This window comes from Cibotium barometz, chromosome 3, assembly GCF_041138505.1.
Source record: "Cibotium barometz isolate CiBa-2024 chromosome 3, ASM4113850v1, whole genome shotgun sequence".
Lineage (NCBI taxonomy): Eukaryota > Viridiplantae > Streptophyta > Polypodiopsida > Cyatheales > Cibotiaceae > Cibotium > Cibotium barometz.
In genome coordinates, this window is record NC_141048.1 from 68,090,139 (window position 1) to 68,197,029 (window position 106,891).

At 43.9% G+C, this 106,891-nt stretch overlaps 1 protein-coding gene across 6 annotated transcripts; it reads right to left on the minus strand.

The window, feature by feature from the left end:
- Positions 1-11,326: 11,326 nt before the first annotated feature.
- Positions 11,327-70,448, minus strand: LOC147640452 (NADH dehydrogenase [ubiquinone] 1 beta subcomplex subunit 9-like). Of its 6 annotated transcripts, none has more exons than XM_086780757.1 (6): positions 70,318-70,448; positions 70,055-70,210; positions 67,832-67,873; positions 67,630-67,674; positions 12,151-12,206; positions 11,327-11,591 (listed from the first exon to the last, which is right to left on the minus strand). In XM_086780757.1, the coding sequence occupies exons 2-6, from the start codon at positions 70,181-70,183 to the stop codon at positions 11,498-11,500; spliced, it is 366 nt and encodes a 121-aa protein (XP_086636883.1). In that variant the 5' UTR covers positions 70,184-70,210; positions 70,318-70,448; the 3' UTR covers positions 11,327-11,497. The 6 variants fall into 6 exon arrangements, with proteins under 6 accessions (XP_086636883.1, XP_086636900.1, XP_086636874.1 ...); XM_086780774.1 differs by having other exon boundaries at positions 67,630-67,711; XM_086780748.1 differs by having other exon boundaries at positions 70,055-70,213; positions 70,316-70,326.
- Between the last annotated feature and the right edge of the window lie 36,443 nt (positions 70,449-106,891).

Below are 106,891 nucleotides of genomic sequence, written 5' to 3' on the forward strand. Positions count from 1 at the left end.
GGCCACACACTATATAGCCTGGGGGATGAGGGGCAATCCTCATTCTTCCTCTATGGCTGGGTGGTGAGCCAGAGGCCGTCCCCTCTCGTGGTAACGCCCGTAGTGGCGTTACGGATATCTAACAATTGTCCTAAGAAATATGTTGTGTACTTGAGAGAGAGAGAGAGAGAGAGAGAGAGAGAGAGTTATGTGGTAGTGTGAGGGCAGAGCGTGAGTGTGAGAAGTTCCAAGTAGTGTGGTGTTATGTGTGTTCCCATTACCACACTAGAGTTGGTCTTCGAATCTCTTATCTTGCTATTCCGTTGATGAGGGTGAAAGCAGCGAGAAACAGACTAGCTGGATAATCACCAATACTCCACTAACTTCTTTCCATTTTACTAACTCCCCCACCTCCTCTCATTTTCGGAGAGATATGAGAACCAACCAAGTGCGACACTTTGCAGCGTGCCTTGACAACCTCTTACTGATAACGAGTACACGATCGAGTTTCGGAAGGGGAGTATGTTAACCACATATTAGTTAACACATTCCTACGACAACTATGTCTGCACACTTATGTAATGGGCACTCACACTATATTGTAAATCCCATCATTTGATAAGGAAAATGCCCTAAGGATGCTCCCAAGTATTGAGCGTTGAAGGACAGACAAGAGGATCTTGGTCAGTTCGCCAAATCATAGAGAAAAACCTTGTAACTATGTTCTGGGTGCCTCGGGTCATGTACTCTCGGGCAAAAGCCTAGATGGACACTTGTCCAAAAACCGTAGAAACCCAGTTTTGTGCCAAAAATGGACATGACATCATTCTTATCAGAACTCTATCTTCCATAGTCTCAGAACCTAAAGGGGTCACATTACCTAAAAACCGTAGAGTGATGATAGATACAAAGGGAGAAGAAATGTCTTCCAAGGTGGACATAGTCATCCCACTCTCAGAGGCTGTAGTGCAATCTTCAAGCCCAGATATACTTTGAGACTAGTAGAAAGTGATGAGAAGGGCTCCATGAAAGTGATGAGAAGGGCTCCATGAAAGAAGAGAATTTCTTCTAAAAAAGCTTAAAAAAACCAATCCAAATTAGAACAAGGGACCCACCTAGCCTCGATTACAAAGAGCACTATTTACAATACATTGATGCCTTTAAAGCCAATCAAGAGTTTTGTTCTAGTTGGAAGGATCTTATGAAGAAGACAAGCTTTGATACCTTGAAAATAGATTAAAACATTACTAAAACCCTAGCATACATTAGTCCTAGGGATTCTGCCTCAATCAACTCCAAAACGACATCTAAGTTTGGATAGAGAAGATGAAACAAAGCTATACGAGACACTGATGAATCAAAGAAGAATCCCAAAAGGTTAGTTCCAAGGATAGTGACCAAGAAGAGGACTTGAGGCAAGTCCCCTAGAAATTAAGGAACTACAAGATCGAAAATAAAAAGATGTGTACACCGAGACCAAAAAGAGAGAGAGATACCAAAGAAACATGGTGTGTGTTATGATGCACCTAAGGAGGATGCTAAACAAATTTACCTAGCATAACCTAGGGAAGTACCTAAAAAGGTTTGGATCTCTATAGACTTAACCCTTGGAGAAAACCAAATTAACAGAGTTACTTAAAGAATAAAGAGATGTGTACACTTAGGGAGCTATTGAGATCTAAAGGGAGTCCCTCCATAAGTATACCAACATACAATTCCACTTGTGGAAAGTGTAAGACCTATTAAACACATGCCCCTTATAATGAAACCTATTCCATAATCATCATTAAGGAATTAGTCGACAGACTTGTCTTTACAAGTTTCATATATGAGATGGATCACAAAGATTGGGTGTCACCGGTTATAGTACCAAATAAGAATGGCAAGATCCACATATGTGTGAATTTGAAGAAGATAAATGTTGCCACACTGAGAAACCATTGTCCATTGCTATATACACTAAACATGTGCTTAAAAGTGTAGCAAGAGAAGAAGCTTATAACTCAGACATGTTTTCTAAATACAAACAAGCATCCATAGATCCAAAGGACAAACATAAGACCACATTCGCGACGATAGAGTGGGGAACTTTCACATACAGAGTAATGTCGTTTGGACTCACAAACATTCTTGCTTTGTTCCAATGGCTTCTTTACAAGGATTTCCTACATAAATGCTTAGGTCTTCATCATGGACCATCTTTGCATGAGCTTAAAGTTAAGAAGAGAGTGGCAAGATGTCGAAACTATAGGCTATTCGTGAACCCAGACAAGTGTAAATTTATGGTTAGGCAAGGGAGAATATTAGGACATGTGGTGTCAAAAATGGGATACAGTAGATAAAGGGAAACTCTAATTTATTTTAGAACTCAAAAGACCAAAAAGCTAGAAGGTTGTCCAAAGATTTAAGGGACACACAGTAGGGTATTATAGAAGATTCATCTTTTTGTATATGCAAAGATCACAAGACCTCTATATGCCCTATTGGTATGTTTTTTATGGATTGAAGAATGCAAGGAAGCATTCCACAAGCTAAAATAAGCTTCTTTGATTTTGAGAGCACCAAGTTGGGATGCCATCTTCCATGTGTATATCAGTTCATCAGCTTATGCCATAGGATACATATTAGCTCAATCGTGAGAAAAGAACATGGATTTTCTAGTTTGCTATGCTAGTAGGATAGTTGAACGAGCTTGAGAAGAACTATGCGACCATGAAGAGAGAAGGATCATCAATGGTATATACTACAGAAAAGTATTGCCATTATCTATTGGCAAACAAGTTTATATTTTATATTGACCATTAAGCCTTACCTATCTCATGAACAACACCACAAGGTGGATCATAGGGTGGCTATTGCTTTTTGTTGAGTTCGATTTCATTGTCTCAGTGTGAGAACAGGGTTAATGCACGTAAGAGATAACCATCTGTCAAGAATCTTGGGTGGAGAACCACCCATGGGAGTTGAGGATGATCTTTGTAAAATCAGTTTAATGCCAAGAGGGAGCTATGAAATTGTTCAATTCTTGAGCCATGGATTCCCAATGGAAGAATCGATGTCCCTAAAAAGAAAAAGACACCTTGTGAAGGCAACAGCCCCTTACACTCTTATTTTGGGGAAGCTCTATAAAAAAAAGGGCAACAATTCTTAAACAATCTCATGCAAGAATTGATGGGGGAGGAGATTTTGGGGACAAAATCAGCGCTCAAAAAGTCCTCTATGTCGGGTTATGGTGGCTGACGCTCTTTAGAGATGCCATTGAATACGTCAAAAAATACAACAAGTTCCATAGCGCTTCACAATACCACAACAAAAAGATAGAATGCCTTTAGAACCAAACCATTTTCTAAATGTGGAATGGATTTTGTTGGACCCATCAACCTTATAGCTAAAAGTATGCAAGCGTGATAAATTATTGTGGCTACAATTATGTGACCAAATGGGCTTAAGGGCAAGGCCATAATCAAGGTTGATGTTAGAAAGACTCTCAAGTTCCTCTATGAGTCATCACAAGGTTTGGATGACCCCTTGAACTCATCAGTGACCGAGAGGCTCATTTCTTAAATGAAGTGGTGGAGTTTCTCTTAAGAGAATTTATGGTTGTCCTTTGTAAGTCTTCCCCATACTATCCACAAACAAATGGAAAAGCAAAGAACATGAACAAAGTCTTACGCACGATGCTCTAAAAATAATAGATGCATCCAAGACTAACTAGAAACTTAAGCTTCTTGCATCAACATTGTGAGCATACCAAACTACCTAAATAAAACTTCAACAAGGATGACACTTTACAACTTGGTCTTCAACAGACTAGATGCAATTCTCCCTATTAAATTCATGATCTCAACCTTGAGAGTAGCCAAGAAAATAGAAGACAAGCCATGAGTTGGCCGAACGACTCATTGAGTTTGAGAAACTAGAAGAGGCTAGGTTGCACTCTACGGCAGGTATGTATGCCGAAAAGAGGAGGAGGAAATGATGGTTTGACTTGAACATAAAAACCAAGATGTTTAAGGAAGGAGACATGGTCCTGCTCTATAACCTTAAAAAAAACAAAAAAGAACTCAAACTAAGGGGATGGGTCCTTTCAAGATCTATAAAATGAACATAGGGCGAGCAGTCCAAATAGAAGGATTCTGCCTAGGAACATAGGGTGGAGTTCAAATGGAAGGATTCCTCAATAGGAGCATTCTTCCTAGAAACATTGGATGGAGTCCAAATGGAAGGGACCCTCTACTTCCTCAATGGGAGCAATCTTCCTACAAACATTGGATGGCATTAATGACCCCAAAAATTGTACCCTCTACTTCTCCAAAAATTAAGGTCAACATGCCAAAGTAGGGATGGATCCCAAAAGCCAATATTCCAAGCCTGCAAAAATGGACAAGTTGATATGGATCCCAAAGAAAGAGACAAGCCTACAAAAATGGACAAGTTAATATGGATCCCGAAGAAAGGGAAAAGTTGCTAAAAGCCCAAGGATACTACCAAAAGGACATTGACGAGTTCAATGAAGCCAATCAAGGGTGCGACCAGCAGAGGATGAGAATAAAAGGATATCAAAAATCATCTCATCGTGCTCAAAGAAGATGCACCAGCACCAAAGCAGATATGGAAAAAAATCATCTCTCTAGTGGAGTGGATTGCCAAGTTTACCAAATGCCTTGAAATTCACGCCATGGCTTGCATGATTGTTAAAGTTATTTTATAGGCCTCTTTGTGAATTGCATGAGCATGGCTTGAGCTTTGAGAAGAGAATTACAAACAAAAGTCTAATGAGAAGACAGTATTGTGCATTCGTTTATTTGATTATTTAATAAGTTTTGAGGACCCAAGGATGATATTATAAGGGTCACCATTAACATTTTGTGTGATTTAAAAGGTGTTGAGTATTATCAACAAGTTTCAAACTTTTATCAACATCCAAGTGGTCTTTATAAATGAGAGGTGAACATTAATGGGATTCAACAAACTGATATCATCACCAACACCCAAGTGGTGTTTATATATGAGTGGTTACAACCACGCGGTCACCAACAACTACAAAATCTACAAAAGGAGCCTTCTTGAGACTCTTGAATTCTACTCATCATCAGGTAGCAAGTTACAAGTTGGAGGGTGGTTCACCTTAATTTCCTTGTTCCTAACCAATAAAATTGGTCATGATTATGCTTGCAAGACTAGTATTGGAAGGTAGGCTTTGTACTAGTATGTCTTCTATGGTGAAAGTAGGTTATTTACCTTCTTGTCATACTAATATTGGAAGGTCACCTTTGTACTAGTATATCTTCTATGGAGAAATTAGGCTATTTACCTTGTCTTCACATACCTTCCAATGAATAAAATACTTGCTCATGGAGTCATATCTCTAACTTAGAAGTAATTTATGGCTCACTTGAGTTAATGATGCATACTTCATTTTTTTGTTAGTATGCTAATGAGAATGTTGTTAAATTTTTTTTACCCTTTTGAAGGTGTCGTTTTCAAACTATTTGGTCATTAATATGAGCTATTAAACAAATTAGGATTGAGGTCTTTTGCCTTTGCAAATTATGTCTTGCCTTCATCAAAAAAGTTACTTCTTCTTTTTTTGCACTATGTGTAATATTAAAGTAAACAATATAAACTCAACTAAATTATTGAATCACCACCGTAATATAAATTCATTTTATAGTAAACCAGATCTACTGCAGTCAATCATTAAGGTTCAAAGGTTAATAAATTACCTCCCTCCCAATGTTAATAAATTACCTCCCTCCCAAGGTTGAAAGGTTAATAAATTACCTCCCTCTCATTAGCACTGTGATTTACATGAGAGCAATTATTCTTTAACACTAACATATTTCATAGAAGGCATAATATGTGATTAGAATGCCTATTGTTCCTATGATTAGAAGCCAAGATTGCATATACCTTTCTTTAGAAGAGCTCTAATTGCATTGATTAGCAAGCCTATTTACCTAAGACTAGAGGCACTAAACAAATATTGATTAGAAGGCATAAGCAAGTGCTGATTGGAAGCCATAAGCACCTTAATTAGAAGCGCTAATTGGCCTGCTAGTGCCCACAATTAGAAGCATGAAGTGCCTGTGCTTAGTAGCCTTAATTGCCCCTGTTCGAAAACGCTAAGATTCTTTGGTTGAAAGCCATATTTGCCCACGATTAGCAATGTTGAGGACATGTGCTTTTAGCAGCTTTAAATGACTTTGCTTAGAAACGTTAAGTAGCCTTTGCTAGAAGAAACCTTAAGATGCTTATTGATTAGCAGCGCTAATTGCTTATCCTTAGTAGCACTAAATGTTTTAATTGGAAGCGCTAAATGTTTTAATAAGCCTACGTTTAAAAGCCTAATTTGCAACCATTGAATAGAAGGCTTAACGAGAGAGAAGCCACATTAAGCCCTGATTTGAAGCCTTAGTTGCCATTAAAAAGCCTTGATTAAAAGGCTTAAGTGTGCATGATTAGAAGCACTAATTCACTTGATTAACAAGCATAATCAGCAGAACTAATTTGCCCACAATTAGGAGCACTAAGTATAAAGCATTAATTAGCATGGGTTTTTTGTGCTATTTTCATGGGTAAACAAGCACTATTTTCATGGATTTTTTAGCGTTTTTTGAAGTACTACTAATAGGGCCAATTAAGCGGTGATTTGAGGGATGAATGAAAGGCAATTGCTTGCACTTGAAGGTGATTAGGCTGCCATTAAAAGGGACTTATTTAGTGCTGTTTGGAAGATTTATACTAGCTTGATAAGAGGCAAGTAGATTAGGGAGGGCTTAGTGGACTGCCTCAGATATATCTACTGTAGACATGGCTAGAAATGCCAATTATGAGGCTTGATTAGAAGACTTACTGTCATGCCTAGTTCTTGGGTCTTCCGGGGTCATGCCTTAAGGAAGTAGCGAAACCATCTATACGATAGAGATGACGAAACTAATGACAAAAGCGTTTCTCTGTTTGAGTCTTAGAACGAGCTTGCTCGCTTCTGACCCCGGCTCGAAAAACAAAAAATAGAACACTTAATTAGGTCATTAAAAGCCTAGATTGGAGGAGCTAATTAGGTATGATTAGAAGGTTTAATAAAAATCCTAATCAAAGCACTACTAGAATAGCTAATCCATCCCCCATGTGCTTACAGGGCCACCATAACTTTACCCTGATCCCTTTGGAGAGTTACCATAACTCCCAGAATGTACATACATTGTTATTTGTGGTATAGCTCTGTAACAATCTTCTCTGCTTTGAAAGTACTATAGGTTCTCATCTAAATAGGGGGAACAGCACGTTCCCTATGATTAAAATTTTAAGGGATACTTGTGCCACCTCTCCATCATACCTTGTGTACGGTTTTTGTTTTTTAACTCATACATATATATGCAACGAAAAACTATTCCTAGAGTCAAAATAATTAACTTAATCAAGGACTACTGTTAGTTCACATATTGTGCAAGAATTATGTAAGAGGTCTTCTTCTAGATTCAAGGATTTGAGGGCCCTTTGCTCACATGCTTTTGGTGTCATCATTGTTGTTTGATATTCACCAGAAAACTTAAAAGTTGCTCTCACGTATTGTGAGAATCGCCAATGGGAACGCTCGAGAACGATTTTGAAGCAAGTGCTATATAGCTCGATAACACTTCACTAGTCTCCAACATTGAAAGTGCTCATGATCCACTATCGACACTGAAAGTGCTCATCAAAATGGGGTAATGGCACGTTCCTCTATAATTATAATTTTGAAGAGAGACTTGTGCCATCTCCCCGCCATACCTTGTGTAAGGTCTTTTTTTCCACTCAGACAGATATACACAAAAGAAGCATTTTTTAATCATAGACAAAACTATTAACTTCATCAACGATTGAAGTTATTTAATATGCTGATGTTGTTTAATAGGCTGATGTGCATGGATTCTTTGAGCGATGTCTTCTATATTCAATAATCGAGACAAAAAATCCGAAGGATCATCACATAAAGGCTAAAGGCCTTCTTCTCGGGCAGCTATGTGGTAGACTCTACCCAATCTCTTTACTTTTTTACTAGATTGAGTGTCATTGCCATATATATTACCATATCCACATGTATAATGTCATATATATGTATATTGTGTATGCACACTATGTCTATTTACTTGCATTGTTTTATTGTTGTATATTGATCTCTCTATATGTATCATGTATGTACCTTACTTGGTTTGATCTCTCTATATGTATCATGTATGTATTTTACTTGATTTCTCCACCTAATCTATGTTCCAAACTCTTTAGTTTCTTGCTACTATGCATACACATGTATAGTATGTATGTAAACCATGTATCGTTTATACTTGGTATGATCTCTATATGTGCCATGTATGTAACTTAATTGGTTGCCCCTTCTAATTGCACTGGCACAATATCTTGTCATGTAATAATAGCACAACAGAAACACCTAGCCTTGTGGAAACCTTTCATAGAAATTGTTAGAAAACCATTATATTTGTAGTGGTTCAATGATACTAACTCTCAAAGTTGAAAACCCTAAGGAAAAATTGAGAGAGACACTGAGACGAGGAGAGAGAGAGAGAGAGAGCTTCAATACATCTTAGTAAAGCATCCCTTCTGCAAGAGAAAATGTTTTTTGTATTACATAGCTAGATCCATCACCCATATGCGAAGGATCAATTTGATATCACCACAAAAGAAACCTATTAGAACAATCCAAAGCCTAACTTTAATGATCGACTCTCAAACATGCCTAAAACGCAATGTTTGTTCTCTTTCAGCTTCTTTACTCTTGTAGGATCATTGTCCTCTTGGCTCATTAAAAACCATGTATAACTTTAATTGATAGTGTACATATTCACACTCCTTGCATCACAAAAACCTAACCAATGTAAGTCTTCAAACAATATAAAATAAGATCAACATACAAACTCTTGATATTGTATACATAAAGACCAAACCAAGCAAGATATACACAATAGTATGCATACATAGTAGTGTAGGAAGATGTATCAAATTGGACAAGAATCACACATGATTACAAATTGAGATTAGGAGCAATCAAGTACATAGTACATATATAAATCATACCAAGTATAGACAATGCAAGTAAACATACTTGGTTTACATACTTACTATACATGTGGGCGCATAGTAGCAAAAAAGATTGTATGATACATACATGGTACATATGGAGAGATCAAACCAAGTATACATATATTAAATAATGCAAGAGAATGTACATGATTTACACACATAATATACATATAGATGAACTCTTGACATAGTATGCATGTAAAGACCAAACCAAGTAAGATATACGCAATAGTATGCATACATAGTAGCATAGGAAGATGTATAAACTCAACAAGATTCATGTATGATTACAAATTGAGATTAGTTATTTTGCATTGTTTAAATGCAACACTTCTATTTTGGTTAACTCACCTTCAATTTATCTTACAAAAAACCGTTACCCAAGCACTAGTTTAAGAATTTTAATATTTTGAAACTTTTGTATAGCTATGCATTTAAAAAACAAGTATAGCTATACATTTAAAATCAACTCAAGTTGGAGGGCCTACAATAGATCAAGAAAGATTTGAAGGCTTTCAACATTACCCATGAAGATGCTTCATGAATTGACCAATGAGTCAAAGAGGAGCCTTGAGATAAGACACGCTAGACATGTGCTTGCAGATGCCCACACTATTACTCTAAGCATGCTCAACAGAAGGTAAAAGAGATTTCGTGCTAAGGTGCCTTCATAACCTCTATGGCCTCAACCTTGCTGCAATACCTCTAGAACTTGTGTGAAAGACCAGAACATAAAGGTTTCCCATGGTTGATAAATGAGTTGCTACATGCAATTGGAGTATCGATCCTTTACCATAAAGCTTCCCCTTTTTAAAAGCATCATGCAATGTAAACAGTACTTCATAAAGAGAGTGAGGATCATAGCAACAACCTACTTGACCTGAATTGTGCAATAATACCTAACATACAAAGCCTTCCTCTTTGAATGATTCGGATATGCGAAATAATATGGCTCTGTATGACCTTCCCTCTTTAACTTTCCAAGTGCAGGAAAAGCCTCAAACAATGGGACCACTTGAAAAACTAAGAGAGTAATTGCTCCTTCATTTGAATTCAGCCTCCTCAATAAGCGGCGGGAGTATGAAGGGGGCCTACATATAGTTATGCCTAAAACTTCATGAAACCATGGCTTGACCTTTACGACCCAATGATTGAGATTTGTACTTAGATGTATGTGGGTGTGGGTGCGCACTAGTGTGCAACATCATATGGAATACAAATATACATACATGCACGCGCATGCCCCCCACGTGCATACGTACATGTGACTAACGTGACTGGCAAAAATATCTCACAAGTTTTGTGGGGATTGTAATATCCACCCACAGCGTACACCACCGTGTCATAGGAAGGTGTACGGTTAAAGAAAACGTTACAACAATGAAGCATAAGCATAGCCAAAATTCTTTAGATAGCACCTTTACAAGACAATTAATTCTTGCAATTAAAGTTTCCATTCACATAGAAGTGGACATCCATATTGAATCCCGGGTGATGATGGGAGACCTCTTGATGAGATGGGTGATGATGGGAGACCTCTTGATGAGATGGGTGATGATGCCAGACCTCTTGAATCATTGAACAACTTTGAAATATGAAATGAAGAAGCTTTTATTTGCCAGAAAAGCACTTTAAAGCACTACAAAATTAAGCCTGGAGGGTCCAATGCTAAGGCTACAGGCTGCAAATATACTCCTAAGGTTACAGATCATATTGATGCAGCAACAAACTTCCAAGAATTTCACTTCTTGAAGGTCTAGCTGGCAAACTTCTACGTGAACTTAGAACAGGTTTTGTCATCCCTGTATGCCTGCTTGAGGCCTCTCTCAAAGTTCTGCTTTTAGTACTTAACATGGCTCTGTGATAAAGCCTTCAGGTTATCAAGTACGTGGCTTACAGCATGGAGTTACTTCCCAACACAAGAAACTCATAGGATTTACATAATATAAATCTCTGTTCAGTGGAATAAGCATTCATTTTTGGATCCAATCTGTCACACCTCGTAAATGACCACGATAAACTGAACTACACATATCCACCACACATGATGGATTGAATCATGCAGATAAGTGCAAGTAGTCCTATCCATTACATGCCATAAAAACAGTAGACACCTAGGAGCAAGAAGGTATAAGAAAGGATGTGCACCGAGAGCTTGTGCATGCATGTATACGTGGGAGCAAGCAAGAACATCAAAAACATCAAATCTCGTTACTGGACAAGTGAATAAAAAAGTCATCCTAAGAACGAAAAAGACCCTGTGAAAGTGTACATAGACTAAGCATTATTGCCAAGAGCACTCTTTTGCATTGATGCAGATTGAAATGGTAAGTGCCTGTTATCCATTCTCAATCTTATTTAACATAGAAACCAGGGTCTCATGTGATAAACCTGTAGCACTTCCTTGAACATGCAAGCTTTCACTCAGCTACATCAATCAAGACATACAAGCTCTAATAGAAAAGGGAAATAATTCCCAAGGTTTTGAACTAGTCATAGGTTTCACGGCCGAAGTCGAAAACAATTTCAACCTGCACCCTCTCCCACCATGCCAACGGAGAAAAATGAGAAAGACCACATTTAAATTGCCTAGTGAAGTAATGATCACATAACAAGAGCCCAGTCCAAATCAAGTCAAAAAATCTGTTCATCCATATCAAAAAGCTTGCATTGAGCTTACCAACAAACCACTCCATCTAAGAAGTAAAACTCTTTGAAAACTTACACACCGACAATGGACAAAACATGGAAGTCACGGACCATGAAAGAAGCCTATAACCGGGAGGACTAAAACTAAACCAATGAGGGATGTGAATTTTTCCTAGCACATACCAAAGGATCCTCATCATCTGCTGATCCAAAAAGCATGAAGAACATGCCCCCCAGGAAGTTCATTAGATCTTTCTAGTCTCTTTGTGCAGGAAGCATGGTAAATGCACAAAACGGGAACAAATGAACAATTCAAACATTGGGTTGGCTAATTTTGGAAAATGTTTTCCTAAAATTGCACGACCCCCACATGGTAATGCTTAGTTGAAAACCATAAACTAGAATTGACCAAAGTTTCATAGTTAACAAGACATTACATACCTCTGGAGGAACAGGTGCATTTCTTGCCCATTTGGAGCCCCCCGGAGCCCAAGGAACTGTCAACAAGAAGCTTCTCTCTCTCTCTCTCTCTCTCTCTCTCTCTCTCTCTCTCTACCTCTCTCTCTCTAACAGTTTTCACAAAAAACAAGCCGCATCATTTTAAATCTTTAAAAACGTCCGCTCACATGGACAGATGGGAAAAATGTCTTTCACCGCTGCTCTTTCATCCCCAAGGCAACTGCCCACTACCAGGTAGAGTAAATGGGTGTCATAACTCCAAGAAGACATAAGCGAGAAAATCAAGAGCTCATGGAACTGCCTAAACACAACGGATGCATGCAAGAAAAACAAGGTGGGCATGGATGCAGCTCAGGCTCAGGCTCAGGCTCAGGCTCAGGCTCATGCACACGCAACCTTATGTAAGGCAAAGGAGGTAGAAGATAATATTCAGGAGACTGTTGAGACCTTCACGAGTCAAGTGAGGCAAGAATAGAAAGAGAGAAACTTTAGCAGTAAATGTCACGCCGAGGGGACTACCCAGTGGATGGTTCAAGCCAGGTTTGGCACACAGAACTCAAGAGGCATCAATAGAAGCCATACAGGCCATCAGCTGGGATGAGGATGGCAACAGATTTATTGGAGTCCGCAAGAAACATACCTTTGACACAAGAGACCAATACTCTGCAATCCTCAAACAACCTAAGAATCTAAAGGGTATCACCCTCTGGTTTTCCGAGGAGCTCACATCAGCACAACTAAAGCAGAATGGAGCAGAACTTGAGAAGGTCAAAACAGCACCGAAGGCAGGGAAATGGGAAGCCAGGAAAACCCTTGATGGGAAATTTAAGATTCTGAAACAGCTAGTGGAGCTTCAACCTCAATTCGATGCTTATGTATTAGATTCCACCAAGCCTCTAGACTTTTATTCCTCTGTTAGTTTCAATCTGTCGATGCACAGACTGAAACCTTTCATGGTCTATGCTTTGTAGTCAGTCCCAAGGCCATGATTAGCTTCCACAGATCTTAATCATAGTCTTCAGCATGGTCACAATCCCAACTTTATCAAACAAGAGCTCAACCACATTATTCAGATGGACATCCTCCAGCTACATATCTTCCGGACATGGATTGAGCTGCCAAATCCCCTTACAAAGATGGGAGAAAAAATTCTACAGACTGATTCTTTGAGAAGCGAGGGTGCCTACAGAAACATCATATTCCTTGAGAATTGTCACTGATCAGGACGTTGGTCCCTCAACTCTGGCTTACTCACCTGCAGACCCTCTTTGAATGGGCCAAGTCTTCCAATCCCCTTAATAACTCTCACCTGTATTGGCTGATCAAAACTGTGGAACATACAACCCACATGACAAATGCTAGGCCTCAAAGCACCTGGCGGACATCAATTGGGCCAGAATAATGCTCGGTGTCATTAATGTACGATTAGATAACCCTGAGTAGGTCTAGCAACCACACATACTAATAAGTGGCTCTCTCCCTGTCATTGGCTCTCTTCTTGTTAACCTGCTCTTTTGCAAGAGTGAGGGTGGGGTCTACATATACACACTTACAAAGTTTAGTCATCATGGGAGAACATTTAGCTACAATGTGCATGGCATTTTCCCAGTTTTCAACATGTTGTGGCCTTATAGAGCCCTCTCAAAATTGAGCCTTTAGCCTGCACATTACATTCAAGAAGAGTACTCTAATGGTGGTGACCAAAGTTTGCAAAAGTGAGGCTTGGGTACACAATTACACACTTACAAAGTTTAGTCCATCATCAAAGCACATTTGATCATAATATGCATTCCATTTGCCCGGTTCTCAATGTGTCATGACCTTAGAGAGTCTCCTCAAAATTGGGACTTTGGCTCATGTTCAATAAACTAATGTGCTCTGATGGTCACCAGACTTTGCAAGAGTGAGGGTGGCATCCACGAATACACAATTTCAAAGTTTGGTCACCATCAAAGCATATTTAGCTACAACGTCCATGCCATTTTCTCTGAGGATCACAACGAACACTCTGATTCATAGTACATGTCCGAAGACACCCACGAAAGAGAGATACTGTGAGCTGAAGACACCTAAGTGGACGTCAACACAGAGGAACTGAATCTGACAACAGTGGAGATGAGTCCAGCTCCGGGAGTGACCCTCACATAGAGGATGAAGTGGACAACACAAACATGGAATCTCAGACTGATGAGGACATGCAACCATCCTTGCATAATGAAGGGTGCATGGGATGTACTTGCTTCTTTGTATCAGGTTCGTAATGATCCTCGTGTTGCCTATCTTCGCAAGAAGATTGAGTCTGAGCATATGGATGAGGGTGATTCAATGGACAAGTTCCTTACCCGCATCAAGGATTTGCGAGAGCAACTTATTAACATTGATGAGATCATTCCAAATAGTTCACTTGTGTCTACAATGCTTCAGGGTTTGCCAGAATCCTATCAGGATTTTACTACTACTCTTTGTCTAGTCATGAAGGGTAATCCAAACTTGTATACCTTTGATGAGTTGGTGGCTCTCTTATAACAGGAAAAGCAGTCCTGTTCTAACAGGACCACTATGCTTTCTGTTGATCAAGCATTTGGTGCCTTGATCGAAACAAGGGTAAATCTGGGGCTTCAAATAGTGGCAAGCCTAAGGACAAACCACCTGCCCATTCAGATTCTACCTTATCTAAAGAGGGTGACACCAAGAAGAAGAACAGATGCAACTATTGTAGGAAACATGGCCATCTCATTAAAGAATGCAGGAAGTGCATTGAGAGTGAAAATTAAAAAAAGCAGCAAGGTTTAGCTGCTACAGTGGACACTAAAGAAGAGGCTAACTTTGCTCGTGTAACACGCGGAAGCTCTGGGAGTCTTCTTTCAGCCCTAAACACTCCTGAAGAACATCTGATGCTAAATGCAGATATGTAGAGAGAGTAGAGAGAGAGAGAGAGATGTGCTGGAAAATTCAGTATATTACTATAGTACAAAAAGGTACTTGTCTACAGCCCTAGGCTGCCTTGAAGAAAAGGTAATAACACAGAGAGAGATGTGCTGGAAATTTAGTATATTTCATATGGTACAAAAAGGGTACTTTGCTACAGCCCTAGGCTGCCTTCATAAAAAGGTGTAAACACCCAAAAATCTGGTCCTACTGTAGGACTCCTACTGACCCAATCCCTAGGGGATTGAATGACTACAACAATGAGCTCATGTGCCTTTTATAGGCCTCTTGGACCAAAGGAGATCTGGCCGACCAGACAAAAAATATCATATCCCTGTTGCGCCTGCAGCCGCCTCATGTGGTTCAGCCAACAGCACACTCCTTGCAGCCGACAGCATCCTCTTAATGTCCTCCATGCCTTGCTCCAAGTCCACACTAGCCTCTTCTGCACTTTGTGCTCCAAAATCCTAGTTCTAGTTATCTTTTACTGGTTGCCTCTTCTGGACTAGCATCTGGATATGTCCATGGGCAAACATGCACATGACATCTGATGAGGGCTATGTATGCATTAGTAGTTACATGCAGTTTGCCTGCTTCTTGTATGTTTATATCAGCTGGAGATTGGTACTTTGATAGTGGTGCTTCTAAGCACATCACTTCTTGTAGGGATCTATTTGCCACTTTGTAGGATTCACCTCTAGGTGGCATAGTTATGTGTGCCAATGATGCCTCCTACTCCATTAACGGCATTGGCAATGTGGAGCTAACAGCATGTAATGGAGGCAGTTTTACTCTTAGTAACACTTTATATGTACCAGGCATTAAGAAGAATCTCATTTCTATTTCAGCCCTTGCATTATCTGGGTTTAAGGTTCAATTTTCTCACCATTGTTGCTCAGTGTATGACAAAAGGGATTTAGCTTCTCTTATGCTGTCTGGGACATTATGCAATAGCTTGTATAAGCTTGATATGTATGATAGGAGTACTCATTCTCATGATGCTATGGTTGCATCCACCTCCCGTGTGTTGAGTGACACTGTGTTATGGCATGCTCGGTTTGGTCACTTGAATTTCCCATCTCTTGTACGCTTGCAAAAGCAAGGTATGGTGCATGAGCTTCCTCCTATGCAAGTTCCATTCAAGCATGTATGTGAGGGATGCATTCTTAGAAAGATGCACAATAATTCCTTTCCTAAAGATGGTACTATGAGGGTTGTCCATTCATTACAACTCATTCATAGTGATCTTTGTGGTCCTATGAGGGCTCCATCTTTTGGAGGACACTTGTACTTCATCACGTTCATTGATGACTACACTCGGTTTTGTTGGGTGTATGGTTTGAAAGTGAAGTCAGGTGCTTTTGCAGCTTTCAAAGACTTCGGTCCCATGGCTAAAAATGCTTGTGGACACAAGCTTGTCACATTGCATACAGATCGGGGGGGGGGGGGGGGGGGGGGGGGGGGGGATATTTGTCAAATGAGTTCACATCTTACATGTAGTTGGTATTTCCCATCAGTGTACTACTCCCTATACTCCTCAGCAGAATGGAGTTGCAGAGAGACGTAATCGTACACTTATGGAGATGACACCTTGCATGCTCAAGAGCAAGGATCTGCCCATTAAGTTTTGGCTTGAGGCGGTTATGTGTGCCAATAATGTGCTTAACCGTTGCCCCATTAAAGCCTTGAAATCTATGACTGCCTATGCGGCATGGAATGGCAGGATTCCAGTGGTGACTCATATGAGAGTCTTTGGGTGTTTGGCATATGTGCATGTGCCCACACAACAAAGACATAAGCTTGATGCAAAGGCAATCAAATGCATTTTCATTGGTTATAGTACTGAGAGTAAGGGATACATAGTCTTTGTGCCTAATACAGGTAAGATCATTGTGTCAAGAGATGTTATCTTTGATGAATATGCATCTCAACCACTCCTCTCATGTACAAGACAGCCGTCTATTGGGCCGGAAGATGTGTTTGATACTTTGTTGCCTTTATTCAATTCAAATGTGGATAATGTAGAGCCAGTTTCGGCTCATTTACAGCCACCTATGCCTGCTGAAAATCAGTAAAATCAGCAGGTGAACTTTTTTTTTCCCCCGGGAAAAGATCCTTCAATTAGTTAAAGAGAAAACAACCACAAAGGGCTAAGTACAACCACGAAGGGCTAAATACAAACTCGCCTCAAATAAGGGCGGGAAACAAGTGATCATAAGGGGGAGAGATGCTTCTCCTCTGGCTGGCCGCTCTATGAGGAGAAGGCTATCTCATACAGAGGGAGGGGGGGGGGGGAAACAACCACACAGGTGGTCTGTAATGCCAAATGGGGTCACCGCCTCTATTGGTGACGAAAGGGGCAGGCCTCCAAAGTGTCAAGAAGGCTTCCCGCCGCTTCCGCATGTGGTCAGGACCTCCCTACAGCTTCCCCCATTGATCGCGGAGGGTGTGAATGATGTCGAGCCATATGCTCTTGATAGTCTCAACCAACGGAGTGTGGGTACCCTCGATGGCCTCGCTACATCTAGCACGCCAAATGTGCCAGGCTGCTATGCTACTGCAAATCTCCTAGCGCTGGCATGAGCCTGGACGCCAAACACCTGCAGGTGGGACTGCGACTGGTACTACTGCAATACGATGGTGGGAGACGTAAGGGCATGGCCTCCCCCATTCTCCTCGTAGGTCTTGACCACTCTAGCCTCGGTGGCCCAAGCGACAGTACCCCAAGTGATAATCCGGGTCGATGCCCTATCCATAGCAAAGATGCAAAGAATCCGTTGCCAAATCTGTTGAGCCTTCGGGCAATCCCAAAGGCAATGTTGCCGAGAATCCTGGGATGGCCGCACCTCAGGCAAGCTGCTGACCGCCCTCCGACTGCCAGCCAAGTACCCACTGCCAGACTCCTATGTGCCGTCAACCAGAGGAAGAGAGTGATCTTGCTCAGCCGAAAGCTGTCCCAAAGCCTCTTCAAGAAATCTGAAAGGAAGCTGTCATGTGCACAGTGTGTATCTACCATGTGCTACACGCACGCAAGACTAGTTTCGAGGCTTGGGGAAGCTTGGAACTAGGCAGGCTGATTGACGAGCTGAGTTAGGGAAATACTAACGGGCGGGCACCCAAGTATCGACGAGCGGGCGCCCAAGTGTGGACGCCCGATGACCGGCCAAGAGCCTATAAAAGGGTGGCCAAGGTTAGTTATTGAAATATAGAATCTCGCGAGTTTGTGAGAGCTCTATGGTCTTGGAGCCTGGATCTACCTGCTTTATGCCGGCAACAGTCTCGAGGCCCGCGAGGGCAACTTCGTGGCGGTATGGGACGTGGCGAGGAGGAGATTGGTCGGTACGTCAACCTAGTTAGCTTAGCTTGTGGCTCGGTGGGGACAGCCAAGACTGTGGGCTTGCCCACGGCTGTCATGGTTGGGAGGTGAGTCAGGCTTGCACCCCCTTGTTGTTTGTTTGTTCGTTTGTTTGCAGGTTTCGAGTTTCAAACCAAGATCGATCACGAGGGGATCCGTGGGGATTTGACAGTGGTATCAGAGCATACCTCGTGAACGAGCAAGTCGGTAGGTAGAGAGGAAGAGGTCGAAGAAAGGTATGTGTTAAAAAACTTGCTGTTTTTTCTATGCATACTGCAGTTTTCAAAATAGTATGTGTTTTTCTTCATCAAAGAAACCCATGTTGATGGGAGATGGTAGTTAGGAAGGGTTGATTGCTTTGCATGAAGAAGAGGACTGAATCGTTTGTGCAGTCGCATGTACTGTAGAGAGAGAAAAAAGAAAAAAAGCACATTGCTTTTCGTTGAATGTTTGAGAGAGAGATCAGTTGTGAGAAGAGGCCCTGAAGGCCTGGCGTGTTTGTGAGCTGACGGGTGTTGCTGGCGTTGGGCTACAGTCGGCCGAAGGCACCTTAAGCCTGCCAAGCCATGTAGGCACCCAGGCTAGGCAAGGCGGGCTGGTGCCCAGGCCAAACCGGCGCCCAGGCCAGGCAAAGCGGGCTGATGCCCAGGCCATGCACAGCAGGCCGGCGCCCAGACCACGCGCAACAGGCTGGCGCCCAAGCCACGTTTACACAGGCTGGCGCTGGCAGATCCGACGGTTCAGGTGACCATGGTGACGTTGTCAGGCGTTTTTCTGTAAAGATGTTTTAAGTCCGTGTACATATGGGATGCATGGTGTGCAATAAAACTTTGCCCTGAATGCCCTGGCAAGTGTACAGACGGAATGGCTTTGGAGTGATTTAGTGCATGCATTTTTCTTTGGAGCAGCTGCTGGAGACTTGAAGTTTTTATTGTATGAGCTGCTGGAGACTTGAAGTTTTTATTGTATGAGCTTTTTGTTGGTCAAGAAGGTGTCTTCGATGTGTGTAAATAAGAGGTGGAAGACCATGAGGATGTCAATGATGGGGTTTTGATGAACCTCTGGTGGAAATGGATGTAGATAAGCTGATTATGTGGAAAGAGCCCAATTTAGACTGTAAATATTGAAATCTACAAGCAGCGCCAGCAAAATATGGATTGTTCTAGATGCTTGAGTTTGGAGAGTCTTTCAGGTTTGGAATGGTCGTGTTTGGCAGTCATGATGCTGATGAGAGTGGCCGTGGGCAGCTCTTGTACTGGACATATGGGCGCCGCACGTGAAATTGAGGAAAGCAAGGTGATGTAGAGGGCATTGGTGGCCATCATTTAAGCTTTAAAAAAATGAAAAAAAAATACCAACCAACGTGGCCAGCAATGAAGTGGCCACGTGGAGTTTTATTACGCCGCCAACACGACTTCTCGAAGGTTGGTGAGCTAGCTGGAGGCGCAAGTGGATGATGCGCAGAGGAGACGGGGGGTGATTCGGGGATTCTGAAGTAAGAGAAGTGTGGTTTTCTTTTGAGTCGGGGTGTTCTGCAGGCGCGCAGAGAAGGTCGAGGAGTGGCTTTGTACAAAAACGACGCTTGGCCGGGGACACTGCAGGCGCCAGAAAGAGGCTGGCAAGAGAGAGGCAGAGCCGGCGGTGGCTGGGGGCAGACAGCAGGTCAAGGATAGAAGCTGGTAAGCGTGGGACAGTCGCGTGGAAAGGAGACCGGGTCCAGAGGAAGTCGCACTCGAGTGGCTCTACTGACGAGGCGCTGCAGCTGCTGCAGACATAAAGAAGAGACACAGCCGACTTGTGTGTGTGAAGCGCCGGTCGTCAGCTACAGTGGAAGTGGAGAACGAGGACGTGGAGCGCAGCCATTGGGGGTCAACAGAGAAAAGAAGGCAGCCGCCGTGTCTACAGGTAAGTGACGCCTGGTGGAGTTGCTGTAGAGGCGAGACAAGGTGAAGAGCCGCCTTGTGAGAGGCCTGTAGCGAAGGCAGCGCAAGGTAGTGGGCGCTGGCTGGGAAAGCTGAAGGCTGCTGAAGTCAAGAGCCTTGGCACTGGTGGTCAGCGAGGACAGTGGAATCGCCTTCTGGGGTGTTGTTACTGCAGAGAGAGGGTCGCCTTAACTTGGGTTTGTTGTGAGGCTGGCAGAGGATCAGCACAGAGTGACAGAGAGAGAGTGAAGAGAGGTGTTTGGGTAGCTGCTGCTGACGACACATGCAGAAGTGATGGGCTGGAGAGAGTTGAAGGTTAGCTGGTGGGGCGCCTTCTGAAATGAGAGTGGCCGGGTTCATTCTGGTGTGATTGGCACAGCAGGCAGGCGAGAGGTTCGTGGTGATTGGGGATGTGGTGTATCCTCGGCAGTAAATCCAGGCCTGAGTAAGTGTTTGTAATGGTTGTGTGAGTAAGGCTTCTGTGTCGGGAGAAGCTTGTATGAAGTGTTGTAACTGGGAATATAAGTGCTGGGTGTTTATCTTTGTCTATGGTGCCCCTGTTTGGTGCTGTCTGTCTGGCGTGGGTTGGGTGGAGAAGTATGAGAAATGTTCCAGCCGGTGGCTGGTGGTGCCCCCGTTCGTGTTGTTGTTTCCAAGTTTGGGAGGTGGAAGAGCTATAGAGGCAGGTTCTTTCTTCTTTTTTTCACCTCACATCCTTCTGGTGCCCCCACTGAGGAGTTGCTCTGGCATTGTTTGACTGAGGATTGCTCTGCTATTTCCTTCAGTTTACCAGGGTGTAGGCCCTAGGAGTTGAGAGTTTTAGGGAAGGTGCTTTCTTGGGATTTGAGGTGAAGTTTGGGGGTTAAAATGATGTCTTACCCAGAGTTTTATGGTAGCCCTAATGAGGATGTGGCAGATTTCTTGGAAAGGATGGACGTTGCATGCATAAGCAACCATATCAATGAGTCGGTACAGGTGTTGCGGCTACTGAGCATCTGTTTGAAAGGGGATGCAAGGACCTGCTACAGAGCTTATGAGGAGTCATTGAGGGTTGCTGTTCCACATCTTGATATGACTGAGAATGGATTAAAGACAGCACTAAGCAACAGGTTCAAGAAGGTAGAAGACCCCGACAAGGTTTGGCATGAGGTGCAAGCTCTGACACAAGGTGAGTTGGAATCTATTGATGATTATGTCAAGAAATTTTCTTTGCTATGGGAGACTCTATGCAAGGCTTTAGGGGAAGACCAGGTACCTCCTGATACGATGAAGAAAAACAAGTTTGTAGCCGGGCTTAAGAGGAGTATTCGCTGGAAAGTGGAATTGAAGAAGCCCAGGTCTTTTGAGGATGCGGTGGAAATTGCTAAATCAAAAGATTGGAAGCTGCAATGGATGAATCAGATGGGGATGATTCCAGTTGTAGCACAGCCGGAGATTCGTAGAGTGGAAGCTACACCCATGAATGCAGTGATTGAGAGGATGAAGCCCACTGAAGCCCAAGCTATGCAGATGGTGCCACAAGCTAGTCAAGGAGTACCTATGGTTCTTGCAGGTTCTGATGAGGGATTGCGACAGGATATGAAACAGATGGTTGATCTTATGAAGAATTTTTTTTTTATTTATTTTTTGGTTAAACGATCCTTCTATTAGTTAATGAGAAAACGCCATAAGGCTACAAAGCTCACCTCACAAGGAGGGATAAAAAACACACAGTGAACACCTGAGCTCCACCCCCGTGGCTGGCCGCTCTCTGGGGGGGGCTACCTAGTAGTACATGTGGGAGGTGAGAAAAGCCAAACTGGAGGCCTATAGTGCCAAGTGACATCCTCGCCCCTCGCGATGAGGAAAGGGCCAGGCTGCCAAATGCGGAGGAAAGCCTTGCGGCGACCTCTCATGCGATCCGAGTCGCCCTGAAGCTTCCCCCAGTGTCCTCTCAAGGTGTGAATGAGAGGGCCTGTATGACCTCCGCCGGTGGAGTCGCCTGGCGGTCAATGGCCTCCCTGCATCGGGCTCTCCATATGTGCCAAGCCGTCATGCTGCTGATCATCTCCCATCTGTGCCCGTCCCCCTCCCGAGGGACTGCCGAAGAGAAGTCTGGTGTCGGAAACACCGCCATCGCCCTGTCAGAGACCTGGATGGTCGCACTGCCAGGGACGTCCTCATATCCAAGGGCCGGGCCGCGGTCCGTGGCCCAAGCCACCGCACCCCACGTCACCAGCATCTCACCTGGCGAGCCTGCAAAAACCAACCTGAGAGCGCGCTGCCAGACCTGCTGTGCCTGGGGGCAATCCCATAAGCAGTGCCGCTGCGACTCCTGTGCATGGCCGCACCGAGGGCAAGACGCTGGGTGTCTGCCAAAAGCTAGTCAAGCCCCCACAGCCAGTCCTCTATGCGATGTGAGCCAGAGAAAAAGCGTCACCTTTCGGGGCCGGAAGCTGGCCCAAAGGCGCTGCCAGAAGTCCCTAAGAAAGGCAGGGGAGAGCCCCTGTCGCCGCCAATGCTCGGCCACCGCCGGGGTGCTCGCTATCCTGTGCCTCTGAATCCGCCGCCCCAGCCTCGCTGTGTACTGAAAAAAGGGGATGCCTGGGCTGGTAGGAGCCGAGTAGGGATCTCGCCAAAACCACTCACCTGGATCCCACTGAAGGCGAATAAGAGGCCTGCTGTCCCAAGCCCATAATCTCCAAGAACAGTCCTCCCCTATCGAGGCCGGTGAGGGGTCTACATGCCACTGTCTCTGATGAAAGCCGACCACCCGCACCCTCTGAAAAATACAACCCTGGAGCTCATCCAAATCTAGTCGTGTCCTCTGAAGCTGGCCACCCTCTCCCACCTCGAAAGTGAGTGGGGCGGCTCTCTCCGCTGTGCCGCAGACCGCTAGAAGGATCTCATGCCGAGTGAAGACGCCCATCCACTGTGGAGGTGGAGGGTCCTGTACTGGGATCCGCCACTCCCAGGGGATGGCCGCCTCAATGTCCTGTCTCATCAACTCTCTGCCCCTCATCCCACTGAGTCTCCTCTCCTGAGCCTCTAGAGGCAGCTGCTGAAAACAAATCCAGTCGTCTAAGGACTGGGCTGGGCCGGAGCTCAACGGGCCCCACGACACGTGAGACCGCGATCCAACCATATGGCCACCGGGAAGTCGGATCAAGGGGTTCCAGATCAATGGCTGCCTCAGGCGCTCCTCATCGGTGCCCGGGGGAGTCTGGAAGAGTGACGGCCTCAGATGCGCCCAGGCCCTCAGAAGGCTAGCTGCAAAACGCTCCTCGAAGCCAAGGCCCACTCCTCCGGATCGCTGCTCTGTAAAGATCCACCTGATGCTGGGGGTCCAGGGGCCGCTAAGAGGAGGAGTGCGGCTGAGCATCCTGGAAACAAGAAACTCCTTCCACGGCTCAGCGCCTGGTAGGAGGCCACAAACCACCAACTTGCCAAGCAAAGCTTGGCTTTGGCAAATAGGATCAACAATGCCCAGGCCGCCTCTCTCCCTCGGCTGAGTGATCACAGCCCATGCCACCTTGGCCCTGGCGGGCCGCCCGTCGCCACCGGACCAAAGAAAGTTCCTGATGAGCCTCTGCACCTGGCCAATGCACGCCCGAGAGAAGGCCCAGCAAGAAGTGATGTACCACATGGTAGCAAGCAGAACCTGGTTGGCCACAACTACTCGGCCAGCCACAAATAAACGAACGGTACTCCAATACAGAAGCTTCTTCCGAATGCTCAGAAGAAGGGGGGCTATCTGCTGCTCCGGAGATATGTCAATGCCCACATAGCATCCCAAATAGCGCACTGTAGTGCCGGCGGGCAGCCACTGAAAACCATCAACTGGCCTCCAGGTCGGGGGGGGGGGGGGGGGGGGGGGGGGGGGGGGGGGGGGCATAGAACTGACCCACAACCCACATGACTTGTGCCAGTTGATCAAAGAACCCGAAGCTCTGCAAAACCTGTCCATGGCTGAGGCGAAGCGGCGGAGGTTCTCCTCTCCTCCCTGAAGATAGACAGCAGTGTCATCCGCAAACTCCGAGTCTAGGAGCTCCTCCGAGGTGCGGATGGGGAGCTGGAGGCCCCGCAAACCTGTATCCTGTGCCGTCAAAAAAGTGCTCATGGCCTCCGCCACAAAAAGAAAAAGAAAGGGCGCCAAGGGGCACCCCTGCCGCACCGAGCACGAGAGCTGGAACCTCTCTCCGCGCACGCCCTGTATCAGCATCTGGCTATGAGCCGATGTGTAGAGTGCAGAGACCCCACGGATCCACTGAGGGGGGAAGCCCATCCTCTCCATAGTGCCTTCCAAGAAGGCCCAGTCCACCGGATCATATGCCTTCTCGAAGTTGAGAAGGAGCACTGCCAGATCCTCCTGCCGAAATCTAGCCAAAGCCGTAGCCTCCCAGAAAGAGAAGATGTTATCCAGGATGCTCCTATCCTGGATGAAGCCTGTCTGCGTGGAGTGGATGATGTCCGGAAGGTGAGGCTAAAGCCGCCTGCTTAGCTAGGACCTTGTAGGCCGTGCCTAGCAAGGTGATCGGTCTCCACTGTCTAATCTCCAGTCTGTCTCCTCCCTCTTTGGGGATTAAGTGAATCAACCCCTCTGCCATGCTGTCTGGCATGACTCCCGACTCCATAATCTCCTGGAATGCCAATCTGAAACCCCTATGTAAGAGACCCCAGTACCTCTGGAAGAAAGCCACTAAGAGACCGTCCTCTCCTGGGCATTTGCCCCAAGAAAGTGCCTGAAGAGCCTCCTCCAGTTCCGTATCCAAGAAGGGGGAGAGAAGGGAGTGCTGCAAATGGGCCAGCACAACCGGTCTCGTGAAGCTCCAGACTGCCTCCCGAGCCTCTCTCACCCTGTCATTTGCTGGCTCAGCAGAGAGCAGATCCCTGTAAAAATCTGTGGCTATCGTCCGAACCCTGGGGGGATCCACCACAACCTGGCCATCAGCCTGCCGAAGACGCCTGAGACCCTCTCGTCTGAAGCGAGGCCCTGTCGCCTCAAAGAAATCTCGAGTCACTCTGTCTCCAGCCTGTGTCCAAAAAGAAGCCCGAGCATGGAATCGGAACTCCACCCTCCTCTCCTCGATGGATCTGATCTCTGTGCGAGCTGACTCCATCTGCTTTGAGATCCAAGGGCTCGTAGGATCCCTCTCCTGGAGTCTCTAAAGGGACGCTAGACTCCTCCGTAGGCTCCTCTCCTGCTCTCTGAAGGCCTCCAGACGGTCCAGGGCAGCCTGTCTGAGCATCCAACTGATCTCCTGCAAGCCCCTGGCAAGATCGCTGGCTGCCGATCCTCTCCTGAACTGCAGCTCCTGCCAGACCTGCTCAACTCTGGTCGCAATCTCGGGCTCCTCTATGAGACAATCTGGGATCCGGACGCTCTGGCCTCGCTCTCCTCTCGTAGGGTCCTCGATCTAGAGAAGCACTGGAAAGTGGTCTGAAAACGAGGAGCCTGCAAGTATGCCCACAGTGCCACCTCTATCACAAGCCCACTCATCAATGTAAAACCTGTCGATGCGGGAAAGGTTAACTCCTGTGGCCCGTCTATCCGAGCGCGAGAAAGATAAACTCCCCTGCAACCTGCCAAACTCCGGGAGAGTCCACGGATCCTGGCCTCTCACCTGCAGCACTAGTTCCTCCCAGGCAGCGAGCTCCGGCCCATGAATGGTCTCCTGGCTGCCCCCCATCCTGTCCTCTGCATCCTCCAGCATGTTGCAATCCCCCCCTAGGCACCAGTGGTCTGCCAAGGGGAGGGACTGCCTAATGGTGCTCCAGAACTCGGCTCTCCTGGTCGCCCCATTAGGGGCGTAGAAGTTGAGGAAGCCAATGCGGTCTTCCCCAACCCGAAGGATGATCCACCGCGCTCGACCCTGGACCAGAGTGCCAGAATCCACAACCTCGGATAGAAGTTGCTCGCTGACTGAGATGCATACTCCACCCTGGTTCCCCTGGGAGCCATATGCCGGTGACCAAAAAGTGTGACTCCTGCCTGGCAAGATCTTCCCGCAGGTGCGGGTACGCCCGGCAGAAAGGTGGTGCTCCTGGATGAAAAGGATATCTATGGGTCCTCCAACGAGAGCCCTCTGGATCTCCAGGCGAAGTCTGCCCCGACCAATGTAGCAGCGATGTCCACCGAGACCCTGGATGTTCCATGAGAGGATCCTCATGGATGAGCTATGGCAAGTGAAGCAGCCGCCACTGGCTCACCCCTCTCAGCCGGCCCGGATGATCTGCCCTCCACTTTGTGAGTCTTGGGCGCCGGCTTGGAGGGAGAATAGTCACTGTCTGTCCAGGTGCGGAGTCTCTCCAAAAAGAGGGTGACCTGTCTCTGTGTCCAGCCCCACTCCGCCTTCGCCCTGTCCAGGGCATAGGCGTGAGACCAATCCTCTACATATATGTATCTAAAGGTAGGCTGCACCCTCGGGGCGGCATGGAGAAGAATCAGTAGCACCGCCTCAACTGAGGTGTGGACCGGATCCGCCCGCCAATCTCCTATACCAAACAAGCTCAAGCGGGCTAAGTGTAATCGGGTCTGCAATAGGTCCGTGAGCCCCAAGTCACTGAAGTGGTGAGAAAACTCCAGTATCTGATCACGCAAAACTTCCTCTACAGAGTTGCAATCCCATGCTGTGTCTGGGGCAACACTGAGAGGAAAGGAGAAGGCCACCATGCTGCTCACCACTGAAGGAGAACGAGAGGGATGGCACACCACGCAAACTCGCAAGGGCGCGACCAGTGTCTCGAATGGGCCAGCATCCAGCTGGAGACACCTGAAAAAACCGTAATCCACTGGGAGCCCCATCACTCGCGGGGGCCCCCCAGGGGAGGCTGGAGAGAACTCTGTGGCGGGCGAAGCTAGGATCGCCATCTCCACCGGCCCAGAGTGGCGGTGGAACAACCGCTGGACTGAACTCTGGCCTACCCAGCTGCGCTGCCCCGGGGCAGTGGGTGGTCTGGCGAAGTATCCTGGAGAGGCCGAGGGAGGGATGGGGGCTCGCGGAGAGGAGGGGGGAGAGCGAGGAGAGGATGTAGAGGCATCTGCCAGAGGATAGGTGTCAGGGGGGGCCGCCGGGGGAGGCGGGAGGGGGGGGTGGAAGGAGTGCTCTCCGGGTGAGGGGAAGAGGAGCCGGGGGTCGCAGAATGCGGCCCAGGATCCTCAGAAATCTGCTCCATGGAGGGGGCGGGGCCCCCCGCGGGGGAAGGCGGGAGCGGGGTCTCCACGTGGGAGGCTCCACCGGCGGCCTCAACGGCCACTGAGTCTGAATCCTCGTCCATCGGGGTGGGACCTGCTGGCCGCCTATCCCTGACTGGAGCATAAGTGCGGGTAGGTGCCTGGACGCCAGCCGGAGTCGCCTGTCCGCCAGCCTGTGCTGCCTGATGGCGTCTGCGACGGTCCCTGCGGGCTGGGCGTTTCTGCCGGCGAACCTCCTGCCATCCGCCAGCTTCCTGGGTCTGCGCGGCATCCTCCGCCGAGGCCTGCTCGTCAGATGATGGCGCCTGCTGAGACGAGCCAAGGATGTCCGGTCTCTGAGGTGGATGGCCACCCCTCGGGTCTCCTGCAGGGGCTCCAGAGGCGGCATAGCATGAAGGATGAACCCCCTTGCGGGGACAGGCGCGTGCGAGATGGCCCATCTCCCGACAGGTGTAGCACTGCTGGGGAGGCCCGAATACTCCATGCGCTGTATCAGATGTCCTCCAGAAAGACAAGGGAGGAGGATCGTCTTCGGGAGGGACTCCGGTGACGGAACCACAACACGAATGGCCGGGAGTCCTGCTGCCCGAGCTATCACTGAAGCCGCTGTCTGAGGCGTCTCCACCACCTGCCTGAACGCCTTGCCAATGGATGACAAGAGGGGCAAGTACTCCCTACGGAGTCCAGGAAAGTAGATAGTGACGGGAAAACCTGTCGCGCCTGCTAGCGGGTCAGAAGCGGGGTCGAAACCGTGAGTCCATCGCGCCAGGAACGCCCGGGAAGAGCGGAGGGCAATGGGGCTCCGAGCCAGCACCATCTGAGCTGCCTGGGGGGACTCGAAATCCACCTGGTAGTAGCCACGTCCCAAAAAATCTACGCTGACGATCTTGGCAGGCACGCCAACAAGGCTGCCTTGCAGAAGGTCGCGAAGCTCTCTCCGCATCGAACGGCTACCCACTATCTTGCAGACCAAGGAGGAGGCCTCAAGAGCGGATACTGTGGAAACAAACAACTGATGATCTTCAGCTGTGAACTCCAGACGGAGATCGGAATCGGCAGGGGTAGTCGGAGCGGCTTCCATGGAGTCCTCCAGAGGGAAAAGGCCAGAAACCGGGGTCACCAACGGGAGGGACACAGCCCTGCGAGGAAAAGGAGAGGCGGAAGGTTACAGGATAGCGGGGGCGGGGCGGGGGGTGGGGGGGGGGGGGGGCTGAGGCGGGGGAGCTAGCGGTGGGGGGAGGGGTGAGACGGAAGGGGAGGAGAGGGAGAAGGCGGGGGGGAAGAGCCGCGCAGCGGAGGAGAAGGCGGAGGGGGCGGAGATGGCGGGGGGAGAGAAGCAAGGCGGAGGAGAAGGAGGTGGGGGGGGTAGAGAGGCGGGGGAAGGAAGCGAGGAAGAAGGCAGGGGGGGGGGGTGGCGGGGGAGGAAACGTGGAAGGAGGCGGAGGAGGAGAAGGCGGGGGGGAAAGAAGGCGGGGGAGGATGCAAGGAAGGAGGCGGGGGAGGATGCGAGGAGGAAGGCGGGGGAGCGATGCGAGGCAGAAGGCGGGGGAGAGATGGCGAGGAAGGGTGCGAGGAAGGAGGCGGGGGAGAGGACGGAGGAGAAGGCGGGGGACAGGCGGGGGGGAGAGGGGGGCGCGACGGCGAGAAGTAGCGGGAGGGGGGGAGGCGGAGCTCGCAGGCGCAGATCTCAGTCGTGCTCTGATCTTATGAAGAATTTAAGCTTAAATTTAATGGGACGTACAGGTGGTGGACGTGGTAGAGGCAGAGGCAATAATCATGAAGGGGGAGATGGACAAGCAAGGTATGGACGTGGTCGCGGTAGGGGCCATCGTTTCATCCCTACATGCTAGAACTGTGGTGAGCTTGGTCATCTGAGCACAGATTGTGATAAGCCTCAGAGAATGGGTGGTGATATGTACCCACTACCTTCACAGTTACCTGACAGGTCAAATGATTATGGTGTTGATATCAGGGATCAAGCAGGCCCCAGTGGAATCACAGCTGAGGAGAAGGGGAAGGCAAAGGTCATAAATGTTGTTACTTTGGAGAATGTTCAGGTGAGAGAAGAAGGGGATGTGATGCCCGTTGGCAAGCGCACAACAGATGAAAGAGAAGGAAAGGGAGTAGCTGGACCCAGCCGTAAGAAGGGGAAGCAGCAGGAAGGAGAAGATGTGAAAGCCAAAAGGAAACGGAAGCCTCGTAGAAGGTTCCAGGTGTCAGACTTCCCACTGGGGGATGGGCAAACCAGCTATGACTTGAAATCTGATTTGGTGAACAGGAAGGCCAACATCACCTTTGGGCAGTTGGTGGAGATGGTGCCAAAATTGAGAAGGCAATGGAAGGGACTTGTGAATCCAATGGAAAAGGAGTCAGAGAAGAGGTCAGTCAAAGTACTATCTTTAGAAGAGCTTCCAGATATTTGCCCTATTGTGGAGGTGTGGAGTAAAGGTAGGAACCTTGGTCAGGCCTATATAGATGGAGGAGCTCAAATTTGTGTGATTACCCAATCATGTGTGGAGCAGTCAGGCTTGAGGGTGTCTGGGGTTTCTGGTTTTCGAATCAGGATGGCTAATCATCAAAAGGTAAAATGTCTTGGTATGATAAAGGAATTGGAAATTGAAGCTTTTAATGTCAAAGCTACTGTAGATTTTCATGTGATGCCTGCGGGTCTTGGTGCTTTTCCAATTATTCTTGGACGACCCTGGTTGCGAGTGGTGGGTGCAGTACAGGACTGGAGGTATGGGACCATTTCTTTGCACAATAAGTGGGGTAATAAAAAATCTTTTGAGATGCATAGTAGGAGATCTTTGAATGATGTGTGGGAGAGGCAACAAGATTCGAGTGAAGAGGAAACTACCACCACTGCTTCTGAATCAGAGATGGATTCATCGACTACTGCTTCTAGTGGAGAGGAGGCAGATGTGGCTTTCCTGATATCAGAGCAAGAAGGTAATGAAGATAAAGAAGTGCATGAAGTGGGTACTGAGGGAGAAGATACCTCGGCGTCGTATGGAGTGATCGAGGAATTATTGCAGCCAAAGATAGAAGTAAAGAAGAAGTAGGAGCTGATTGAAGGAATGCTGAGTCCGGATCTCTCGAGTGGAGAAAAGGTTAGATATGTCAATATGCTGTCTCATTTTCCAGAATTGTTCATCACCTCTTATAGGGAGATTCGAGGATTTAAAGGGCCAGATTTGAGGATTGAATTGAAAGAAGGGGTAAAAACAGTTAGGCAGAAGCTTCGCAGGATGGGACGAGAACAAATGCAGGCCCTGAGAGAGGAAGTTGATAAGCTGTTGAGTGCAGGTTTCATTACACCAGTGGATACAGCTGAGTAGGTAAGTCCTACGGTGGTGAGTCCAAAGAAGGATGGCAGGTGGCGTATATGTGTGGATTTCAAGCCTTTGAATGCTGCTACAAAGAAGGATTCTTACCCCCTACCTTTTTTGGATGAGATCTTAGATACTGTAGCTAGATATGAAAGGTATAGTGTTTGTGATGGATATTCAGGTTATTTCCAGTTAAAGATTGCAGAAGAAGATCAGCGCAAGACGACTTTCATTACACCATGGGGGTGTTTCTGCTACAAAGTTCTTCCTTTTGGATTGATGAATGGACCAGCCTACTATCAGAAAAGGGCAAATTGGGTATTATCTCCTTTTTTGAACAAATTTGTGAAGGATTTTATTGATGATTTTTGTATATACAGCTCCAGGCAAGAGCATTGTGATAAGCTGGCTACAGTTTTTCAACGTTATGATGAGTGTGGTGGTCAATTAAATCCAAAAAAGTGTTTTTTGGCTCAACCGAGGGTGAAGCTCTTGGGCCATGTTGTTTCAGAGAATGGTATTGATCCAAATCCTGATAAAGTCAAGTCTCTTCTTCTTCTTCCTACACCAAAGAATACAAGGCAACTGGCTACTTTTGTGCAAAAGGTGAAGTATATGGCTCGATTCATCTCTCTATCTTCACAGTTGTTATATCCTTTGCAGCAGGCAGCAAAGCATGATCCTTTGCATTGAACGGAGGAGTGTGAGGTAGTTTTCCAAAAAGTGAAAGAGGTGTTGGGAGCTATTCCTACAATGCAGGCGCCTAACAGGGAACAGGTATTTTATGTCAACCCTTCAGTAGGTGAAGATGCTATTGGAGCTATGTTGTTACAGAAGGGGAAAGAATCACATTATATGCAACCAGTCTACTGTGCTAGCAGGGTAAAACTTGTCAGAGAAAGGTTATTATCAGAGGTGGAACTTGTTATGGTTAGTGTGATGTATGCATGGAGGCGGTTCCGCCGTTACTTGTTGCCTCGCCCCTTCGTGTTTTTGCCAAGCTACACTTTTTTGCCTCAGTTGGTAAATGGCACAAATTTATCTAAGGCCATGATGAAGTGGGTGATTGAGTTGCAGGAATTTACTTTCTCATTCTTGGTGGAGGAGAGTACCAGGGCTACCTTAGCTGATCTACTGACATATAAGGAGAGTCCTCTTCTTATAAAGGAGGAGACCATCAAGAAGCCAGTTGAGGATGTGGCTGAATTGGTGAATGCACACTTATTATATTTTGATGGTTCTTACAGGAAAAGCCATGATGCAGCCTCAGGAGGTTTGGTGCTTTATGATCCACAGGGTTGCCTTGTTTTTAAGAAGGGTGTTAAGGTGGATGCACATAGCAACAATGAAGCGGAGTATCTGACTTTGGAAGTTGGATTGCAAATATGTTTGAAGCATGGTGTACACAGGATTCGCATTCGAGGAGATGCATTGCTTGTGGTAAAACAGGTATTGGGAGTTTGGAAGTCAAAGAATATGTTACTCAAAGAAATGTGTTTTAAGATTAAAGGTCTGTTGAAGGAATTTGAAGCTTGGAGTCTTAAGCATGTGGATCGAGGCCATAATGAGGGGGAATGATTGGTGAAGTTTTTGTTCTTAAAGCTCATGCATCATTTTATTGTGGCAGGGAGAATTTACAGGATGTCGAGGAGTTTTTGTTAACAGGGATGATTCCAAATGGTATTGAAAAATCAAAAAAATATGGTTTCATCAGGAAAGCTGCAAGGTATGTGATGGTTGGTGATGCTTTGTATTTGAAGGGAACTGACTTGATAATGCGACAGGTACCTTGGAAGGAAGAAATCTACAAAATTCTTAAGGAAAACCATGAAGGAGCATGTGGTGGACATTTTGCCTCAAAGATTACCTTGCATAAGGTATTGCAGGAAGGTTATGTATGGCCAAGTGTACATAAGGATGTTAATCATTGGTGCAGGTCATGTAAACAATGCCAAGCTCATAGTAGACGGATATTAAGGCCTGAAATGAGGAAGACAATTCTTGCTTATGATGTTTTTGAAAAATGAGGAATTGATGCTGTGGGACCATTGCCTATTACTAGCCGAGGGAAGTGCTACATCTTGACTGCAGTTGATTACCTTTCTAGATGGGCGGAAGCAAAGGCAGTGAAACAAATTACTGCTAAGGAAGTGACAAAGTTTGTATATCAGGATATCTGTTGTAAATTTGGTGTGCCATTGGAATTGCTTTCTGATCAGGGTCCAGGTTTTAGAGCAGAGCTTATGGACTATTTGTGTACAAAGATGAAGATCAGTCACAGTTTTACCACACCTTACTATCCACAGTGTAATGGCCTGAATGAGCGTTTCAATGGTGAATTGATCAAGATTTTATCTAAGGTGACAGAGCAACAAGGCAAGAATTGGGATCTGGAATTGCCTGCTGCCTTGTGGGCATACAGGACAGCAATTAAGACTGGTACGGGTTTCACTCCATTTCATCTTGTTTATGGGAAGGAAGCCTTATTGCCTATTGAGGTGGAGATACCAGCTGTGAAAATGTTGGAAAAGCTTTTGGAAGAGCCTAAAGATGCCCTTAAAGAGCGGCTGTTATATTTACAAGAAGCACAGCTAAACAGGGATAATGCTTTGAAGCATTATGAAGATATGCAGGCAAGGACGCTGGAGAAGTTCAACAAGAAGATTAAAAGCAAAGGAATTATGAAGGATGATTTGGTATTACGTTATAATAGCAGGCTGGATAATTCCTTTCATAAGAAGTTCCAAATTAAATGGGAAGGACATTTCTTGGTGATGCAAGGATTTGCAAATGGTACCTATCAATTGGCACATTTAGATGGGACTTTACATGCTTCCAGGGTAAATGGATACAGGCTGAAGAAGTAGTATGCACGTTTGATGGTGATTGTACAGGATGCAGTGTTTGAAGATGTGATTTCAGATGCAGGGCAGTTTTTGGATATGGATTTAGGTCTTGAAATGCTTTTTACTGCTGATCATGAATGATTCAGCAGGCTGGGGGTTGGGCAAAGTATGTCAGGCGTTTTTCTGTAAAGATGTTTTGAGTCCGTGTACATATGGGATGCATGGTGTGCAATAAACTTTGCCCTGAATGCCCTGGCAAGTGTACAGACGGAATGGCTTTGGAGTGATTTAGTGCATGCATTTTTCTTTGGAGCAGCTACTAGAGACTTGAAGTTTTTATTGTATGAGCTTTTTGTTGGTCAAGAAGGTGTCTTGGATGTGAGTAAATAAGAGGTGGAAGACCATGAGGATGTCAATGATGGGGTTTTGATGAACCTCTGGTGGAAATGGATGTAGATAAGCTGATTATGTGGAAAGAGCCCAATTTAGACTGTAAATATTGAAATCTACAAGCGACGCCAGCAAAATATGGATTGTTCTAGATGCTTGAGTTTGGAGAGTCTTTCAAGTTTGGAATGGTCGTGTTTGGCAGTCATGATGCTGATGAGAGTGGCCGTGGGCAGCTCTTGTACTGGACGTATGGGCGCCGCACGTGAAATTGAGGAAAGCAAGGTGATGTAGAGGGCATTGGCGGCCATCATTTAAGCTTTAAAAAAATGAATAAAAAATACCAACCAACGTGGCCAGCAATGAAGTGGCCACGTGGAGTTTTATTACGCCGCCAATACGACTTCTTGAAGGTTGGTGAGCTAGCTGGAGACGCAAGTGGATGATGCGCAGAGGAGACGGGGGGTGATTCGGGGATTCTGACGTAAGAGAAGTGTGGTTTTCTTTTGAGTCGGGGTGTTCTGCAGGCGCAGAGAAGGTCGAGGAGTGGCTTTGTACGAAAAGGACGCTTGGCCGGGGACACTGCAGGCGCCAGAAAGAGGCTGGCAAGAGAGAGGCAGAGCCGGCGGTGGCTGGGGACAGACAGCAGGTCAAGGATAGAAGCTGGTAAGCATGGGACAGTCGCGTGGAAAGGAGACCGGGTCCACAGGAAGTCGCGCTCGAGTGGCTCTACTGACGAGGCGCAGCAGCTGCTGCAGACATAAAGAAGAGACACAGCCGACTTGTGTGTGTGAAGCGCCGGTCGTCAGCTACGGTGGAAGTGGAGAACGAGGACGTGGAGCGCAGCCATAGGGGGTCATCAGAGAAAAGAAGGCAGCTGCCGTATCTACAAGTAAGTGACGCCTGGTGGAGTTGCTGTAGAGGCGAGACAAGGTGAAGAGCCGCCTTGTGAGAGGCCTGTAGCGAAGGCAGCGTAAGGTAGTGGGCGCCGGCTGGGAAAGCTGAAGGCTGCTGAAGTCAAGAGCCTTGGCACTGGTGGTCAGCGAGGACAGTGGAATCGCCTTCTGGGGTGTTGTTACTGCAGAGAGAGGGTCGCCTTAACTTGGGTTTGTTGTGAGGCTGGCAGAGGATCAGCATAGAGTGACAGAGAGAGAGTGAGAGAGCTGTTTGGGTAGCTGCTGCTGACGACACATGCAGAAGTGATGGGCTGGAGAGAGTTGAAGGTTAGCTGGTGGGGCGCCTTCTGAAATGAGAGTGGCCGGGTTCATTCTGGTGTGATTGGCACAGCAGGCAGGCGAGAGGTTCGTGGTGATTGGGGATGTGGTGTATCCTCGGCAATAAACCCAAGCCTGAGTAAGTGTTTGTAATAGTTGTGTGAGTAAGGCTTCTGTGTCGGGAGAAGCTTGTATGAAGTGTTGTAACTGGGAATATAAGTGTTGGGTGTTTATCTTTGTCTATGGTGCCCCTGTTTGGTGCTGTCTGTCTGGCGTGGGTTGGGTGGAGAAGTGTGAGAAATGTTCCAGCCGGTGGGCTGGTGGTGCCCCCGTTCGTGTTGTTGTTTCCAAGTTTGGGAGGTGGAAGAGCTATCTTCTTTTTTTCACCTCACAACGTCCGCAGACAGCCAACCGGCGGAGGCCAATCCAGGAGAGAGGCGGGAAAAAAAAAAACAAGGAAAGCACTCGTTTATTTTTGGACTTTCGTTTTTTTTAAGTTTAAATTTTTTTTATAAAAATTTAAAAGTCATCTCTTCTCCAAGGTTTAAAAGTGTTTTTTTTAAGAACTTAGAATATATATATATCCATATATATATATTTATTTATTTATTTATTTATTTATTCGAGAAAAAAAACACACAAAAGCAAAGAAAAAGCCAAGCATAGCTTTTGGGGGCTTTTAGTTTTTTTTGGGAAACCTTTATAAACCCCCTCAAGTGGGCTTCTTGCCACACATCTCTCAAGTTTTCAAGCTCTCAAGCTCTCAAGTTCACTCGCACTTTTATTGTGCAAAGATCGAATTTTCTCTCCACTTGCCCTCTTCACGATGTCGACCCAAGAATCAGAGTTGGAGCCCCTTGTGGAACGCGAAGGCTTGCCGGCTACGAAAGGTACCGATGCCGATCATTTTGACGATTTTGTGTCAAAATCAGATTTCCAAGAGTTCAAAGTAGCTCTCGAAGCTTCTTCGACGGAATGTCAGGCACAAATCGCAGCCCAGATGCAAGCTTTGCAGAACTCCATTGCTCTATTAACCACTACCCTCTCTACTTTCTCGGGTATGGATACCTTGGCTTCAACTTTAGGCCCCAACATTACTCCGAAACCGTTCAGGGGCGAGCAAAAGCAACGCACCAAGGAGATCGTGGACACATGGCTACACAAGTGGCAAGTTCACTTTCAGTTTCATCCATATGATGACGGAAAGAAGATACAGTTAGCAACAGGTTTCCTGTCCGGCAAAGCTTTGCTTTGGTGGAAGGAACTCAACCCTAAGCCAACGACTTGGGCACAATTCGAAGACATCTTCAAGAAAGAATTCCTCAAGAAAGAGGATGATTATGATGTTGTTGCCCGGTTTTCAGCTTTGACCATGACCTCACAGCACCTCACTTATGAGGTCTACCTCCAAAAGTTTCGTGACTTGCATATGAAAGCTACAAAGATGGATCCCACTACTCTTTTGGGGTTTTTCGTAGCTGGTTTACCAGACTCGTACCGATTACAGGTTAAAAATAACAAATGTAAAACTTTGGACGAGGCCATTCATTCAGCTCGTATCTATGATGATACGATGGTCTCTTCCAAGTCGAAACCCGTTACCGAGCAGGGGAACAAGCATAAAAGAAAGTTCTCCACACCTATGGCTAACACGACTGAAGGCAAGTCTTCGGACCAACCTTCCAAGAATTCAAGTTCAACACCAGCGAAGAAGAAACGACTCCTTAGGGCTTTAAAGCTCAAGAAGAAAGGACGTTGTTTTATCTGCGAAGAAAAAGGACACATGCGTAACGAGTGCCCAAAGCAAAAGGGTACCAAGTCAAATGCCAGACCCAAGCCAAAGGCAGCTAACCAGTTGTCTTTGACAGGTACGTCAATTACTGTACTTTCTCGCCCTAGTACTTATTCTGATTGTCTGTTCAATTCTAAAGTACTTGGCTTGCATGATCTTATGGAGAAGTGAGTGGCCATAAAATTCACATTCTTTTAGACCCTGGGAGTTCGCATAACTTTGTTAACTACAAACTTGACCAGAAATTGAGTCTTGATACGACACTCAGCGACCATACCTATGAGGTACGCCTACCTGCGAGAAGGCAAGTTTGGGATCGCAAGGTGGAGATGCTTCCAATCCAAATTCAGGACTACAAAGATACTCTGGAATGCTATGTAATGCATCTGGAAAATGTAGACTTGTTATTAGGGATTGAGTGGTTTAAGACTCTTGAAGTCCAGATAGATTGGTCTAGTCATATTTTTTCTTTTCAGCATAGGGACACCAAGTATAGTATATTAGGTGATTGTACCATGGGTGTTCTTCATGGTTGCTTGTCTTTGATCCTCGTCCTTAAGGATCTGCTCCATTTTGTCTAATGAGGGTTTTGCCCTCATAATGATGAGGCCTTGGCTTGCCTTCAGTCCATGGATGATGATTGTAGCAAGCTTGTTGTCGGACATCTTGTCTCCCACATCTATCAGCTTGCTGTATGCAGATCTTTCACCCGCTTAATGAAGTCTGTAGCATTCTCATTGGGCTTCCTTGTCTCATTTGTGAGTTCAACTCTCAAGGCAATTTGCCTTAAAGTGCTTTTGGATTCATACACCTTCTTTAGGTTGTCCCAAGCTTCTTTGGGAGTCTCCTCCTCCCTCAAATGGCTGAGAATGTCATCCTTCACACTCAACTTTATCATGTGGAAAACAAACATGGCCTTCTTGTCCCATTTTGCTAGGGCTTCAACAGTTCGATCAAATGGTCTCTCCATAGAAACCATCTCCCAACAATCTTGGAAGAATTATAGTGACTCCATCTTCAACTTCCATGTAGCATAGCTTGTACTATTAAGTTTTTCAGCTCCCTCCAAGTGTAGGCTAATCAAGGTGGGTACCATTGAGCCAGCAAAACAGGCAGTTGATTTTAAATTTGGATTATGATAGGGCTGGAGATAACTCTGACAGGTTGACTTCGAAAGGTGATTCTGACTATAGAGAACCTGGCTAAGAAAGTAAACCCGACCAAGCAAGTAAACTCGACCAAGCAAATAAACCCGACCAAACATTGATTGCCAACTCTCTCTCAGGACCTCTTGTAAATACAATTGATTTTGGAAATATAATGGATTCTTCTTTATATACCGCTTTCCATTGTGTATTGATTCCACTTTCTTCTCTTCCATGGATGTAAATGAATTAAGTGTGTTTGAAAGCAAAGAATTACAGAAGATACTTGATTTGTTTCAAGATGAATTTCCTCCTAAGGAACTGCCATCGGGTTTACCACCTGAACGCCATCGGGTTTACCACCTGAACGGGCAGTAGATCATCGTATCAACTTGATCCCTGGTGCTCATCCTGTCAGTATTCCACCTTACAGGATGAGCCAAGCCGAGGAAGATGAGTTGGCTAAACAACTCGAAGATTATTTGAGGATGGGTCAGATCCGTCCAAGTAAATCACCTTGGGGTGCACCTGTGTTGCTTAGGAGAAAGAAGGACAATACTTGGAGAATGTGTATAGATTACAAGAGATTGAACAAGCTGACCATTAAGAACCGTTATCCTCTCCCTAGATCAGATGACCTGATTGACCGGTTAGCAGGAGCGAAATATTTCACGAAGATAGATTTACGTACTGGCTATCACCAGATACGTATTCATGAAAGGCATGTCGAAAGAACCGCCTTTCGGACTAGGTATGGCCATTACGAGTTTCTCGTATTACCTTTTGGGTTAACCAATTCTCCAGCCACTTTCCACAGCAAATGATGAACGATCTTTTTCGTGAACATTTGGGGAAATTTGTGGTGGTGTTCCTGGATGATATTTTGATATATAGTCGTACTCTTGAGGATCATGTCAGACACCTCACGATTGTCTTATCTATTTTAAGACAGAATCGACTATATGCTAAGTTGAGTAAATGTGAGTTCTTTATGACCGACATCATTTACTTGGGACACAAGATCACTAGAGATGGATTGAGCATTGACTATGACCGAGTTCAGAAGGTTCTGGACTGGCCTATACCACGAACAGTGAAACAACTTCGTTCTTTTCTCGGTTTTGTTGTTTTTCTTCGGAAATCTGTACGGGAGTACTCTCAGCTCACACTACCGATGACCGACTTATTGAAAGGTCGTGGACGTAAGTCAAATCAGCCTATCACTTGGAATAACGATTTGGATATAGCCTTCAGACTTTTGAAAGATAAAGTCAAGGAAGCACCTATCTTAGCATTACCCGATCCTAGTCGGCCTTATGTTCTTGAAACTGATGCCAGTGACTATGCTATCGGGGGCTGCTTTATTTCAAAATGGTAGACCGGTTGCTTTTGAAAGTAAAAAGCTAGACGATGCTCAATCTCGTTGGCCAACCCTTGAGAAGGAGCTTTATGCTGTGATTCCTGCTCTCAAGGTTTGGAGACATTATTTATATGGTTCCAAGTTTGTGGTATTGACTGATCATCAGTCAATCAAGTATGTGTGTGATGCGGATGATTTGCGAGGCAAGAAAGCTCGTTGGGCAGAGTTAATGCAAGATTTTGATTTTGAGATCCGTTATCGAAAAGGGTCCATGAATAGTATTGCAGATGCGCTTAGTCGGATTAGAGAGGTGAATACTTTGTCGTTCACCGAGATTTCTACTGACTTATTTCAATCATTGAGAGGGCTTTGCAGGACTGATAGTTATTTTGGTCCATTTTGGCAGAAGATCCAGGACGGGAGCTCATTGATTGACCAAGACTTGATGACTGAGCAGTCTACCATTCAGGCTGCAGGAGGCCAGTGGATGATTCGGAATGGTTTATTGTTCCGTAATGACAAAATTTGTGTACCATAGATCCCGGACATTAGGCATTTGTTCCGCAGCACGAACCTGAAAAGATTCTTGGATTTCGTGAACGAAGATTGCGTAATACACTTATCACGGAATACAAGATCAAGTGGAAGGATCGTGTTGAGGAGGACGCTAGATGGGAGACATTGACTACTCTTCAGAGAGATTACCCTGGCTTTTTAGTGAGCTCAGGAGTGAGCTCTTAGAGGAAGGGGAGTATGTCATGTGCACAGTGTGTATCTACCGTGTGCTACACGCACACAAGACTAGTTTCAAGGCTTGGGGACGCTTGAAAATAGGCAGGCTGATTGACGAGCTGAGTTAGGGAAATACTAATGGGCGGTTACCAATATGGACGGGCGGGTGCCCAAGTGTGGACGCCCGATGACCGGCCAAGAGCCTATAAAAGGGTGGCCAAGGTTAGTTATTGGAATATAGAGAGTCTCGCGAGTTTGTGAGAGCTCTATGGTCTTGGAGCCTCGATCTAGTGCAGATGTGCACCTGCTTTATGCAGCCGAGGCCGGTAGCAGTCTCGAGGCCTGCGAGAGCAGCTTCGTGGCGGTATGGGACGTCGCGAGGAGGAGATTGGTCGGTACGTCAACCTAGTTAGCTCAGCTCGTGTGGCTGGGTGGGGACAGCCAAGACTGTGGACTTGCCCACGGCTGTCATGGTTGGGAGGTGAGTCAGGCCTGCACCCCCTTGTTGTTTGTTTGTTTATTTGTTTGCAGGTTTCAAGTTTTGAACCAAGATCGATCACGAGGGGATCCGTGGGGATTTGACAGAAGCCCTGTGATAGGGCCTGAGACTACCAGTGTGCTGCTGTTGCCGGGGTGCCATCTATCTCCGACATCTGGATCCTACGGCCGAGCCTTGTTGTATATGCAAAGAAAGGGGCATCCAGAGTCTCCACCCAATCTGTGGGATCATGCCATGTCCACTCTCCAGGGTTCCACTGCAACCGCGTGAGAGGTCGGCACTCCCAAATCCATAACCGCCAAAATCTCTCCCTGGCCACCTTGGCCGGTTCTGGATCTATATGCCATGCACGTGCCCAAAAACCAATTACCCTCACCCTCTGCAAGGTGCAGCCTCTGAAATCCTCCAAGGGGTGCTCTGATCTCTCTAATCTGCCATGTAATCACTCTGCGGCCACGGGCCTCCAAGGCTCAGAGTGCGGGCTGAAATCCGGGCCAAGAGGAAATCCTTTCAAGGCTCACCACCGGGTTGGAGTCCTCTGACAATCAACTTGCCCAACAGGGCACGGCTCTATATAGCCAGATCAATGAGACCTAGCCTCCCTCTGCTACGTGGCTGAATGATCACTATCCATGCCACCTTGGCCCTGGCTGGCCTCCCATCACTTCCGGCCCACAAGAAGTTTCGGATCAAACGCTATACCTGGCTAAAACAAGCCCGAGAAAAGACCCAGCACGAGGTGATGTACCACATGGTAGCAAGCAGTACTTGGTTCGTCACCACCACTCTGCTTGCTAGGTATAGCCTCGCCGAGCTCCAATATAGAAGCTTCTTCCGAATACTCAGAAGAAGCGGAGCGAGCTGTTGCTGCTCGAGATAGATATCAATGCCAACCTGGCAGCCAAGGTATCAAACTGGAGTGTCCCTGGAGATCCACTGGAAAGCCTCAACTGGTCGCCAAGTCGGGGTGGGTGCTGAACCTACCCAAAAACCACACGAGTTGTGCCAGTTGATCTGTGCACCTGATGCCCGAAACTCAAGCATACCAGGGTCAAGCTCGCACACAGAAAGGACTGATGCCTGGGAGTGTGGGCTAGATCTCCCGAGTAGACAGTTACAATCGATAAGATGGCATGACCAATTAAAGTCTATGTTAGAGTGATTGCTTGATTTTCATTTTACATAAGTTAGATGCATCAGATTGAAAAACCATTACTGTTTTGTGAATATGGACGGAAAGAGCTTTCATTTGACTCCCATATTAGAGGGTCCCTAAAATCTAGGACTCGACCCTAAAAAATAGGGATCTCGGTTTGCCCTAAGAAGACTAACCCTAAAAAATAGAGATTTCCTAAAATTTAGGAATCACTTACTATATTTAGTAATTTTTGCATCCTAACTATGCTTACTAAATTTGGAGATTTCTATTTTTTGGGCAGTTAACACCTCACCACGAAAAGTTCCAGAAGATTAATATTCTCGTTTATTTTCGATGGTTATTCCACACTTATAATAGATGCATAACAAAACTAACTCCAAATAACTCAATGCTGAAATTAATTACAACACATGTGCATAAGATAGCAATACATATTGGAAGTAAAGTTGAGAGACATGATGGAGCCAGATTGAGGATTGAAGATGGGCAACCCCCCCCAAGATGGGAATTTATTTCTACTCAATCCAAGTACTTTAGGATTGAGTTCAGTTACAATCAACCTGAGAGTGAAGAAGAAGTAATCTTCACTCTCACAGACCATGCAAAACTCAAGTGACAAGTGTTGGGACACTTGTCCATTCTTCTAGTGGACAAGTGTTCCAACACTTGTCACTTGAGCTCCAAGTGTTCTAGAAGAATGGACAAGTGTCCCAACACTTGTGCCAACACTAAAATGTGGCTCGACACTTGTCTTTTTCAGCCTTACTTCCCATCTTAAGCCTTGAAGCTCTCTTTTCCTATAAATACAACCCTTTTCCTCTCATTCTACACACAACTCCCTTGCTGTAAATCAGTCTCTACTCACCCTAAAGTAGCCCACACCACTTGGGTACAACCCCTACCTCTCCATCAACACTTCCACATGATGTATGCAGCCATTGTCCAGCTCTACATCAACAAGACGGCTGATTACTCTCTCTCCCATTCGGGCTTCTCACTATCTATGTATTGTAAGAAAATGCATCTGTATACTTGCTTGTTTTTGTATGTTCATTAGCAGACTTTTGCATGGTCTGCGAGAGTGAAGATTACTTCTTCTTCACTCTCAGGTTGATTGTAACTGAACTCAATTCTAAAGTACTTGGATTGAGTAGAAATAAATTCCCATCTTGGGGGAGGGGGGGGTTTGCCCATCTTCAACCCTCAATCTGGCTCCATCATCATGTCTCTCAACTTTACTCCCAATATGTATTACTATCTTATGCACATGTGTTGTAATTAATTTCAGCATCCTGAAGACGCTATAAAGAGGCTAAGCCCCTCCTCAGACTCCTCTCCTGCTCCCAAAATCACTCCAATCTCCTCTGGGCTGACCTCCCCAAGGCCCTCATCCAAAGTGCACGCTGTTGATCCTGAGGAAAAGTCCAGATCCGCCCATATCTGCTCAATCCGGCTATAAATCTCGGGGTCCTGAATGAGGCTGTCTGGAATCCTGGAGCTCGCATGTCTATCATGCCTCCATGGGTCCTCTAGGGAAAGAATTGTTAGAATTGTGCATCTCAATGTTCTGGGGCTTTACCATTTATTTGGCATTTTATTGTATTTCTCCTATTTATTTGTCTTGTGAGCAATCGGCCAGCCCTATAGACATGATTTTGCAAATATCAATTAACACACATTTGCAGGTACAAAAACTTGGGGGTTTGGCAAAATTGCTCTTGCATGGAAAATTGAAGGCTATGTCAGAAACCCCCATTCGGGGATTTCTCAATTTGATGCAAAATTGGCAAAATTGAACATGTTGATTTGCTTGGACTTTGGGGGTTTTCCAAATTGAGATCAAAATCAGTAAATTGAGCCTCTTCCAGTTGCAAAAATTTGGGGTTTTTGTGAAAATTGGGCAATTAACTGCACATTGAAGCAATTGTTGTGCGTAAAAATTGGGGCTTTTCAGTTTGGAGCATGTAACAGGGCGTTACAACAGTGATTTCACATATGTATACACATTGAGTGTGCTTGGACAATTTGGTGCAGGTTCACATGACATTTGGTTGCCTGGCAGTGCACATTAGTGCTTGGTTTGCTTGTAGGTGTATTTTGTCTACATGGCTCAAAATGCTATAGATGTATTTGGTGGACAAGTTCGATGGATCAAACTACTCCTGTGGAGTTTCATGATCCGTAACTTGTTGGTAGCCAAAGAGCTTTGGCCCTTGGGACACCGTGTGTGGTGACGACACACGCCCACTTACCTCAACAACCATCAACGCCTCAAAGGAGAGGTGCTCAAAGAGCTCCTAAAGTAGACCCTGCTCCCACACAAGAGCAGAAGAGATGGGACTCCAGGGATGCACAGGCCATGTCCTTGATAGCCCTTTCAATAAAAAGGTCTATTAAAGACATCGAAGCTTGCATGGGACACTTTGGAAGCAATGTATCAAGTACTCAAAGAGGTAAGAGTTGCCTGCTTGAAGAGGCAATTGGATATTCTTTCTATGGATGAGGGTAACTCCATGTCAGATCACCTCACCAAAGTGAAGGTTTTGCACGAACAATTGCTCAACATTGATGATGTTATCCAAGACAGACAGCTGATCACCAACACTATGAATTCTTTACCACCCTCCGATTTGGGCTTTCATACCTCTCTCAACCTCTCTATGAGAGGAGGTGCTAATCCCATCACTTTTGAAGAGCTGGTGGGTTTACTCTTGCAAGAAGAGCAAACAAGAGCGAACCTATCTAGCAATCGTGGTGGAGACAAGGCATTCACAGACAAGGATAAGGGTAAAGCAAAGAGCTTTAAGCACGGGGGACACAAGTCTAGTACGGCTGGTCATGGACAGCCCTCTTCCGGCGGTGAAAAGAAAGGGGATGCAAACAAGCCTAATAAGAAGGGCAAATGTCACTACTGCCATAAGGTTGGCCACTACATCAATGAATGTAGAAAGCGGATTGCAAAAGAGAAGAAGAAAGATACTGGCAATGCACTAGCAGACTGTTCTGGTGACAAAGCAGTGCGATTGGCTAATGTGATTCAAGAAGAGTATACTTTTTTGGTCACAAGCACTAGTGACACACCAAGTGCTTCACGGAATGATATGTCTTGCATTGCATCCGACATACAGGATGTATTATGGTATTTTGACTGTGGTGCTTCGAGCCATATCACTTCATGCGAAGATGTATTTTAGCACTTAGTTTATACCCCTAATGGCCGCACTGTATCATGTGCAGATCATACCACTTATCCAGTAAAGGGAATTGGCAATGTCATACTTGTTGCAGCCCCAATGGTGCAAATATATGCATGACAAAAGTCTTGCATGTTCCAAGGATAAAGAAAAATCTGCTCTCCGTCTCAGCCATAAACGACCAAGGTTTAAAGGTTGAATTTGAAGATGGGAAGTGTTTGGTGAAAGACCCATCAAAGGGTTATGCAATAGTCACTTCCGGAACACGATACAAAGGCTTGTATAAGCTGGATAGCTATGACAAGCGTACTTATGATGCACATACAATGGCTGCCCACACTCCTGCTATGCATGATGCAGAGCTTTGGCATGCTCGTTTTTATATAAAGCTTTGGCATGCTCGTTTTCGGAGTTTGATGCTTTTGCAAAAGCATCATATGGTTGATAATATGCCACATCTTGAGTCTCCAACAAGACATGTATGTGAGGGGTGTATTTTGGAAAAGATGCATCGTAAACCATTCCCTACGGATGGAGCTGTTAGAGCTGAAAATAAATTACAGCTCATACACAGTGATGTATGTGGTCCAATACAGATACCGTCCATAGGGGGGCATCTTTATTTTGTACCATTCATTGATGACTACTCAAGTTTTGCTTGGCTTTACCCCTTGAAAGCAAAAGTAGAAGTGTTTACATGTTTTCGACTCTTTGTAGCAATGGCTGAAAATATGTGTGGATGTAAAGTCTAAACTGAAACTCGCAGCGGATGCCCGGGGGACTAAGGCCTTTGACACACTTGTTGATACCATCAATGCATGTTAAAACACTTAAACATGGCCACAACCTTAACACATATCCATCATCACTTTGCATAAAACATAAAGCTGGACAAAACATCCACAAATGCTAAAAATGGAGCTTGCACGTGTGACACCGCATAGAGGCCGGAATGGGCCGACCCCCCCCCCCCCCCTTGGAGTATTTTATTACCCAAGGAGAATAATATCATGTACAAGCTTTGAGGGCCTTACTCTCCCCACGGGAGATGCCGGATTATCCCTATACAAATGCCATAACACAGCCCAACACAAGGCTACCAAGCCGGAACATAGGCTGTAGAAATGCCGAGCCAACAATATAATCCGTATACCTCCGTGTGGGTACTGATTCTTCCCCAAAAACCACGGGTCTTCATGCAATACAGCTGGTACAGCAAGTAAAACTCTCCATTCAGCCGGTACAGCAGGTACAATGGTTGGTACAGCAAGTACGGTGGCTGGTACAGCCGGTACGGTGGCTGGTACAGCAAGTACAAATGCTGGTACAGCACGTACAATGACTAGTATAGCAGGTACAATGGATGGTATAGCCGGTACGGTGGCTGGTACAACAGGTACGGTGGCTGGTACAACCGGTACAGCAAGTACAAATGCTGGTGCAACAAGTACAATGGCTAGAAATCATAATAAATGATTAAATACCCTTGCCTTCAGTATTTCTTCGCGATGGAAACCTCCAAAACAGTCCCCAACAGCCGGTATTCTTCATGGGCAGCCTTCAAGAGAGAGAGAAAGAGAGTAGCCATCATTAGGGCAGCCTTCAACGGTGGTAGAGGCTAGTGTGCGGCAAGAAAGCCTCCCTTAATGAAGAGAGAGGGCTCCAATTTATAGATTTGGGCCTCCCATGAGCTAAAATGGCAAGAGAAGGTTACGATGACAAGTGGAGAGCCACACAATAGCTGAAGTGACAAGTGTGAGGCCACTTGTCTCACTTTGATCCTTTTTCTAACAAGTGTCAGGCCACTTGTCTCACTTTGGTCCACTTTCTTGCCACATGTCCCAATCTAAGAGATAGGTCCTTCCATAATCTTTACCTCTAAAAATATCCCAACTAGTAGACATTCTGTCATAGGCACTTTGCCAACTCTTGGTATCTGCTCAATTCTAGATGTAATGACGCGAACAGAATTTCCATCGGAGTCAGGCCAAAAATAGCAACTCTCCTAAATTTTAGGAGTGTGGTCCTTTGTATTCTAGGATAATCTCCCATTCCCAAAGCTTGTACTTTCCAAATATTTAAACATCCTGGAGTCCACCAAACCCCTTTCAGACTGGGAAATGTCCAGGCTGGTGACATCCTCCCCAGCTTCTTAAAAGTTGTCCGCAACTTTAAGCTTCAAGCCATATATTCAAGATATAATCATGTCCCATCGATTGGGCGAGACCAGACAGTCTCAAAAATCCAATATAACTGAAGAATCCATGTCCCAAAGAAATGGACGAGACTAAATAAGTCTCCATAATACCAATATCAAAATCATGTCCCAAAATAAATGGGCGAGACAAAAACAGTCCCATAAGTCTAGATATCATAATCATGTCCCAAGTAAATGGGCGAGACAAATCAGTCCCATAAGTCCAGATATCATAATCCATGTCCCAAGTAAATGGGCGAGACAAAACAGTCCCATAAGTCCAGATATCATAATCCATGTCCCAAGTAAATGGGCGAGACAAAATAAGTCTCCTGCCAACAAGACATCGGTCCACATGACCCTTGGCATAGACATAAGTCCCGTCATGTCCACTTTACTACTTGCACTCCGTGTTGGTACTCTGACCACACACCTTGGATGAGAGGTGGGCTCAAGTAATAAGATAAAACAATCACTCGCAGGCATAGATAACTTGGTGTTCCATAAGCATTTCTGCTACACATAGTTTATAGGCATTTCGGCCACCAACTCACACTACCCTCTCAAGTGCCCATGTTCCCTTCCATCTGCTCTCTATTGTTCCACCCACACATGGTAGAAACAATCTTCAAGAGAGCACGTAGGACAAGAGAACACTACACAGGGTATGTTGTGCTTGTCACTACCCTTTGAAGTGCCCATGTTCCCTTCCATCTGCTCTCTATTGTTCCACCCACACATGGTAGAAACAATCTTCAAGAGAGCACGTAGGACAAGAGAACACTACACAGGGTATGTGAACCATGAGTTTCATAAGTCCAATGCATCCCAAATAAAGGAAGCCAAAAAGAATAATCCATCCCAGTAAAAGGGAGTCATAAACATAATCCATAAACCTGAGGATGGATCCAAATCCCTAGAAAAGAAGTCCAGGAATCTATAGACATGTATACCATAATTCCTTACCACATACTCCGTGCTAACCACACACCTTGGAGTAGAGGTGGACTTTATCCATAAAAGCATCATATCCATGAGATATCCAAAGATTTCTTCTCTATAAACTCGGACAAATTCGTCCATAGAAATTGCTTGTGAAGCCCAATATCTATATAAATCTCGTCCAAGAAAGAAATCTCCATAGATTTATTCCATCCCAATAAAGGGAGCCATGAAAAGAATTCATCCCATTAAAGGGAGCTATAAACAATGTTTCCCTGAAACCATCTCAAGGCAAACAACAACACCTTTCTCCTTGCATAGCTATACAAGGGTTAGTGAACATCAAAAACACTTCATAGCAAAAGCACTAACTTTGCAAACTCAAAGTATACTTAGCTTTTCTTTGCCAGGTTGGTCATGAAGCCAGAAGAAATATCTCGTCACCATATCCTTAAGATATCCTAAGATATATCTCCATATAGCTTGCCTGTAAGCTTGATAATATAATCCACAATATCCATATGGAAAGAGTGCTAAACGTGTGCACATAAAGCCGACTCCATACTTCCAAGATAAATTTTGTGAATTCATAAATCCTTAGACCAAGCTGTCTATTGCTCATGCTCTTGCTTCATAGGCTCTAAGGTGGCTAGCCATGCTTAATAGCAATGATGGTAAGTGTGGTCCCCACTCGAGATCTTTTCTCTTCCTTATTGATAGAAGGAAGCCTCCGCTTCCAAGAAAGCCTATGCTCTGATACCAATGAAACTCGCAGCGGGTGCCCGGGGGACTAAGGCCTTTGACACACTTGTTGATACCATCAATGCATGTTAAAACACTTAAACATGGCCACAACCTTAACACATATCCATCATCACTTTGCATAAAACATAAAGCTGGACAAAACATCCACAAATGCTGAAAATGGAGCTTGCACGTGTGACACCGCATAGAGGCCGGAATGGGCCGACCCCCCCCCCCCTGGAGTATTTTATTACCCAAGGAGAATAATATCATGTACAAGCTTTGAGGGCCTTACTCTCCCCACGGGAGATGCCGGATTATCCCTATACAAATGCCATAACACAGCCCAACACAAGGCTACCAAGCCGGAACATAGGCTGTAGAAATGCCGAGCCAACAATATAATCCATATACCTCCGTGTGGGTACTGATTCTTCCCCAAAAACCACGGGTCTTCATGCAATAGAGCTGGTACAGTAAGTACAACTCTCCATTCAGCCGGTACAGCAGGTACAATGGCTGGTACAGCAAGTACAGTGGCTGGTATAGCAAGTACAATAGGTACAAATGTTGGTACAGCACGTACAATGACTAGTATAGCAGGTACAATGGATGGTATAGCCAGGTACGGTGGCTGGTACAACAGGTACGATGGCTGGTACAGCCGGTACAACAAGTACAAATGCTGGTGCAACAAGTACAATGGCTAGAAATCATAATAAATGATTAAATACCCTTGCCTTCAGTATTTCTTCGCGATGGAAGCCTCCAAAACAGTCCCCAACAGCCGGTATTCTTCATGGGCAGCCTTCAAGAGAGAGAGAAAGAGAGTAGCCATCATTAGGGCAGCCTTCAACGGTGGTAGAGGCTAGTGTGCGGCAAGAAAGCCTCCCTTAATGAAGAGAGAGGGCTCCAATTTATAGATTTGGACCTCCCATGAGCTAAAATGGCAAGAGAAGGTTACGATGACAAGTGGAGAGCCACACAATAGCTGAAGTGACAAGTGTGAGGCCACTTGTCTCACTTTGATCCTTTTTCTAACAAGTGTCAAGCCACTTGGTCCACTTTCTTGCCACATGTCCCAATCTAAGAGATGGGTCCTTCCATAATCTTTACCTCTAAAAATATCCCAACTGGTAGACATTCTGTCATAGGCACTTTGCCAACTCTTGGTATCTGCTCAATTCCAGATGTAATGACGCGAACAGAATTTCCATCGGAGTCGGGCCAGAAATAGCAACTCTCCTAAATTTTAGGAGTGTGGTCCTTTGTATTCTAGGATAATCCCCCATTCCCAAAGCTTGTACTTTCCAAATATTTAAACATCCTGGAGTCCACCAGACCCCTTTCAAACTGGGAAATGTCCAGGCTGGTGACATAAACACTCCGCTCAAATAGAGGTGGAGAATACATGTCAAATGCATTCAAAGATTATATGCTTCAAAAGGGCATCAAGCACCAATGTATTATGCCTTATCCACCACAACAGAATGGTGTAGGTGAGAGGAAAAACAGATCTCTCATGGAGATGGCAAGATGCATGGTGAAAGCACAGAAGTTGCCTCACAATTTTTGGATGGAAGCTATAATGTGTGCAACTCATGTGTTGAACAGGTGTCCAACGAAAGCTTTGAAGACCATAACACCATTTGAGGCTTGGTATAGCCGAAAGCCAAAAGTGGATTATGTGTGTACATTTGGGTGTTTGGCATATTCACATGTGGCAGAACAACTCAGAACAAAGCTAGATGATAAAGAAATAAAATGCATTTTTGTATAACTAGCTTGTATAAAAGTCACAATACAAGCATATAGGACTGTTTGATGGGCTATTACCCATTGCAATTAGGGGGGATTCAGATCAGCTAGCCCATACACAAGAAAATCCCCATGTAGAACACGTGGAACAACCAGCAATTCAGCCTCCTTCTATGGCAGAAGTTGAAGATCTTGTTAGGGAAGAGAAAATAGCCATAGACAGTGCCAAGTCGGTGCCAAGATGGTTGCTGAAAACTTTGCAAGATAGCAAACTTATAGCTCCACTGATGACAGGTAGAACAAGGGCTAGTTCCAACAAAGTGCGTGTACAAAGTCAAAAGGAAGTCTGATGGTATCGTTGACTTATGGCTAAAGGCTATTCTCAGAAAAAGGGAACAGATTATGAGGAGACTTTTGCTCCTACTTCGAGGATGATACAATCCGATGAGTGATTGCATTGGCTGCACATAAAGGATGGAAAGTGCTTTAGTTGGACATTAAAAGTGCATCCTTAAATGGGGATTTACAGGAGGAAGTATATGTAAATCAGCCCATTGGTTTTGTAGTTCATGGCGAGGAACATAAAGTATGCAGGTTACAAAAAGCATTGTATGGATTAAAGCAAGCTCCAAGAGCTTGGTATATGCTCATCTAACCAACCAAGGTTATGTGAATAGTCCAGCTGAAAGCACATTGTAAGTGAAGAAAATTGGTGTCGATATTCTCATTGGCATCTTGTATGTAGATGACATGCTCATAACAAGGACTAGCAAAGAACAAATTTCAGATTTCAAGGCTGGTTTGAAAGCTGAATTTGATATGTCAAATTTGGGGCCTTTACACTACTAGCCGGGCATACAGTTTATGCATAGAGATGATGGCATTGTCACTAAGTTCATAAAAAGTTTGCTAAAAAGGTTTCACATGGAAGAATGTAAGCCAATTTCTACTCCAGACTCCAGTAGAACCAGGTGTACGGCTTACTATGCATGATATTGGTGAGCCTTTTGAGGCCGGCATTTACAGCCGGGGGATGCCTCATTTATGTGTGTAACACGAGGCCTAACATATCTTTTGGGGTGTCTCTGTTGAGCAAATTCATGCACAGCTCATGCACAAAGCATTGTCAAGCAGTCAAACGCATTTTCCATTATCTTCAGGGTACCCTAGATCTTGGTTTACTCTATCCCGAGGGGGCAGCTTGCAACTTTATGCATACAGTGATTCAGATTGGGTTGGTGATTATGATTCTAGGCAATCCACCAGTGGAAATTGTTTTTTCCTTCGCAATCCATGCATATCTTCGTTGTGCAAAAAGCAACCAGGGCAATCTTCACAGCTACTGTTACGACCTTGTGTATTTGTACAGCGTATCCGAACATTGGGCATGGTGGTCAGCGTGCAGGACATTGGTTAAATGTTAACTTGGGGTCAAAGGTGACCCTAGGAATTAATAAGGTCCCTTTTCATAACCCATGGGGACAAAGGTTTAAAAACCTAATCACCTTTTTTTTGGAAATCGTGGGCCTTGGAGGGGTTACACTATTATTGGCGGGGACTCTCTTTTTGGGAGAGTCGGCTGCAACTGCACGCGTGTGTGTTTTTTTTGTCTTTAGAAGGCTAGCGGCTAGCCTGTAGGAAAACGGAGGGTAGAGCAGGGAGCGCAAGGTCCAGCTGTATAGCAGGTTCATCCACAGGCTTCTCTCTCTCTCTCTCTCTCTCTCTCTCTCTCTCTCTCTCTCTCTCTCGTGGAAGGTAGTGGACAGCAGGAGAACGAGGTGGAAGGCGGCAAACTGCTGCTGAGCAGGGACAGCCAGCTACTACTTTCTCTCTCCCCCTCCCTTTGCAAGCTTGTGGAGGATAGCGATGAAAGTTATGGAGGCTCCCCTTCGCGGGCAAGCAATCTGAAGAGCTCATAGCTTCTCTTTCTTCCGGCTCATGGGCTGTTCGGGAGTGTTTCTCTTGGTCTCTTGTGAGAGGTGGAATTTGCAGCCCAAGAGGGCAGGAACAGAAGCAATTCTGGCATGTTTTGGGACAAGTTCGTGGGCTGAGGTATGGCTATGTTTTTGGCTGCGAGTAAGGGCAACTTGGCCACATTGTTCTGGATCTCTTGAATGCATTTTCTTGGCATAAAGGGATACAAGTTTGTGTATTAGAATTAGCACAAGACTGTGCGGGACTTCTATGTTCAGAGGATCAGAGGTATGAACATACCGGGCATGCTATTACTTTCAGCCATGTTTGGCCATGTTGTACTCAGTTGAACTCTTCGTGGAATGCGAATAAAGAAATACCGAAAAGGGCGCCAAGCTTTGGGACAATAGGTATCGTTGTTTTCTCGTAGGAGCACTCTAGCTCCCTTTTGACTGTTTTCTTTGCCGATTTGCAGCCGTATTATTGCGCTAGTTGCCCCATCTACTCTCTCTCCATCTACTCGGAGCTGATGTTGCTCCCATGTTTTAGTATTCCACGACGAGTTTCCATGGACAGTTTTGTATCACCCCAGTGAGATAGCTCTTTTTGGGAGGAGTCGGCTGCAGCTGCACACATGCGTGTTTTTTTTCTCTTTAGAAGGTTGGCGGCTGGGTTGCAGGAAAATGGAGGGTAGAGCAAGGAGCGCAGGGTCCAGCTGGATAGCACGTTCTCTCTCTCTCTCAGGCAGCAGCACACGCGCAGGCGCACTCCCTCTGTGCAACAGGCCGGTAGCCAGGACTACAGGCGGCTGCAGGACAGGAGGCGTAGGATTGATTCTCTCTCTCTCTCTCTCTCTCTCTCTCTCTCTCTCTCTCTCTCTCTCTCTCTCCATCTACTCGGAGCTGATGTTGCTCCCATGTTTTTATGTTCTTAGTATTCCATGACGAGTTTCCATGGACAGTTCTGTATCACCCCAGTGAGATAGCTATATTTATGTTTTCTTTCTGTTTTATTTTCCATTCCATGATGTGATATGCCATGGACATCATTGTATCACTTTGGTCTCATAGGCCCATTGGGTCTTTAGTAGACACTTAATCTCTCTCTCTCTCTCTCTCGTGGAAGGCAGTGGACAGTAGGAGAAGGAGGTGAAAGGCGGCAAACTACTGCTGAGCAGGGACAGCCGACTACTGCTTTCTCTCTCTCCCTTCCTTTGCAAGCTTGTGGAGGATAGCGATGAAAGTTATGGAGGCTCCCCTTCGCGGGCAAGCAATGTCATGACCCTGTGAAAATGGAACAGCACAAGTGTGGGCATGGTGGTTGCTGAGCAAAAAAATTAAATGATTCACATTTGGGGTGCCCGGACAGAGATAATGATGTGTGGACATCTCCAGGTGTGAAGGGGGGAACAAGAACATTAATGTTTTAATGTTTTATTAATGGGTTGCCCCTAGGCCTTAGTGGCCCCTAGGGAACTTTAATGTTTATTAAAGTTGGGGCCCTAGGACAATTTTGGAGAGAGGCCACTCCAATTTTGGAGCTACACGCCTCTCTCATCTCTCTCTCTCTCTTGCTTTTTGGGAGGCATGCAACCTACGTGCAAGTTGCAAGTGTGGAGAAGAGAGTCGACTGGACTGTTTTGCTGTTGTGTTGGGCTGCGTACTGGATTTTCTATACAGAACAGGACAGGCCGTACAGCTGCAGGTACAGTCCACGTGGCTGCCCGTACAGAGTACGGCTCTGCTGGTACAGGCGACGCTGACAGAGGCTGAGAGCAGGTAGAGGTTGTGCTGCAGGTACAGGCGTACGGACAGCAGGTACAGGCGGCTGTACGACTGCTGACATAGGCGACTGGTTGCAGGTACAGAACTGTACCATCTGGTACAGTCGAGTACAACAGGCAAACAGGCAGACTCAGGCGTGCGCAGCACAGTCCGTACAGTTCTGTATGGACAAATTCAGTCAAGTGTTGTAGACCTGTACGGACAGGTGCATAGTGTCAAGGACTGTACTTTCCAGCAGGTACAGGTGACAGCAGCTGCAGGCGTAGAGACTGTACATACAGTTGCAGGCAGTGCTGTATCAGAGCTTATTTTGGTAAGCTCTGAACTTGTCCATCTATCTTTCTTTCCATTGGCTTATGTTTACTGCAGAATTGTGCTATCTGGCCCCTTGTGAGAGGAGGGGTATGGCAGATTGAAAGGGTGGAAATAGAGATTGGACAGTGGATGTATGTTTGTGCTGAGTTGTGGAACCATGTATTTGGGATATGCCAGATGTGTGCTCAAGGCTTCCCTTCTGAATGGTCTTGGCTGATCAGAGGGAAACACAGAGTGTTGCTTTTGTGGGACACAGATCTGTGTGTGAATCCTCGCCAGATTGGACATACAGGTTTTATCCTCTGGCTGGTTTTGTTGTACTCAGCTTTACATCATTTTGAATTTGAATAAAGAAATACCGAAAGGGGCGCCAAGCTTTGGGGCCAACAGGTGTCGGTTTCATTTCAGATTTGGGGCACTCTAGCTCCAATTAAATTTGTTTTTATATCTAGACTACAAGTGGAAGGGTGACTGCTAGTCTACCGCACTTTGGATTCTACCAGAGGCCGGTTTCAAGCAATCTGAAGAGCTCATAGCTTCTCTTTCTTCGAGCTCGTGGGCTGTTCGGGAGTGTTTCTCTTGGTCTCTTGTGAGAGGAGGGATTTGCAGCCCAAGAGGGCAGGAACAAGAGCAATTCTGGCATGTTTTTGGACAAGTTTGTGGGCTGATGTATGGCTGTGTTTTTGGCTGTGAGTAAGGGAAACTTGGCTACATTTTTCGGGATCTCTTGAATGTATTTTCTTGGCATAAAGGGATGCAGGTTTGTGTATTATAATTAGCACAAGACTGTGCGGGACTTCTGTGCTGAGAGGATCAGAGGTATGAACATATTGGGCATGCTATTACTTTCAGCCATGTTTGGCCATGTTGTACTCAGTTGAACTCTTCATGGAATGCGAATAAAGAAATACCGAAAGAGGCGCCAAGCTTTGGGGCCAACAGGTTTCGTTGTTTTCTTGTAGAAGCACCCTAGTTCCCTTTTGACTGTTTTCTTTGCTGATTTGCAGCTGTATTATTGCGACAGTTAGTCAACCGCACTTTGGTTTTCACCGAAGGTCAGTTCCAACTACAGTAGATTGTGTATGGTTGAGGAGATTATTGGCTAATCTTCGTGATTGTTAGCAAACACCCACCACCATTCTCACTGATAGCCGGAGTGCTATGGATGTGACACGGAATCCCGTATTTCATGCACGTACCAAGCACATTGAGGTTCATTATCACTGTCAGATAGAGAGGTTGCATGTAGGGGAGATCAGTTTATCTTATTGCCCTACACAGGATAATGTTGTAGATCTATTCACAAAGGCTTTACCTGGAGAGAAGTTTGAAGCTTTCCACAAAGCTTTGGGCTTACTCTCATACAGAGAGTGATCTGCTACCTTGTACAAGTTCACACTTACACTACAAGGGGATTTGTAGACATATGCTCACTTATAGTAGTGCTACGTGTGAACATGGCTTAACCAAGGGCACTTTTTCCCATGTGGTTTTTCCCCTTCAATATCAAGTATGAAAGGACACTCTATCCGTATAACTTTTGTACTTGGATATTATATGGATGTGACTCACATGCAAGAGTTGACTTGCATTTGTGATGATCAACCACACACTGTCTCTCTCTCTCTCTCTCTCTCTCTCTCTCTCTCTCTCAGCTTCTTGTTTCTACAGCTAACCCTAATTTGTGTATGAGTGTGTGAGTCCCAACACATTTCACATGTGTGGATTATAGGGCACTTAATAAGATAACCTTCAAGAATCCGTTTCTTTTGTGTATATACTTTTATGTGTGTGTGTGTGTGTGTGTGTGTGTGTGTGTGTGTGTGTGTGTGAATTATTTATTTATTTTTTTAAAGAAGTTTCTTTCATTCATGTAATTGTTTTGTTTTATTTTCTTGTTTTCTTGTTTCTTGTTTCTTGTTTTCGTTTCTTGTTTTTTGTTTTTTGTTTTTTGTTTTTGTTTTTTATTTTTTTTGGTTTGTTTGTTTTTTGTTTTGTTTTGTTTGGTTTATTTATTATTATTATATTTTTTTTTTCGTTTTGGTTTTGGTTTTGGGTTTTTTATTTATTATTTATTTATTTTTTTGTTAGTCTTAATCAAAAGTCTTCGTTTGATATTATCTTTTGATTTTCTCTCCTTAGTAGCTAGGTTTGTTAGTTTATTTATTTTTTATCTTTCAAATGCTTTGTTTTTGTCTTTGTCCTTCTTCACTATTGTTATTAGTATTATTATTTTTCTCAAATCTCTCAATTCGTAAGTTCAGATTTTTCTGACCTTATGAAGGTATATATATATCGGTTTCCTATTTGAGGATTGATGATATCTTAGACAAATTGGATGGTTCGTCATGTTTTAGTCACATTGATCTCAAGAGTGGTTTATCATCAAGTGAGAGTGATCCCTCGATCTCTACACAAGATAGCCTTTCGCACATCTTTTGGCCTGAAAAGCACCATGAAAACTCCATAAATACATAGCAAAAACACTTGCTTTTTCAAGGATATGCAGCAGTAGAACTCTGCTCCATGCACACCCAACCATGCCATCTTCTCCTTTCATGCAAGGCTCCTCTGTCCTCAATGTACCATACCGCGTTAGACTTTGGAAGACTTAAAAGCAAGTCTCTTGGCTTGAATCAAAAGATCTTTCTCCTCACCTCCTTTCGGAGTTCCTCATGCTTTGTAATACTAGTAGGTATGGCTCTGATACAAATGCAAGGCCCATGTACATCAGACACTTGGAGTTTCAAAGGAAACATATAGACATTGGCATCTAGCTCACTGCCGAACCATAGAATCCAATCAAGCTCACCCTTGAGCATGGAGGTTAGAAGCATCAAAGACATGGCTCCACATACAAAGCCCTAGCGTCCTATACCACCGGAACACACCCCTCCGGTGTACGCACGTAGTAGTCTCACGGGCCTGGAGTCTAGGACAGAGGAGCTCTCTCTCAAACTGACTCAAAAAGTCACTTATATAGGCCTCCTATAAACGAGGATTCATAATAGCCCATGCCTCTAAAATACTCTCAGCCTCCCTGTTTAGATGCTAAACCCCCAATCCTTTGTTAGCCTAGCCTGAAGGACTTGTTAATCGTGCTAGGGCCTTAGGATGTAACAAGGTCTGTGCATTTTGTGTCATTATATTCTATTACCCCATGCCAAACCCTTATTGAAAAGGCAATGAAAGCGTGCTCATGTCTTTTAATCCTCTGGACAAAGTAGTAGGCATGCACCTTTGCTCTTTACCTTCTATGCTTCACATACTCCTCGTTTCTTGAGCTTTCTATATACCTACACACAAACACGACCAAAGGCTCAAGCGTGCAGTGAACTCGAGAGAGAGAAAACGTATAGCTGGAAAAGGTACTCACTAATAATAATAATGTACAAAGTACAATGAGTACATAAAAGCCTAGGGCAAGGTGCCCAACACACATAAGTGTGTTCACAGAAGGAAAAAACATGTGTCCAACCACACGGAAAAAGTGCCCATGAGTAAGCTCTGAACTAGCCGGGAGTGGCCGGACAGACATGACCAGCAAACCCCCCTCAAGTGAATGGTGTGACCGGAGACAGGGTGTAGCAGACTACCCTGGTAGAGGCTATAAGCTCAAAGCTTTGCGAAAAGCTTCAAACTTTTCCCTCGAAAGAGGCTTTGTAAACCCATATGCTATATTGGCATGTGTAGGCACATAAGCCAAGTCAATCTCTCCTGCATGGAGCCTTTCCCTGACATAATGATAGTGAACCTCAATATGCTTTGTGCCGGCATGAAAAACTAGGTTTCGTGCAACTGCCAAAGCACTCTAACTGTCAGTATAAATGGTGGTAGGAGACTGCTATCCAACACCAAGATCGGCTAATAGGCATCATAGCCAAACACGTTCCACAGTAGCTGTAAAGGCTGCCCTGTATTCAGCTTTACAGCTAGAAGTGGCCACTGTAAGCTGCTTCTTACTGAGCCATGAGATGCATGAATCACCAAGAAGAAAACAATTACCACTGGTTGACACTCGCGTGTCATAGCAACCTACCCAATCACTGTCTGTGAATGCAAGCAAGCATAATGTAGAAGAACTGCCATAGAACAAGGCAAAGTTTACAGTGCCTTTAAGATGGCGAAAGACATGCTTACACGCTTGCCAATGCATAGTGCTCGAACAATGCATGAATTTGCTCAACTGAGAAACAACATATTGTATGTCCAAACGAGTAGAGCATAAATAGATAAGGCATCCCAAAACGTGTTGATAGGCGGCAACATCAAAAGGCTCACCAGCATGCTCAAGGGACAGTTTTAGACCTGGTTCCATAGGAGTAGAAACAGGTTTACAATCTGTCATGTGAAAACGCTCAAGGAGCTGCTCAACGTATCTACACTAAGATAACATGATACCCCCCTCAAAAGGTATAGATTGTATGCCCAAATAGTAATGTAAATGCCCCATGTCTGTGACATCAAATGCATGCTGCAAATCAGCTTTAAAAGCTGAAATATAACCCTCTTCAGGGGCAGTGAGACGAGCACGTCATCCACATAAAGAATGAGGATGAGAACATTGTTCCCAACGTGGCGAACATAAAGTGTACTCTCAGCTGAACTATTATGAAACCCTTTGGTAGTCAAGTATGCATGGATCTTGTGGTACCAGGCACGAGGAGCTTGTTTAAGACCATATAGTGCTTTATGTAAATGGCATACTTTTCTTTTTGCACCTTTTTGAACAAAGCCAGGAGGCTGAGATACATAAACTTCCTCTTGCAAATCACCATTCAAGAAGGCACTTTTGACATCCAACTGATGTACATGCCATTGTCGGTGTGCAGCCAATGCAATAATAGTACACATGGTAGTCATGCATGAAGTGGGAGCAAAGGTCTCCTCATAGTCAATGCCCTCATGTTGGGCATACCCTTTGGCGACCAAGCGAGCCTTATGGCGATCAACTGAACCATTAGGCTTATGCTTTAGCTTGAAAACCCATTTTTTGCCAATAGCACGCTTGCCAGGAGGCGAGTCACATAACTCCCAAGTACTACCATTTTTGTCAATGGAGTCCAACTCCGAACACATGCCTGCCACCCAATTGTCATCCTCCAGTGCATCAACATGAGAAATAGGTTCCTCATTACAAGCGGTGGCAACAAGAGCTGTTTCCACAATGTGAAGATGCATGGCAAGAAGCAGCACGTGTACGACTTGGCATAAATGTAGACTGTTTGGTATCACGCAAAGTCTCAACCAACCATCTAGGAACAGCTTTTGACTTTCTAGTATCTACATCTTCCTCTGCGAATGCATCACCCAAGGAATCCTGATCAATCTAAGGCATTCCAGGATCAATTTGGGCAAGTTCAACTGCTGATTGCACTTGCACTCGCACTCGCATAATCTCCCCTCCACAGTGGAGCACTCAACGAAGTATAAAAAAAAGTCGTAGCACGACCTGCTCTCTCCCCCCCTCTTGTGGTTTTGCCTGTGCCTCTCCTCCCCCCCCCCCCTCCCCTTTCCTTCTTCGCCTGTTGCACTTACCCCCCCCTTCCTTCTTCCCAGCTGCGCCTGCCCCACCCCCCCTCTCAACGACACCCCCCCCCCTTCTCTGCACCCTTCTGTTTTCTTTTCCGCCAGAGACCCCCCCTCACCCCCCCCCCCCCGGCTGGGCGGGTGCCTCCCTTGTCTCCCCCTTCCTTCCCGGTAGCCTCTCCTCCGTTTCGCCTGTTTATTTGCCCCTCTCCGCGAGCCCTTCCCTCCCCCCTCTCCATGTGCGCGCGCACCCCCCCCCCCCCCTTCTCCCTTAGCCAGCACCCTTGCCCTTCGCCACCTTTTTTCTTTTTCTTTTTCTTTTTTCTTTTCTTTTTTTCTTTTTTTCTTTTCCTTTTTTCCTTTTCTTTTCTTTTTCTTTTTTTTCTTTTCCTTTTCTTTTTCTTTTTCTTTTTCTTTTCCTTTTCCTTTTTTCTTTTCTTTTCTTTTGTTCTTTTTCTTTTCTTTTCCTTTTTTTTTCTCTTTCTTTTCTTTCTTTCTTTCTTTCTTTCCTTCTTCTTCTTCTTCTTCTTTTCTTTTCTTTTTTTCTTTCTTTTCTTTTTCTTTTTTTTTTTCTTTTTCTTTTCTTTTCCTTTATGCGCCCCCCTTTCCTCTCTTCTTCGCCATCTCTAGCCTGTCCTTGTTCCTCCGGCAACGCCCTCAAGTTGTGGGTATTTCTTCATTGTCTCAGCAAGTTTCGGCCTCTTCTGGTCTTCGCCCCCAGGAGGACTTCATGGCAACCGCTCCGTCTCCCCCGACCGAGGCCGCCATTACCCGCCTTTCGTTTTTCGAAGCGGACCTGCAACTTCTCGCTACAACTGTCGCATCCCTAGAGGCCTCCACTCTAGTATGCAAGATTGTCGATAGCCACCCTGCACGTGGCCAACTCAAAGTTGAGCGTCGCCGCTGTGTGCACCACACTGGCAACATGCAAGAGGATTTGGTTCTATCAGAGAACCGTTTCGAGCACTTATCACAGCACCCGCCCGTAGACGGCAAGCCCTCCAGTCACCGAGAGGGTCCCACCCCCCCGCCCCAAAGGTGGCGGCCGATTCCTCGTCGCGACTTCTCCTCTGGCATTCAGTGCCCAGTGGGGCAAGTTGACCCCACCCTCGCTTCGTCGAGCCTTCCCTAGCAGCCTTCCTCTTCGATGGATACCTCTCACCAGCATCCCTCTGCAACCTCTCTACCTTCCCACTCCCCCTCACCGCCTCCCCCCCCCTTTCCCCACCCTCGCCTCCGACTCTTCCCACAGTTGCTCCATTTGCCCCTTTCTCTTTCTCCGTGCCTACGACCCCCCCCCCCTCCGCATCTCCAGAGCATTCCCGTCGGCCCCTTGCAGCCCCTGACCCGGAGAGGAGACAGCCGACGAGTACCGTTTACCGCCTGATTCATCGTTTCTCAGAGCCGGTGGAGATGACCATTGCAGCCTCACCAACAATGAGGGCTTTCCCACCTGAGTCTTCAGGCGGGCCCCCCATGATCTTGGAGCAGCGTGTGGATCATAGTTTCTTCCAGTGTCTTCTGACAGAACGGACAGACAGGTTCGAGGAGACCATAGCCCCTATTCGGGCATGTGTGGTCTTCCACCACTCCAAACCCTCTACGCTAGAGAATGGTGCAATGATCCTCTCTTTCCCCTTGAGCGCAGCCCCCGAGACAAAGTGGGATCCACAGTCAGTGGCCGCTACCATACAGGATTAGGCAATTGAGCTATCGCATCATCTGCAAGATCTTCTATGATTCATCTACAAGATCTCCGGAACAACGACGTTCTTACTCATCTATGGCCTTTGGCCAGGATGGAGCTTGGTGGATCAGCCCCCACAGAGAACAGGGAGGGGAGATGGTGACCTCCAGCCTGGAGGTGCTACTTTTTGTGTTCATGCATACCTCTCTCGCAGTACCTCTCCCCCCATCTTACAGATACCTCCATTGTGATCGATGGAGCACGGAGTATGCATACTCTCACACTTGGACAGAGTCGTAATACATGGAGGGCAACATCCATGCCCACTTGGCACGACTCCACACCAAGACAGATTGTGATTGTTCCCCATCTAAGCTCGCGCCCAAGACTCTTCGAGTGGAGGGCAGTTCCAGTAGTTCCGCCTCACATAGAGATTGATATGAGGATTGTCTCGTGGAACATTCAGGGCTTAGGGGGGCGTACCTGCCGCTGTGGGAAGATTTTACTAGGCAGGAGTCATACTTTTTGGTCTCCATCCTTCAGTCCTTCAGGGGCACGGGAAGGAGTGTCTCTCTCTCTCAGTGAGCAGCTTCTACTGTCTCTGACAAGATCAAGAGTCATAGTTCCACGACGTGCTCAGTGGATTACCATTCTATCGGAGAGGATAGCGTTGGCTTCCTCAACATTTATGCCCCCGAATGCGGCTGCAGGTAGAGCTTTCTTTTGGAGCACTGTCCAACAGGCCCTTCCCCAGGCTGATTTTTGGTGCATGGGCAGTGACTTCAACGTGATAGAGGCAACAGAAGACAGACTTGGAGGTGGCACGGCCATTGTCTCAGGGGTGGAGTATTCTCCATGGGAGGAGATGATACTGATTCTTAGGGCACAGGACCCTTGGCATCTTCCAGAGTTTGGGCGCATCCCTAGGAGTCTTAGCTTTTCTCAATCGAATAGGCGGAACACTGGCCCCAACCTTTCTCAACTGGACAAGTTTTATGTTGATGAGTGGGCTTGCAGCCGTGAAGATATGGTTGGTATTTTGGCAGGCACTACATTTTCAGATCATGCCGTAGTTATTCTTGAAGGAGATAGCACAGGCAGAAGCATAAACAGTAAACATATGAGAGAGTGCAAAGAAGAATGAGAGAGTTGGACAAGATCACCGTTTATAACAGCAGTAAAGCTTTACAATGGCAATGGCCAACAACAACTGAGTGTTGAACTATGTGCAAGGGAAGTGGATGATGGAGTGAATAATGGGGAACTCCTTATATAGTGCATGAGTGAGCTGGCCGACTGCTCACAAGACAAATAAATAGGAGAAATACAAGAAAATGCCAGATAAATGATAAAAGCCCCAGAACACTGAGATGCACAATTCTAACACCCCCTCTGTAGCTCATAGTGTGCAAGAGTCGGAAGAAGATAAGTCGATGAAGATGCAACCATGGACCCTCCAGCACCTCGAATACTGGAATCACCTTGGAGAGAGCATCCACCAACCTGTTTCCTCGAAACAAGATGCCACCACGAACAGCAAGGAACTTTGCTTGGCCACGAATTCCTACGCAAGTGTGCAGTGAACTCCAAGAATAGATAATGAGCTGCTGGACATACCGCGTCCATAATCCCCAATAGTGGACGGAACACATCACGTCCCAAAAAGCCTCGAACAATGAACTTGGAACAGATCCAGTTCATAATCTCTACTGTACCAAAGATAACCATGTCCTGCCAGATGTCTAATGCTTGGAACTCCGAATCATGGTCCCCATGCACCAGTAAGTGGAGCTATAATCAGCCCCCTCTCCCGCCCACAAGCCTCTTCTGGCTAGAAGCACATGGGGGAAAATTGCATGTGTATTAGAGAAACACACCATCTGGGGTCTCCTGAGCCGCAAGTGCCCTAGGAGCCCTAGAAGTGGTACTAGAATCTGTATCACTATCCTGTGTCGTGTCTTTGCCTTTTCTCTGAGATGAAGCCTTACCCTTGGTCTTGACCTTCTTCTTGGACAAACAATCCTTGGATAGATGTCCTCTTTTCCCGCAAAAGAAACAGCGACTCCGACCTTTCTTTTGAAAGGAGGCTTGGTCAGAACTGTTGATTGACACCTTCAACTTACCCTGTGAGATGAGAACGGACTCCTCCTCCAAAAGTAGGGAACTAAGATCATCAAAATCCAGCTGAGTGGATGTGACCTAGCACTACAAAGATCGAGAAATAACATCATAGTCCAGAGGAAGCTTGGTGAGGATAAGAGCAACCCAACACCCATAGCCAATAACTGGTCATGGATAACCTTGGCCTTCATGAGAAAAGACTGCATGGAATTGCCTTCACGAAATAACAAGCCGAAGAGCTGCCCCTGCAAGGTAACTGCCCTCATCGATGAATCTCAAGCAAAGAGATCCTCCAATTTTGACCATACCTGATGAGCACTGGTGAGGGTTTGCACTGCCGGTGAGACCTCCTCGGTGATGGTCCGCACAAGCACAGAATGCGCCTTCGAGTCCTGATTCTCCCAGTCTTGTAATTCCACAGCAAATTCATCCTCCTCATCTTGAGTCCACCACCTAGAGTTTTGAGGACGCTCGGGCTTCCTTTCAATGCCCTGAACAATGTCCCACAAACCCTTGTGGAAGAACCAGACCCGCATCTGAAGCTTCCAATGAGCGTAGTTGGGTCCTTTCAACTTGTCATCCTTGTTCGTACAGGGGGGAGCCATATCCACTGCAACAAAGAACAAATCTCAGATCTCAAACACTTCTCTCAAGTGCTTTCCAACGAAGTGAGGCACCAAGAACAATCAGCCCCCTCTCAAACTGTAGAGAGCAAGAGGTGGGACGAGCAAAACAGTAAAAGAAACCACTGGGAACCTCCTACCGGAAGGGCATGGGACTCATGGAGGAAGAAGGAAATGTACAACCACTTGTTTGGCAACTCCACATGCAAGAGAACTCACCAAATCTGATGCCAGAGCAGAATTTGCAGCCAAAACTCCAACGCTTGCCTTTGTAGAAGAAAACGCAGCGAAAAAACCAGGCCGGCTTGCCTCTGTAGGAGAAAACGCAGCCAACAAACTGGCCGGCAGCAAGAAGGGCTGGCTGGACCAGAAAATGCAGTAATGTGTGAAAACGCAGACACTGTTTGGGGCTGATCTTCAGCCAGGAGGAGATAGGGCAAAAAACGCAAGGCAAAGATGTGACAGCGGGCAGATTTGCAAAGCTTGGAGCCGCCTGGACCTAAGCGAGTGATACCATGAAGGAGATAGCACAGGCGAAAGCATAAACAGTAAACATATGAGAGAGTGCAAAGGAGAATGAGAGAGTTGGACAAGATCACCTTTTATAACAACAATAAAGCTTTACAATGGCAATGGCCAGCAACTAGCAACTGAGTGTTGAACTATGTGCAAGGGAAGTGGATGATGGAGTGAATAATGGGGAACTCCTTATATAGCACATGAGTGAGCTGGCCAACAAAATTTTTACCTGCATAGAAGGGGTGAAATAGCAAGCCGGTACACAGAAGGCGGGCTGGATAACAAGTATGTACACGTGGAGACCGCCGATTAGCCGGGCAGAGCTTGTGGAGGCAGAAAGTGGGTGGAGACTCGCGGGGCAGGCAGCGCACAGCACGCAGGGGTATTAGAGCTTGCTGTCGGCGCTTTGCCTTCGTCCGCGACTACACGTTCCGGCGATTTGTCCCCATCCACCACTTGTTGGGACTCACATTCACACACAGATTAGGATTTCTTGCAGATTAGGATTAGCTACAAAAACAAGAAGCTCACACAAAGAGAGAGAGAGAGAGAGAGAGAGAGAGAGACAGAGAGAGAGAGAGAGAGCAAGACAAAGTGTGTGGTTGATCACAAACGCAAGTCAACTCTTCCATGTGAGTCACATCCATATAATATACAAGTACAAAAATTATATGGATAAAGTGTCCTTTCACACTTGATATCCAAGGGGGAAAACCATATGGGAAAAAGTGCCCTTGGTTAAGCCCTGTTCACACGTAGCACTACTATAAGTGAGCATATGCCTACAAAATGTACCATCCTTCTTCGGCAGAAGCAAAACAAAATAGCGAAGAACTTAGTCGCACTAAACCCTTCTCTAAGAGTTCACAAACCTGCTTCATAATCTCCTCTTGTTGGCAAGCACTTGCACAATAAGCTGGCTTACTTCACTATCTAGCACCAAATCAATACAGTGATCCTCTCACCGTAAGGGGACATTTCACTAGGCAATGCATCAGCAAAACAATCTCTAACAACCCCTATACTCACTTACAAAAATCAGCCTATCATGAGTAAGAGAATCTACATGCACATTGTTGTGTTCCACATCATCACGTACAAAAACCAAGTACGAAGAAACACTCTTTTCCATTGCTTTATTGACTTGTACATGAGATACAACAAGAATAGTATCACCCAATTCCCCTACATCTATATAGTATAAGATGCTCTCGGCCTTTGTACTTAATGAGATTTTGTTTGTCTTGTAGTTCTTGTGGAGTTCAAGGCGAGCATGCCATGGTTTGCCAAGCAATAAATCACATCCATTGGAGGTGCAATAAAGGAGTTCTCATGGTCGAGGTAACCCTAGATGTGAATTCACAACTTTCCAATGAGAGGAGTGACCTTCACATCCTTCTCAACACAGGCCGAACATACATGTATTTCAAGCCCCATGTCTCCCACTACAATCCCCAAGGCGACACCCATTTGGGTGGAGATGAAGTCAGTAGAACAGTCATCAAACATGAATAAGGCAGGCTGACCTTTAAATTACCCCCATGCTTTTCATAGTATTCTATCCTTATTGGCATATGTTACATGGTTGTAGTGCCGCATATGAACAGGGCATAACGAGGAGCACTTTTTCCATTTGGATTTTTCCCCCTAGCACACATGGTGTGAAAGAACACCTTTTTATTATTGTTGTACTTTGATATTATATGTGGGTTGACTTCTCAGCTCCACACACATTCCAATGCAATCCACATATTTGCATCTCCATCCATTACCATCTTTGTGATTTGTGTACTGTGTACTTATGTGAAGCTGCAGCTCTCCTCCTAGGCCAACAGTGGTATTAGAACCCTGCCCTCGCCATCTGTCTACTATCACGCTCCTCGTCTGGGGGGCTCTGGTTCGCCACTCTTGTCACGCCGGTGCTCGTCTGAGGAGTTTTGGTTCACTGGTCCTGAGGAGTTCTGGTTCGCTGGTAACTTCTGCGGTGTGCACCGTGTGCTATTGGAAGTAGAAGACAGCCAACAGCAACCAACGTTTTTGGAGAAGCTAACTTTCCAACAACAACCTGCGTTGCTCAGGGATTAGTCACATTATGGGACTAATTTTGCATCAGAACATACACATTTCTATTTGTTGGTGATACATATTAATTGGAGGTTATTAGTGTGTGCTGGTGTTTATGATAAGTCTTCCACTGCACTAATCATCTTTGATAACACTTGCACCTGATTAGTACCCTTACATACATGCTTTAACAAAATAAAGCTTTGTCAGTGTGTTTTCGATGCTTACTGATATAGGGATCAGGGTGCTGCTGTTTTGCAAGGCGTTCTTCCCCTTTTAAAATCAGTCGGTCAATTGTATCAATATCAGTCTGCTTGAGAAGGAAGAAGTAGAATTGAAATATGCACCACTCTTCTGCATCCAAGCTACAAATTGCTTCTACAAGAAGAATCACATGATTATAGCCAATCAATACAGATAATGATCGCACCTCATTTTTGTTAACCTCAAACTCTGCTCTTCTCTTGTCTGCCTGCGGACATTACAAAAAAGTAGTTGTACAAAGTTAAATATTTACCTAACAAAAGCTTGTGTGGTTACTTCAGCTAAACAAGTCAGTGAGTGCTTCAAAACAACAATCACAAAGCTTAGGCATCTCAACACCACCATGTGTGGTGCTCACTACATGCTAGCTCTTACCTACTTTTGCCCTTGATGAGTTATAAAGACATGTCTATATTAGCGAGCTCAGCCCTCGCACTTGCCAAGGGAAATAAGAGCAGAGAAATCAACTATCCATTGTGAGCATTTCCTTCATTCTTACATGCTCACTCTTGTGTAGTGCAACCATGTTTAAGCCCTCTGTGCCAAAAAATCCTTGCTTGTGACAATTCCTTCTTGTGGGACCAGCTGGACTCAGCTCCCAAAGAGAAAATAGACGATTCAATTGACACCTTGTCCACAATCTTTGGTGGCACTGCAGTTACTACGCCTCAAAACCCACCACACCAAAAACAGCCAGGGGTGTTCCCATTTCCAGGTGATTCTCACAGTAAGACCATGCCTTCTGAGTACTCTCCCTCCCCGCATCTACCTCCCCCAATATACGACTCCCTTTGCAAGACACCTCACAATGGCACTTGAAAGGCGTCAACATCCACAACGCCCACTTCCTCAGCTTACGTCAATTCATCACAGATCCCCTCAGGATGCACTGGACATCTTTCGAACTTGTAGTCGACATAGCTCAGCAGTTCACATACTCCTCCTAGGGCCTATGTGCTGAGGCCCACATAGGCCCTAGGAGTATTGCGGTATTCCTGCAAAGGGTAGCAGCAGAGGCATGTGAGAGAAAATGTTTGTGCATAAGTGCTTTTCCTCATCTAAAAAAGCTGACCAATCAAGCTTTGTAGGTTTGTAAATAGGAGCTTTGTATAATAAGGATTAGCATTTAGGTGTAACAGATAGAGAAGAACATCACCTGCTAATGGCACCCTTGCGTAGTGGGACGATGATCCTATGCTTTGCCATGGTGCCCTCAATTTGACCCTGATACAAAGTTGTGTAATAGTTTCCCAGTGAAGGTGTCTTTTTCAGGGTTTGCCCCTGTATATGAGATCTCATCTGCATGTGATTGCCTCTGCGCTTGTGAGGGTCTTGTTCGCTCTGACCAACTCGATTGAGGATGCCGGACGGAATACTAAAGCATGTGTGATTTGGCATGTGGACAGATTGAATCCTAGGTTTGTTGATGTCGACATGGGAAAATATGGGACTTTTAGACAACCATAGTGTTCCATCCCTTCCCAAATGCTTGCTACTGCAATTTACAAGTTGGTTATCATGCCCGCAAATGCCCGAGGGTGAGGAATGGTTCAAGCAATAAGTCATAAGAGGTATGAAGACAAGATCAAGCAAAGGCATATCATGAAGAGATCCGATGCTCAAAGCTTTGTGAATAAGGAAGAGGAAGTTGTGGAAGTGCAAGACGCAAGACGAGATGAGGGGAAGCAGACTAATCAGGATGTAGCAGTGAAAGAGGAAGAGAGGGTAGCCTTAAACTTGCTAGCAGCCTTGGGGGCTGGCCAAATGTCCGTTAAGGTCATAAAGGATGAGGAGGATGCGGTGCAAGACAGGATGAGTCCTCAGATCAAGCTAAAGCATCCAGGATGTGGGCTCAGCAAGGGCCAGAGGAAGGTTTGCATTCTTGGGATTGTGTAGTTATGGAAAGGGGGCAACTTTGTGTTGGAATCAGAGGATGAGGAGCTAGAGAGGCCTGCTATGATACTACACATTTATCCAGATAACTCAGCTTAATTTTGGACAAAAAAAAAAATAGCTCTAATACCTCAACAACCCAGCATGTCTGTGCAAGCGTGAGGTTGCGAGGGTGGATGTGAGTCGATGGGCGCATGAATATGCATGTGTCTGTCTTTGCATATGTGTGTATGCATGCACAGTGTATTTTTTTATCCTCTTGTTGGTAAGGAATTTATGTATGTATGTGTATGCAGACGCATATGGCATGTACATGTGTGTGTGTGTGTGTGTGTGTGTGTGTTGCATGGCAATAATCATTTCCACGAGAAATTGCCCAGCTCCACGCGCTGCATTGCTTTGATACCACGCGTTCAATGTAAGTTATTATGCTCTATGCTCTCTGAATTGTCATTTTCTCTTGGCAAGGAATTTGCAAGACTTTACGTATACGAACCTCAATGTAGAAGAGGTCACGGATGACTGCTCGGTCGCGTGTATGCTTCAGCGCACGTCTATACAGCAATCGCACACGCTGCCGCTGCTGAGCTCGGTATGCAGCGAGGGCGACAGCAGAGGCGCTCATGTTTTCTGCAAGCAGGGTTTCCAAATTCTGCAAACAACAACTCCATTTCACATTAACAGATTGCTATCCACTGAGAAGAGATGCGTCCCACCACAGTAAATCTCGAAAAGATGAAGGTGGGAAGTGTTGCGTACCTGTCTTCTGATGGAAAGAGAAACTAGAAGTTAATGGATGCAATTTGAAGTGAGAACCCCCTTTTGGAAATTGGGAAGAGGTCACCACCCATCTCAGTTGTGTTCACACCAATGCGCATTAAACCTCCCAAATTGGTCTGGTCATCCATACTTCTCTAGTCTATCTATTTTGTAGAAATCTCCTAGTACTACGCTTTGGCACCACTTTTCTCAACACCCTCCTCCCTTGGTGCCAACTTGTCCACTTTTTCTTAGCTTAGAGGTTGAACTTGACCATGTTTTTTTGGCTCAAAGACTCAAGTTGGCTACTCTTTAGTGGCTCAGAGGTTACACTTCAACCTATGGCTCTGATCCGAGGAGGTCACCCATCCCAGTTGTGTTCACGCCAATCGCGCCCTTAACTTGGAGGTTTCTACAAATTAATCTAGCCATCCGCACCCCAAAACCTTAAGGCGATGGAGGATCTCTAGTCTATCCATTTTGCTAATGCTACACTTTGGCACCACTTTTCTCGGCACTCCCTAACTGTAAAAATGAAGATGAAAGCCAACGGGAGATCTCATTGGTTGAAAACACATAAAAGGCCATAAAATTTAACAACTCTTTGCAAGGGGAGTCCAAGAGTTCAATATCCCGCACATTATTCTTCGAATAAGTTCAGACAACAAGGATTTTTTATCAGCTTTTGAGGTAAGGTTCCAAGGCAAAATGATGCTTCTATTCCCCCTAAGAAATTTGTTTGGAAGCTCACCATTTGACTTATATTCATCATATATGTATGTTAATAGTGTCCTAAAAACTCAAAGTAGAAATGGTATATCAACTTACATGCAAGGACATTACGAAGTAAATTTTTAAAAAATATTCTATATCCTTCAAAAGTGCAGAATTTTACAGTTTTAATATGTTAGATAGACTCATTGGGCATGTTTCCATTAAGTTCAATATTAAAATTACCATATTAATGCAAGAATAATGTGACTAGCACCCATGTCAATCAAAGCACAACAGTGCATTACATCAGGCAATCCTACCCATAATCTAGTTGCTGGTTCAATGGCTTCATCATCGTTATCAATCTCTATTAAAATAGCCATAAGAATGTTAGCTTGGTTACAACCACTATTTGCTCTAAGCTCAGCTAATCAAGCCTTCACTTCTGAGCCGATCTAATCTTTTTAGCCTTGCTATTTAGCCAATTTCTTATGGTGTGTCTAATTAAGCATGTCGCTCATCAGAGGTTCGTAATACTTTTTTGTCATTGAAATGCCCTTGTATTTCTACACCATCCAAGGTTTGTTTTTTTTTCATAAACCTTGAGGTGTCAACAAAGTGACTCTGAAAGATCCTAGATCTTGTACTTTAATTTGTGCTTTGTACTTTGAATTCTATACATTAAGACTAAAATGTCTTTCTTGATATCTTTGTCTCCTTAATATTATTATCACAAACCATTGTTTTCTTCTCAGCTTCTTAACTATCATTTCATGTGGATAGCTCATATTCTTATCTCATCTAGATTTTCTAATTCAACCAATCTCTTTTCACTAGTGCGTTTTTTTATGAGACAAGCATGCCATTGAGCTACCATATTTTGATGAGTTTTGAGCAAATTATGTGCATTTTAAGTTTGCGGGTGTTGGCAACTTCACCCAAGCTTCATCTTGGTCATGGATAGATTACCTAGGCTCGGATATAAGCAGTGATAGTTGCCTAGCAATACTTGATTTCACTACGGCTCTGGGGGATCTCCCCTTAACCGGGCCATTGTCTATAAGTCATCGGCTCATTCTTCAACAGACATGTGGTCAGAGAAGGACCCTTGGCCCGAAACTTAAAATGCACATAACTTGCCCAATACTCATTAGAAAAATTCATGTTTATAGTCAAATCGATTAGAGCAGGTCCAATGGGTTTATTTATCATGTTAAAAGTGTAAAATTTTGTACTTTTATTTTTGTCAAAAATAAGATTATACTAGGATTATAGGCCTATCTGCCTCACATGCTAAAAAAAGAAGATAAATAGTGTAGTCTTTTAAATTAAATCTAAAATTAGATAGCTTTTTAAAAAATAATCCAAATATGGTTATGTTTAGGCTATCTAGCATATCAAACTTATAAAAGTTCAAACCTACTCTTTTTTTTCTAGTTATGAGGTTAGAAAAAATTTAATTATACAAAAAGGCAACTTTGAAACGTCCTTGTGTTTTAGTTTTTATATTATTATTCAATTATATTTTTGGTGAGTTTATCATAATATATGATGTGAATAAGTATTAAAGCTTAAAAATTGTGAGCTTCCAAATATCACGCTTGGTGGAAAAAAAAGGCTAAGTAGAAAAACTCAACGTTTTCTCTTGGAAGTTCGTTGTCACCGCAAAAGCTCATCAACATTTTCTCTTAGAAGTTCGCCGCCACAAAATCTCACCAAAAAATTTCATACCCTATAAGTAATGCTGGAACATACTTAATTTATTACATTCAAAAAATTTAGAATACCTTGCTTTTAGGATTTACTCATGAAATGACATATGGAGGTTCCTAAATTTTGAGGTTCCCAATATTATAGGGACCCCACTATTAACTGTAAAACAAAAGTGTTGTACCATGGGATGAAATGACGAGTGTGGGATAGGTGTATGTTGGATTTACAAGTGTGTGAAAAGTGTGGGATTATCTTGTGGTGTAAACACACAAGATAGATGAGTAAACAACAAAAGTGCTTGATTTACAAGTGTGTGAAAAGTGTGGGATTATCTTGTGGTGTTGTAAACACACAAAATAAATGAGTAAACAACAAAAGTGTGGGATTGCCTCATATATCTTATGGTGTAAACACACAATAAGTAATCTTGGAAACAAACAATAAGTAATGTTGGGATTGCTTATCTTGTGGTGTAAACACAAGATAGAAAATAAGTGAACACACAGTAAGTGATGTTTACTTATTGTGTAAACACACAATAAGCAACATTGGAACAAATTTTAGAATATATTATTTTTAGGATTTATTCATGAAAGTTGGAGGTTTTTAACTTTTGAGGGTCCCTATATTATAGGGACCCCAATAATGTTATTTGTCAAACAAAGGGTCTTGTATATTACAATACAAAAATAGTCATGTATCATGCAAAATTGTTGTGCACATAATATCCACCTAAACATAGACCCATACAGAGCACCATCCACCTGGCCATAGCTCCATACATAGTAGCCTAGAGAGTAACCTCGAGAGTGTTCGCATAGTGGTGTATAGCAATTTATGCATCAGGCTCCCTAATCAATAAGAGATCCTGAGTTCAAGTGCCATTCCCTATAGTTTGGTGCCGTCATATATGGTGTGCCTTAATCATGAGGTCAAACAAATACCATGCTATGACCCCTTGCATACCCCTAGTGTCTCATACCATTAGAGAGACCACAATTGCCAAGAGCTATCCTCAAGCATGAGGCCAAACCAGCACTGTGCCATAGTCCTCGTATAGCTTTGATGTCCCCATACCATGAAAACCACCCATGCTAGGAGCTATCCTTAAGCATGAGGCTAATCCAACAATACTATCCCATAAACCCTCAAATTGCCTTAGTGTCCTAGAAACCACCCAAGGGTGTTAATCTTAAGCTTAACATAGACCATTTCCATGTCTTATCTTCCTATGGGTTTCCCTGTATTGAAAAAGGAACATTAAAATGAGCCCTATACCTAAGGTCACTTTACACAAGATCATTTAAATAATCAGTACTAAAATTGGCATTAGTCTAAGCTAATCATTAATGCTATACACTTATCCCCCTTAGGGGAAATAATAGGTAACCTTATGCGGGTAGCGGCCTACAAAGCTACCTAGTTGTGCTTGCCTCTAATAGTCACAAGCACTCTTAATTAAACACCCAATGCCTAAATCTCTCTCTCTCTCTCTCTCTCTCTCTCTCTCTCTCTCTCTCTCTCTCTCTCTCTCTCACACACACACACACACACACACACACACACACACACACACACACACAACTATCTCTCTCTCCACCTTCCCAACATAGTCAATGGGAGGCAATGGAATTGAGTGTTTCCAATCGAGGGTCAAAATTCACTAACTGATCTTATCTCACATTTTATGAATCTAATGATGAATTGTGTAAAGTTACCAGAGTACTTATGATATCTAGTTTGATTTATCTCGCTTGCTTCAATTCTTTTCTATGCATGATGGAGGTGGACACAAAAGAGCTTGCTGTAAAATTGGGATACTAACATTTTGTTCTAATTTTTCTTCATGTTTATAGATTCACAAGGGACTTTTGATACAAACCTATATGGTAAAGTTAATTCTATCTTACAAATTTGACAAAATTTGCTGGATATCAACACCTTTTTTCTCATTTAATCTTGGAATCACAATTTCCTACTGTTGGAATTAGGGTTGCAGGAAAGCACACAAAGCTTGGAGAAGAAGAAGTAAGAATGCACACAACACATAATTTATTAGATTGTGTCAATGTACAAAGATAAGGTAGCCCTAGAATGATGGACATATATACAAGCCGGGGGAAAAAACCTCCTAAAGAGGGAAAAAGTGCCCTGGCGGTCCTAAGTGTGTTCACACACATCACTGCCTATATATATGGCAACAAATCCCCCCTGGGAGTGATGGTGTGAATGAGAGCTGGCACTCATGTATAGGGGAGTGCCATGCCCGAAGTAGATCAATCCACAAAGGGGAGCAAGCCCAAAGCTTTGCGGAAAGCTTCGAACTTCTCACGAGGAAGCGCCTTTGTGAAAAGATCGGCGAGGTTGTCCTGTGTTGGCACATAGGCCAAGCTGATCTCTCCTGCTGAGAGTCTCTCCCTCTGACATAGTGATAATGCACCTCAATGTGCTTTGTGCGAGCATGAAAAACTAGGTTTCTCGCAACTGCCAATGCACTCTGACTGTCAGTGAAGATAGAGGTGGCACTCCTGTCCAACACCCAAGTCAGCCATAAGCCGTTTGAGCCACACACACTCAACCGTAGCTGTGAAAGCTGCCCTGTACTCAGCTTCACAACTCGAAGTGGCCACAGAAGGTTGCTTCTTGCTCAACCAAGATATGCATGAGCTACCGAGCATGAAACAAAAACCACTTGTGGACACTCTTGTGTCATAGCAACCAGCCCAATCTGAGTCCGAAAAAGCATGCAAATCTGGCGGCAACGATCCCCCTTGGGATAAAACAACCCAAGATGTATGGTGCCACTCAAGTAGTGAAAGATGCGTTTAACTGCCTTCCAATGCTGAGACCCTGGGCTATGCATAAACCTGCTCACCTGTGAGACTGCAAACTGAATGTCCGGCCTCGTATGCATACATAAATGAGGCAACCAACAGCTCTCTGATAGAGTGTGACATCAAAGTGATCTCCAGCATCATGAAGACTCAACTTAAAACCTATCTCCATTGGAGTAGCAATAGGCTTGCAGTCTTCAAGGCCAAATCTCCGCAACAATGTCTCAATATACTTTGTCTGACACAAAGCAATACCTCCATCACACTGCTTAAATTGTATCCCCAAATAATGATGCAAATGCCCTAAATCTGACATCTCAAAAGAGGCATTCAAATCAGCCAACCAATTTTCTGAATTTTGTGCCTCATCAAATGAAAGAGGTTCTTTCTCTTCACACATACTAGACACAGCCAAAGCATAGCAATCTGATGTATAAGAGGCATGCTGAAAACCTGAACGAGTACGACTAGTCATAGGTGCATCAATCTTACTATCACGCAAGGTTTGCACCAGCCATTTAGGCATACCTCTAGCTTGCTCATTTTCAGCCCTATCCTCATGAATTACATCCTGTAAATCTGCATCATAGGCTGATCTATGATGTCGTTTGAAATCTGCATAGGCTGAATATTTGCCTCATTAGGACTTACATTTGAATTCCCACCTGTAAAGAGAGGCAACAACGTATCAAATACATCCCGCGAGCTCACACCTGTCTCTTTGGTACATGATAACAAGGGCTGCACAGCATCTTCCACAAAAACAACATCTCGACTAATCAAGATACGCTTTGACTGTGGATGATACAATCTGTAACCCTTGCTCTCAGCACTGTAACCAACAAAAATGCATTTGACAGCCTTATCATCCAATTTTCTGCGTTGTTGCACAGGCACTAAAGCATAGGCGAAGCAACCAAAGACACGCAAGTGACCAATAGAAGAATTCCTGCCATGCCAAGCTTCATATGGAGTAATAGACTGCAAGGCCTTAGTGGGACACCTGTTGAGTACATATGCAGCACACATGACAGCCTTAAGCCAAAACGCATGTGGCAAAGCTTGGCTCTTGACCATACATCGTGCCATCTCCATAAGTGACCTATTCTTCCTCTCAGCAACACCATTTTGCTGAGGGGTATACGGCACCGTACATTGGTGTTTTATCCCACGACTAGCCAGAAATGCATCAAACTCTTTAGACATGTACTCCCCCCCTCGATCAGAACGGAGGGTGCCCACAGTACAATTGGATACATTTTCAACCATAAGCATAAACTGTTTGAAGCACAAAAACACTTCGAACTTTGCCTTCAGTGGATATACCCATGCATGCCTTGAGTAATCATCAATGAAAGTCACGAAGTACAAGTGTTTACCAAATGACAAAGTTTGCATAGGCCCACATACATCACTATGTACAAGCTGCAATTTGTGAGTGGCCCGCACAGAACCATCCTTTGGAAACGCAAAACGCTGCATTTTGCCCAAAATACAGCCTTCACAAACATGTTTCAATGGTGCCTCAAGAGGGGGCAATGAAGCAACCATATCAAATTTCTGCAAACGCAGCAAACTAGCAAAGTTCAGATGACCAAAACGAGCATGCCATAGTTTTGCATCTGAAACTGCCTTTTCATCAGAAACTGCATTTGCTGAATCTTCCACACACTTGTCATAAGAATTGAGCCTATACAGCCCATGAAACAAGGTGCCAGATGCAATAATCGTATCACCAGAAGTCAAATCATGAACAGTATATCTGTCATCCACAAATTTGACTACAAATCCAAGTTTAGCAAGCGCAGAGATAGACAATAGATTCTTCTTTATCCCTGGCATATACAAAGCATCTGAAAGTGTGAAAGCACTGTCATTTGCAGCCGTAAGCATAATTTTACCAACGCCCTTCACTGGGTAAGAAGCATTATTGGTACATGTGACAGTATTCCCATTAGGGACAGCCTCAAGAGAAGTGAACATATCACGATGCGAGGTAATGTGCTTTGTAGCACCACTGTCAAAATACCAAACATGAGAGTCAACAGAAACTGCCAAACATGCATCATGTACAGATGGGTCATACTGGCAATACACGCTAAACGCCCATTCTGTATCCTGCACAACATTTGCAGAATCTGCATTTGTAGAAGCATCTGCTATTGTGGCTGCATTTGACTCTTTCTTCTTTGCCTCTTTAGCCTTTAGCTTAGGGCAATTCTTAATGACATGATCATTTGCCTTACAATAGTTGCACCTGGTCTTTTTCTTGCCTTTATCAAGAGCCTTCTCAGACTTATTGTTACTACCTGTGGAAGGAGAAGAAGTTGCAGACCTACTAATAGGAGAAGAAATAGTGGAAGGGACTGCCTTACCACTTCTTCTCTGCTGTTGGGCAGTAATAAATGCTTGATCAACTGCATGCTGCCTGGCCCTGTTTTGCCTGGACTGCGCTTCTTGCAAGAGCTTGTTGACTAAAGTATCATACTTGACAGCAGGCATGTCCTCATTAAGAAGTCTCCACGTGGAAGCAAAAGTCTGACATGTCTCAGGTAAAGCATCAAGAACAGTCTGCACAAGAGAATGATCAGGAATAATCACACCTTAAGAAATCAACTGTTCTTTGAGATCTTTAATCTCAGCAAGAAAAACATTCATGTCATCATCTTCTTGCATAATCTTCAATTCTAGCTCTTTACGCAGGTAAGCGATTTTTGCCTCGTTGCGACCTGCATACAAACCAGCTAGAATATCCCAAGCCTGTTTTGCTGTTTTAGCTGAACGAATATGTGGGGTGATGTTACGTTTGACAGAAAGTGCAATCAAGGCATGAGCCTGCGCATCTTTACCATCCCAACGAGCTTGTTCAGTAGTGGGTAAAACAGCAGCAACAGTAGAGCTGCTAGAACCTGCAACATCCTCAACAGATCCTATATCCACAGAACCTGGACGTACATCCATACCCTGCACAATGTTCCACACTCCTTTTGCAACCAAAACATGCTGCATCATGTATGCCCAAAGTGGGTAGTTGCTGTCTCCATCTAATTTGTCATCAGCAGATAACATGCGAAATACATCATTGTTGTTATCAGCCATGGCTACTGACTGAAACTGATGCAAAAGCTACCTGTAATGAAGCAAAGATTGAACAAAAAACAACTCGTGCTATGTAGCACAGTCCACAATAGAGTACGTATGCCTGTTTTGCAAAAAAATGCACTGTCAAAATTTCTGCAGAAAATGACGAAAACACATGTGCAGAACTTGAAATGCAAAAACGGAGCCCGAAACGACCTCAGATGCGATTTCTGAGAACGCATATCCCTATGGGCTTACGCAGAGTATAGGGAACTGGAAGCGCTCGTGAAAGCTCACCTCAATCGGAGAACGTGAGTCGGAGGGTGCTGGCGGCGTAGCCCTGGGAGCCGATGCCTGCTCTGATACCAATTGTTGGAAATTGGAATTAGGGTTGCAGGAAAGCACACAAAGCTTGGAGAAGAAGAAGCAAGAATACACACAACACACAATTTATTAGATTGTATCAATGTACAAAGATAAGTTAGCCCTAGAATGATGGGCGTATATACAAGCCGGGGGGAAAAACCTCCTAAAGAGGGAAAAAGTGCCCCGGTGGTCCTAAGTGTGTTCACACACATCACTGCCTATATATATGGCAACACCTACATATTATTACTATCTAGGAATCACGATTTCTTATATATTATTCTATCAAATTATGTTGAAATATACAAGTGAATAGGGTGTGTGCGGGAACAAGCCCTTGGTTAGAGGCTGTAAAAGAGATTGAGTAAATGTGAAAGAACCTGTGAAAAGGTGAGAAGAATCTACTGGGAGAGAATAAAGGGTAGCATGAGAGAATTTAGGAGTGTGGAGTTATTCTAGGAGATATTCAGGGAAAAGAGAAGAGGTGGAGAGAATCAGGCAAGAGGTGGAGATATTCTGGGAGTGAATCATGGAGAAATCAATGGGATTAGATGCTTGATGTAAACTCTATAAATTGAGGCATAGCCCTAATGAGAATTTGCTGGTTTTTGAGTATCCATGCCTACATTAATCTATTTGTTAATTACCCACTAATTACGTCTTAATTATTTACTAATCACTTTATTAATTACGTCTTAATTATTTGCTAATCACTTTGTTAATGATGTTGATTCTAGTGTATGATCCACCATAGCTCATCATTTTGCTCAAATTTCAACAAATTACAATATCTATCTAGCAATTAAGGGGTTCCCAAATAGCAAATGATAATATCCACATATGAAAATGAGTACATCTAGTAAAGAAGTGATCTCTATATAACAATAAGTTCCGCCTCTATAGCAAATTGCAATTTCTATATAGTATTGGAAAGTTTCTATATAGTACATGGTAATAACCACATAGAGAACCAACCTAGCATCTAGTAAAAAAGTGTTCTCTATATAGCAAATTAGAATATCTACATAGGGATTTTAACTTCAGGAACACCTATATTTAGCATTCACTATATATTTATATGATCATAGTAAACAAATGGTCTCTAACTAAGATTTCCAGCTCCATAAAATAAATCAAGTATATTACTATTAAGAAGAAATCAATCTATGTAAATAGAATTTTGAGAGAGAGAGAGAGAGAGAGAGAGAGAGAGAGAGAGAGAGAGAGAGAGAGAGAGAGAGAGAAGAGAGCAAAGAGCAAAGAGCATGAGATTAAAGAGAAAGAGAGAGTATAAGAAAGATGGTAGTGAGAGGAAGTTATGGTGTACATGTGTATGTGTGTCTGAGAGAGAGGGAGAGAGAGAGAGAGAGAGAGAGAGAGAGAGGAGGAGGAGGAAATTAGGTATTATGGAGATATACCTAGGTAGAGATAGAGAGAGGGGGGATAGACACAGTGTATTGCAAGTCAAATACATTAAATTTCAGAATATGCAAAGACTTACCTAGGGGGGATAGACACAGTGTATTGCAAGTCTCAAAATATGCAGAGATAGACAGAGGGGGTATAAATAGAGTGTATACAAGTCAAATGCATTAAATTTCAAAATATGCAAAGACTTAGCTACAAATTATGCTTGTAAATTAAAATTATAGAGTAAAAAAATTAATGGATAAAACATCAAAAACATAAAAAAGACCTTTCTACTTACCTTAAGAAAAAACATAAAAAAGACCTTTCTACTTACCTTAAGAAAAAACATAAAAAAGACCTTTCTACTTACCTTAAGAAAAAAGACCTTTCTACTTACCTTAAGAAAAAAGCTACAATGTATAGGAGATGATTAGCAATATCACCATAGTATAGGAGTCTAATTGACTTGACCATTATATACAAGCTTTTTCCATTTCATCAATGTCAAAGTGAAATGCAACAATCCCAAGTTCCCTAAAGAATTTCCTCAACCTACACCTTCCAAAGTACCGACCCCATCTCTTTGATATCATAGTTTACCTCCCTCATCTCACCACATTGAATATTCGTAATGGCCATTATTGTCATCATTGATGTGTACTCTCACTACATCTTGGCGTTTTAACCATAAAGGCACATTCCCAAATGATCCTTGTTTGAGTAATCTATATCTTTGCTTTAGATCCTTCACTTCATATGCAATAAGTTTTTCACTTCTAGGTAAAGGAACAAACTCATGTAGCAAAGAGGACATTGGTTTGATACTATCCCAATTATTTTGAAGATGAGTATTTTCTAAAACACTCATTCGTGTCACATAATCTATGAGTAATTATTGATGATCTTCAGCATCTACAATGCATTTCTTGTAATATTATGGAACAAAAAAGAGCACGGGCTTTCCATTATATTTCATGGAGAAAAACGAAGTTATGTGATCCTTCCAATGACCAACACTTTCAGTAGGTGCATCAATGCCTCTTAGCTTCTGATAATGCTTCAATCATTTCTTCAATTGTTCTTTTTGCTGGCATAAATCTAGCTTGAAAGTAATTCCCATCAAATACATAATGTCCCTCAAACCTTGGATTGTCTTTCACTAAAGTGGCTTGAGCTTTGTGTCTTTGACAAAACGATTGACCCCCATTTTTAAAAACTCTTATTTTGCATTGTGCCGGATGATCCTCTATAACCATCATTATCATAGCTCAAATTTTACATTTGAATATTTGTACGTGGAAAAATATTTTGAAGAGGATAGCTGTATAGAACCTCTACTCCATCAACAACTAAAGTCTCCAATTCATCCACTAAAATGGTCTTAAGAATGCACCAAAAATATCACCATAACTTTTAATGATCTTCTTACAACTCCACGGAATGAACAATAATGGTAATACATCTATTGTACGAAAATATTTCGAGGATCTCCCTGTTTATAAATTCGCCATTCAATCAGATGCTAGCCAAGTAAAGGATAACAAAAAACACAAATATACAGTTGATTATTGTATACCTTGCATATTTTCTTGGAGCTTTTGATGTTGATGTTCCTGACATACAAAGTTGTATTCTCCAATTTGACCATTCTAAGAACATTATAATGCCATTGAGGTGCAACTCGAAGGAAAGGCTATGTAAGATTTTCTACAATCACGATTGGAATAAACCACCGAGGTAGCTCATAAAAGGCATCAAGATTCCAAAAATCCTTAACTTCTTGAAATTTGGAGGTGCCATCCTAAAAGTCAATTCTATTCTTGTCTTGATCTAGTGTGCCATGCCCTAGCCACTTTTCCTTATTACACCATATGCTCATAAGCTCATGACAAAAGCTTATACTCTTTAGTAGGAGTCTTAGTTGTCGGCCTATGGGAATATAATCAAAGGCTAACATTTCTTTCCTTGCAATATCACATACCTTACACTTCTCACAAGAAGTTGAACAATCACACTTACGTTTTCTCATAAAAGCCCCATTTTTAGAAAGAAAACAAATATTTTTTCTATTATAATTATCCTTATTACTAGGATAAAATAGCGTAGGCTAATATTTTCTCTCTTTAGAGCCTATGCAAATTCTATAGCGATGTGCATCAACCATTACAAGGCCCTTGAGCATAGAATTATGTTAATCCCAACAATTGGAACTTTAATCCCATCAAGGTCACCATCCCATGTTGGTGGTGATTAGACTAATAGCTTACTAAGGCTCCTTTTATTATTTTTATCACACGCTTGAACCTCCAATATCTCCAAATAATAAATGAAGCATCTTATCTTGTAACCCGATGGAAACTTGGTGCTTATCCCATAAAGCTTGAAGCTCTATTATTTTATCTATTATTTCATCTACCATTGAAATAATTTCACACCCTGACACTATAACGAAGTAGATTTGGTGTCACATGCACATAGGGGGTGGGGCCTAGGCACTTAGGTTTAGAGTCATTTACATATGTGGCTTTGGGGGCCTTGGGCTATAGGATACATTGGGCTTATGGGCATTGTACACACTTTTGACTATTATCTTTCTTGGAGCTCTCATGGTGAACTTCTCCCATTGGGCTTATGGGCATTGTACACACTTCTGATCATTTTGACTATTATCTTTCTTGGAGCTCTCATGCCCAAGCTCTCATGGTGAACTTCTCCCATATGAGATGTGAGGATGGTGACCCACACCCATATGAGATGTGAGGATGGTGACCCACACCCATGTTGTCACTCCATGCCTTAAGTGGCCAACCCTAGTTTCTTGTAGTGGTATCAGAACTTTCCATTGATCCTATTTTCCCCAAATTTCACCATGTTTTTATGTAAAAATTTCCAGCCATTAGGTGCTTCAAGAAAACCCTGATTTCATCACTTTTCTTGCTCTAATCACTCCAAATATTTTAACAATCACTTAGATTGGAAGGAAGCGAGGTGTTAAGTTTCATGGTAAAGCCACTACTAGTGAAAGCAAGAAAAGGTTAATCAATATATGTGAATTCTTGGTACCATTTCTTGGTTCACCTCTTATTTTGAGAGGAGATGGAAGAGTTATCATACACTCTATTTTGAAAGATGTTCGATTTACTAAGGATAAACGAGGAGTTCCATTCACAATCACATTTGTTCATTGCATAGAATATGACTATGCGGATCTTTATGCACACATTGTGGGTGTTGAAGTGGATGAGACGCTTGCTGTAATTTCTGGACAGCAAGTACATGAGGAGATCTCGATGCCGATTCTCTCTCGACAAGACATCACCGATGTGTTCGTGGCCAATGGGAATACACAATTTGGAAATGGGAATGCTTGGATTACTTCCATAAGTGCATTGATAGGGATACATTTTCAGCTTATGATATGATGCCACGAGATCATAAAGACTTGATCGTTGAGGATATTTTGGATGTGCATGCAATTGTGTTTGACACAAGGGATGATGATTCATGTGACGATGCACATGCACATGAGGATGCATTTGACAGATGCCATGCACATGTGGATGAGGATTATACATATGGTGAAGACATGCATTCTTAGTTATGGTGACATTAGGCATCTTGATGATGATGCTTATGCAAGTGTTGATGATCCATCTACCATCATTATTTGTGATGAGGAGAGCATCTATGTTGATGTGGATGATGGTAGTATGCATACACATGCTACATATGATGAGGATGAGTTTTATGATGCTAGTGAGCATGTGGATGACATTATCGATGTGGATGACATTGATGATATGGATGACATCGATGATGAGGCTATTCATGAATCTAGTAGCAGCTATCAGACACTTCATGGAGGTTCTATGGGAACCCTGTTTATGACCCTTTCTTGGGAGATGAGTGGAGAGTCTATGATTGTGACCTCTACGAGGGCTATATGGATAGTGATGAGGATTATGCCTTGGTACATATTGATTATGCTCAGGTACTCATTTGTGATGTGGATCATGCCTATGGACCTATGCATGGTGATGGATGCAGTGAGGAAATGGATTCACGTTTGATAGAGCATGATATGGAGTATGATGAGGCATTTTCTTTTGATGATGATCATGGATGCCTATGCATTGATACATAGACATAGTTTATCAGACATTCACTCTTGGACATTATGTATTCACTTATGATCCGAGTGGGTGGTGCTATATAGGGTATCATGTACCCGCATGATCCTACGCATGGGTGCATTATCTTTTTGAACCAGGGGGATATTGGATGTATCTCATTAATGGATGCGGTGCATTACATCATCCATTTGACCCAAGAGGATGCAGGATTGATACGGTTATGGGTCAGGCATGCCATGGATTTCCATTTTATCCAAGCATCATTATCCAAGCATCATTATCACTAGCGTCACCGTCGACAACACCCTCATATTTTTTCCATTTGATCCAAGCGAGCATTGTGGACATGTTTTGATGGCGGATACATCTAGGCCATGAGTGTATTTTTGGCTTTTGTATATCCTTGTGGACGACCACCCTTCGATTTCAAAGACGAAATCATTGTAGGAGGGGATGGTTTGTAACGAAGTAGATTTGGTCACATGCACATGGGGGATGAGGCCTAGGCACTTAGGTTTAGAGTCATTTACATATGTGCCTTTGGGGGCCTTGGGCTATAGAATACATTGGGCTCATGGGCATTGTACACACTTATGATCATTTTGACTATTATCTTTCTTGGAGCTCTCATGTCCAAGCTTTCATGGTGGTGAACTTCTCCCATATGAGATGTGAGGATGGTCACCCACACCCATGTTGCCACTCCATGCCTTGTGTGGCCAACCCTAGTTTCTTGCAAACACATTTCCAGAGTCATTAAACCAATTAAAGGACGATTTGCTTCATTTAAAACGAGATGGTATAGGAGTTTTCTCCTCATAATCTATCTCATTGTGAGAATGTTCTCCTATAGAGAAGTTATTCTTTGACTCTTGGAGGAGACAAACCCAAGTTGAATCTTAGACTTACATATCTATTTGTGAGTCATGGTGTTTATAGAAAGTGGAAGGGTGGACATTGTAACCTCCATGATAACATAAATTACAAAGTTTCCTTTCCTCACTTGAAGAGCACCTTGCTCTTGTGGCTCTCTCTCATCTTGAACAACAATAGCATTTTCCTCAAGAATAATTGTTGCATCATAGCCTTGCATGTCCTACCTTTGTTTTCTACTTATACTAGGGTGAATTTTACCTAAAGCATCCTAAAGTTGATGATTATAAAATGTTCTCTTTGTCACAAATTCCCACCCTTGCATTCTATGAATACACACATATAAATAAGCACACATTCTATGAATACACACATATTTATAAGCACATATCCATAGTTCAAATCAAGTACATTATTTATCTACATTTCTACTTGTAGCATGTCAAACATAGATTTCTCACAAATCAAATATTTATAAACATGTGACTCTTTTTAAAGCTATAACATCTTAAATATTTATAAACATGTGACTCTTTTTAAAGCTATAACATCTTAAATATTTATAAACATGTGACTCTTTTTAAAGCTACAACATCTTAAATAGAGATTGTTCACAAATCAAATATTTATAAACATGTGACTTTAAAAATAACACATAGCTGATGTGTCTTCTATCTAAAAAGTTGCTCCTATGAGGTTATCAAAATTTTCCTACATAGTAGTGGCAAGTTTCAATGGCCCTTTACCTTTCTTTATAGAAGTGTTTTTATTTTTCAAGACTCTATGGATTAAACACCTCTATTCATGCATAGACACAATCACATTCATAGTAAATTATTGAACAAAAACAAAATGACCACTCTTAAGTTCTTTGTACTCAGCTTCTCAATAATTATTTCATGGATAGCTCATATTCTTGTCTCATCTAGATTTTCTAATTCAACTAATCTCATTTTTGCTCGTGCATTTTTGATAATCTTTCCTATACTACCATATGTAAACTTGGCACCATATTTAAGTGGAACTATTGCTTCAAGGCCAAGGCTAATCAAAATGGTGTTTGACATGTGGCAACCTTGTAAGAAGTGCGATAAGCCCATGCAATTGTAAGCTTATGTTCCCAGTTTGATCTACTTGCCTTTAGTATCTTAGTTAAGATTGTACACAATGTCTTCTTGGTACTTTTAGCTTATTTGTTTGCTTATAGGTAGTATAGGGATGTAGCATTATATGGTAGTGATGTGTGTGAACACACTTAGGACTGCTGGGACACCTTTTCCCTCACTAGGAGGTTTTTTTCCCCGTACGGATGTACACCCTCTGATTTACTCATTTTGGGGTGCATACTTATCTTTTGTATTTGGCACACATTTATTTATTCTAATCTACTGGGTTCGTGTGCTCTCAAGCTTCTCTATCTTGTGTGTGTGCATTGTTGCAACCCTAACCCTAATTCTAACAATTGGTATCAGAGCTAGCTTCCTTGACACTTGATCTAGTAGTTTGCCTCCCTCCTCACACGACCCTGTTTTTCTATCTTCGATTGAGATACCCTCTTAGGAGGAGAAGGTATATACTGTAGTGTGCTGTATACGAAGTATACAACATTTTCTGGGTCTGGCGCGTTTTGAGCACCGCAAGGTTTCTACAGATGTTATGGAGAGGCATCATTTTGGATTGGTTCTACTCGATTTTGGGTGTTTAGGCTGTGTAGCGGCAAAGATTTGGTGTGCAGTAGCATTTACAGTGTCTACATCTGTCTACATCGACCATCATACTTTTGCCAGTAACACTATATTCTCTACTCTGTGTTATTTTTCATACACTTTGTAGGTGTTTCAGTCAATTGGCAGTCATCCAGGGTTGCATCCAGTGATCAGTACTTGTAGTGTGTCCAAAGATTTTGCATTTGGTAGAAAGTCATGGCTGGCAATAGTGATGTATTCAACAAGTTGTCTGCCTGCTGAGGATAAACTTGATGGGACTAACTACCCATTGTGGTCCTATATGATGAGGCATATATTGGTGCTAAAGACCTTTGGAATGTGGTCAGCGGTAGTGAAAGTCGTCCTTTTTTGCAACTACTAGTGCAACCATGTGCTGCAGGTACATCTGAAGTAGAATCTGATACAGATGTGGCTCCTCCACATGCACCACCAGTACCTCCCACTGTTGCTCAAATGAGATGGGATGGAAGAGATGCACAGGCACATGCATTGCTTGCACTTTCTGTGAAGCAAAGCATTATTCCTCATATTCGGTTATGTAAGACTTCAAAACAGACATGGGATGCACTTGCTGCATTATCCCAGGTGCGCTATGAAGCACGTGTTGAATATCTGTGCAAACAGTTGAAATCTGAGCACACAAATGAGGGAGACTCTATGGACAGCTTCTTGACCAAGATCAAAGATTTTAAGGAGTAGCTTGCTATTGTGGATGAGATATATCCTCATAGTACATTGGTGCCCATAGTTCTCAATAATGCATTTTCGGATTCTTATTAGAGTTTTGCCTCTACCCTTAGACTCTGATGAGGGGAGATCCAAATGCCCTTACATTTGATGAGTTGGTTTCAGTACTCTTGCAAGAAGAGGAGTCTAGGCAAAACAGATCTGTTATGCGATTTGGTGACCAAGCTTTTATGACCAGTTATTAGAAAGGTAAAGGTAAAGCTTCTTTGCATGGTGGCTATAAGCCAAATTTAGAATCCTCAGGTAAGGATGCATAGAAAGAAGGTGATAAGCCTAAAAAGAAGGGCAAGTGTCACTATTGCATGAAACCAGGACACTAAATAAATGAGTGCAAGAAAAGGCTAGAGAAGGAGAAAAAGAAAGAATCGAGCATGGCTATGGTGGCTGATGCATCTGCACCAAGTGTAGAGAAGAAAGAATCTCCAAGTTTTGCTCAAGACGATTGGGCATGGACTATACATTGCAGTTATGACCCTTCTGTTCCTGATGTATACATGGCAGTAGCATAATCAGATGCTTGGTACTTTGATAGTGGTGCCAGTAAGCACATTACTTCATTAAAAAAAAATATTCTCATCTTTGGAATTTGTCCCAAGTGCAAAAACCATCACATGTGCAAATGGTTTCTCATATCCTGTCAAAGGAGTTGGTAAAGTTGTGCTCACTGCTGCAAATGGGGGCGCATTTACTCTTTCTAAAGTTTTATATGTGCCAGGCATTACAAAGAACTTGCTTTCAGTTTCAGCCTTAGCCTTGTCAGGCTTGATGGTGAAATTTATGGATGACAGATGTACCGTTCGGGATAGAAATGATGGTTATTCTATCATTGTCTTAGGTACCTTGTTTCATGGCCTATATAAGAAGGATTTATTTGAGAATTTGTAGCATGATGCTTGCTCAGTGTTTAACGACTCGTGCTATAAGTGATGTAGAATTATGGCATGCACGATTTGGCCATATGAATTATGGCAGTTTGTTACGCCTTCAAAGGCATAATGTGGTGTCTGAGGTGCCAACTCTTGAGACCCCTGCTAGACATGTATGTGAGGGGTGTATTCCTGGTAAAATGCATTGGGCATTGTTTCCAAAGGATGGATCTATGAGGGCTATTAAGAAATTACAGCTCATACATGGTGATGCATGTGGTCCTATGATGAGGAAACCATCTATTGGGCTATATCTCTACTTCGTCACTTTTATTGATGATTACTCCAGATATACTTGGCTGTATCTATTAAAGCAAAAGTCAGAGTTTTTTATGTGCTTTGTGGGAACTTTGTATCCATAGCTAAAAATGCATATGAATGTAAAGTTGGCACCCTTCATTTAGATCAAGGGGGGGAGTATATGTCCAAGGAATTTCATGCATATATGCTTGAAAAAGGCATAAGGCATCAATGTACAGTGCCATATACACCTTAGCAAAATGGTGTGGCTGAGAGGAAGAATAGGTCTCTCATGGAGCACGATATATGGTGAAAGCCCAAGATTTACCTCATGGTTTTTGGTTAGAGGCAATTATGTGCGTAAACTATGTGTTGAACAAATGCCCTATGAAGGCCTTGCAGTCTAAAACTCCTTATGAAGCTTGGCATGGCAAGAAGCCTTCTGTGGCTCATTTGCATGTTTTTGGTCGTCTTATGTATGTTCTTATACCTAACCAACAATGCAGTAAGCTTTGATGAATAAGGCAGTTAAATGCATATTTGTGAGATATAGTTCAGAAAAAAGCAAGGGATATAGACTTTACCATCCGGCCTTAAAGCGGATTTTAGTAAGTAGAGATATTGTTTTTGTCAAAAACTCCGTTCAGTCCATGCTTTCATGCAAAAAACAATAGAATATATGCTCACAGGGCATGTTTGATTCACTCCTACTTTTGTTTAATGGAGGGCAGCCATATGTAGAGCAATTGAATGCTCAACCAAGTACTGAAATTCAGCCTTTACAGGTGCGAAATGAGCCTACAAATTAGCCTTTTGATGAGGCAATTATTAAGGATGTAGTGGATGAGGAGAGAGCAACTATAGAAGAATCTAGGCGTATGCCAAAATGGCTTGTGTAGACATTGAGGGATAGCAAGTTGGCAGCTCCTTTACCTAGTAAAACTCGTGCACATGTAGATTATTCTCATGTGGATCATGTTCTTATTTCTACCTTATGTAATAAAGAGGAACTTATTTCCTTTGATGAAGCAGAGGATGATGATCATTGGATGCATGCTATGTAGGATGAGTATAACTCTATACTCAAGAATGACACCTAGTATTTGACAGATCTACCTCATGGCAAGAAGGCCATTGGTACTAAGTGGGTTTATAAGTTAAAATGCGAAGCAGATGGTAGCATCGCTACAAGGCCAGACTTGTTGTTGCAAAGGGGTATGCCCAGCAAAAGGGCATTGATTATGATGAGACCTTTATACCCATATCTTATATGACTACCATTAGGTGTCTCATTGCTTTGGCAGCACATCATAGGTGAAATGTACATCAGTTGGACATTAAGACTGCATTCTTGAATGGTGAGTTAGATGAGGAGGTGTATGTATCGCAGCCTCCTAGTTTTGCTATGAAAGGAGAACAATCTAAAGTATGCAAGTTGAAAAAGGCTCTTTATGGCCTTAAGCAGGTTCTTAGAGCATGGTATGAGAAGATTCATGCATACTTGTTTGCAAATGATTTTTACAATAGTCCAATAGAGAGTATCCTCTATGTGAAGAGAAGTAAGGACATATTTTTGGTCATCATACTATACGTTGATGACATGTTGCTCCTCATGGGACCCGATATAGATCAGATTTCAGTCTTTAAGATTGATTTGCAATCATCATTTGACATGTCAGATTTGGGGCCCTTGCATTCCTATTTGGGGATTCAATTTATGCAATGCAATGATGGCATTGTTATGTTGCAATCTAAATATATACAGAAGCTATTGAAGAGGTTTAATCTTGAAGACTGTAAACTTGTGGCTACGCCTATGGAGACAAGTACTCGACTTAGTCTTCAAGATGCAGGAGACTCTTTTGATTCTAGTTTGTATTAGTAAGCTATTGGATCCCTTCTTTATGTGTGCAACACAAGGCTAGATATACAATATGCGGTCTCACAGTTGAGCAGATTTATGCATAGCCCAGGTACGAAGCAGTGGTAGGTTGTTAAGCAGGTTTTTCGCTATTTATAGGGCACTCAGTATTTTGGATTATTTTATCCAAAGGGGGGTGAGTCACAGCTGCATGCTTTTAGTGATTCAGATTGGGCTGGATGTTATGACACACGAGTCTAGTGGGTTTTGCTTTCACCATGGTGATTCATGTATATCCTAGCTTAGCAAGAAGCAGCCTATAGTGGCCACTTCTAGCTGTGAATTTGAGTACAGTGTAGCTTTTATAGCTACAGTTGAGTGTGTGTGGCTCAGATGTCTTATGGCTGATTTGGGTGTTGGACAGTTGTCTAGCACTACGATTTTCACTGACAGCCAGAGCGCATTAGCAGTTGCGAGGAACCCAGTGTTTCATGCTCGCACTAAGCACATTGAGGTGTATTACCACTATGTCAGGGAAAGACTCTCTGCAACAGAGATCAGCTTGGTCTATGTGCCTACACATGACAACATGGTAGATTTATTCACGAAGGCTCGTCCTCGTGAAAAGTTCGAAGCTTTTTGTAAAGCTTTGGGCTTACTGCCTTTTCAGGATTAATCGGCCATACCCTCACATCATCACTCTTCCAGGGGGAGATTTGTAGCATTATATGGTAGTGATATGTATGAACACACTTAGGCCGAGGCACTTTTTCCCTCACTAGGAGGTTTTTTTCCCCTTGGGTATGTACACTCTCTAATCTACTCATTTTGGGGCGTGTACTTATCTTTTGTATCTCGCACATATTTGTTTATTCTAATCTAGTGAGTTTGTGTGCTCTCAAGCTTCTCTATCTTGTGTGTGTGCATTGTTACAACCCTAACCCTAATTCCAACAAGGGATGCCGGTACGACTAAAAACTCTAATAGATATTAAGTGATAAATTATATCATTGATAAAATGTGATCCTCTATCACTTTTAATGGACAACTAGAGCCAGCAAAACAATTTCGCACAAGTGAATTTGGTTACTGCTTATCTCAAGAATATGAGGGATGACCAACCAAAGAAGTCTAACATCGATGTTCATATCCCTTTACCATACATTTTGAGAAGACTAAGCATAAACCCCTTCTTGGATTCATAAGTCCACCCCCGTTCCAAGAGACATTGTTGGTCTTTTCTCCTTTTTATCTTTATAAATCCAAATTCCCATGAGCACCTTGCTTTAAGGTAGCTTGAGTCTATGGAAGGATTTGAAAGATTGGATAAAGAGGAGGCTCGAAGCTGAAATGGTCAAGAAATTGGAACAAGGGAGTCCAAACAAGTTAGATGGCAAATGATATATAGAACCAGACGGAACCACATGTGTACATATGGTATGGGTGAATAAGTTACGGAAATATTCCAAAAGAGATGAACTTAATGTAGTAGTGCCCCTAGCTTTTGATGAACTTCGAGTCACTGCCATCCTAGATGGTGGCGTAAGAGTGAGCATCATTAAGCAATGTTGGGAGAAATGGGGTAGACCTCATATGGATGACATTGCATTGATTGTAAAACTAGTTGATGGAGGCATTGCAAAGCCCATGGGTCTTTTGTGGGATTTGAAAAGTAAAATTTACAGAACCAGTTTTTGACACTCTTTTGTTGTGAGATGAACTTTGGCCAGCAGCCAGTTTCCTAAGATTGCATCCTAGGACATCCCTTCATGAGAGAGACGAAAATGATCCATGATTGGGATACATATCACATTTACATTTGGAAAAAGGATCGAATGCTAAAGGTGAACCAACGTACTTGGAAGATCCATCCAATGTGGGGGTACCCTTAGCTGAAGATGTAGTGACTACTGCTAGATCTACAGTAATGCACCTATGCCAGTGATGTATGGAATTCGCACCTCCCGAAGTCGGAAGACTCTAAAAACTGGATGCACATTCTTGCCACCATGGATATTCTTCCAAAATGAACTAGTAAAAGATTTTCCCTACAATAGAAAAGCAAGAGATTACATCTCTCTACGTGCTAAGTGCCACATGCATGTTTGACACCACGGAAAATAAACCCGTGAGCATAGAAGAGGTGAAGCCGTTTACGAGGAAAACCTACCCGTGAGATCCCTAGAACTATAAGTTTTAAGGGAGAAAAGGCTTACATCTTCCTAATATAATCTGAAGAACACTGGCTGAGGTATGTAGAGGCTATCAATACACATTCAGTCTGGAAAAAGTAGCTTGATGAGCTCCCCATTTTGGTTAACAGGGTAACCACTAAAGGGAAGAGTCATCAAACTCACAATTAAAACCCCAAAAACTCTCTTGCTCTGCTCGTAGAACTCGAAACAAAAAGTTGGCATAAGTTTAGTGAGAAGCCAAAAAAAGAATGGACAAGGAAAATGCTAAAGCGAAGGAGACCAAGCAGGTCCCCGAACACTTTAAAGCCTACAGTACAAGAAGGCTAAAAGATCCCATGATGAAAAGCCTAGAACATCTTATGATGGTTCTACTGAGGTTAAGGAGATCAACTTAGCAAGTCTAGGTGAGGATCCAAAATATATCTAAATCGAGAAAGACCTCTCTATAGAAGAAGAAGAAAGAGACCTTATTGACCTACTCACTCAGTTCCAAGACTACTTTGGCTGGAAGTACACGGATATGGAAGTACGTGGATATGAAAGGTGTACCTCCTGAAGTGGTCAAACATACCATCTCTATGGTAGAAGGGGCAAGGCCAATAAATTAAAGAGCATAAGCGTGTAGACCTCAAAAAGGTCAATGTAACCACGATACAAGATCACTATCTATTACCCTTCATAGAGCATGTGTTGTAGTGTGTAGTAGGAAAGGAGGCCCACAACTTCCTTGATGGATTTTCATGCTACAACCAAGTACTGAGTAGCCCAAAGGATTAGCATAAAATGGCTTTCACTCCACAAAATGGGACACATGCATATTGTGTGATTCCATTTGAGTTAATCAATTCCGCAAGAAATTTTCAATGCTTGATGTGCACAATCTATAAGAAGTATCTATGAAAATTCCTTGAAGTCTTTGTGGACAACCTTTGTGTCAACTTTACATGAAAATCACATCTAGGGTGTTTGAGGAAACTACTAGAAAGATATAGACTCTATAGAATCTTTCTTAACCCTTTGAAATGCTAGTTTTGGGTTTGACATGGAGTGATCTTGGGACAAATCATCTCAAAACATGGCATTTCCAGCAAGGTGTGCGACTCATTCTCGAGTTTCCACCCCCTACCCACTTCAAAAGATTTCAGTGACTCATGAGGCATGTTGGTTATTATCACTTCATGTATGCCGACATAGATCATCCTCTTTATGGACTCTTGGTTGTTTTTGAATAGACAAAGGAGTGCTAGCAAGCATATGTTACTCTCAAGAGAGCATTGGCAAGCGCTCCCATTTTGAGATCCCCTAATCGGGAAATAATATTTCATGCCCATATAGATGCTTTAGCTTTTGCAATTGGTTGTGTATTAGCTTAACTTGAAGAACATAATAGGGGCTTCCGTATTAGCTTTGCTTGTTGCTAGCTATACGAAGCAGAATAACATTCCAAATAGGACTGCAGGTGGACACTTCATAGTAGATACCATTGCTCGAAAGTTTCTTATGGCAGGCTTATGTGGCTGACCTTGTTTAGAGACACAGTGCAATATGTCAAATACAATGTAACAAATGTCAACGGTATGTAATTCCGCATGATAAGGATAGAATGCATGTCAACCCTATGATGTCCTTGTAGCCATTCGAGAAATGGGGCATTGATTTCATTGGTCCCATTAGCCCTACCGCTGCTAGAAACACATATCATAGCATCAAACAGACTACAATAAATGGGTGGAAGGAAGCTAGATCCAAAAGAAATGCTGATGCAAGATCCATGGCCAAATTCCTTTACGAGTGTGTGATCACTTGATTTGGATGTCCTCTTAAGCTTATCAGTGACAATGGCACCCACTTCATCAATGAAGTAGTGCGATTCTTGCTACAAGAATTCTTGGTCACACACCATAAATATTTACCTTATTACCCCTAAGCTAATGGCCAAGCAGAGAGGACTAACAAGACAATATGTGCCGTCTTAACCAAGATTGTAGAGGCAAGTTGCAAAACAATGACTGGGAATAGAAGTTACCGGGGCTGCACTCTGGGCTTATAGGATGGCATACAAAGTGGCCATTAACACAACACCCTTCAGCTTAATGTATGAAACTGAAGAAGTCATGCCCATGGAATTCTTGGTGCCAAGTGTAAGGATTGCGGTACAAGAAAGGCTCATTGGGAATATCTTAAGTGATAAACTCTTTGAGCTAGAGAAACTAGATGAAACACGTTTAAGAGTTGTTTACAACATGATTGTAGAAAAACTAAGGCATAAATAATGGTTTGATGAGTAGCTCAAAGACAAGGAGATGAGTGAGTGGGATATGGTCCTTATTTATAGCACAAAAATCATAAAAAAAACCTTAAATACAGAGGACTAGGACCCTTCTTAGTAAATGAGCTAACCCCCTAGTCCGTTGTATGCATTGAAACACTCGATGGCATAGAAATGGTAGGTTATTTCAATGATAACAAATTATGATGCTACTACGGGCCACTCACGCAAAATGCCTTGAAGGAAATCCACCTCAAAAAGGAGGAAAAACAAAGACAAAATGAAATGAAAAAGGCAACACAAAAGGAAGCCAAAGACAAGTGAAACTTAGAGGGAAGCAACTCTCAGTGAACATGGCTTAAGTAGTTGACCTTAAAGAAGAGGACTGGGAAGTCAAACCTACCCGTTTATGATTAGGAATGACTATATCGGGTAAGATTTACCCAAAAGTTAGCACTTATAAACACCAGTGCTAATCATAACCAATGTACTATGACATGCGGGACTCACTAGGCTAACCTACTTTACTTCACACCCATGCCATAGTCACCACAGTTGCTTCAAATTGTGTTAAATGCCTAGGTGTCATTATAGTTCTATTTTACATTGGAAATAACCTCGTAAAAGGGAAGTTCTATGTCATGCCTATAGGGAAAATGCAAGAATAAATCATCCTTGGAAGAGGATGGATGGGCCACAATAGGTGTCACATAGACTGGGAAGCAAGGACGGCCACACTACAACTTGCCTCATGAGACAGGTTATCATCCTTGATAGACGAAGAGACAGAGCCATGGAATCCACTATAGTAGGGCATATCATCCTCGTCGACAGGTCCTAGCCCCCAAGATGAAAGAATAAGAAAAGATTGTACCATCAAAAAAGAGGCCTATGCTCTACAATGAACCTTGCAACGCCAACCCCCTTTCTAATAAAGCCTCATCAGTAACTAACTCCACTGAATATTGAGCTTTGCCGATGTCGCCCTGTTAATCAAGCTAACTCTACTAACACTACTAACTGCCAGCAATGGGTACCACCCCCAAATGTCTCCAGCATGGACCCCATAATCAAAGCCATCCACCCTACACAATACCTAGTGGTGGTGGGTACCAAAGGATATCCTCATAGCATAGGGATACTACGAGGGTGCTAATATAGTGTGGATCCCTAAAAGATCCCAACCCACCTCTCAAGCCTCGGTGATACCAAAGACTAAGACACTCAGATTTGTCAACCAAACCAAACAACACCCACTGCCAAGGCAACCACAAACCCAAGGGGTCATGAAGAACATCATAAGAAGATAAGCGCCGAAGTAACCTAATAAAAAAATCCCAATTTGTCCTCAAGCCACAACCACTCAAAGATGGGTACCTAAAAAACTCATGAAAGCCCAGAAGTTCTATGAGGGAAACGTGCAAATATGGCTACCAAAGCTCCAAATGCACGACGTGTGACACCACAAGCCCACTGTGCTGCAAAAATTACAATGGTGGAAAAATATGGCAACACATGCCACCACTTAGAGTTTGCTGGACAAGGGTAGAGCAAAAGTGCAAGAGGGAGCCAAGGTGTTTAAGTACTACAACTAATGATTTCATTAGCGATATACCCTTAACCTCGACAACTGCACCTATACTCATAACATGACTACCAAGCTTTGTCTCCACCAAGAAACCCATCCCCACAACACATAACTATCACGCAACCCCCAACAAGGTTGCGGCACGACCGAAGAAAGAGTTGCAAACCTTGCAAAGCCTAATTGGACCCAACTTGCAGTAATCGCAAATCGGGGAAGGGTCAGTAAAAAACCATAATGGGAGACCACTGAAGTGGCACAAAACATGTAAATAGGGTGCCTAAACATAAAACTTGAATGAGGAAGAATCGTTCACTCAAGCCGGCCATGGCTCTATCCATAGCTGTGTCATTGTAAAGCCATGATCATTCCTCCACCTCTGTCGCCACCTGTTCTACCACCACAGCCACCACAGGCTAAAATCAACCAAGTATTGATTGAAGAGCCATTAGAAGATATGGATTTGGTGCATGAAGTAGAATTCAGTGGAGAGTACTATGAGGAAGCTGTGGAGATTGCACTAGAATACTATGGCCTATAGAATAACATGCTAGTACCTGTTTCAAACCACGTTACAGTGGAAGGGTAAGGACATAAACTTAAACATGAGGAGAGGACCGCTACAATGTTTTGGTTGCGGTGGAGCGCATCGAATTGCTGAATGTCCAAACAAGAATGTGGTTCATACGCACCAACCCCAACAATTGGCTGCTCCACCCAATGACATGCCAGTACTTACTTGTACTAAATGTGGGATTGATCATTTGATCAAAGAGTATCCATACCATGTAGAAGGAGGGTGAAAAAAGTGGGTAAGGGTGACACCAGGGTCACAATTCAAGATGGATTTGAAGAAGATACGATCGACACCGGATCCACCCAATCAAGAGAAGAGGGGGATCAAGCGGTCAAACAAAAAGGGCCTGATCTAAAGATGCAAGGGGAAAGACCATCAACCCCTAAAGGAGTCGGTGAATACCCAAATGCCGAAGAGGAGATAAGGAAGCTTGAAGAAGCCAGCACCCTAGTAGAAGAGTGCCAACGACTTCACGAAGCCAAGTTAAGGGCTAACCGGGTCAGGGATACAATGTATCCAAGGAACGAACCAACAAGGGAAAGGGAATTCGATGTGCCTACTCCATTTCCAAAAGAGATCGAAGAGGGATCTCAAGGAAACACAATGTCAAGAATGTTTGAGGAAGATGCACAAAATGAGTCCATCCATTCATTCCCTAGGGATGGATACGAGACACACAAATGGAAGGAACCCTCAATTGCTAGAGAACCTAGAGACATAGACAGCCTCATAGCTGTACTATCCACTTCTGTGCAAATGCCATTGGGACAACTGCTATGCAGTTCACCAACATTATGGGTAGACATAAAGGAATGGGTAGAAGGCGGCGGACTAAGGCCAGCTGACACTACACAGAGGATGTTCAGTCACCTCTATAGTGGGCAGAAAGAACCTTAAAACACACAAGGGAAAGAACAACTAGAGTCATCAAGATGCCGGTTAATCAATTGGGATGTTATTACAAAAGTGACGACACTAATGCTATAATCCCAATTCATCATAATGGGTACCACGTACTAGCTATCCTAGATGGCCGGGCGAGGGTTAGCATTATCACAAAACGATGTTGGAAAAACTGGGGTAAACCCGATCTAAAAAGAGCAGATCTTATCATTAAAATGGTAGACGGAACATCTTTAAGACCCATTGCGCTTTTAGAGAATGTGAGACTCAAACTCTTTACGTTTACTACCATTATACATATGGTAATGGACTTTTTGCACCAACCAAACTCATATGATATAATATTGGGGAGACCCTTTATGAGGGAATTCAAATTGGTGCACGATTGGGCATTAGATCATGTGTACGTGTGTAGGGATTCACAAATTCTAAAGATAGATCTGAGAACTTGGAGAGCACACCCCATGGAAGGGAACTGTTTGGTAATGATTTGGTCACAACCGAGTGACCACATCCGTACAAATATGCTAGCCCACTATGGAAAATTCCAAAGAGGAAGAAGAAATAGAAATGTATGCATCACTTTCTTCTCCGGATTTCAGTGAAAAAATTGGATGCATATGCTAGCTACCATAGATGTGATGCAGACCCGAGGAACCCAATATGTGGAATCTGGAACTGTTCCCACTACCTTTGTCTGTATGGTCAATTGGCAAACCATTGATGAGTAATCAGAAGAGGAGGTCTCTAGCATAGAAGGGACTGGATCACAGGGTCATACCAATGCCCAATGCCTTAGAAGATGGCAAAAGCAGAAATGATATATTGCTCGACGAAATGCCCTATTACGAAGAAAACCTACGAATGCCCAGTGGTGGCTGAGATGGCTCGAAGCCACTAAGGTACACGATGAATTTTCTAAGGATTGGGGTGAGGAATTGAGTAAGATATCACTTGAAGGGAAACATAGGGAGGAAGTCATCCTTCAAGAACCAGAAAAGCCTAAGCTTACAAAAGCTGGGTACCGAAAACAAAACAAAGCTTTGGCATAAGCTGAGCGAGAGGCCATGAAAGTTATGGCTAAAATAAAAAGTGAGAATAAGGATAAACTAGACTTGTTTTTAGTACCAGACCATTTCAAAACCTACACAATTGATGAACGAAAGGTGGTCCGCCTGACGACAAAAAAAGTTAAGGAAGATGGGTTGTCTACGTCATACGATGGCCCAGTTGAAGTCAAGGAAGTTGATATTACTGGACCAGGGGAGAAAGCCAAACCTATTTGTATCGCTAAGGACTATTGAAGAAAATGAGCTTGTTACTCTCCTTAAGAAGTTTAAGGATTGTTTCACCTGGAACTACAAAGAGATAAAGGGTGTACCACCTGAGGTGGTGCAACATACGATCCTAATCATGGAAGGATCAAGACCAACCAGGCAAACACCATACTAGATGAATCCTAAATATGCGACAATTGTAAAGGAGAAAATTGATAAACTCATTGTTTGCGGATTTAATCTATGAGATAGAACATACGGATTGGTTGTCACCAATCGTAGTAGTGCCAAAGAAGAATGGGAAACTTAGGGTATGTGTCGATCTTAAAAAGGTCAACGTCACTACTAGAAAAGACCATTATCCATTGCCCTATACGGAACACGTTTTGGAGAGAGTAGCTGGTGAAGAAGCTTAGAACTTCTTGAACAGATTTTTAGGCTACAATCAGGTGTTTATAGCACCAAAAGGCAAGCATAAGACAACCTTCAATACAATGGGGGGGCGTTTGCTTACAAAGTCATGCCTTTTGGTCTCACCAATGCACCAGTAATATTCCAATGATTAATGTGCACAGCCTTGAAAGACTACTTGCAGAAGTGGTTGGAGGTATTCACTGATGACTTATGTACACACTCTCGATGGACATAGCATTTGGCTTGCTTAAGGAAGGTGTTTAAGCGATGTCAATTGTATCATATATCCCTAAACCCTTTAAAGTGCCAATTTTGGATCAAACACAGTGTGATATTGGGACACATTGTCTCTAAGAATGGTATATCCACCACAGATGACGGCAAGGTCAAGTTAATCTTGGAACTGCCACCACCCACTAATTACAAAGGTGTGCAAAGATTTATGGGCCACGTTGCATATTACCACCGCTTCATAATCTTCTATGCTGAAATCGCCACCATTACACAAGCTACTCATTATCTTTGAATGGACTGAGGAATGCCAGGAAGCATATGATCGACTGAAGCAGGCATTGGCTAGCATGCCAATTCTAGGACCACCTAATTGGGACCTTATATTTCAAGTGCATATCGATGCATCGAACTTTTCTATTGGATGCGTATTGGCACAACCTGGTGAGTTCAAATTGGACTACCCAGTCTGCTTCACTAGTTGTCTCAATTAAATGATGTAAAGGTGAATTATACTACCACAGATTGAGAAGGGTTCGCCATGGTTTATGCAGTCAAGAAGTATTGACATTACCTATTGGCCAACAAATTTGTGTTCTTCGTGGACCATCAAGCCTTATTATATTTGAAGAACAAGCCTTGCACCACGGGAAGAATCACACGATGGTTGCTATTACTATTGGAAAGGGGACACAACATGTATTGGCCGATCATATGTCGAGAATTCCAAATGGGGAATCGGCAACTCGTGTTGATGATGGCCTTCGTGATGTTTGCTTGTTCAAACTAGACATGGTGCCCGAATGTAGCGAGGAAATATCCGATTATCTAGCTTATGGTTTTTCGCAAGAATGACCCTTGAACAAAGATAAAATGTGACGGCTTGTTAAGCTTGCTGCACCTTATCAATTAATTGCGGGATACCTATATAAGCTAGGTAAGGACAATGTCCTAAGAAATGTCCTAAGAAGATGCGTGAGAGAAAATGAGTTCATCACGATATTGGATGAAGCACATTCAGGGATAGCTAGAGGATATTTTGTTGGAGAGATTATGGCTCACAAAGTGTTTCAAGCAGGACTATGGTGGCCTACGTTGTTCAAGGACGCCATAGAGTTTGTCAAAAGGTGTGAGGAATATTAGCGATTTTCTATCCCGCAACAAAGGAACAAGATGCCACTTGTCAGGCAAAAATCTGAGAAGTGTTTTGGGCTTGTGTACATATGGAATGCATGGCTTGTAATAAGACTTGGCTTTGAATGCCTTGGCAAATGTACAGGGTGGATGGTTTTGTTTTGGGCTTGGCAGGTTTGTCCAGAGCGTGGTCCACTAGAGAGGGTATCAGCTGTTCGGTGCTCTATATGTGTATGCGTCATAAGAAAAAAATTGGGCAATTAATTATTGAGGGCCAATGTTGCCTTGAATATGGCAGAAAAGGAATGTGAGGGACGTATGCATAAGCATTGGATGGAGGGAAAGGGTGATGGTGGCCATTTTCCAGGCTTTTAAAAAAAGAATAAATAACATAAACGTGGCCAGCTTGTTGAAAGTCACATGGCTGTTTGTTTTGCTGCCAACACATTGGCCAGCACAGCGAAGGAAGACGCCAAAAGGTTGGCGAACTGGAAAAAGCGAGAAAGAAAGTGGCAGGGGTTTGAGAGAGAGGAGGGCTGGCTAGTGAAGGAGCCGTGTCGACTGCACCAAGGGAGAGTGTCGGTTGGAAGGCGGCCTCTGGTGTGCACAAGACGGCTGACAGGCTGGCGATGGGTTTGAGGTCATTTTTGAAGCTGGTGCACTAGAGGGCTTGGGCTGTAGGAAGGCTGGCAGTGGTGGTTGGCACGTAAAAAGGCGAGGGGCGCAAAGGTTAACAAGAAGAGGGAGCAGCCGCTGCGGAGACAGAGGGCTGGCGATAGTGTGAAGATAGAGAGTGCCTTGGGTGTGTGGATGGCGCCGTCTGTGGGAATGAAAGGGCTGCAAGAGAAGAGAGAGCAAGGGGGTTGCTGGCGGGGCACCCTCTGAAGAGAGTTGATGATAGAAGGGGAGTTGGTCATAAGGAGCAGCTGGTGCTTTGGTGGTCGCCTAACGAGGGCTGTGGGTTAGCAACCAGAGAGAGAGGCTGGGTTCTCGTCTTGTTTTTGGCGGCCAGAGGAGCTTCACCAAGCGTGAGAGAGAGTGGGGCGACTGCTGGATGCAGTGAGAGAAGACTCCGCCAAAACAGAAGAGGGGACAGAGAGAGTGCAGTGCAGAGACATGTGGGTCGACTGCAGATGCTGTGGATTATGTGCCGATGAGGATGTGATGTATCCTTGGCTATGAAGGGTCAGAGTGTTGATGTGTTTGTGGCTGAAGAGGCTTGGTCGTCAGACGCAAGGTTGTAATTCTTGAGGTTGTGAGGCCGTGGTTGAATTCCCTTGGCAGTAAATCCAAGCCAGAGTCTTGGTTTTTGGTGTAATTGTTGAGTTTGTTTGAAGTGTGGTGAAGATGGGACTGGATTTCCCAAAGTTTTATGGTGTGGATGGTGCTGTGTATGTTTTTGCTGGATGATCATTTGTTTATCGTGGTTTTGAGCTATCTTTCTGGTGTGGGTGGGTGGTGAACTGTGAGAAGTGTTCCAGCCGGTGGTGGCTGGTGGTGCCCCCGTTCGTGTTAGTATTTTCAAAGTTTGGGAGGTGAAGGGCTATAGAGGCATGGTCTTTGTTCTTGTTTTCACCTCACAACTTTCTGGTGCCCCCACTGAGGAGAGCTCTGGTGTTGTTCTTTGCCTAAAAGGGTGTATGAAGGGGTTGCTGGTGGGGTGCCCTCTGAAGAGAGTTGATGATAGAAGGGGAGTTGGTCATAGGAGCAGCTGGTGCTTTGGTGGTCACCTATGAGGGCTGTGGGTTAGCAACCAGAGAGAGAGGGGGTTCTCGTTTTGTTTTTGGCGGCCAGAGGAGCTTCACCAAGCACGAGAGAGAATGGGGCGGCTGCTAGATGCAGTGAGAGAAGACTCTGCCAATTTGCAGAAGAGGGGACAGAGAGAGTGCAGTGCAGAGACATGTGGGTCGACTGCAGATGCTATGGATCATGTGCCGATGAGGATGTGATGTATCCTTGGCTATGAAGGGTCAGAGTGTTGATGTGTTTGTAGTGGCTGAAGAGGCTTGGTCGTCAACACAAGGTTGTAATTCCTGAGGTTGTGAGGCCATGGTCGAATTCCCTTGGCAGTAAATCCAAGCTTGAGTGTTTGTATGGTTGTGTGAGTAAAGCTTCTGTGTCGTCGAAAGAGCTTGTATGAAGTGTTAATTGGGAATTTAATTACTGGGTGTTTACTTTGTCTATGGTGCCCCTGTTTTATGCTGTCTTTCTGGTGTGGGTGGTGTGGTGAACCGTGAGAGAAGTGTTCCAACCGGTGGCTGGTGGTGCCCCCGTTGGCGTTGGTGTTTCCAAGGCTGTTGGAGTGGACAGCTATAGAGGCAGGTGATTCCGTGTCTGGAATTTCCGACAGCTTTCTGGTGCCCCCACTGAGGAGAGCTTTGGTGTTGTTTTTTGCCTAGAATGGTGTATGTCCCACTGAGGAGAGCTCAGAGATTGTTACAGGTTTTTATGATGTGGTCTTATCCAGAGTTTCATGGGGAAGGCAGGAAGGGTGAAGATGTGTTTGACTTTTTGGAGCAAATGGAGTTGGCATGCATTAGCAATCATGTGACAGATGAAGAGCAGGTTTTGAGGCTAATAAAGATTTTCTTGAAGGGAGATGCCCGAAGCTGGCTCAAAGATTTTGAAGCACAGGATGCGGCATATGAGCTACATGGTGTTTTGACCTTAGACACGTTGAAAGAAGGCTTTTTGGAGCATTTTTAGCAAGCGGAGGAGCCTAGTGTGCTTTGGCAGGAGTTGAGCATCTTGAAGCAGGTCCATGGGCAATCACTGGATGATTTTGTGAAGGTATTTACATGTTTGTGGGGTAAGTGGTGTATGACATTGAAGCAGGAAATTCCTCCTATGTTTCTGAAGAATGTAAGATCCCTGTTCCCACCGAGCAACGGATTCAGGGTACTGGCAGCGGAAGTAGCGCTTCTCGCGCGGGACAGGGGTCCCACACTCGGGGCCTCGCCCACGGATATCCGGATAAGAGACTAATCCGTCGGTTGTTCCGAAACCGAACCCGAAAAAACGTCCTCTACCGGAAAGCACGGGCGATTCCACCAGGATAACTTTTTACTCTAACGTAGTCAAGATCATTTCTGATCGAGATGATCCGATTACATCTATAAGATACTTAGTCAGTTCAAGGAAGAAACTTGCACTTGGATCATTGGGATCAACGCTTTTTTCCCCATTCAAGAGGCACAGCCGTTGATTCCTATCCATAGAACAGTTTCTGTCCGGGATTTTTTTTTTCTATCGTAAAAACAAAAGTTTGAGTCTCGATTTACGGATCCATCAGTCCAGCCTAACCCCATCCAATCCCATGGGTTAGCCAACCGCCCAACCACTGTAGTGATGGGATCCAATTAAAAATTTGGTTAGGTTTTGTCCCGGGTACCAAGGAAAAGAGTTCCAAGGCCCCCTAGCCGGATGTTCATGCAAAATAAAACTAGTCACACCACTCACACACCCAATATGAAATTGCCTTTTTTCAACCAGATTCAACCAGTTTAAAACAATCCTTTAATAAAACCATAGTATCATTGATCACCATCTTCCAATTTATCCAATTGATTCTTAATTTCCCATCATTCCTTCATCAGAGTATCTATGGCATCATTGGCAACTAGAACGCTCAGGAGCCATTTCGATAGTTCCTAGCCCATAATACTTGGCAATATAATCACTTAACAAGATGGACTCTCGTTGAAGATCAGCAAGATCAACCAACAGATCCATATAAGGAGCCATGGACTCATCCATTGAAGACCAGCAAGGTCAATCAACCAGATCCATGCTCGATTTCAGAAAACAACTCCAACTCTGTTCCAATATCTTCCTCGACGCACGCGTGGGTATCCTAGGCGACCCAGAGCCCGAGCACCGTATGGTCAGCACCCTCTAGGATCCTTCGCAGGTAACCTAGCACTTCACGCATAGGCCGCTTCCTTGGCCCCTCATCCACCGTACCGGAAGCTCACCATTTTAATCGCACCGAGGCTGGTCAAGACCTCGGTCGAGCTTGCTACGCGAGACGTCCTTCATTGACTCCCCGTCAGCAGTTGCAACTTTCTCATCACGACCTTAATCACAAGACGGTCAAAATGCTCCCCCTAGCATTCTTGACATAAAACAATCATTTACAGACAGCATTTACAAACAGTTTACAATACAATTTCTATTTTAACTTTCATTTTTCCACATTATCCCTCCTCAATCTACATTACTTATTCCATATTCCATTTATATGTACACTCATCCCATCACATCATTTCCATCTCATCACTTCAGATTCCCTCACATCACAATCGTATATTCACATCCATACATCCACAACTATATGCGTACATTCACATCTACATGCATACATCTACATCCCTATACATACATCCACATCCACATTCACATTCACCTCCATACATCTACATCTACATGCATACATCCACTCCACATTCACATCCACATCTATACATCTACATATACATGCATACATCCACCTCTACATCCACATCTACGTCTATACACCTACATCTACATGCATACATACCCATCCACATCCACATCTACATCTATACATCTACATCTACATGTATACATATACATCTCCATTCACAACTACATCTACATGCATACATCCATATCTCCATTCCCATCTACATCTATACATCTACATCTACATGTATCCATCCACCTCCACATCCACATCTACATCTATACATCTACATCTACATGTATACATCCACATCTCCATTCACATCTACATCTATACCTCTACATCTACATGCATCCATCCACATCTCCATTTACATCCTCATCTACACATCTATTTCTACATGCATACATCCACGTCCCATGCATACATCTACCTCCACATTCACACTCACATCCATACATCTACATCTACATGCAACATCCACATCTCCATGCATAATAAAATTCTTTTAATTAATCTAGGATGATAGTTCCTAGAATATGGTAGGAATTCCTCTTTTTATACTTTGAATGAATTTATTTTATGCGTAATTTCTATAAAAATTTTGCCATAGCTCCGCTACTATGACTGATAAATCTCAAAAAAAAATTTTTTTCTAAGGGATAAAGCTTATCATTAAGGAAATAATTAGAATGGTCTCTAATTGGGTCATCAATCCATAATGGATTGAATCATCAATGTGCATAAACTAAAAGCATAGCAAAAGCCATTAATTTGGCCTCAAGCATAGCTTAATCTTGGATTAAGGAAAAGCTTTATGAAAAGCTTCATTTGGATTGAGAATGGGTCATGAGTATGACCATTTCTTGAGTGAGAGAGAGAAATTATAAAAACCATTAGAATTTAAATATAAATGGAAATTAACTTCTATAGCATTT

Excerpts from the sequence above, each read along its gene's own strand:
- LOC147640452 (XM_086780757.1), bottom strand. The coding sequence starts at position 70,183 with ATGAGCGCCTCTGCTGTCGCCCTCGCTGCATACCGAGCTCAGCAGCGG. Across the intron at positions 67,874-70,054 it reads GTGACCTCTTCTACATTGAG|GCAGACAAGAGAAGAGCAGA; the intron begins GTTCGTATACGT and ends TAATGTCCGCAG. Across the intron at positions 11,592-12,150 it reads ATGCACCTGTTCCTCCAGAG|GTTGAAATTGTTTTCGACTT; the intron begins GTATGTAATGTC and ends GAGAGGGTGCAG.